Consider the following 142,812-nt stretch of genomic DNA (forward strand, 5'->3'; position numbering starts at 1 on the left):
GGAGAAAGATAAGGTTTTCTACTCCTGTAAAGAGTTACAGTCTCACAGCAGTTCATGTAAGATATGAAAATAATAATAATTTATCATTTATCAAGGGGTCACGGCGGGGGAGGGGGGAGTAAAAAGAGGAGCTGATACCAAGGGCGCCAATAGAATGTAAATTTGGGGTAAATTATGATGACAACATATGTACAAATGTGCTTGATACAATTGGTGTATGGATTTTTACAAGAGCTGTAAGAACCCCAATAAAATTACCTTTAAAAATTTTTTAAATTACAATTAAAAAGAGAGTGATGGTCTTAGAAACCCACAGGGGCAGTTCTGCCCTGTCCTGTAGGGTTACTGTGAGTCAGAATTGACTCTATGGCAGTGAGTTTGTTTTGTGGGGTTAGGGGGATTCTGGAGGTCTGAGAAAACTGTGCTGTCTCTGCACCCACTCTCTCTGGTCATGGGCTACTGCCTGTTCCGCATGGATGCCATCAGGAGAGATGCAGATGTTGCCCCTGGAGGTCTGATCCCTGAGTGTCCTGAGTCCAGCAGACAGGGGGTAGGGGGCGCTGCTGACCCGCCTGCAACACCCACTCTTCATAGTGTCTTGATTCTCTATTCACCTGCAGATTTTATGTCCCTGGAACTCAGGGTCTTCCCAAGATTCCTCTTAAGGCCCGTTTTCTCTGCTCAACTATAAGTCCAGTGCCCCTGCATTCAACAACCAACCACTTGAGGCTATCTCTCTACTGTTCTAGATCCTTCCATTGATAAGCAAACTCTTTGGGAGCTCTGGCCCCGTGCTCTAGAGCTGGGGCATCCCCAGCACAATAACATGTGTTCTCAAAGTCTCATCCTAACAACTCTTCATTCGACTATGAGGGCCACGCTAGAACATGCTCCTCTGGGGCCCTGACGCCCAGCCAGGGCATCCCCAAATGCGGGTCCCCAAAGTGTGTCCCATAGAAAATCAGTTTTCAGACCTGCTCTTCAGAAGAGGGGTTCTGAGATCAGATCACGGTAGAAAAGCTGTGGGGTATAGCTGCCTCTCAAGGAGCATAGGGTTTTTGTTGGGGGTGATCCAGGACCCTCAGTCTCCTACCCACCCTGGTCCTGGCCAGCCTGCCATCGAGTCAATGCTGACTCATAGAGACCTGAGAGAACAGGGTAGAGAAGCCTCCTGTGAGTTTCCTAGACTGTAGCTCTATGGGAATAGAAAGCCCCGTCTTTCTCCTGAGAAGCAGCTGGTGTTTCAAACCACTGTCCTTGCGGATCACAGCCCAACGTGTCACCCCTCTGCCTCACAGTCAGGTGCATTTGAACCCACTCTCTGTTGCAGTCCATCTCTCCGAGGGGCTTCCTCGTCTTCACCGAGCACCCATGAGCAAGATCAAGGTTCTGAGATCCCTACAGGAAAGAAATCCAATTAGCTTGGTCGAACCCATTGTTTCCCAATTAGAATGAGAGGCTCTCATTCAAACAGAACAAGAGGATTCTGGGTGGTTGGAAATTAGAGAACGTGTGCATCAGAATTGTGTCTTTTCACCATATTGATTCAATTTGTGTGTAAGTCATCCAAGACACTGGACTGTGCAAGGAGCATCAGGCACTAGGATTGGAGGAAGAGCCATTAACAATCTGAAGTGTGCAAATGTACAGCCTGGTGTGACAGGTAGGTTTATTGTGCCAACCTGGCCAATAGGAACATGTGGGATTAATAAGGTCACAGTTTGATTGAAGGGCAAAGCCCCACCTCTCTCTCTTGCTCTCTGTGATCTGACCAGGGTGCGGCTGCTAGTTCTCTGTCTCAACTTGTGTGCTAAACTACCTGAAGGACACCCAACCCGTGGATCGTGTCACTAGACCTTGAGGTTCAAGACCTGCTTCACCACACTGCTGGTGTGTATATTGCTTGAGCTTGGGACTGTCAGAGCCTGTCATCTGGCTGACTGTTGGTGACCCATCCTGCTTTTTGCTGCCTGTGGCTGGACTGCCTGCATTGCTCTACGGAAGACTCAGCTGTCTGCTTCCTTGACCTTGCACCCAGTAGCCCTCATGAATCGAGGGACTTCCAGTATATTAACTGTTCCACAGAAGTGAGTTTAACTGAGCCCTCTGTACTGCTGTGTGGATGAATTACCTGTTATATTCCTTCGTGCTGTACATATCTATCTAACACACCTTGCTTGCTGAAAGCAAGGGTGGTTTGAAGTGCTTAATGATGAAGATCAAAGACTATGACCTTCAGTATGCATTACAACTTCATGTGAATAAGTAGATAAAAGTCTCACAACTGGGGCCAATAAACAACGTCCTAAAAACGAAGAAGAGATCAACGTTGTCATGGAGTTCGTCTTACATGGATTCACAATCAACATGCACAGAAGCAGTAGTCAAAATATCAAACAACTTGTTGCATTGGGGCAGTTGACTTCAAAAAAGGCCCAAAGCCAAGGTGTTTTTAAGCTTTGTACGCATGAGAACGCTGGGAATGAAAGAGAAAGACTGAAGGAGAATCAATGCCTCGAATCACAGAGTTAGCAAAGAATACTGCCTCTATCACAGACCCCCTCCACCCCAGGTAAAAGGAAAAAATAAGCACAGCCAGCCAGGGGGATCCTAGAAGAGAGAATGGTGAGATGTTGTCTTACCTCCTCTGGACATGTCATCAGGAGAGCCCAGTCCCTGGAGAAGGACATCATGTTTGGTGAATACACCCACCCACTCACTACCCCAGAGATGATTCTGACTCGTAGCAAACATTACAGGGATTATACTAAGGTCGCGGAGCTTTGTGGGAGCAGGTTGGTGTGCCTGAAGTGCCCATGTTGAGGTTAGCAGTCTAGCACTGACCCAGGAGTGGTGTCAGGGCTCCTGGGGAAGGCAGAGGGTTTGCAACAAGGATGAAGATCTTCAACAAGATAGACAGACACAGTGGCTGCAACAATGGGCTCAGACCAACCAACAGTAGTGAGACTGGTGCAGGGGAGGCGTCACAAGGTCTCTCTGAGTCCCTGGTAAGTGGGCGCCACAAACCACGCACAGGGGTTTACCTTCCCCTCACCCCCTAATTTTACCAACTTGAAATATATTTTTCATTCATTTTATGATACAAGAATTACATGTTCCTTGTAGAAACACTGGGGAAATACCCAGGAGCAACCAAGTGGTTGGGGAGCACCGGAGGCCGGGTTCCTGGGAAGGGCAGTGTGGATGTGGTACAGGCAGGTTTTCCTGCTGCTCGGAAGGAACTCTAGCTGGAACGGGTGTTAATCTGAGCTTCCCAGACTGACGTTGGAATCCTCTGGTCCTGGACTCCAAGACTCGGGGCCACAGAACCAAACCACACATTTCTGTCGAGGAGAAGCCCTGAAGAATCATCCTGAATCATTTCCAAAACCCCAGGTGAAGGAAAGTTGTGTCTTGACCATCTGTTATAACTTGTATAGGCAATGACAGAAAACAAAAGAATTGATGAGGAGATTGTTTATTTAAAAAGTGGCAGGGGTTGGGGAACATATGGTGATTTCTCAACTGTGCAGAAATATTTATTCTTTTCAAGATGGGGGTGAAATACACCCAAGAATCATAAAAGTGGTCTCCAAAAGCTCAACTCAAAGGTGCCTTCCACATCCTCCTTTGCTGCACAAAATATACAGGTAAGTCCTTTGGAAAGCACCACACACACACACACACACACAAGGTCATGTCAGTGGGAACTGAAGCAGTGGGGTGGGTGGGGGGGACACAAGTATCTGGTAGAGCTCACCTGCGCTTGCTCAGAAGAGCATCACCTCCAGGTACCCTAGATGCACTGTGTCATGGACTGGGATTCTGAGGTGCTGGGACCAGGCAATACCCTAGATGCACTGAGTCATGGGCTGGGATTCTGAGGTGCTGGGACCAGGCAAGAGGTGTAAGGGACCCCACTGATGTGAGCTCCCACTCCAGCAGAAGGTGGAAGAAGGGCCAAAGAGTATTCTGCGACTGTGCTTGGTTTCTCTCTCTCTCTCTCTCTCTCTCTCTCTCTCTCTCTCTCTCTCTCTCTCTCTCTCTCTCTCTCTCTCTCTGCTTCAGGAAGCCTTTATAGACACCAAGGAGGTGCTCCTCAGACGTGGGTGAAATTGCCAGGTTGAGCTCCATCTCTACCTTCACCCAGCAGTGTCTAGAGAACCAAATCCCTAACCATCACATCAGCTTTCTCTGAATGCCACACCGACTTCACAGTGATGCCCACACAGGGCTTTCTTCTGCCTTGGGAGTGGGAACCGAGAGAGAAACAAGACTCCAATAAGGAGCTGCCTTTATTCTGCCCCATGCTCTCTCATCTCACCTCTTCACAGGGCATCTTCCACGGCCCCCACTCTCTCTATCATTGCTCCCAGCCATACTATCCCTCTCTCGCCTTCCAGACGGGCACGGGCATCCATCGTCTTGTTTACCTAGTCTCCTTATTGCCCAGAACACTGCCTGGCACAAAGCAGGTGCTCTATAAATATTGCTGGTTGAACGTCTGCCCAGAGGCACAGTGGAAGGCTGGGCTCAGAGCCAAACCACCAGGTCCCCCCTGCACCGTGTGAGCCGGCAGCTTGACTCACGTTGTAGCATTGGCTTCTGCCTGGGTCGTGGCAGTAGGTGGGCCAGGCTTTGAGTGAAGATCTCCTAGGGGCACCAGCTGTCAGACAGCAGAGGGTGAAGCTCAGGGGCCAAGGCACTGGTCCCCGGCTCCTCTCTGGGACCTCGGACAAGTCCCTTCCCAAAACTTCAGTGACTGAGTACAATAAAAATATGGGTCTTTTCCACTCTACCCTCCAGGTATCGCCACTCTCACCACTGGTCCTGAAGGGATCAAAGGGCCTGGACTCCCTGTGTTTCCAGTTCCTATCTGTACCAGTGAACATCCTCCAATCTAGCCAGATTGTTAAGGTAGAATTGGGATCATGATAATAGGGTGGTGGGGAGGAGCATTTAGGAACTAGAGGAAAGTTGTATGTTTCGTTGTTGCTACATCACACCCTGACTGGCTCATCTCCTCCCTGAGACCCTTTCGTAAGGGGGTGACCAGTTGCCTACAGATGGGCTTTGGGTCTCCACTCCGCACTCCCCCTCATTCACAATGATACGATTTTTTGTTCTTTGATGCCTGTTACCTGACCCCTTCAACACCTCGTGATCACACAGGCTGGTGTGCTTCTTCCATGTGGGCTTTGTCGCTTCTGAGCTAGATGACTGCTTGTTTACCTTCAAGCCTTTAAGATCCCAGATGCTATATCTTTTGATAGCAGGGCTTCATCAGCTTTCTTCACCACATTTGCTTATGCGCCCGCTTTGTCTTCAGTGATTGTGTCGGGAAGGTGAGCATCATGGAATGCCAGTTTAATAGGACAAAGTATTCTTGCATTGAGGGAGTACTTGAGTGAAGGCCCAATGTCCATCTGCTACCTTAATACTAAACCTATAAATATATGCACATAGATCTATTTCCCCATCCTCATATAAAATATATGTACATGCCTTTATTTAGACCTCTATGATCTACATATAACCTCCTCCCTGGGGGATGGACAAGAGAAAAGTGGGTGAAGGGAGACATTGGACAGTGTAAGATATGACTAATAATTTATAAATTATCAAGGGTTCATGAGGGAGAGGGGAGCGGGGAGGGAGGAGAAAAATGAGGAGCTGATACCAAGGGCTCAAGTAGAAAGAAAATGGTTTGAGAATGATGATGACAATGAATGTACAAATGTGCTTGACACAATTGATGCATGTATGGATTGTGATAAGAGTTGCATGAGCCCCAATAAAATTATTTAAAAAAATAAAATACGAAAATATATAAAACAAAACAACAACAAAAGTGGGTCTTACCCCCATAAACTTACCCCCCTGGAATTGTACAAAACGTAGATTTCCAGGTGGCAGGACCTGAGCTGGCAGCAGCTCTGCTATTTTCCTTGTGTGGCTTCCAAGGTCATCCGGGGCCTCGACCTTGAGCTGAGTCAATGGATCACCCCGGGAGCTATTCCTGCTAGAAGTCAGTCACCTGGCTTTGCATGTTTGCAAGGGAGTCTGGCAAATGTGGTCTAGCTGTGGGTTCAGAAAGCAACGGCAAGGTTCGGTGATGGGCAAGGACACACGTAGATTTCATCGATGTCTCCCTGGAGACGTGAGGCTGCTCTCTCAGCAGCGCTCCCCCTCATAGGTTCCCTCTTGCCTTGACTGGTCCCACTTTGCACAGGCACCATCTACACTCTTGCTTATGGACCAATACCTACGTCTTCATCTTCCTAGCGCTGCCAGAAAAGAGAGGTCCATTTTCCCGCTCTGGGGAGGCTTTCTCTCTCTTTGGGCTCTGGGGAAAGGGTCCTGTCTCGTTTCAACTTCTGCTCCTTGGCCCCGTGGTGGTCTTCCCTCGGCCTGGCATCTGGTTCCCCCATCTCTGCCCTCCTGCCTTGGTGCTTGTTTAATCTACCCTTTTATATCTCAGGAGACCAATCAAAAAAGACCTCCCCCGTGCACATACTGTCTCCCTGGCAGAACAAGAAGCCTCATTCCTGAATGAGATGGAACCACAGAGGATGCAGGTTAGACTTTACACCACTGACTTTGGGGGGTGTTGGGACACAGTCAGTCCTTGACAACCTGCATTGCTGCCTTTGTCCCAACATTTATTGGGACCATTATGGACAGTTGCACTTAAATAGAGCCCTGGTGACACTGCTGCTGGGGCAGAGCTCAGAGGTTCAGCTGTAAGAGCGCCCCATGAAATGATTTTGTTAATAGACTTTATATTAAAAAGCAGTTATATAGAGAGAAAATATCCCAGCTCAGTCCAACGCAAGTCCTAAGTCTGATACTAGTCCCTCTTCAGACTCACACAGCCACTGCAGTGATGCAGACTGCAGGAAGATCATGGCCTGGTGGGTGCAGTCTGTGGATCCAATGGCGGTGGATGCATCTCCAGGGCTCTGCCAGGTCTCAGTATGGCTCGCCAGCAGGAAGGTGAGGGCAGAGAGAGAGGGACGTCCCCAGGACCCTCCTTATGAGAAGGCCACACCCACAAGGAGGCACCATCAGGACCCGATTGACAGGCTAGACTCCACCCCTAAGCGTTTATATATCTGCAAGTTGACATGAACTTATGTAACCACCCCAGGAGACTGCCCAAAGTAAACTTTGGTTGCCTAGTAATTGACCATCACCCCAAGCCAGCATTTAGACCCAGAAAGCTCCTCCTTCTTCCCCTTCTACTCCTGTCAATTTCCATCATTTGGGAGTGGCTGTTAGCCCACAATCTACAATCACTACATCAACAAGAAGGAAAATTCTCACTTGTCTCCATGCCGTTCCAACAGCCGGACACTTGCGAGGGAAGAAGGCGGCCAGAAGTAAGATTTCATTTCAGCCTCAGCCTCTCACAGACCATGAATATTTCATTTACCCGCAAGACCAGCCAGGAGCTGCTGGAAGGCCAGAGACTTGCCTACGTGCCTGGGTTTCAAATGAGAAAGAAATAGGGGGAGAGCTGGACCGGTGCTTTGAGATCGACTGCTTCAGGACCGTCCACACAACAACCTGCCCTTCAGGAGCGGCCTCCCAATCAGCCCTTGGAACTAGAAGGATCCGCCACTGGACATTGGCCCTGGCAGATAAGAGGCCAAGTTTCTGATTGCTTTTGTCCTTTTCTGGGGCTCGGGTTCCTAGGAATGCCTCCTGTTTCCAAAGGTAAACAGCTACCAGAGGGATCGCCGGGATCACATGCCTGGTGGCTGGCAAACCTCCATAGAATCCGTGATGAAACCAGAAGGCTGAATGCTGAAGCGACGGGCATTTGGGCCCAGCTCTGGTGAACAGTCTGGGCCACGAAGATCATGGGTGACCGTGGCATTAAAAGCTCAAGCCCATGGAGGTGCAGATGACCCACAGTAAGTGATCTTCCTACCCTCCTCCCCTACACACATACCTTGGGCCTCACTTTCTTCATCAATAAAAGTTTGCCTACTGTCCCTTCCAGCATGGATGCCCCCATCGAATGAAGCTCCCGTCCAGTTCACTCTGAAAAATCAGCAGTGGCTGATTTTTTCCGGATGGAGCTCACCAGGCCTGTCTTCCCACGCACTTCGGGACGGGCCTCCAAGATTTCTTCCTAGTGTGAATGGGGTGGAGGCTTCCATTTCAGATCATTAGTTTTGTATTCAGCAACCTAAAACGACTTCTCCAATCCCCCAGTATCTTACCCTGTCCCCCTTTTCTCTTCTCTTCTCCCTCTTTGTGTTAGTCTGGGTACATTAGAGAAACAAATCCATATAAACTCATATGTGTAAGAGAGAGTTTTATATAAAGGGTAAGTGCACATCAAGAAAACATCCCAACCCAGTGCTGCCCAAGCCCACAAGTCCAACATTAACCCATATGTCCAACACCAATCCACAAAGTCCTCCTCCATCTCCCAAAACACATTCAATGATGCCGACTGCAGGAGGAAAGCCAAGTCAGTGAATGTGTAAGCATCTCAGCACTGGCAGGGGTCTCCACACGGCTGCTCCAGCTCCCAGGGCTGCATCGGGGTAGGTCCGTGTGGCTTCTCCTCAGGGGTGTCTTGCAGGAAGTGAGCCTTGCTCCTCTGGAGAAAGACCGGGCTCTTTCACTCCTGTACAGAGTTAGTCTCAGAAACCCACGGGGCTGTTCTACCCTGCCTTTGGGGGGGGGGGGGGGGGTCTGTGAGAGCACATCACTCGAGGGCAGGGAGTTTGGGTGTTTTGTTTTTCAATCCTGTATCCTGTCGCTTCCCCTTCTCTCCCTTTCCCAACCACCCCTGGTAGCCATCGGAGTCCGTTCGTTTGCTATGAAAACCGTTGTCTTGGCTGGCAGCCTCGTGCACTGTGTCCTTTAGCACGGGCCTCCTCCATGTCATCCATCAGCCCAGCCAGGCATTAGCCGTTTGCACCCCCAAGGAAAAGCCCTCGCTGGTAGTGACTGCCGGTAGTTCCGTGAGGTTCCAGCAGAGGGAGGCAGAAAGCAAACAGCACACGCGTAAGGAGGATCGGGCAAAGGAACCAGGCGTTGTGTCCCTAGAAGCCTGCTGATAGGACTCCTGGTGATGCGGTGGGTTAAACCTGGGGCCTCGAACTGCAAAATGAACAGTCTGGGGTCTCAGAGACCCTCAGGAGCAGTCTACCCTGCTGGCCTAGCGTCACGGTGACAAACTCAATGGCAGTGAGGAAGCCCTCGGACCGGGTGCTCTGGGCATTGGGGCTGCCCCTCTGGCACGCTGGTACCTGGTGGTGCTGCAACCTTGCTTCCTCTGAGACCCTCCCTCCCTGTTGGCTTGCCCTCGGATTGTAGACCTTTTGCTTACGATCTGCATCCCTGAAGATGGAGTCGCCCGACTGCCATCCTCCCTGCTCTGGTGCTATCCTGGGGCTTGTTCTCACACCCGCGCCCTCCTTCCCTGTCACCTCACACTCCCTGTTGCAGGCTGGCCTTCTCCATTCCTGTCCCCCTCCACCCCAGGGAGCAGAGAAGGACATGGATGGAGACACCAGGCCCCAAACCTTCTCAAGAGACTGGGGGAGGGGGGTGTCGAATTAAGAAGTGGGAGACCCTGAGCTGTGGGGGGTCTCAGAAAGGCCTCAGCTCGGGCACTGTCCCACATTGGGATCCAAGCCCCCATGCCGCTACTCCCCAGCCTTGGCCAGCCGTGGCCTTCAGCCGCACTAGGGCTTGGGTTTTTTGCAAGTCACTCTGCATTCTTCGGAGGCTGCTGGGGGCTGCACTCAGTACTGACCTGTGACACGCAGAGAAGGGCCCGCTGCCAGGGGCAGTGCTCAGCAGGGGCCGTGGCTGAGCAGGAGCACCACACAGAGGTGGGTGGGACAAGGTTCTTTCCTCTCTGGGAGTGGAGAACAAAAATAGCCCTGGAGAGAATTGAAGGGAAGCAGTGCCCTTGGAGCCTGCAATCACGGTTCATTTTAATCTGCATACATTAGCAAGTCGAAGAAAGCCTCCACAGCCACTGCTGTACACTGACTCAGCAGCCCTTAGAAGCACCTCCGTCCTTGTAAACCAAGCACTCCACAGTTCCAAATCTCCATGATGGGCACGGCCCTCTCCCAAAGGTGTTCTGGAGTTCTTACCTGTGTTTGTGTCTGCCGGGCAGCACTTGATTTCATGCATCGGCTATGGGAGGCCTTCCACTTCAGGGACCCTCGCTGTACTGGGATTGGGGATCTCAGCGTCGTCTCTGGGGTCTACTCTTTTTTTGGGGGTGCAGTGCTGGGTCCTGGGATGGCAGTATCACAGAGGGGCCTCTCTCCCACAGGTGACATCTAAGGAGGGCCCAGAGGGGACAAGGTAGGGCACGCACGTAGCTACTTGAGGGTACTTGTCCCACTGAGTCGCAGCTCTATTTATTTGTTTGACGTCGTTCCACTCCGGTCGAAGGAAGTGGAATTGTCTCTGAGCTGAGGTCAGTCGAAGAAGAAACACTTAGAGCCTTGCTTTTCTGTCTGCCTCATTCCCATTTCACCCAACAGCTGGCCCAGTGCTCAGTCCTAAACTACGTGTGGAGTCTGCCCAGCACATCTCCAAAGAGGGATTTGAATCTGAATCTGCCTAGCTCCAAGACCTGTCCTTTCACCCTTTGAATGTGACATCCTCACCAGCTCTTGATGCCCCCACCTCCTGACCTTGGACCTTGCCACCAGACAATAGTCTGCCACTTGCCCCTTGAGCCATGGCTGGCACTGTTCTGACCATGCTGACTGACCCTAGATTGTCCTCCCTTCCCTCGTGCCCTTGCTCTGGGGCCAGCCCAGGTGAGCCATCTCCTTCTGGGTTGGTGCCTGTGCTTGTCACAACCTTTTTGGCTGTGAGGGATGGAAATGCAATCAGATTCCTCAGGCTTCAAAAGGAGGAGGAGATTTGGGAGAATTCAAGGACATTGCAGGTGACCATGGGCAAGGCTGGTGAGGGGCCTCAACGACATTTATAGCTGAAGACTGCTAGGATTCTTTGTGTGTGTGCTTGTGTGTGTGCGTGCGTGTGTGTGTGTGTGTGTGTGTGTGTGTTTCTTGAGTCTCTCTGAAGGTCAGCTCTTCTGCTGGTCTCTCCTGCTGCAGGCTGTTCTTCTCCACGTGACAGGAAACCCAGCTGAGCCTCCTCTTCCTGGGGTGTCCCCTTCCTTGGAGGGATTACCCACTATCCTTGGAGTCCGCTAGAGAAATCCCAGGAAAGACTGCTGTGAACCTGGCTTGTGTCAGGGGGCGATCCTTGGTCTGTCCACTGTGACTGGGTGGATGGACCAAGGGACACACAAACACAGGCCATTCTATATCAAGTCTATTCCCAGAGACACTGTGAGCTGTGAAGCAGCCCTGCGTACAGTTGATGAACCTCTCCATCCATCAACACTAATTCAGACATTTATTTGTAATGATCTTATAGGATGGGGTAGAGCTGCCCCCCTGTGAGTTTCTGAGACTGTAAACCTTTATGGGAGTGGAAAGCTTCATATTTTTCCCCCAGAGGAGTTGCTGGTGGTTTCAAACTGTTGACCTCTGGGCTTAGCCCAACACATGGATAACCCAATACACCACTGGGGCTTGAAATAACTAACGTAGACTTTCCACTGGCATTTTACATCTCTCAGAGGTACCAGCTTCCTGAAGCCTGTATGTGCCCAAAAGCAGGCCCTGAGACTAGGACTTGGGTGCAAACGGGGGAAGACTTTCTGGGACAGCGTGGCCAGGGGGCAGGAAGGAAGTGGGTAAAGGGAAGAAAGCCAACAAAGCGTGTGCTGATGGGTAATGGGTACCTGGGACACCATCCTAGAAGGTAGCTTCTGGGGGACGATGCAAAACACACCTGTAAATAGAACTGCTAGAATGCTAGCAGAGGCTAGCAACACTTCCAGTTTTGACAGGTGTTGGAAGGCTTCTCGGCCAAGTGTCTGGAGCCGTTTATATTTTCACCAGCAATGGAACCACGGTTCGCTAAGGTTTTGTCAGTATTGGCACCGTCATGGTGCTTGGCTTGGTTTTGCGTTTTGTTTTTAAGCCATCTAAAGAGTGGTATCTCAATGTTGTTTAAATGTGTGTTTCTCTGATCAGTGGGAAAGTTAAAAGGCTTGTTGGCTCTTTTCCTTTGTTCTGTGAACTGCTTTGTTCTATCTCTTGTCTTATTCCCCATGGAGTTCTGGACTTTTTCTGACTGATCTGGGGAAGTACTATCGTGAAATTGGGGGCAATAAGGAAGCAGATGGACTTTGGGCCTCTACTTAAATCCTACCTCAGTACAAGAATGGTTTGTTCTAATAATATAGCAATGTTCTAATAATACGGCAATAATACTCACCTTCATGACACGATTGCTGAAGACAAAGTGGGTGCATAAGCAAATGTGGTGAAGAAAACTGATGGTGCCTGGCTATCAAAAGATATGGCATCTGGGGTCTTAAAGGCTTAAAGATAAACAAGTGACCCTCTAGCAGGGCAGCAACAAAGCCCACATGGAAACAGCACACCAACCTGTGTGATCACGAGGTGTCAATGGGAATAGATAGCAGAAGTTCAAAAACAAGCAATCATCTTGGTGTGAAGGAGCTACATAGGCAAAGTGGAGACCCGAAAGCCACCTGTAAGCTAATTGGATAGTCCCTCACAGAAGGGCCAAAGGAAGGGAGAATACATCCAGAGTGCAGTAGAGCAATGAGGAACCACGTAACTATTGTCTAGATCTTTAAAATTTCCTCCTCCCACTATTATGGCCTTAGCTTTACCTCACTAACCTTGCTAGACTGGCATATGTACATTGGTACAATTAAGATATTTCTATGCACAAAATCCAAGATAGATAAACCCCTCAGAAACAGTAATGGGAGTAATGATTCCCTGATGGTAGAGGATGAGTGGGGGCTAGGGGGCACTGATAGCAACAATGACTGTAAAACCCCATTCTAGGGGAACAAACATCAGAATTTTAGGTGAATGGATGCATTGAATGATGTAAGTTATGGCAAAAATAACAACAACAATAATAATGATATATAATATATTAAGGGTTTGGGGGGTCGTAGGGTAGTAAGGGCATAATGAGGAGCTGATATCTAGAAGTTCAAGAAGAAAGAAAATATATTGAAAATGATGATGGTAGCAATTGTACAGCTATGCTTGATCTAATGCAAGGGTCGCCCAAGACCATCAGAAAACATACATTTCCGGTGGTCTTAGGAACCTCTATCTGTCTCCAGGCTGGTCCGCCCACATGCAGATATGCCCACCTACGAGTAGCCAGCACGAAAACTGTTACAAATGCTACACCATGCTTCAAGACAAAATTTCATTGATTTGCCATTAGAAATAAATATTTCACAATATCGAATTACATATTGTTTCTGTGATGAGTCACTGTGCTCTGATGGTGTTCAATCTGTAACAATGAAAATACCCCCTGCCCATCAGCTATTTACCTGACGATTCATCACAGTAGCAAATTTATAGTGATGAAGAGCCAATGAAAATCATGTGATGGTTGGGGTCACCACAAGACGAGGAGCTGTATGAAAGGGTGGCGGCATGAGGCAAGTTGAGAACCACTGACCTCATAGAACAATGGATTGTAATAATATCTCCTAATAAAATGTTATAAACATATGTACGTGACCTACTTTTCCTATTTTATTTGTGGTATTCCCCATTATGCAAGGAATCCCAGGTGGCAAGGTGGTTCAGTGATTGGCTTCACCACTCCGTCATGTGGTGAGGTGTGCCAATGGGAAATGAGGCTGTCTGCTTCTGTACAGAGTATCGGCCTCAGGGCAGTGTCACTGTGCTGACACCAGGCATCGGGATCCGTTTGACAGCAGTGGGTCTGTTTATCCCGATGGGCTGGTTATCAAGCTGTCCTCTTTCAAGTTCAAGCCCTGCTCTGTGATACAGGGACTGGCCTTGCAGTTTACACTCCTCCTCCAGCAGAAAAGGCGACTTCAACGTGGTTGCGTGGACCTTCGAGTTGGTGTTGACTTGTGGTCACACAACAGGAAGAGTGAAACATCCCCACAGGATTTCGTAGGGGCTCCGATCACCAGGTCTTTTCTTCTACAGATCCATTGGTAGGTTTGAATTGCCTCTCGGTGAGCACAGTCGGGGGCTTAACAATTGTGCTGCCAGACCTCTTTATTTTTAAGTTAATATATAAAAATGCCATTGATTTTCTTTACGGTTTATATTGTTGTGACTTGTTTAAGAAATGTCCACTCTCACGGTGTCATGAAGATATTTTGCCATGTTTAAAAGCCTTATTGCCTTCATCATTCTCAAAATATTTGCTCTCCACTTAAGCCCCTGGCATCAGTTACTCATTCCTCCCACCCTCCCTACTCCCCCCTCCCTCATGAACCCTTCATAATTCAAAAATTATTATTTTTGTCATATCTTACACTGTCCGACGTTCCCTTCACCCACTTTTCTGTTGTCCGTCCCTCAGGGAGGAGGACATATGTAGATCATGGTAATCGGTGCTCCTTTCTAACCTACCCTCCCTCCACCTTCCCGGTATTGCCACTCTCACCACTGGTCCTGAAGGGATCATCCGTCCTGGATTCCCTGTGTTTCCAGTTCCTGTCTGTACCAATGAACATCCTCTGGTCTAGCCAGATTTGTAAGGTAGAATTGGGATCATGATAGTTGGGGGCGTGGGGAGGGAGCATTTGGAAAGTTGTATGTTTCATCGTTGCTACACTGCACCCTGACTGGCTCATCTCCTCCCCGAGACCCTTCTGTGAGGGGATGTCCAATTGTCTACAGATGGGCTTTGGATCTCCACTCCACACTGCCCCTCATTCACAATCTGTTTTTTGTTCTGATGATGTCTGATAACTGATCTGTTTGACACCTTGTGATCTCACAGGCTGATGTGCTTCTTCCACGTGGGCTTTGTGACTTCTGAGCTAGATGACTGCTTGTTTACCTTGAAGCCTCCAAAACCCCAGATGCTATGTCTTTTGATAGCCAGGCACCATCAGCTTTCTTCGCCTCATTTGCTTATGCACCCGCTTTGTCTTCAGCGATCGTGTCAGGAAGGTGTGCATCATGAAATGCCACTTTAATAAAACCAAGTATTCTTGTATTGAGGGCGTACTTGAGTGGAGGCCCAATTTCCATCTGCTACCTTAATACCAAACCAATACATACATGCACACAGACTATTTCCACAGAAAATGACATCTTTATGACATTAATGTTTCATATCCATGAGCATGGTGTACTTTTCATTTATGTATGCTTTTTACCCATGTCTTCCAATAATGTTTTGATTTTTTTAATAAACATTTTTTCATCTTTTGTTGGTTTTACTTTTAAATAGTTTTGTTGTTGCTCCTATTAGTCTTTAAAAATATTATATGTTGTATTTGATTGTTGCTGGATGTGTATAAACCCTGATGATTATCTTATGTTGGACTTTCCTACAGGAACCTTACGGACAAAAATGTCAGTCCTAATTGTCTAGGAACACCCTTAAATTTTCCAGAGAAAAACTTCTGTTTGAAGCCCTTCAGTGACTGCCAGAGTAAAGTCCATGGTGGCATGGTCTGTACGGATCTACCTGATCTTTTCCCATCACTTACCTGAGTTCTCCTCTCCCACCCTTCTCCTCATAGCTTCCATGACTATTCCTGATATATTAGGCACACCTGCTTCTGCATCTCTGCACTGGCACTTCCTCTACCTGAAATGCTCTTTCGCCAGACACCTGCTTGGACACTTCCCTTAATTCCTTCAAGTTCTCATTCAAATTCCTCCTTCTCAAAAAGGCCCCCATATTTAAAAATTCAATTTTACTTTACTGTGTGTTGGGCACTCTTGAGTCCCTTATCTGTTCTACTTCTTTTACCCTTGGTTTTTGTCATCTGCTAACTGGAGACTGGAGATTTAATAAGTTTATTTTGATCTTTCATAGTTTCTTTGTCTTGGGGTAAAGTTGGTTCCATTATGGTCATTTCAGTGACTGGATTATAGGTATAAATAGAAAAGGTTTCTTTTAGACCTGTTAGATTATGGTGAGTCACTATTTCCCCCTAGAATCTTCTTAGAAATCATTTATGACATAATGCATTTATTATGCTAATTGTCTCCCCCCCCCACAGCCACCACCACCACTCCATCAAATGCGGGGCCACACTGAGACCTGCAAGAACCTGGAGATGCTTCCACCACCACTCGATCCACACGATTTGCACCCACCGGCCTGTGATCATCCTGCATTCTGCATCATCACTTGTGCTGCGTGAGTCTGAAGAGGGGTTTGTGGGCTAGTATCGGACTTATGGACTTGATATGGACTCGTCTGGGATGTTTTCTTGATATGCAATTACTTTTTGATGTAAAGCTCTTTCTTACACACACATGAGTGTCTCTGGATTTGTTTCTCTAGTCAACCCGGACTAACACAAGTTGAACTGACTTGGCAGCACCTAATACCAACAGCAAGGTTTGGAGGAAAATAAGGACTTCATAGCAGTCTTGGTGATTCAGGTTTGCTCCATGAAGTCACATATTGAACCCACATACAAGTTTCTTAACCTGAAAATAGAATCCTAAATATAAAATGCCTCTTGATAGCATCATGACATGGACTGGTCTGGGTTAATCAGGATAAATGGATTTCATACCACTTTCAGAAGGTTAGGTTGCAAACATTTAATCCACAGAATCACCCTAGTCACAGAGAGACATGCTTCAGCCAGTGGTCTCTCTGTGCCTGGAAGAAAGAATAGAATCAGCCCCCCAAGGAAACAGATGGCCTTGGGCAGACTGGGGTAGAAATGTAGAATGAAATTCAAAATCGTACGAAACAGCAGACTTACTGGTCTGATAGAGGCTGATGAGACCCCTGAGCCTCTGGCCATTAGATAAGCTGGAGCCCACCCCTTTGCAGCCAAACAATGTTGTTATTGTTATTGTTGTTGTTGTTGGGTGCTGTAGAGTCCCTTCTGACTCATAGCCACCCAATGTGCGACAGAACGAAACACTGCCCGGTCCTGCACCATCCTCACCATTGTTCTATCTGAGCCCCTGGTTGCGGCCACTGTGTCCGTCCATCCCACCCTGGGCCTTCCTCTTTCTCACCACCCCTCCACTTCACCAAGCAAGATGACCTTCTCCAGGGGCTGGTCTCTCCCCCCAACATATCCAAAGTCCATGAGACAAAGTCTCGCCACCGTTGCCTCTAAAGAGCAATTGGTCTTCATCTCTTCCAAGACAGAGATGTTTGTTTTTCAGCAGCCCACGGCACTTTCAATGTTCTTCTCCAACACCCTAGTTCAAAAGAGAATTCCTACAATAGACAGGTCTATAAGGTAATCGGTAGCGGGAGTCAGGAAAGTGCATCTGAAAACAGTCAGCCATGCAGGACAAGGGGCAGGACAGGAGCGCAAATGCAAATGGAGAGCCCAGGGGAGAAGTGGGAAGGTGCTAGTCTATTGAGGGACTTGCAACTCACGGTCTGCAGCAAAATGTGTACGCATTTTTTAATGCAAAACCAATGTTCTCTGCCAACTTCCACATAATTTAATAAAAAAGCTCTGATGACTCAGAAGGCACGATGAGATCTCAAGGTCATAGAGATCGCCCAATGAGGTCTCTGTGATAATCATAGATTCACTGAGCTTCAGATGTCTCCTGGTTCATGTGACACCTAGGTCAATGGGATTCAGGAGATTCTGAAACTGCGATGCTCCTGTGAAGGTGTGTGTGCGAGAGAGGACTGAACCTTTGTACACCTTCCCATTTCCAACTCCTCACCTCAACAATCATCATTATTTAGGGGAATAATAATACTGAGGGGGGAAAGGAAACATTCTCTTCTGATCCCCTGATTCCCTACCAGCGCAGCTTATGGACCAAATCCATCTGAAAACCAGAGGACACGCTGCTCATACAGGTTAGCTTCTGGGGCACAGAGCAAGAGGGGGTTGGGAGACTGGATTTTATCATTGAACTCTAGACTCACCGTATAGACTTGTGTAGAAGCAGCGTTCTTCAGCACATTTTTAATGCAGGTTTTTCTTGGTAAAAATTAGGTTCCTCAGCTGATATTTGGGTCGGCTTATACTCGAGTATATACGGTACTTATTTCATCGTCTCTGCCCTGTGGTGAAGTTGGTCCTCAGTCAGGATTACGTATCTTCAATGAATGAATTGAAGATGTAAATAAACTCCAAACCAAAACCACTACCATCAAGTCAATCCCATTTCCCACCAACCCTATTTAGGGTTTCTGAGATAGTAAATCTTTACTGGCGCTGCCTCATTTTTCTTCCTCAGAGTACCCTGTGGGTTTGAGCAGCAAACCTTACAGTCCAAAGTCTAACTGAAAGTTTTTTGTTTAAAAAGGAGAGTGTGTACAAAGAAAGGGTAGATTACGATTAATCCCTATTATCTCTAGTATTCATTGTAGAAATTATCTATATCTTAATTTAGAAAACCAATTTATTTATGTGTTGTTTCGTTTTCTAATCCACCTTTTATTTTCAACAATCATGTATTCACATTCAGTTGCAAGAAACAACAGAGGAGACCCATGTGTCCTTTACCTAGTTTGCCTAAAGGTGGCATTGTAGAAAGACTATCTAGTACAATATCCAGACCAGAATACTGACCTTGATACCGTCAAGATTCAAAACTCCATTGTTTTTAAGTTTCTCTGTATATGAAATCCAGGATACGTAAATCTATAGATTTTCTTAATAGATTCTTGGGGGTAGGGCGGGGGAGGTTGGGGGGAAATGGGAAGCTCATAATAATGAGGACAAGAAAGAAGAAAAGGGTCTACACTTGATTATGGTGATGATTGTGCAACTCTTTTCAATGTGGTTTAATTACTGAGTTGTATGATATGTGAATTCTATGTCAATTAAATTGCTTTGTTTGTTTAAGCTACGAACCCTTGCCGCCACAAGGAGCCTTTGTGCTCATTTTTAGAGTCAGCCTGCTTGCTTCCTGCCGCCCCCTCGTCTTTAGCCCCTGTTGTCCACTTCAATGAATCTCTCCGACAAGAATGTTATCTACTTGCAGTCAGTCACACAGTGGGTAACCTTTATGAGTTGATTTCTTTTACACTGTGCGATCCCCTAAGTGTTCAGCCAAGTGGTCCTGTTGCAATAGTCTGCTCTTCTTGGTGGCTAAGAGTGTGTGCGTGTGCGTGTGTGTCATCACAGTCTATTGGCACTGTCACTTGCCAATTTGAGGAAAATATAGAAACTTTAGCTCCAGTTAGGTCCCTAACTCTACCATTTATAGTACAGTCGGCCTAAATATTTTCTCTACATAAATTTGAAACATATCAGATGATTTCTAATTTTTCTTTTAACCATCAAGCTCCATTTAGAAAACTTAGAAGGAAAGAAACTATTCAACCCTAATTTTGATCACCTTGTTCTTTCTTCCTGATGCTCCAGGGGATTGGGTTATCTTTTAAAAACTATTTTCTTTCTGTTTGTAAAGCTTTCTTTAACCAATCTATGAGGGTTGGCTGATGGCAAACATATTCTCTCAGTTTTCAGTCTTGATTTACCTTTCATTCCTAGAGGTATTTTCATTCGGTACAGGATTCTGATAGGCAGCTCTTTCCTGTCAACACTTGGAAAACATTCCATCACTTTTTTGCAACATCCATCACCTCCGATCAAAATAAAAGAAGCCTCCTGGGTTTTAATGACCATCAACCCCCCAAAAAAAACAAACAAAAAACAGACTTCTTTCTAACTCAGTGGTTCTCAACCTTCCTCATGCCGCGACCCTTTAATGCAGTTCCTCATGTTGTGGTGACTCCAACCATAAAATTATTTTTGTTGCTACTTAATAACTGTTATTTTGCTACTGTTAGGGATCAGGAGACCCCCATGAAAGGGTCATTCCATGCCCAAAAGGGGTCCCGAGAACCACTGCTCTGACTTCTTCCCAGACTTTTTCTGTGTCTTCCTTTTTCGGATGTTTAATTATGAAATATCTTGGTGTGGATTCATTTGGACTCATCGTGCTTGTGATTCACTCAGCTTCTTAAATTTACAGGTGTATAGCTCTCCCCCAATTCAGAAAGTTTTCAACTCTTATTTCTTCGAGTGCCTGTTCAGCACTCCACCTTTCTCCTCTCCTTCTGAAACTCAAATGACGTTGTCTATTGTATCGTTCGAGTCCCTGACGGCTCGTTCATTTGATTTCTTTTGGTTTTCTCACTGTTGTTTCTATTAGTCTATGTTCCAGTTGATCGATCTTTTTCTATTCTTAGCCAACCCAGCGAGCTTTCACTTCAGTTATTCTCTCGGGGGCTCTACATTTCCACTGGATTCTTCTTACATCTTCTCCTATTGGCTGACAGTTTCTACTGCTGTGCTCTGTTTCTTTGATAAGCCTTTCTATTTATTCCTTAATTTCCACCGTGCTTGTAGCTTCTTACTGAAGTATTCCATCATAGTTGCTTTAAAACGTTTGTTATATAATTCTAACATCGCTGTCATATTGATGCTGGTATCTATTAGTGGTCTTCCTTGCCCACCCACCCTCAACCCCCCAACTCTGCTTGAACTCTACTTGGTTATTAGAATGGTGAGTGACTTCCAAGCAAAACCAAGGCATTTCATATTATGCTTTGAGACTTTGAATCTTATTTAATCCTTCTCTTTCTATTAATTCTCTTTGTAACCGCTCTGGCAGAAAAATGTTGGGATGCTGCCTCATTCCTGTTAAATGGAGATTAATAAAACCTCCAAGTTACACAACTCAGCCTCCATCGACATCAAAGGGTAGAGAATCCTCCTTAGACTGATGGTCGTTAGCTTTCTGACTCCCCTAGGTCTTCACAGACACCACTGGGATGGGCTTTCATTGACACTGAGGAGTGGTGGAACTTCTGCTCTCCGCTAGACCCCTGGTACCCCAGGGAATCTTGGTCGGGTCTCTTGTTATTGCTGGATGGGATGGGAGTCCACTAGGCTGTGGGGAAAGAGGCAGCATGACCAGCTGATGGGGATGAAATCTTGGCTCCCCACTTGACCTTCTCCAACACCACCCCACCAAGTAGCTTCTTTTTGTGGTCTTTGCTGTCCCGTGGTATGTGGGGGCACAGGTGTTCTGCTGTCTTTCGCCAGAGTAGGGATGTTACTGTCTAGCGTTTTCTGTATTCCAAGGCAACCCTTTCCTGGTTTTCTAACGAAAGAAAGCCAGCTTTTATTGGGGATTTTCTTGTTTTTTGACTCACCGTGCTTCTGAGGTTGGCCCTCACCCAATCTAAGTGGTCTTCATAAGAACGGAAGACACAGAGAGAAAAGGGAGGGGGGACAAACAAACCAACAAAAACCTCTCTGCTATCATATCATGTGACCCCATAGACCGGTCAGGACTGCCCGAGTGGGTTTCCGAGGCGGGAGCTCTTTACAAGAGCAGCCTGCCCCCTCTTTCCCCTGAAAGGGAGAGCAAGCCACAGGAAACCGTCTGCACGCCCATGCCTGCAGCTTCCCGAAGCCGTGCGAGACAAGCCATTCTCTTTCCCTGGAGCACTGCTTCTCAACCTTCCTCATGCCGCGACCCTTTAATTTAGTTCCTTGCTGCTTCATCACTGTCATTTTGCTATTCTGATGAGTCGTCATGTAAATACTGCTGCTTTCAACCCAGCAGTTGCTTTTAACAGAGTAGCTGCTTGCTACACAGCAGCTGCTCTCTACACACGTGGGACTGGTCTGCATAAATATATTATGGTGCCAGCCCTGTCACATACACCTGTATTTGTATGGGGTGTATGTGATGGGATTGGCGCGATGATGTCATCACGCCAGGTACCCATATGTGGGTGTATCTGCATGTGGGCAGACCCGCCTGGAGATGGATAGAGGAGCAGTGTCTCGGTTCCTAAGACCATCGGAAACAGTTGTTTTTCCGATGGTCTTAGGCGACCCCTGTGGGAGGGTCATTGGACCCTTAAGGGGTCACGACCCATGGGTTGAGAACCACTGCCCTAGAGATGTCTGCGTGATCTAGCATGTGAATCTGGACTCTGAGACTCCAGGACCACCGTGGGACAGCACATTTCTGTCTAGCAAATCCTGCAGCATGTGGTGTTTTGTTACAGCAGCCCTGGGAATGGACACATTAAGAGTTAAATTCAAATGATGGCCTAGACCAAGCCCTGCCTCTCCCCCTCAGGGAAGGGGCAGGGAACACGTTGCTCCTAGGACTGTGGTGACTCTTGTGTCGAGTGACGCAGCTGCTCTTTATTTCTCTTGGGACAAAAATAATTTGCTTCCTCTCTCCTAGAGCCCTATAGCCCAGATTTCCTCTCACCATAGCAATTTTCAAACACACATAAAAATAGAATCATGCAATCAATATCATCTAGCCGTTGCTCGGTTTGGAGAGTTATCAATATTTTGTGAATCTTGCTTCATCTATCCGTTTTTCATAGGCTTTTGGGGGGCAAGAATGTTTTACTGGACATCTCAGAGGTCATGTCATTTTGACCCCAAATGAAGTATTTCTAACAGATGAAGACATTTAAAAATAATATGACCAGGATGTCACTATCATGCCTATCAAAGTTCATTAAAATCTTTTCATATAAAGACTTGGCTGGAGTTTGATTAATTTTTAGTCAATAATAAATCATAGTTGGTATTTTACACTTCTCATTGCATCATGATTACTGAACCTTCAGTCACCCAAGTTTGAGAAGTAATGTAAGTGGACTCAGATGGTGTTAATAACATTTTATAACACACTTTATAATGTTTCTCCTCAATAGTCACCTGGTGATTTCAGACTCCATCGGTGCTTGTGGGATCCAGCTCACATCGGATGGGTCTTCAGTGATGGTTTTGTAATTGGAGGGAAGAAATTAAGAGGCAGACAAAAGTTTTGGGGTGCTCACTGCCTCCATGGTATCAGGAACCAGGTTGGGGTGGGGGGAGAGAGAGAATGTATTCTTACACCAACTTACAAAGCCTGGGAGCATACAAGCCCCCTCCCCTAATTACAGGTAACGCATACTTAATAAAGTGTGCAGTGTCATAACCCTAGAGGTCGCTGAGGTCGTTGAGGACATAACCTAACACCAGTGCTGGGGGAAGGTAAGGGAGAGGGACTGTCCCCTGAGCAGGAAGAGCAATAGCACATGCCTGCTCCTATAGATAAAGCTGCCGGCCAGCTAGCAATCAGCTATGTGCTTGTAAGAGGTCACTTTAAGGTAGCACTGTTATGGTAGGACATTAGGGGGATGGTTTTTAATTATAAGAATGTGGCTGGGACTCTCTCCAACTCACAAATGTGCCGGCCTCCCCCCACCCAGAACCCTGGCCTCCTTCTTAACAATGAGAATAAAGATTATGTCCACAGGCACTCTCTTCCTGGCCCTCTGTTTCCCACACTTGTTATCTAAATCTATGACCCCCAAAGATGTAATAATTATGTCTTTTCATCTAAGGAACCCAGGTGGGCCAAAATGGTGAAGCATTTGGCTGCTCACCTAATGGTGAGTGGGCCCAACTCACCAGCTGGCTCAGGGGGATTTATGGCTTTGCTTCCTCCATAAAGGCTGCAACCAGGAAAACCCTGCTGAGTGATGCTACTCTGTCACATGGGAGCTCTCTGACTGGACACCAACCAGCTCAGTAGCCCCTAACGACAACAACAACAACCATTCCACTGGTATTTGTTTGCTGAAATTCTTAATAAAGAACCTCGATCAATGTGGGAAACAGAAAGATTTATCCCAAGTCGTCTCCCACAAATATATGTTAGACTTAGGGAACTGCTGGCAGCTAATGGTAAATGCTTGTCAAGTTACCTCCCTGAAGGCAGTCAATTGCCAGACTACTGTCTGGTCCCACCACAAGTAGGGCCAGCTCCCTGCTGTTAATGACAATGGGCTACTTCTCCCTAAAGGCTTGCAGTCATTCCGTTTGGTCCCTGTAGGGTGGATTTACACCCTGCTGATAATGGTTTCTATAGTGAGCCAGGGAACAGGCCAAACCTGCTCAGTGAAATGGAAAGGTAGGCTGCCATCCTGAATCTAGGATCCACCCTTCTTGTCACAGGTATATATCCCCAATCCCTCCTCTTCCTATTGTGTGTATATCCGTAGGTCACCCCCCTCTCACTGCTGTATTACCTATAGTGCAACCCCTTCCTGTGACGTATGTCTTTACCTGTAATTAGTGGGCTTGCACTCCCCCCCAAAGGTACATAGGCTTGGGTGACCAATAAAGATCCCTCTTAGCCTCCACACCCCCATCCTTTCCCTCTCAGCCCTCGCTCTCCTGTTCCCTTTCCCCTGGTCCTCCTTCCCCACCCCCTCTCTCCTACCCTCCAGTCTCCCATCTCCCCATGGACCACCAAGAGGGGCTGAGGTGAGCACGTTACTATGAAATATGTCTGACTCCATTATTCTAATCTCTCCTCTAGCTCATGCTCTCTAGGACTTTATTATAACAAATATATATAACAAATATATATCTCAACAGCCCATTACGCCTCTCAAACCCATGATTAGTCGTGGGGGGCTGGCCTTTCCCCCACAGAACGCTCTTTGTTTACCCTTAACGACAATTCAGACAAGAGAGACAGGACATTTGTTTTTGTCTTTTCACTTTTTTTTCAGAGACCCTATCAAAGTAGGCCAGAATTATCTAAGTATTTAATATTAAATACAGTATTTAAATGTTGTCACACATTTTTAATAAAGTAATTGCGATGTCAGTCCATTGAATTCATTTTGATGCTCAGATTTTTCCATTTTGGGTCAGCAGGAGACCTTCTGAATTAGGGCTTCAGTATCTTTGACATGAATGTGGAAGGTTTCCTACTGTACTGGCACCATCAGGGCCCCAAGACACCTCATAAGCCTCCTGTCTGTGGCATGGAATCAGTCACTTCTGAGGACAACCTGGTTTAGTTCAGTGAGAAGTGGGACTTAGGGACCACAATTTAGCCCACTTGGTGCTATAAGGCCTTTTCCACTCAGAGCTGGAAAGTATATAAATAACCAGTTAATGGCATTTCTTATTTAGACTTAAGATGGCAGGATTGCCCATCATTTCCTTTGCCGTATCCTCTGAGCCTTTGTTCCTTATCCCACGTTAGCTCTTGCTTCCAACTCGAATTTGGATCTACAGGCTCAAGACCTAAACCCACAGTGGGCTAGATCCATGCCTTCACCCCACCATCCCATTTTCCCATTTGAGCACTTTGCACCTGTAAAGTGTAATGAGGTGTCTGGTATTTCATGACAGCTACTGGAGAGAAAATAGCATGGACTTGGTGGGGTGGGGAGGGGGTGTGTGACATCTTGCCCAGTACAGGCCCAAGGTCATGTGATCCGTTGGATCCCATAACACCAACCGCTTCCCTGAAAACCCCCAAGGCCCTGCAGGGACACACGCCTGGCAGGAAAGCCTACCCTGGGAAATCACAAGCAAAAGCAACGAAAGGGGCAGAGTGGTTAAGAGCGCACGTCTCCCCAGAGACCATCTCCCAGGAAACCCGGGTCTAAGCTGAGCGTTTTCCATTCTCTCTCTCTCTCTTCCTTTTAAATCTGATCCAGGTTAAATTGTGTCCCATGGCAACTTGCATCCCTCGAGTTGTCATGGTTACAGGCGAACTGCAAAGTGAGCTGTAGCAGGCTGAGCTCCCAGCTCACCCCAAACGGCCGGTCTTAAAGAGACACCTGGTGCTGGTGAGAAAAGTAATACGAATGAGTAGCATGTCCTAGCAAATCTCGGCCTGTAAACAGATGTGTCCGGGGAGAGATAGAGCCCCAAGCCTGTGCCAGCCAATCTCTTCCGGCAATCGAAGCAGCATTCTGGGACATGTGATACAATTTCTTTATACCTTCATCTATCCGTGCCTGGGATACGGGGAACAATCTGTGTGTGCCAGCAACTCTCCCAACAGAGGAAGCCTGAGCAGGTCCCGGGAGTTCTCCTTAGTGAAAAGTGAGACATGATATCCCTTCTCTTCAATGGCATGACTGCCCAGCAACTATAGAATGTTGTTATTGGGAGGTGCCATTGAACTAGCGCCAACGCAGGGTGGCCTGTGTGGGTCAGAATGACATGCTGGCCCAGCCCGTGCCATCTTCAGGAGGATGGGCGTTTTACCCCATTGTTACTGTTACTGGAGAGCCCTCCCACCTGGGGCGGGTGGGGGGGGGCAGTATCTTCCAACACCAGGGCAATGCTGCGTTGTCATCAATAAGACGCGCATTTGTTCATCTTCAAAAGGAGGTGGGCAGGGCTCTCTTTGCAGTCTTTCTTAGTCCGGAAGCTCCACTGAAACCTACAACTCTATCCACCCTAGTGACCCCGCTGGGTTCTGAACTAGAGGTTCCAACATCACAGAGACACACAAACCACCACAGAAACACACAAACCACCCTGTAATCCCCTGTTTTCTAGTTGTCGGTGTTGCTGCCGTGCAGTGTCGCCACGCACGCCACATTAAATAGAAAGGTTAAACCGGGGCCTTGATTTCCGTAAAAATGTTACATGAGACCGTTTCAACATCTAATCAGTGCAGAAATTATTCGTGATACGTTTCCCTTTCCTCTTTCCTACTAAGTCATTGAATCCAGACACTTAATTTTTATCAGAAATACTTGATCTTTATTGAGATTTCAGAGAACTTGTGATTCACCTACTCGGGTGAATCCGAACGTATTTTTTTAAGTTTTCTAATAACAATGTGAGCATCCATTCTCAAAATTAAGCTTAGTTAACATTCAATAAAATTATTTTAAAAAATAACTCCTCTGTCAGACTACTCAGATTCCAGTCCATATGGGCCCCAAGAGCTGTGGGCCTATATTGGGTGGCATCTACCCAAGACCCTGCTGCCCACACTGTGTCCTGAGACCCGCAGCGTGACCATGAGGCTGGCATCTAAGCGTAGAGGTGCTTGTGCTCCCTCGCTGCCATCAAGTCATTGCAACTCCTAGCCACCGGATAGGACAGAGTAGAAGCTGCCCCTGTGGGTTTCTGAGCCTGAAAGCTTTGTCTTGCTCCCTTGGAATGGGCTGGTGGGCTTGAGCTGCTGCATGTAAGCATCTCAGTGCTTAACCTGCCACACCATCAGGGCTCTGCGCCCTGCCCTGGACCCTCTGAATCAGAATCGGCATTGAACAAGATCCCGGAAGCTACTCTTCACCCGCTTGAAGGGAGAACACCTTAAATGTTTCTCTTGACTTCTAAGACCCTTGGTGAGCTACTCATGCCTCCCTTTCCATTCTGATCTCTTCCCCCTTGTCGGGGGGCGGTTTGTTCTCCACCACATCAGGGTCTTCGTCCCACTGCCTGGAAAGCGCTTTCTTTTGTCCTCCTGAGAAACTCCCACTCACCCCTCAAGCCCACCCACATGTCCCCTTCTCGCTGGAAGCTTTCCTGGCCCTCGCACTCTGAGCCATGCTTGCCCTTTGCTGCTCTGCCTTCCGTAGACCTTTCTGCCTTTCCTATAGCGCTCTGGCCTTGAATCTATCTCCTCACAGGGTGGCCTTCAGCAAGTCCCTCTGTATCTCCGAGCTCCCCGTTCCTCATGGGGAAAAAGGCAACCATGAGGGACTTGTGGTCACCATCACTGCCACAACGTCTGCGTGCAGCCGCTAACACCCGAGTCATTAGGAGTCTGCAACCGGTTAAGGGCCCTTGAGCACTCCCACAAGAACTCCGCTCTCTTTTCTGCAAGTGAAGGGAGGGGCCAGAACTCTAAAACCTAAGCTTCTTAGGGCTTCACTGTTCCACGTGGGATTTCCTTAAAGACTCCCCACTAAAGCACAGCAAAGGCTTTGCTCCTTTAAGCATCAGTGAGCACAGTCCTTTTAGTGACCCAGGTTTGCTCTTCAGGGACTCCTGGTGGTGAGTGGAGGAAGAATGGTCATGGGCTGGCCTGCTAACCGTGAGATCAGCAGTCTGAAGCCACCAGCTGCCTCACGGCTGAAAAAGGAGGCTGTCTGCTCACTCGGTCACCATCTCGGAAACCCACAGGGGCAGTTCCACCTTGTCCCACGGGACCACTGTGAATCGGAATTGACTCAATGGTAGTGAGTGGGTTTTTCTTTCGAGTTTGTTCTGCATCCTTCTTTTGCCTCTCCTCTGGCCTGCCTGGTTTCTATGGATTGGATCTGGTTGAGATCTGATTGGTTAGAACAGTGGTTCTCAGCCTATGGGTCATGACTCCTTTGGGGGTGGAACAACCCTTTCACAAGGGTCGCCTGATTCATCACAGTCACAAAATGACAGTGATGAAGTAGCAATGAAAATAATGTTATGGTTGTGGGGAGGGGGTCACCATCACATGAGAAACTGTATTAAAGGGTCGCAGCATGAGGAAGGTTGAGAAGCACTGGGTTAGAACCTCAGACAGTAACTCTCATCCCCAGGAGTGTGCACAGGGGAAGCAATCTTGCTGAAAAGCCACGTGAAATGCTTTGAAAAAAAATCCTTTTCAGTCACTGCAATTCCTTATTTGGTGTCCTTGGGTGGTGCAACTCTTAGTACTTAACGACTTGTGTCAGCCCCGGTTGACTAGAGAAACAAATCCAGAGAGACTCATATATGTGTAATAAAGAGCTTTTCTATAAAGAGCAATTGTACATAAAGAAAACATCCCAGCCCAGTCCAGATCAAGTCCATAAGTCCAATATCAGCCCATATGCCCAATACCAATATATAAATTCCTCTTCAGACTCACGCAACAGATGCAATGATGCCGAATATAGGATGATCACAGGCCAGTGGGTGCTCCAGTGGCAGGGGAAGCTTCTCAGTGCTGGCAGGGATCTCCACGTGGCTCCTCCAGCTCCAGGGCTCTAGAGCAGCTCCTTGAGTCTTGTCAGCAGTAAGACAGAGCAGAGATTCTGTGTGTGTCTGACCTCCAGTGAGCTATTTCTCTCCAGGATGCCTCCGGGTGAGGTCATCTAGCTGCGACTGGATGGACAGGCTAGACTGCACCCCTCCGCAAGTTGACGCCGGCTTATGTAATTACCACACTCCTCGTCTAAAGGTTGAAGGTCAGGGTCTACCAAAAATCACCTAGGAACAAAGACCTAGTCACTTACTTCTGGAAAATCAGCCTGCCGAACACCCTAGAGGGCCCAGCTTGATTCCAACGACCGTGGCCTGCCCCCGGGTCAGAATCGGCTCTATGGCAACTGGTTGCTTAGGTCCCTGTTGGCAGGGCCAAGCCAATGGATACCGGAGAGGAAACATTCAAAACCCAAAATATACATCACCTACATGTGGGTGGAAGGGACACCAGACTCATCTAGCACAGTAGGAGAAAACACACTGGGTTAAAACATGGGACTGCTTATTATTATTTGGACGTTAATACGTATTATCATATCCCATAGTTCAATCACATATTGAGCCATTTCTACCACAATCAGTTTCCAGACATCCTTGTTGAGCATTTGAAAGTCAAATGCTCAAATTAAGCCAGTGGCAGTTGGCTGTGATCACCCAGAAGGGTCACCTTTGTGAGCTTCACGGGACGCATTAGCGGACCCCATCACCACGACTTTGTTCAAGGAATTTCCTACTTCCTGCCTCAACTATCATTCCCGTTATTACCTAGGAGCTGACTTCCCACTTCATGATCCTGACCCCTCAGAGTTGCTTGCTCCTAAGGATCCCTTCCTTGAGAAACTGAGAAATTGAGTCAGGTCCTCACCAGGGGCTTGGTATTTCTGACATACAGCTTGGAGCCCATGTTTCCTCCCATGGGATTGGAATTGTTCAGTGGTGGAGGGAAAAATGCAGAGGACACTGAGACCAGAGATGGGAGAATCTATGTGACTTCAATCCAGTTCTTTCTGGATTCGATGGATCACTAAACTCCATTTCTTCCCATCGCGATTCCCGTGGTATTTCTCTCGCTTATAGTCTGAAGACGTCAACCTTTTCCTGCACACATGGGCCTCGGAATGCTTGCCTGGGAGCCTCATACCAGAGCCACCGGGGTTGGTAGTGTTGACACCTAGGGGCATAAGGTGTTCTAGACCTAGACCATGACCTCGTGTCCCATCAGCATGTGCTATTTCAAACCATCACAATGCAAAGCTATTAAGCCTTCTAGTCATGAAACGAGGTCACCCTGACATCCTTCACCCCACAGCTACCCTCTAAAGAGATAATACACAGGCCAGAGAACACCCGTCTCCAGCCGTCAGCGCTTTCCCTCCTCTGTATGGCTTTAAAATGCTGACCCATGGTTTATAGATATCAGTTGAGTCAGCCTCTCGCCAATGGATCAGCCCTGGGGTGTGGACAAGACAGAGTCTATAGACTGCAGCTCTGTATGGTGCCCTTTACATGCTGTTAGTTCCCCAGCTCTGCACTGCCCCTGAGGCCTCTTCTTCCAACTTCCTCTCCTGGTGTCACCGCATGCCCAGCTTCAGTGGTCCTGCAAACTCCTGCCCTGTTGATTCTTTCTAAAAGCTTGCCTAGGTCGGTGGCTGCTGTCTTTGGGTGGTGCAAATGCTTCCTGGCTAACCTGAGGTGAGAGGTGCGCGTTCACTGGGGGGGGGGGGGGGGAGAGAGAGAGAGAGATGCAGTCTTGGGAACCCACGGGGGAGGTTCTACTCTGTCTTAGAAGGATGCTATGCATTGGCAGGGACTCAGTGACAGTGAGGTTTTGTTTGTTTTTGTTTTATTTAAAGCAGGACAAAGTCAGCACCCTCAAATCTTTCCACAGATGTCTGCTGGTGGTGGGGGTAGTTTGGTGCACCCTATTCCTGACCTTCCAGCAGTGTCCGTCTCTCCTTGGCAGGCAGTTCAAACCCACCAGCCACGCTGTGGGAGAAAGATATGGTAGTTGGCTTCTGTAAAGATTGACAGCCTTGGAAACCTTGTGGGTCAGTTCTGCTCTGTCTTAGAGGTTCACTTTGAACCAGAATTGATCTACTCAACACCAATAGGCTGTAGCATGTTGCTTATGCCTGTAACCTACTCAAAGCACCCAGAAGCATTTGGGAAACGTGTAAACCATTTCCAGATTCACACGATTTGTCTTTTGTTCACTTGGTGACCCAAGAGCAGTTTTATCACCCATCTGACCCTTAACTTTCTAACTCCCCCCTCCCACAAGGAGACTGGGTTAAATCATTGCCCACATCCCATTCACTTCTGCGAAACCAAATCATTTTTCCATGGCCTGAAAGGGTGGACAAGTTAGCACGCATTGCTGGTATAATTAGAACTCCATCAAAGGAATAAAATATTTTAGTCCTGAACAAAGTAAAAACCCAAACCATGGCAACAAAGAAAGTCATGGACACATTAAAAATAGAAACATAGCGTTTAACAATGGGTGTGCTTCTCTCCGGCACTGAAAGCAAAGGGGCGTGGGCCAAGGAACAGCTGTCCCTTCTCTGGTCCTCCTGTCTGTTGTGACTCCGTGGGAATGGCCAGCCCCTCCCAAAGACTCTTATTTCCAAGGCATTTGTGACATATTGGTACATTAAAAGAGGGCAGGTCACACAATAATGGACACGCGATGCCCTCACTTTGCACAGGCTCACTTCAAGTCCTTTCTGGACGGAGAAATCAAGGGTCCTTTTAATGGTATTATTTTAGTGGATGGCATCTGGTGTTTGTTTGTTTGTTTGTTTTAACTTTGCCCACATTCGACGTTTTTACTTCCTCCGTCGAGAATCACAGAAGTGCTTTCAAAAAGAGCTTTGACTTCCAAAGATGCACGTCTGGCCAACAGGAAGGGGAGGGGTGGGGCGGAGGAGTTTTAGTTCCCTTCATTTCGTCTGACCTTCGTTGTCTTTCAGTCGAGTATTCATTTCATCTGTAGACAATGTGCTCTCTGGCTGATATCTTTGGGTTTACGTCGGCCATTTTCTTATTTGGTTTGCAACTGTCATGTTGTTGAGAAAATGCAAAGCAATGACGAAATCATTGGTCTTGCAAAATTCTGGAGGCCATATGATTCAACTACGATTCCTTCTTTTACCCCAACGTTCGCATTCCAATCGCCAATAGTTATCGATGCATCTTGATCACATGTTTGATCAGTTTCAGACTGAAAAAGCTGGTAGAATTCTTCAATTCTTTGTCACTCGCTTTAGTGGTTGGTGCATAAATTTGAGTAATACTTGTATAGGTTGGATTTCCTTGTATGCAGATAGATACACTCCCATCACAGGCTGCATTATAATTGAAGAGAGAGCTTGAAATGTCCTTTTTGATGATGAATGTGATGCGATTCCCCAGTGAATTTGTCATTCCCCGAAGAGTAACCCATGCTTGTCTGATTCAAAATGGCCAATATCAGTCCGTTTCAGCTCATGAACGCCTAGGATATTGATTTTTATGTGTTCTGTTTCATTTTTTTTGACAGCTTCCAATTTTTTTGATTCATACTTTGTACATTCCAAGTTCCGATTATTCATAGATATTTGTAACTGTTTCTTCTCATTTGGAATCATGGCCCATCAGCAAATGAAGGTCCCATCCACATCAGAATGCTCAGCACCACTTTGAGAGGGGAGCGCTTCCTCAATTGTGTCTTCTGGCACTACATCCGGCAGTGTCCCTCTGCCACCCATAAGGTTTTCAGAGACAACGTCCTCAGAAGTGGACAGCCTCGTCCTTCTTCATCGTCTGTTCTTAGCCGGAAGCTCTGCTGGAACCTGCTCACCTTAGGTGGCTCTCCTAGTATCTGAAGGACCAGCGACAGCTCCCAGCATCACAGCATCACCCAAGTCACCAGAGTATGACAGACAGACAAGTGACAGAATAGTAATCAAGGAAGAAAATCAAGAGCAAGTAAAATGGCCAGGATATATATAAATATACATATATAATTTCCTTTCAGTTCTGGTAATTTTGCTTGCTCTTGACTGTCTTGGCTAAAGGTAGTATTCCCATTCCAACCATTAAATCTGTTACTATGTAAACAAAACTGTCCACCTTTGTATGCCTCCACCTCCACGGTACTTAGCATTTCTTGGTTAGAGGTCGCAGTGGGGTTTTTAAACGTTTGAGGCTATGTTGTCAAACTGCTTGCATAATTGAAACAACTTATTCCAAACTCGCACTCAGGGTCTTTACAGGGTTTGTAATGGGTCAGCATTGACTCGGCGGCAGTAACTTTTTGGTTTTTGTTTATTAAGTTTGATTCCCTCAGCACTGGGCATCCCCATTTAAAATAATTATGAATTAAAGGCAGGGCTTCCTCAATTATGTAGACAGAAATACGTTCTCAATATGCTACAGAAATAGCAGCAGTCATGGAAGATGCACACACGCATTCAATTCTCATTTACTCTAATCAGTGGAGGGCTAACATTCACAAATCAAGACATCGGAGCCTAGGTCTAGTTAGAACATTGGCAACAAATGCCCAAGCCACAGTCATGTGAGTTGGGCGTGGGTGGTCTTGAGCAGCTGAAGGGCGATGTTGGGATCAGGTGGGATTCATGCTGCTCAGCTGGAGGCCGGATGCGTTTGTATTTCAGGCTCCTGTTTGCTGTCAAAGGGGTCTTGGCGGCCTAGAGGTGACCAGTAAGCGGTTAGCCACAAGACCTGCAGTTTGAAACCAACCAGACCAGGCTTTGTCTTCCCGTAAAGAGTCAGTCTCGGAAACCCACAGGGGCAGTCTTAACCTACCCTCTGAAGAAGCGCTGGTCGTGTAGTGGTTATGCATTGGGCGGCGAGCCACATGGTCAGCGGTTCAAACCCACCAGCAGCTCCGCAGGAGATAGACTGGGCTTTCTACTCCCGTCAACAGTTACAGTCTCAGAGATCCACGGGGGGGGGGCGTTATGAGGCAGCATTGACTCGATGGCAGTGAGTTTGGTTTATTTATAGAGTTGCTGTGAGTCTGAATCCACTCTTCTGCGGTGGTCTTGTTTTGTTTGTTGGGTTTTGAATATATATACACACACGCACGCACACACAAATCTACTATTTTGATTTTACACATAATGTCTGGTTGTTGGTTCATTTGCATTTATTATCAGTACTACCATAAAGGTGTCATCCTAATACCAGGCAAGGAGCCCTGGTTCTTACTGAAAGGTGTGCAGTTTGAAGCCGCTCCATGGTCAAAGGTGCACCGGTCTTCTTCCGTGAAGATTACAGGCTTAGCAAGCTAGACCGGGGAAGTCCTAGAGGGTCGCTGTGAGTCAGTATTAGCTCGAGGACAGGGTGTTGAGTTTGTTTTTCATGTGGGAATCAGGTCTAACGCAAACCTCCCGGGGTGCAAACTACAACTCCCAGGATTCCGCGGGCCGAGGGAGGTTTTGCGCACGCGCACAGGCTCCCGCGCCGTATTTTCCCACCACCCTCAGCCACTGCCCCGCAGGCGCCCCGCCGGCACCCGTGAGCCCCGCTGCACGGCTGCGCCGAGACTGCGCGCTCAGCCCGGCCCCCCGCGCTCCGAGCGCTCCGGGGCGGCGCTGCAGAGGGGCCGCCCGCCTGGCCGCGCCGACCGGGGCAGCTTTGTCCGGCAGGCCCGGACTTCAGGTGAGCGGCGCGCGCTCGGGGCCGTGGGGGCTCCTGCACGCGGTGGGGGCTTGGCGGTGGGGGCGCGCCCCCGGGCCTGCCTCTGGATGGAACGGCGGTGGTTGCCGGGCGCCGGGGTGACCAGATCTCTGGGCGTTTGTGGGAGAGCCGGGGCGGGGGGGAGCTTGCAGAGCCGAGGAGTGACGTGTGCTGCGGACAGAGGCGGCGCGCGAGGTGCAGAGGGTCGGCTGGGGCCGCTCGCAGTCCGTAGTTAGCCGCGGGCACTGACCGCAGGTCCCCTACGCCCTCTGCTTGGGGTGTTGGGACGCGGGGAGCCGGGCAAGGTGCGCGGAGGGGCCTGGCCTGCTAGCCCACCTCCACCCTCGGAGGAAGGTGGCAGTGCCCGGGCCGGCCTGCAGCCCAGCCACCCACTGTGTGCCCGGTGCTAATAGCGAGAGCCTGCCACTCCCGGGGTGACGGAGCCCAGGTGGGCTCTGAAGGAAGGGGGGACCCAGTGGACGCCTGACCCCGTGCATATGGGTGTGTGTTTTATTTTAAACATTTTGCTGGGTTGGGGTGGAAGTTTATTCAGTAAATTGGGTCCCATCCGACAGTTTCTGCGCAAATTGTGCCTCTACAGTAGTTCCGTTTCTCACCGTGTGCCCACAGGTCTCCTTAATTGCTGCTGGCTGTTCCGTTTGCAACCACGTGTGTAGCGTCCAGTCTTTGGCCAAGGCTGGGGCCCCTCAGGCCACAGGTTCGCCCCTCGTGGTTGGTCATTGTCAGCTTGCTTTATGCCAACTGACTCGCAGAGCCTGCTCTTGGAAAAAGCAAGGCTTCTGATGGGCAGGGAGGAGCAAGTACCATGGCTTGGGGGGTGAGTTTCAGTGGGGTGTGCCGACAGTGAACAAGTTCATTCACCTGAAGGTTATTGCCATAGGGGATGAGTCAAAAAGTATTGGGGCGGCGGTGTCTCAGCTTCTGATGGGGATCTCTTGTCTGGGCCAGTTAAAGTCAAGGCAGAGAGGTTGTTAGCACAGGTGGTGATTGTCCGGGAGGGACCGCCCAAGGGATAATATTATAGATGCTCTCAGAGGACACAGGAGAATCACCTGGCTTATTGTGAAAAGGGTCTAAGACATTGAAAACTGCACTGGGGAGGGGAAAACCAGAAAAATTGGGCCCAGGAATTCCTCTGCCACCCATCCACCCCTCCTCCGCCCCCCATCATGACCTCTTGCAGAGTGGGAAGGAATGCCCTATGAAGAGTGTTGGGAAGCATTGATCCTGTCTACCCTACCTCCCTGATGTTGCTCTCCAGGGACATTGAAAAGAACCATGAGTTGAGACCCTCAGGGAAGCCGAAACTGCCTTTTGAATGTAGTGGAAATGGGAGCGCACAGAACTCTTCCCGAAGGATGGGCTGGAGCAGCGGTTCTCAACCTGTGGGTCTCAACCCCTTGGGGGGGGATGTCAAACAACCCTTTCATGGGGGTCATCTAATACATCGTGCATATTCGTTATTTACAGAATGATTCATCACAGTAGCAAAATGACAGTGATGAAGTAGCCACAAAAATAATTTTCTGGTCGGGGGTCACCACAACATGAGGAACTGTGTGAAAGGGTCGTGGCATGAGGAAGGTTGAGAACCACTGGGTGAGAGACGTGGAGCCGGTACTGCCTCCAGAAGTGCGTGTGGATCTAGATGTCCAGAAGCGTCAGCTTCTCATCTTGATGTTTGTGGTTGATAAGGGTTTCTATGATTTTGTAGCCCTCCTCTCTGACCCACCTTGGAGATGATGGGGATTTAGAAAGTTCATGGGATAATTTCTTCAGGTTGTCATTCAGTTCTCCCATGAATGCCTTGTAGCCCCTCCTCCCCCAGGTGTCTGGGCAGTCAAATGCTGGCCCTCAGTCTCCAGTGGTGTGCCTTGTCCACTCAGCCCCTTTGTGTCTTTCTTTGCAGAAGGGTAATAAAAGTACCTTCCTCACAGGGGAGTGGCTGGTAGTGGGGACCTGAGTGCCAGGGCTGGCCTTGAGCTAAGACTACCTACCCACAGAGGGTCACCCTGCCCCCAGTTACCTCCCCCGGCACCAAAGACCACATCATACATCCTGCGTTCTGCCAAATCCCCTGGCTCCCAGAGACACCCAGAGGTTTACAAGCGCCCAATACACAGCCTTGCATGGTAGTAATGGCAACTGTGGGTGCTCCTGATCGGAAGCGTTCGAGGTGAGATCAGAACCGAGGCCCGTCTCTGCACTGGCTGTCCCTCCTGCCACGCTCACATCTTGGAGAGCTTCCGGCTCGCTGTTTCACGTTCCAGACGAGGAATCTGGGTCCTGTCGGCAGCAGAGCTAGGGCAAGTACACAGGGCCCCTCCAGCCCAGGGCCAACATGTCTGTTCCTGAGCGGGCTCTCTGGGAGCGAGAGGAAACCTGGGAGCCAAGATCCTGAGTGGAGGGGTGAACTGCCAGTGGTTGCCGGCTGGGTTCTTGCCATGCAGCTGTCGGGTAAGCCCCATGTGACAGACCGTCCGAGCAATCTCGCTGGTTTCTGAGCCAGACTGCAGGTTAGAGAGCCCTTGCTCTGAGCCATGCTTTAGAAACTGTTTAGCAATAAGCAAAGGCTTCTAGTGAATTGTGAGCGAACCAGAAAATTAAATTAACCAAACACTCCATCCCCCCCCGCCCCCCCCGGGGGTCCTCGTCTGTCTCAATTTGACTGTCAGTGGAATGCTCTCCTCTCTAGGACCTACTGATCAGGACAGCGTCTGACTGCCAGGCATTTTTAAACTGGAAAAAATAGCGCTACGAATGGCGGAACTTACATATGTTGAGCGTCTGTTAGCTTGGGCCCGGGCGTGTGGAAGCTCTGCCCTCGCTTCATAGCAGTGCGATGGAGAGCGCTTGGTGGAATGGCACAGAGCACGGGCCCAACTGTGGGACGGGCCTGACCCCACCTACTTGTAGTTAGTGGAGAGGAGGAAGCCAGATAGCCCAGGGAGACAGCGAGTACTGTGTCTGCAATGGAGTGAAAGCCAGTGCGTGGTCGTTTAATTGTTGCCATTAGGATGAATAATAATGACCTTGGAACATCACCGTGGGGCACTGAGCTTTGCCTTAGAACTCACAGAACCACCTTGCGCTGGGAGACCAGCTGAGCCCGAGTCAAGGTTGGCCTGAGGTCACTCAGCTGCTAAGCATTAGGACGAGCCCAGATCCTAGCATCTCCATCAACTCAACAGTTACTGCTGGGGGTGGGCAGGCCGTCTGGACCCGCTTGGGGAAGAGGCAGCAGCCTCCATCTGGGAAGTTGTCTTGGGGTGGCTGGGGCGGGGCAGCTTTTACCTGGTAGGGAAGCTTGGGGGAGTCAGCTCCTGGTGAGCTTGGAGAGTGAGTGAGGTGTCAGGAGGAGACCCCTTGAAGCTCTCTCTCCTGCTGGACCACAGGGCTGGACGGAACTGTGGTGTGGGTGGCACCTGAAAAGACGGAATGAGTTTGGGAGCTACAGACAATAGGGATGGACTAGAGGTTGGCTCTCCGCTTTTGGGAAGAGGACAGCCCCACTTTTTTTGTTTTGTGTGTGTGTGTGTGTGTGTATAAGGACATCCTCCCCCGCCCTGCCCCCCACCAGCCAAAGCCTGGACACCTCTGCCATCATCCTGGCCTCATGGGAGCTGCCGGCCAGCTCACCCTGCTTCCCAAGGTCTCTTGTTTCATCCTTGATAAAATAAAAGTTGGAACCGATCATTTCTAGGGGCTCTTGCACACTCTGAAATGCCATGGTTTTACGATGTGAAGTTGGTAACTTAATCGAAATCCTCAACAAAACACCAGGGCAGGTGGTCTAATTATCCGCCCAGTCTCCTTGGGACCAGGTTGGCCTGGGCTCCCCAAGCCACCTGCCACCCGGTCTGGGCAGGAAATCACTGTAGCCTCGGGAGAAGCTTTGTCTGTGAAGTTACAGACGAGCACATGCCCACCCAGTTCCGGTGCCATCCGCACCAGCCCTGCCCCTGAGCGCCGGAAACACCACTGCTCTGCCGGCTGCTCCGTGCCTCTGTCAGTCAGATGGCGGCTGAGTGCAATGCTTAGGAAGACCAAGACCCAGGCTCGAATCTGGGATCCCCGCTGCAGGATCCCTGGTGGTGGAGAGAGTTCTGCCTTCCAGACACCCCCCCCCCCACCCACCCTGCCCGGCATAGTGGTCCTGCAGTCCTGGGGCTGGTCTGAGGGTGGGGTGGGCCCAGACCTCTGACCTTTCGACTGACAGCCCGACATGGGCCCCTTCTGCAAGGGTAGGATTCAGGGTTCCAATGCCTATCTTGGGGAACATGATTACGAGTTTCACACGCCGCTAGGGCGGACAGTTTTCACAGCGCTGCAGGACCAAGACATCCAAGGGACAAGGCCTGGGGCTGGTTAGCTGATGAGACCCTGGTGGAGCATGAGAGAACTGGTTGAGGTAGGTGCCGGCACACAATGGGGGCTCCCTGGAGGAGGCAGCAGTCACAGTAGCCCCTGCTGTCATAGGCTCCTCCTTCCTGAGCCAGCTTTCTCTCTGACCATGGCGTCCTCACACGGGGGCCAGCAGTGTAGCAGGAGCACACCCCCCGTCCACCGGCGGTCAGCCTGACCAGGGACACGGTCCCTTACTGAGAGTGTGTCTCTCTTCCACTCCTGTCTTGGGGACCGTGTTGCCACTCTGCCTGGTGTCTGCCCAGCATGCAGGGCTGGCTGCACTGTGCCGGCTGATGCTCTCGCTGCTGTCCTCAGTACAGGCCTGGTGGCGGCTTCCTCCGGCATGGGGGTTTGGGACAGAAACCAGGGCACGTCCCAGGGAGCATCGGGTCGTTGGTGCAGGGACCGCCGGCAGAAGCAGCAAGAGAAGCGGTCAGCCATGCCCCATGCAAAGGACTCGTTGCTCAGGGGACCTGCTCTCTGCTGGCCCTGCGGAGCGTCACTGTGCATCTCATAATTGCATTGTGTCAGTATTGATTCCCTGAGCTTGCTTATGTCTGAGAATGACCTTGCTGTTAGGGGTTACAGACTGACGTCTGAAGACCTAGAAGGGCAAGTGTCGGTCCAGTGGACTTTCTAATGGTCCCAAAGTGTGGTGGTGGTGGTGATGTGTGTAGGGAGACAAAGAATGATTGTGTGTGTGTGTGTGCGCGCACGCGCGCAGGGAAGAAAAGAATGAGAAAATGAACGTGTCAGATTCCAAACCTAAGGCACCCTTTCCCGTGAGTTGGTTCTGACTGGCGTCCTGACTGCAGGGCAGATGCGCACTGCCCTGAGGGCGTCTGGGTCCATCCGTCCGTGTTCACAGGGACAGACATCCTCCTCTTCCTCCTGAGGAGTGGCTGGTGGGTCCCCACGACTGACCAAGACACCACCGGGGCTCCGTCTGTGTCTGATGGTCGCTGTTAGGGGCGGGTTCCCACCCACAGCCCCACAGCCCCCCCCCCGCCCTGTGCATCTGGTACAACAGCCAAACACCAGCAGTCCTACGCCATCCGCACAATTGTGCGTATGTTCCAGCCCATCGCCGTAGCCGCTGTCGGCCGTTGCATTGAGAGTCACCCACTTTCTGTCGTACCAAGCATGACGTCCTTCTCCAGGGACCGGTCTCTCCTGACAGCATGTCCAAAGTCCAGGAGGCAACGTCAAATTAGCGATTGGTAAATCTGGGTGAGAAGATATGGGACGTGGGGGAAGAGGGAGGCTTTGAAAAAGCACCTGAAAAATGGAATTTAAAACGTAACAGAATTTCTCCACCGCCTTTTGCAGTCCACTCCGACACAAGCTCTCAGTGTGGGTGCAGGGTTTTCCTTCATCGGAAGTTATTTCTAAGTAAAAGGAAATGGATCACGAACCCCGGAACCAGCCTGTGTACGTGAGACCCTGATCGCTGCCTCATGCGTAAGCTTGTGCTGGGCTTTCACCTCTCTGAGCGCCGGCTTGGTCGTCTGCACAGGGAGGGGTGTCTTGTGCCCACACGCCCAGGGTGGAGAGCTGGGCCCCGGGTGAGTGGTCAACATCTGTCGCCTGTACTGCCATTGTCGTAATTAGGAATGGCAAGAATTGAGGGGGACCCTGTCGATTCCAGGAGATCAAGAGAAGGCCCAAGCCAAAGCTGCCCCTTCCCTCCATTCTTGGACAGCGGACTCCAGGCTCCTGGTGTCCAGTGTGAAGCAGGGGCTTTACAGCAAACTGACGCCCACCACAGGCGTGTGGTGCCCTCTGCGGACCTTGGGTCCCCTCGCTCCCATAAGGATGCTGCTACCCACCTTCTCTAAATAGCTTTCATTCTGAAGTCATTTTAGACCACGGCATCCTTACTCCATGTCCAGCTTTCCCACCTGTGTGAATGGAGGAAAGTGCTCAGAACCAAGGCCTTCCAGGAGCCTGACACTGTGAACACCAGACCCTCTGCTAAAGCCTCCTTCAGGGACTTGCTGCTCCGTCCAGGCGCTTGCCCCGTTGGGACAGAAGGACCTTACTGGATTGACTTGGAAAGTGGGACCTGCCACGGGGATCCCAGTTCTCCTCCCCTCCACCGACGTCTGAACGAGAGTCTGGTCCCTGCCCTTGAACTCGGTCGTCTACTGCTCCCAGTCCTAGGAGGTCTGCCTGCTGGGCGTGGGCCCCAGCAGCCATTGCCTTGCCAGGGACAACGTGCCCCACTGTCACATTCTGCACTTTGCCAGAACTTGTGTCCACCCAAGCACCATAGCTGACGCCAGGTTCCTAATAATAGGGGCTAGCGGGCTTTTCAGATGGAGGCAAGCCCCACCCTCCATTTCTACGTTCTGGTGCAGAAAAGCTATCTACTCAGGAGATCTCACAAGAGGAGGAAAAACTCAGCTCTGGGTTTCCCAGTCTGCTATCTGGCCTGGTCGGAAAAGTGGTTGATTGTCTGACTTCGGGACACCCTACAGGGCAGGGTAGAACTGGGCTTGGGGGTTTCACAGGCGCTCAGTCCTCGGGGGAGCAGACAGCCTCCTCTCTTTCTTGCAGAGGGGCCGGTAGGGGGTTTGGCAGCCTGACACCTGTCCCGCAGCACCCCGAGGGCTCCTGGAATCCGTCTGCAGACTGTAACCAGTGATGCCGTTTGTCTCACTGCTGGCTGTTTTCTGGTCCAGGATGCAGAGGAGCATCCTCCACTGCATGAACTGTCAGGCCTGAGCCTCCCGTGGCCTGGGACGTGGCCGTCCCCGTGGCTGGTTATCTTTCAAAGCAGCTCTCGTTCACAGGCTTTATTTGGATTCAGAACCAAGACTCCCCATTTAGACATCGATGTCGAGGCTATGTATTAGGGGCAAGAATACTTGAGAAGTGACCTCGTGCCCTTCTCACCACATCTTATCAAGGGGACGTCAGGCCGATGTACCTGTTCCCAGGGACGGTCACTGGAGTATGTGGGACAAGATACTTCCCTCCGTGCTGAGTCAGTGTCCTGTGGGGGAAGAAGATACTTTGATCCTGTGTTAGGCAGGGTTCTCTAGAGAAGCAAAATCAGGACAGTTGTGGATGGATGGATGGATAGATAGATAGATAGGTTTATACGGTGAGAAGGAATGTAAGAGCTAATTAGTCCACACAGCTGTACAGAGGGCTCAGTCCAACTCATTTTCCTGGAACATTTAATATACTGGAAGTCCTTCAACTCATGTGGGCTGCTAGGTCCAAGGTCAAGGAAACAGACAGCAGAGTCTTCCCTCGGGCAAGGCAGGCAGAGTCTGCCCCCAGACAGCAGGCAGCAGGGTGGGTCAGCAACAGTCAGTAAGTAGCACAGGAGCTTAGCGAAGCAGGACCCATGGAATCTGGGACTGAAGCACAGTGGCACAGGATCCACCAGCCTCAAAGTCAAGCGGTGTTCACACCAGCAGTGTGGCCAAGCAGGTCTTGAAGGAGCCTCAAGCTCTAGCAACAGGATCCATGGTTGGCTTGTCCCATAGGTAGTGTAGCTCACAGAGTGAGGCAGAGAACTAGCTAAAGCAGCAGTACACCAGTCCCATCACCAAGGAGCAAGAGGGAGATGGGATGCTGGCCTTCTTTATTTATTTCGGTCATCCTCCAATCAAGCCTCAACCTGAGAAAACTCCGCCCATATGTTCCTATTGGCCTCCGTGGCACAATAAACCTTACAGTCACAGAGCCTGTGAACATATCCTGTTCCTCACCCTACTTTCACCCACTCCTCTTAGCAACCTTCAGTGCCTCTGGCCCATGGCCAAATGGCAGTGCCCATCATCTAAGAAGCCCTGGTGGCATAGTGGGTTATGCGTTGGGCTACTAATCACAAGGTCAGCAGTTCAAACCAACCGTCCGCTTTTGGGGAAAAGATGAGGCTTTCTACTCCCATAAGGAGTTGCAGTCTCAGAGGCCCGCAGGACAGTTCTACCCTGCCCTGAAAAGTCGCTTTGGGTTAGAATTGACTCAGCAGGAGTGAGAGCGTGTTTTTCTGGATAACTGCTTCTACCTCTATTCGTTGGAAGGGCACTGGAAGGAAGACCTCTCCCTCCCTCCCTCCCTTTATACTGCTTCATTCACCCACTTATTGGCTCAGATCAGTACTGCTTCTTGCCCGTGTGCCTTGCCCTGTGGCTTATAATCGTAACTTTCTTCTTCTCTCGCTCAGAATGACCCAGATTGAGCTTCTGGGCGCGCATTCTCGTTGGCTTCGGCCTCGTTTCACCACGTCCCTCCTGTGTTCAGAGCGCTCTTGGCTCTCTGGCACAGCAGATGTTCCGGGTTCATCGTGTGCTTTCCCTGCCCCTCTGCATTGCCAAACCTGATGCCCTTCTCTGGGGACTGGTCTCTCCTGACAACGCGCCCAAAATCTGAGATGAAGCTCACCATCTTGCCTCTTAGGGAGCACTCTGGCCGACTTCTTGAGACGGATGTAGTTCCGGGTGCTTTCAGGTATTTTTCCCCAGCACCATGGGTCAGATGCATACATGGACATGGGCAAAGGAAAGCTCACCTGTGAGTGGCGGTGACATTTGGGAGGAGCCAGGTCACTGAGTCAGGCCTCTGGGGCACTGGAGACGGGGTGGGCTGACTGCTGGGCTTGGACTACGAGGTCTTCTGCAGCTTAGCCTGGCCACAGGCCTTGGGAGCTGAGCCTCAACCACCTGAGTCAGGGACCGAAGCCCTCCTCGGCTGGCATCTTGCTGGGCTGGGGAATGGGACAGGCCTGCTGCACAGCCACAGCCTGGCCCCGACCCTGGAGCGGAGCAGAAGCCATTAGCCAGCCATCCCACAGCTTCACCAGCACTGAGCTCGAGCAGTGCCGCTGGAGAGCCTGTGGTCACCACTGGGAGGCAGCACTGCACCGGACGTGCTCAGGCCACCTCCGCCTTTACTGCTGGCTGGGCCACAGACCTGCTGCTCCCCTGCACGCCAGCCTCCTGGCAAAGGGGAGGCGCTCAGCCTTTCTCCTTCTGTGGGTTGGGAAGCCCCACCCTGGCTGCTGTAGCCGCCACTGCTTTGGCTTTTCCGCATAGGGACCGCAGACACGCGTACCTTCCCGGCAATTCACCATGGGTGGTAGTGACAGTCTCCCCTCCTGCCTCTGAGATGGCTCTCTTTATACCCTGGAGAATGGGCAAAGCACACCCGTCCCAAATCCTCCGCTTCGTATTTGCAAGCTCCTACCCAGTTGTTCCGTGGGGGTGATGATGCTTGAGGATAAAAGAGCCGTGCCAAGCAGCTGCAGTGCACCACAGGACCCCTCCGTGTGCAACTGCTTACGAAGCCCTCTTTCCTTTTGGAGCCAGATGGAGGTCCGAGACTTTGACCCAGGTCCTTACTGCCCCTTCCCCACCATCACAGTGCTCAGTCAGGGTCAGCAAACCATTGGAAACTCAAAAGTTCCGCCCTAGCTTGCCATGTCCTCACTCCCAGATGCCAAGGTTAGTGTATCCGGTGACCTTGGCATGGTCTTTCCTTTTCAGGTAGGGAAAAAGCAGAACCTCTGTCCACAGCCCGGTGTAGCACCAGGATTCCGGGTATGGGTACGGATTGGGAGTGGAACTAGATCCTTAATGTCCCTCACTGTTCCGAGGGAGGCCCCCATCATCCCAGGCAGAGCCCCAGGCCAGGCTGTCAGCCTCAAGACGCACGTGGCCCGCCTGGCTAAGTAAGTGAAAGGTGTGCCAGGGCCAGCCTGCAGCCAGGTCACCGGAGCAGAGGTGGTGTGGGAAGACTGGCCCTTCTCTCTAGAGTGGGCTCTGGGGGTGACCTTGCCTGTCCCATCCCTCTGAAAGCCAGCTCTGGCAGCCCAGCTTGTCTGGCCTGCTGTGTATTGCTGACGTCGCTCCTGGTCTGAATGGTAAGGAAGTGAGCTGTCTCGCAGGGGAATTAGAAGCTACGGCCACCGTGATTTCCTCCTTAGCACACCTGTCTGTCTGTAAGTCACACAGGTTATATCAGAGAAGCACACCCGTCTGTCCGTAAGTCACACAGGCTCACGGCTGGTTCGAGGTTCTGCAGGTTTCTGGCCACCGCATTTGGCCATCACGCGGTGCAGGAGTGTCCAAAGTGCATCACCCTCCTGGGGCGTGTTGGTGTTGATGGTCTACGGTGAAGGGAATATGTAGCAGCCCGCACCAGCTGACAGTGGGAACTAGCTCCCACACAGGTTGCTGGCTGCTAGCTGCAGCCTGGAAGAGCCTGCAGCAGCTGAGAAACCAGCCATCTTCCCCACCCGAGCGTGTCTATCTGAAAGCATCTGATTCACGGGGATGTAATTATAGGGATAACACAGACCTATTCTGCCTCACTCACAGGAGACATCATACCACATCCCCGAGCCACTGAGCTAACTAGTGGCTATGTGGTTCACGGTTCTTCGTTGAAGAGCCACAGGGTGGCTGTATCCACCCTGACATGGGGACATAGTTTCAGAGCAGGGGCCAGTGAGACTTCTGGGCTTGGTCCCAGTGGACCCCAGAGAACATCCCCATTTGGAAACATAAGGGGGCCCCTCATCAAGATGGACACGGACACGGCCACAGCCACAGACTCCCCCTGGGATGATGATCAGCCGGAACGAAGATCAGCTTGTGACTCTGAAGGACAGGCAATTGTGAGCCTCTTGGGTTCCTTTTGTGTCCAGAAAGCGGCAGCCCGGTAATGTCCACTGGCACACACAGACCGAAGAGAAAGCTTGCCCTCTCTCTGAGGGGCTGTCCCACCAACCTCTGAAGCCCTCTGGACTGGCAAAGGGATCACTCTAGTCAAAGAGACACCGCATGACAATCAGCACCCTATTCCTGCAAAACCGCAGGGAACGGGCATTAACCTCCTCCCTCAGCGGCTGTGTGGGGCCTCTCCTGGAGGTAAGCAGATGCCCCATCCCTCCCAATGGGACAGTGTCAGAGGAGGCTAGGTGGGAAGCCTGGGCTGCCATTACTATCAGTGGGAGACAGCTTGTAGTGTCGGTGGACCCCACTCTCAGCAGTGAGTCAGGGGAGCCCCCACCCCAGGGGCTTCTAGGCCTGGACTTCTCTCCACCTTGCCCTACCAGGCCAGCTCTCAGCGCCTGTCCTCAGGCGTCCACGTTTGGTGTGCACAGCCTGGCACGGTGGCTGTGGCTAGCTGCCTAGAGGCTAGTTGGTACCGATCAAGGCTAGTTGGGACTGATCAAGGCAGCTCCGTGCACAGTGGCGTGAAATCCTGCTCATTCTTTTTTTTAAAATTTTTTTTCCTGCTCATTCTTGTACTATCCCGTGATTAGGTGGGAGTCAGAATACTGGGACTCGGGGTTTGCCTTGGTGGATTTTTGGAAGTAGTTTGCCGGGCCTTTCTTCCTAGTCTGCCGTCTTAGCCCAAGAGCTCCACCGACAGCCCAGTGGTGCCAGCACATGAAGGGCATTGGCCAGGATTACGCCCAGTTCTCCTGCAAGGAAGAGCATTCCCTCACAGACCCACCACCTCATCGGGCGCATAGTAGGAACTCGTGAAGCAGTGGTCTCAACCTTCCTAATGCCGCAACCCTTTCATACAGTTCCTCATGTGGTGGTGACCCCACCATAAAATTATTTTCCTTGCTACTTCATCACTGTCATTTTGCTACTGTGATGAATCATCATGAAGTATCTGATAGGCAGGATGTATTTTCATTGTTACCAATTGAACATCATGAAAGCATAGTGATTCATGACAAAAGCAATAGGTAATTCTATATTGTGAAATATTCAATGAACTGTATTGAAGCAGGGTGTAGCATGGGTAATGGTCTTCACGCCCGATACTCATCTGTGGGTGGTGCGGTCTGGAGACGATAGAGGAGGAGCGGTGTCTCGGTTCCCAAGACCATCGGAAACACGTGTTTTGGGGTCAAGACCCACAGGTTGAGAACGGCTGTTGTAAAGTCCAGACACGGTACCAACGCCTTTCCTTTTTCCCCCCTTATCTCCCCACAGGCCTCAGCTGGCCCCCAAGGTTCCCGTAGGGATGAGTGAAGCCCAGGGGGCTGCCTAGGGCCCGTCGTGGGCGCGAAGATGCACCTGTCGGCCGTGCTCAACGCCCTGCTGGTGTCGGTGCTGGCGGCCGTGCTCTGGAAGCACGTGCGCCTCCGCGAGCATGCGTCCGCGCTGCAGGAGGAGCTGGCTCTCGGCCGGCAGGCGCCCGAGCCGGGCCCCGCGCTGAGGATCGACTACCCCAGGGCCCTGCAGAGGCTGGCGGAGGGCGGCACGCACATGGTGTGCACGGGCCGCACGCACACCGACCGCGTGTGCCGCTTCAAGTGGCTCTGCTACTCCAGCGACGCCGAAGAGTTCATCTTCTTTCACGGCAACGCCTCGGCCATGCTGCCCAACCTGGGCGCGCGGCGCTTCCAGCCCGCCCTGCTCGACCTGTCCACCGTGGAGGACCACAACACCCAGTACTTCAACTTCCTGGAGCTGCCCGCCGCCGCGCTGCGCTACCTGCCCAAGCCGGTGTTCGTGCCCGACGTGGCCCTCATCGCCAACCGCTTTAACCCCGACAACCTCATGCACGTCTTCCACGACGACCTGCTGCCGCTCTTCTACACGCTGCGCCAGTTCCCGGGCCTGGCGCGCGAGGCCCGCCTCTTCTTCATGGAGGGCTGGGGCGAGGGCGCCCACTTCGACCTCTACAAGCTGCTCAGCCCCCGGCCGCCGCTACTGCGGGCGCAGCTCAAGACACTGGGCCGGCTGCTGTGCTTCTCGCAGGCCTTCGTGGGCCTCTCCAAGGTCACCACCTGGTACCAGTACGGCTTCGTCCAGCCCCAGGGCCCCAAGGCCAACATCCTCGTCTCGGGCACTGAGATCCGGCAGTTTGCCCGCTTCCTGACCGAGAAGCTGAATGTGAGCGGCACAGGACTCCCCCTGGGCGAGGACTACATCCTGGTCTTCAGCCGCACACACAACCGGCTCATCCTGAACGAGGCGGAGCTGCTGCTGGCGCTGGCCCAGGAGTTCCAGGTGAAGACGGTGACCGTGTCCCTGGAGGACCATGCCTTCGCAGATGTGGTGCGGCTGGTCAGCAATGCATCCATGCTGGTCAGCATGCATGGGGCGCAGCTGGTCACTGCCCTCTTCCTGCCGCGGGGGGCCACGGTGGTGGAGCTCTTCCCGTTCGCCGTCAACCCCGACCACTACACGCCCTACAAGACCCTGGCCCAGCTGCCTGGCATGGACCTGCAGTATGTCGCCTGGCAGAACACGCTGCCCGAGAACACGGTCACGCACCCGGAGCGGCCCTGGGACCAGGGGGGCATCGCGCACCTGGAGCGGGCCGAGCAGGCCCGCATCCTGCAGAGCTCAGAGGTCCCACGGCACCTGTGCTGCCGGAACCCAGAGTGGCTCTTCAGGATCTACCAGGACACCAGGGTGGACATCGCGTCACTCATACAGACCATCCGGCAGGTGGTGAAGGGCCGCCCGGGGCCCCCAAAGCACAAGTGGACCGCCAGCTTCTACCCGGGCAAGGTGCGGGAGGCGCGGTGCCAGACGTCGGTGCAAGGTGCCTCCGAGGCCCGCCTCACCGTCTCCTGGCAGATTCCCTGGAACCTCAAGTACCTGAAGGTGCGGGAGGTGAAGTACGAGGTGTGGCTGCAGGAGCAGGGCGAGAACACCTATGTGCCTTACATCCTGGCCCAGCAGAACCACACGTTCACCGATGGCATCAAGCCCTTCACCACCTACCTGGTGTGGGTCCGCTGCATCTTCAACAAGACCCTCCTGGGACCCTTCGCAGACGTGCTGGTGTGCAGCACGTAGCCAGTGGGCCCTGGTGGGGCCTTGGGAGGGGGACTCCTCCGCCCCAGCCCTCCCTGAGCTGCCCCCACCCCCGCCCCACTGCCGTGGTGTCCGGGGTTGATGGATTTATTTATTTATTGGGAAGGCCTGGCCCAGGGCAAGGCCACAGTGTCTTCTTCTCTTGCATCTGGTGTGTGATATGGGACTGCCCCCCTGTCCATCTCCCCACCCCAGCATCCATCCACCTGTGTCAGTTCTTCGTGGGATGGGGGCAGGAGAACGCCCCGGTCACCCCCTTGCTGAGTGACCCTGACCTTCCAGAAGGAGTCCTTTCTGGTTAGCGTCCGGATGCCTGGGAAAAGGGCAGTCGAGGCTGTGGAGTAGGTGACTCATCCATTTCCATCAGTATGAAATTCGCCTGTAGCCCAGTAGAGGGTGTATTTGGAACATTCATTAAATGGTGATAAAAATCTTGGCCAAGACTGTCTTTGGAGGATCAGAAAAGGGGCAGGGGGCTGGGGGGGAGTAGTCTTCAATAGTCGAACAAAAAAGCAAGCAAGCGTCCATTGAGTCCGTCCGAACACATGGAGACCCCGCGAGTCTCAGAGTAGAGCTGCACCCCAGGGGTTTTCCATAGCTGTGGCCCTTCTGAACGAGACCGCCAAGGTGCTCTTCTAAGGTACCCTGGGTGGGTTTGAACCACCAACCTCCATGTTGGAGCCCAACACTTGGCTATTGTATCTGCCAGGGATTCCTAGTCAGCCCCTGTATACCCTTTATTTCTAGTTGGCAACTGTGTTCGGCCAGGTTGACCAGAGAAACAAATCCAGGGGGACTCCTGTATGTGTAAGAGAAAGCTTGACATCAAGAAGTGATTGTATATCCAGCAAACATCCCAGCCCAATGCAGATCAAGTCCCTAAGTCCGATACTAGCCCATAATCCCGCATCAGACTCACGTGGCCACGTGCAATGATGAACGCAGGAAAATCACAGGCCAGTGGGTGCAGAGTCTTGTAGAGCCAATGGTGGTGGACGCATCTCCAGGGCTCTGGTTGCCATCAGCATGGTGTGGCTCAAAGGAGCTCATCAATAGGAAGGTAAAGCAGAGACGTGGGGAGTGGGGGCGCAGGGAGGTTCCCAGGACCCTTATGAGAAGGCCACACCCATTAAGGCAGTACCCTCAGGTTGTGACCCGATTGACAGGCTAGAATCCACCCCTTCACTCTTACCAAGTTGACACGGGATGATGTAACTTGCACAGCATCCACGGGCACAGGTCTACAGGCGAGCACCCTGGGATGGTGAGGTAAGCAGGCTGGTTGGCTGGCTGAACGCTACGCCCCTGCCTTAAGTGGGAGAGAAGCCTCAGAGTGGATGTGGCTGGGTGAGGGAGAGCATTAGCCGCTGGAACCCTCCTGAGGACAGTGAGCCTCGCAGGCCCCCCTGGCCACAGTTGGCCTCAGATTGAAGGGGCATAGGACAGGGTGTCCACTTACGGAGGCATCCTCACTCCAGTCAGGGCCTGTCCTATGCCCTCGGCCTGTAGGTTCCTGCTGGTCTGTGAGGCGGGACCCTCTCCGTGGACCCCACGTCCCATTGCAGAACCATCTTGTTACAGCCAGAGTCCCCAGGGGCCTCAAGGGACAGGCCCTGTTGGGAAAGTTGTCGTACTGAGGGAAGCCCATGGGTCCCGTGCCCTGCCACATCACCTGCCCATCGTCCTCCAGGCCAGACGTTTCCCAGGCTGCCTGCCCCCGGACACTCGGCCTGTGTCTGGCTTCTGTGGGCACTGGGTTAGAAGGTCCACTCAAGATCAGCCTCAGCCCTCAGAGAAAGAGAGCGTGTTGTTACCTTTTGTTCCCGGGGGGTGGGGGGGGCGACACAGATCCTGCTCCTCTGGGGGGAGGGTGGAGATGGGCAGAGCAGGGAGCGTGTTGGGCCGCGGAGCAGTTCTAAGGGACCTTCACCAGGTGGAGCAGGCACGCTTGAGCCGGTCGGTCGTCCACTAGAGGAGTGTCCCTGCCGCACCTGGTCATTAGCCGAGCCTCTGGCAAGGGTGGCTTCAGCGCCCAGCAGCTGGGCCCGTCCCAACATGCTCTGCAGAAAGGAGCGAGCATTGTGGCTGCCGGGTCTCCGTGGCCATCCTTGTGCCCACAGCCCCTTGCTCCCCAACCGCAACTTCCACCCTTCGCCACACAGGATGACTTGGCCCAGAAGCAGAGCTCAGACACGCCTGGTGCCAAGGCAGGACACAACCACTGAGAACGTGGCGGTCCCCACGAAGGCCAAGCACCCTGTATGTCAGCAGTTCCATGTCGAGATTCATGGCCAAGGGAGACGCGTGCTTAAAAGACATGTATTGGAATGTCTTTCTATACATATGAACCAATGAGGAGGAGGACATGTTTGCCCTCGGGTGACACAGGGAGAAAGAGAAGCCAACTCCTCCCACTCCAGTCCACAGCCGATGGCCACAGGCACGCCCCTGCCCTCTATCTCTTCTCCCTGTTCGGACACCAGCTTTTCCTACGGGGTTTGAGAATCTGTTGCATTGGCCCCACACACCACTAGATTAAGGGGGTGTGTTTGTCTGGGTTAACTAAAAAAACAAATTCAGGGACACCCATAGATGTTTAAGAAAGAGCTTTAGATACAAGAGCAATTGTATATTGAGAAAACATCCCAGCCCGGTCCAGATCAAGTCCGTAAGTCCGATATTGGCCCATATGTCCGATACTAGTGCATAAACTCCTTGAGACTCACGCAGCACATGCGATGACGCTGAATGCAGGTCAGTCACAGGCCAGTGGGAGGAAAGCCTTGTGGATCCAGTGGTGGTGGAAGCATCTCAGTGCTGCCGTGGGTCTCCTCTAGCTCTATCTCAGAAGCAGGAAAGGGAAGGCAGAGAGCGTGTGTGTCTCCCTCCAGGGAGGAAGTGGGAGTTCCTAGAACCTTCATTCTTAGGCCCCACCCACAAGGAGCCGTCTTTTGGCTCCGCCCCTCCATTCTTGGATCAAGTTGACATGAAATTGTGTAACCACCACAGGGGAACTGTTAGAAAGCTAACCAGTTACCAAGATCAGGATGCACTAAGGGTACATTCCTTGGTCCACAGCAGTGCCTCTCCTCAGCCAGCAGACAAGTCTCTGGGCCTTGAGCCTCTGCATTTGTGGGCCAGAAGCCCGTCCACTGCACTGCCTCCAGTCTCCTGCTGCCCCTCTGTTCTGTTTCACGGTCTCCTTGCCACGGCCTCTGAGCTTCGCCTGGCTCCTTTGCTCTGGCCCATGGTCTCTGTGTCGCAGCCGCTGGTGCCTCTGGTCCCTGCCTCTGCCCCTTCAGACAAAAGATCTGATCCTGGGCCTGTTTCTGAGACGCCTCATTGACAGAGCCAGGAGAGCAGCAGCTAACACTGGCCAATCCCCCCCATGCATTGCGTGTCACATACCCTGTAGGCAGGGGCCACCACATCACTTGGCGAGGGTGACAGAGACATTCTCCAGGTTCCAAGTTTCCTGCCACCCCAATTGAAACAAAATGTCACTGCCATGAGTCAATTCCCACGTCTGGTGGCAGAGTAAAACTGTTCCCAAGACTCTAAGTTTCCACCCCAGCAAGCAGACTCATCTTTGTCCCTAGAAGTTTAAACAAACAACGTGTGTTCGCAGCCTCACCGCAGTGCTGTCAGGATGCCTCACCAGACACTCAAGACACAGACACCCAAGAAAAGCCCTGCTCTCGGGTCGGTTATAACACAAAGGGTCTCTGAGACTGAATATTCAGGGGGAGCCGATAGGCTCGCCTCTATCCTGCAGAGTCTAGTGCAGCGCTTCTCAACCTGTGGGTCAAACGACCCTTTCACAGGGGCCACCCGATTCATCACAGTAGCAAAATGACAGTGATGAAGTACCAATGGAAATAATTGTGGTTGGGGGGTCACCACCACATGAGGAACTGTATGAAAGGGTCACGGCATGAGGGAGGTTGAGAACCGCTGTGCTAGAGGGCTTAAACTGCTAACCTTAGGGCTATCAGCCCAACACCCACCCAATAGCACCAGTAGGTCTCCTTAACAGAAACTCAGTACCCCTTAAATAAGACCTTCCCATTTCCCCTTCCCACCTGACCACTAACTCGAATCAACTCTAGTCTCTGGGTCCTTGCCTGGTCTGTACATTTCCAAGAAGAATCACATCAACTGGCCTGTGTCTGACATAACTTCGTCCCCAATCACCCCCAACTGTCAGCTCGCACATGTCCATCAACAGGTGCGTCCATCCAGTGGACTTGACAACAGCAGCAGAGAGAGAGGGGACACATGCGACACGGGCGTGAGTCTCTGGGATGGTGCTGGGTGAAAGCCAGACCCCAACATGCACCCTGTCTGCTTTCCATTCTGGACAGACCGAGACCAGGACAAAGAGCCCCGTTGATTCTCTAGGCTGCTCACCTCAAGGTTGGCTGTTTGAGACCACTGGCCCCTCCATGGGAGAAAGATGAGGCTTTCTACTCCTGTAAAGAGCTACTGGCTCAGAAGCTCACTGGGGCAGTTCTACCCTGTCCTATCAGGTTGCCGTGAGTCAGAATGAACGTCAGTGGCAGGAGTCCTGGTGGACATTGGGCTGCTAACCACGAGGCCAGCATGTGGAACTCACTAGCCGCTCCACAGGAGAAAGGTGAGGCTCTCTGGTCCTGTCAAGATGGACAGCCTCAGCAGCCCACAGGGCAGCGCAACTCTGGTGAGGTCACCTTGAGGCAGAATTGACTCCGTGGCAGCGCGTTGGGGGGTCTTTCTGGATCGCAAAGAAAATGCCCACTCATCTCTTCTGGAGAATCCAGCTACCCCCCTCGGGCTCTCCAGGTAACAGACCAGGCACACCCACATGCCCTCAGCTCTGTGGGTGCCCTGCCATTCTCCCAGGAGCTCATGGGCCACTCGGGCCGTCTGACAACCGCTGGAATATGTAGTGTCTCCAAACGTCAGGACCGTGGCTCCCCAATGCCTTCTAAGTCTGATTTGCTCTGTTCAGATGAAGCACATCTCAAGATCTGCTTCATATTTACCAGTCGATGGGATGTAGGGGGAGAGGCAGGAAGGGTGCCGTTGTGTTTGGGGGAAAGGTCTCCAGTTGAAATCTCAGCTCCACAAATTTTGTGGTTCAGCGTCTCTGCCTGCTCAGCTGCCCGTGGGGAACCGCCCGCCTCATGGAGATGTTGTGGAGACTTGATGTAAGGGGCCACCGGTCTTCAGCTTCAGACTCTGTGTACAAGGTCAGCAAGGGCCAGGGCATGCCACCGAGTTCCGGGCAGTCCTTCCTGACACAGCCTTCAGGACAATGCCTGGCTAAGCTGCACCCCTGGGGCTGCCCCGACCCCAGAGTTCCACTAACCCTCTCACTTGAAGAGCCTGGACCCTCTTCCACCCACAGAGGGCAGCATTGCCTAGCTGAGTGTGTCAGTCCAGGTGGACTAGAGAAACAAACTCATAGACACGCCTATGAGTATAAGAAAGAGTTTTATGTACAAGAACAGTTGAATATTGAGAAAACATCCCAGCCCAGTCCAGATCAAGTCCATAAGTCCAATATTAGCCCATATGTCTGATACTAATCTATAAATTCCTCTTCAGACTCATGCAGCACATGCAGTGATGCCAAATGCAGGAAGATCACAGGCCAGTGGGTGGAAAGTCTTGTGGATCCAGTGGTGGTGGAAGCATCTCAGCGCTGGCAGGGGCTCCATGTGGCTCTTCCAGCCCCAGGGGTCTAGCGTAGCTCCATGTGCCTTGTCAGCAGGAGTGTCTCCCAGGTAGTGAGTGAGTGAGTCTGTCCTGCCTCCAGTGAGCTATTTATCTCTGTAGTGCCTCCAAATGAGGTCATCAAACTGCGACTTGATTGACGAGCTAACTAGACTCCACCCCTTCTCTCTTCATAGTCTCAAGTTGACACCAGATTATGTAACTACCACACAGAGCTTTCTGCAGGGAGCTCGTGTGAGCTTCCTACCCAGCTTTCTTCCCTACGTGCAGGGTCGGATTGCCCAGCAGGCAAAGTAACCATGGACCTACTTGTACTTATTTACTGTTCTGCAAGGGACCATTTCACATCTTCCCAAAGATTCTTCCTAGGTCAGGCCGGCACCAACCCCACTACACCTTCCTGCAGAATCAAACGCCTCTTTTCAAATGGACAGTCTCTGGCAGGGTCAGGAGGATCCAGTAAGCACGGTAAGCAGGGGCTGACTTGTGCCTCCTTACCAATCAGTAATGAACAGTTTCACAGGGTGACCTCAGAACCACCGGGGATCTAATTTAAATGACAGTTCCGATTCCATCTATCAATGGACAAGCAATGTCTCAGCTGGGTGGAGGCAGGTGAACCCATTCAGAGCCCTCAGGGGCATTTTGACGCTGCCTCAGTTTTGCAAAGGCTCTGCCTCACAGCCTGGGAGATGGCCCCATCAAGAATCTGCAGACGAAGAATGTGACCTGGAGCCAAAACGCAGTCACCGGCTGGCTTGTGACTCATGGCACCTCTATTGAGCAGAACAGGACTGCAGCTGTGGGTTTCCAAGTGTCTGCACATCTTTACAGGGGAGGAAAACCTCATCTTCCTTCTGCAGAATAGCTAGTGGTTTTGAACTGCTGACCCCATGGTTAGCAGCCCAACCGACTATGCCAGGGCTTATGAGCTGAAGCCTCACTGGCTGCCATCGAGTCGCTGCCGGCTCATAGGCACCTTATGGGAAAGGGCAGAACTGCCCCGGTGGGTTTCCGAGACAACAACTCTTTGCGGGAGTAGGACGCCTCGTCTTTCTCCCTTGGAGTGGCTGGTAGTTTTGAACCTTGGACCTTGCTGCCAGCAGCCCAATGCATAACCACTATGCCACCAGGGCTCCTGCACCTGAAGCCAGAGGTTGGCAACAACAAAAAGCTAAGCTCACTGCCATCACGCCAATACCGACTCATAGCAGCCCTATAGGACAGGGCAGAACTGCCCCGGTGAGTTTCGGAGACTGTAACTCTTTATGGAAGTAGCCAGCCTTATTTTTCTCCCCAAGGACTGACTGTTGGTTCCTACTCCACAGGGAGGAAAATAATTAACCAAACCAACTACCATGGAAGTTGATTCCAACTTGTATGGAGATTCCAAGACTAAATCTTTACAGAAGCAGAATGCCTCGTCTGTCACCATGGAGTGACACCTTGGGGTTAGCCATCTGACGTTCAACCCACCACACCAGCAGGACTCCCCCTGCCATCGAGTCGATTCCTGTTCTTAGTGACCACAAAGCACAGGGTAGAATTTCCCCCTTTGGATTTCTGAGGCTGTTTATCTTTATAGGAAGCAAAAAGCTCATCTTTCTCCCAAGAAGTAAACAGACAGACAGACCTCCATGAAAGCATTGGCCATAACCGGATATCAACAAAGAGCCCTGGCCCCTTTTTGGCGCAGGGCAAAAGCATCCTCTGGGGCTCGGTAGGAGCCCTGGTGATAAGAGTGGTTGGGGTTGCTAGCCACAAAGTTGGCAGTTCAAAACCACCGAGCCATCCGAGAGAGACAGATGAGGCTTTCTGCTCTTGTACTGATTGACAGCCTTGGAAACTCAACAGGACAGTTGTGCCCTGCTCTGAGAGGTCGCTATGAGTCAGAATCCAGCATTTTGAGTGGAGGCTCTGCAGAGATAGGTGTGTTAGTCTGGGTACTTTAAAGAAACAAATCCACAGAAACTCATGTATATAAGAGAGAGTTTTATATAAAGGTTAAGTGTGCATCAAGAGAACATCCCAACCCAGTGCTGCCTAAACCCACATGTCCAACATTAACCCATATGTCCAACACCAATCCACAAAGTCCTCCTCCATTTCACAAAACACACTCAATGATGCCGACTACAGGAGGAAAGCTGAGCCAATGAACGTGTAAGCATCTCAGCACTGGCAGGGGTCTCCACACGGCTGCTCCAGCACCCAGGGCTGCATCGGGGCAGGTCCATGTGGCTTCTCCTCAGGGGTGTCTTGCAGGAAGTGGGCCTTGCCAGCTGAAGCAGGGAACTGGCTAAAGGAGCCACACCCCTGGTCTGACCATCTGAGAGCAAGAAACCTGAGAACTATAAAAGGTGAGGCTCACCGAGCCATTTATCCCTCTGCCCTTCAATTAACCACACGTGTTTATCGGCCAGGCTGGCGCAATAAACTACCTCAACGGGTTACACAACACCACTAGTGAAGGCTTTCCAGAAAGGTCAGGCCAGAAGCCTGGGTTCAGGGCCTGGCTAGGGGAAGGCCTTCTCTTGTCTGTTTCAGATTCTAGGAGCTGCCAATGGCCTTTGCATCTGGCTGTCTCCATTGTTTGACTGCTGGTGTCTAATCTGCTTGTTTTAGAGTTCAGAAGTGATTAGGCTGAGAGCACAGCCTACCCTGAATGTGCCTGATCAAGCTAACAAGAAAACCACCCCCTTTCCAAACAGGATCGAGTTTACAGGTAGAGGCACCAGGCCTTCGGTGCATATTCTGGGGAACACGTTCAGCCTGCAACCCAGGAGGAGCAGCCTGGCTCCAGAGGGCAATTCCAACAAGTAGGAAGTTGGCCACTGTGTCTATCCGGGTTGACTAGAGACACAAATTCATAGACATCATAGGTGTGTCTTTTACTCAAAGAGCAATTGTACATTCAGAAAACATCCCAGCCCAGTCCAGATCAAGTCCGTAAGTCCAATATTACCCCATATGTCAATACTGGTCCTAAAATTCCTCTTCAGACTCACGCAGCCATGCAATGACACCGAATGCAGGAAGATCACGAGCCAGTGGGTGGAGAGTCTTGTGGATCCAGTGAGTGGAAGCATCTGAGCACTGGCGTGGGTCTCCACATGGCTCTTCCACCTCTAGGACTCTGGCTCCATCTGCGTTGCTCCATGCGGCTTGCCTCACAGGGAGTCAAAGCAGAGAGAGTGTATCTGGTCTCCAGGGAGCTATTTATCTCCGTGGTGCCTCCAAATGAGGTCATCAAGCCGCGACCTGATTGACAGGCTAGACTCCACCCTTCACAAGTTGACAAGAGATGGTGTTACTGCCACAGCCACTGTGTCAGCAAGCCTCAGGCAAGGGAGGATGGAATGGGTTGGGCTTGCAAATTGGTAGCGTCCTTGAAAATTAAACCTAAAAACCCTTTTTTCTGGGCCCCTCACCTTCACCTTGATACATGCTGTGGGGTTTGTTGAATAGGAAAATTAACCACGGGCTTTGATTTTTAAGGTTTTTCGGATGCACAAAACCAAGTGATCACCTTCAATGAATCCCTGGTCAGAGCCTCTGCTTTTCTCTCACCTGCTGTTGCAAATCCTTTCTTTGCTGCCCAAAGCCTGGCTTGAGAAACTCGAACCTCAGAAGTTATGGCTGGGTGGAGGTGCAGAGACCTTGGTAAAGGGGCTGGGCCGGCTTCAGTCAATCATGCTGGAATTGGCCAATGGCGGATCTTCTATACCCGTCCCTCCCTGTCTCTGCAAGCCATTTGCTCTTTCTGGAATCAAAGTGGTCTCCCTCTATGCGTATAGAGTAACTGCCCTGAAAAAGCCTTCCTTGCACATTCCGGTGAGCTTTGATTATTTCCAACAGATGGCTCCTGGAAAATGAGCGCGTGTGGAGATAAAGGGCAGTCAGTCGGGACACACGGCAGCAAACACCTGAAAATGAAACATGGGGTCCAGAGACCCAGAGGTGGTGGATACCATTGCCCCAAATGCCAAGCCTATGGGATCGCATAGTCAGAGCTTTCTGTGGTGGGCATTCCTTGAACTATTGGGCCTCCTGCTCCCTTTGGGTGCCCTGTCACTGGGCAATCCTCCCTCCACTGAGATGGAAACCTTCTTTCTCAGCCTGCCTTGTACCTGAGCCACCACTGGGTGAGTTACGGAGGCCCCACCGATGGGCAACACTAGCAAGAGCCTTTTTATCCATCTGTTTTCGTTGTTGAGAATATACATAGCCAAACATGCACCAACCCGGTTCAGTGACACAAATGACTCTTGGAGTTGTGAGGGTCTTCTCGCCCTCCTAATCTACGTGGCCACTCCCTCGTTGACCTGGACCCGCTGCCCCCTAAGCTTCCTGTCTGCTCTTTCGAGTGGCTGCTGGCCAGTGGAGCCTAAGGTTCTTCAAAGAGCACCATGCCCAAGGCGATCATCCGGGGTATTTTTATTGTAAGGTTTAAAGATGATCGTGGGGCAGCCACTTCAGAGATGCATTCTGTCTGGGGCTCCAGAAAGGCTGAATTTGCGATTCATTTCTGCATTATCCCCACCCCACCCCCTACTGTTGATCAAGATTCATCGACGGGATTTTTTTATCAAAATGTTCACGAATGGCAGCTGGGCACTATCTAGTTCTTTTGGGGCTCTGGCACAAGGGGCTGTTGCTCCTGGAGACCATTAACCATGAGTTCCATAGCCTTCCATTCCTGAATCCCTTCCTCTGCTGGCCCAGGGGAGCAGAGACCAGGATGACTGCTTACAGGCTTTTAAGGGCTTTTAAGGGCTTTTAAGGGCTCCCCGGGCACGAAGCAGGGTCCTAGGAGGTCAAACTGCAGCCCTAAGCATGTCATTTGTTCCATGACCTGGGATGTCCTGTGGAACAAAGCCAGGAACCAGACCCCAGGAGGAGTCAGTCGGTTTTACATACACGGTTTCAGCGTGGACTCTGTTCTTGAAAACCGATCGCACAGTGAGACTTTGATTCATGGGGCATCAAATGGAGCCACGGGGCGAAAGCAGGTGCCCCAGAGAATCATTCTGGCTTCTAGCCAGGGTGCTCAGGACCTTCCCACCCCCCAGGCTGAGGCTCCCAAAGGCAGTGGGGGCTGAGTGGAGCAGTCTCAGGTCTACTGGTGCCATCTTCCTGGATTCCTGCTCTGGCGACGCCACCTGCCGGGATTGTGTGGGCACGGAGCCCTTCTGCCGTTCAGCGTGGTCTCTGGTCGCACAGAGTGTCACCCACAATGTTCCCGGGATCTTTGGAGCAGCATTGCTTGGACACAAGGACAGCAGGAACAGGGAGGGGAAGAAACCAACAAGAGGGCAGGCAGCCACAGTCCCATGTCCAGTGCCCGCTCTGGTCTCCAGGACAGCAGGGATCAGCTAAGCTTCATGCCATGGAGGTACGTGAACCAGTTCCTCATCCCTCTGGACCAGTGGAGGGGAAGAATGGCCAAGAGGATCCCTTTGTATCCTTCGCATCCCAAGACTCCATGCCACTCACTGGGGGAACTCCATCTGACCTCCAGCTCTCCTGGAAACCCCCGGCAGGGTTCATGCCAGAGGAGGATCATCAAATCACCCCACCAGGGCCCAGGGGAAAGGCCATTGTCCTGGGCATTCTCTGGATCTCGGCATCCTTTTGTACAGAATAGAATGGGTTTGGGCCGAGTCAAGAGGGCCCAGGTTCCCACCTTGAGGAACTTCTGTAGGTGTCACAACCACCACCAAATCCACCACCACACACACACACACACACACACACACACAAAACCACAAGGGTGGGGAGGGGCTCTCTCACAAACTAACTTCAGGAATGGCTACAGGGACTAGCCCTCTGGCTCCAGGGCCCCACCGAGCCCTCCCCTGTGGGTCTCCAAGGTGTCCCCACAGTCAGGGCCTCCCCAGGATCCCGGAGTTTCCACCCTGGGAAACTTCTGAAGGCCAAGACCTCGGGATCCCTGGAGTTCAAACCAGAACCCTAGCTGAGTCCCAGGGCGCACACATGAGCTGTGTGTGGCATCCAGGCACCGCCTGTTCCCAGCCTCCACCCCGGTCTCTGGAGTGAGTCCACAGTGACTCTCTTGGGGCTGTTGTCAGCAGGACCTCCTTGGCCACGCGGGATAAGAAGATCCGTTCAGGCCTCAGCTCCATACTCAGGCCCTCAAGGCCAGCTGTGAGTCAGAACTCTGCCTTCAGATTTGGAGAGGGGAGACGATGCATATCCCGTGTCCTCTGCCGGTCTGAGGCCACACCCAATGAGCAAACACATCGGCATTTCTGCAATGAAGCGCGTTTCCCCAGCATGGGACATGCGTGTGGGCACCCAACAGATGATGCCGCCAGGTCACTGGGTTTGCACCTGCATTCCCACTACCCGCCCCTCCACCTGGCAGCCGTATCATTTCCCTTGGCATTGCCCACTTTGGGCGAGGTGCAGGACAAGCAGGCCTGGGCATGGGAGCTGGGGACTGGCTGCCCTGGCAGAGCACCCCGTGGACGGCTTCTCTCTGAAGCTGAGCAGATGCCCAGCGAGGACAAGGATGCAGACCCCAGCTGTTTGCTTCCCTTGGCAGGTTATTCTCACTCCAGCAGGCAGGACTGGAGAGGGCGGAGGGCGAGCAGCCAGCAAAGAGGCTGCAAGGGGTTGGGTTGCTGCTTTTAATGGATAAAAAGTGGATCGAGTTACGAGTTTGCAATAAAGACGCAGTTAATAGCCTGAGCAGACTTAACCAGCAGCAAGGAGCCAGGGCAGGGAGCCAGGTGCGTCTAAAAAACGCTTAGCAGAGAGTCCCTTGGAGAGTCGAGATTTAGGGTCCCACATTTGGGGGAGCAGGGCTCTGCCTCTTCATCTGCCAGTCCAAGGACCAGGAGCAGCCAGGGCTGCGTGGGGAGAGTGTCTTTCCGTGGTGGTCCCAGAGTGGAGATTTGCTCGCACAATTCCCATGGAGGACTGAAGTGAAGCCCTTTCTCCCACGAGCTGGGGGACAGTGGGGGCATCACTGAACCCCTCTGCAGAATGGAGATGCCCACCAGACCTACACATCAGGCCAAGGAGCCCAGCCATGCGGAGCATTAATCACCGGGCTGCTAACCGCCAGGTCGACAGTTTGAATCCAGCCCCCACTCCACAGGAGAAAGTTGAGGCTGTCTGCTTCCGTGAGGATCCCGTGTCAGAAAGCCCCTGGGGTGATTCTGCTCTGTCCTACGGGGTCTGTGAGTCAGGAAGGACTCCATGCAGGGGGTGGGGTGGGACCCAGAAGGCAGAAACAGTGGTGGTTTGATGGTAGATGGCTCACCTCCTTGCTGGAGGCTGAGTTCAGTCACCAGACAATGCAGCCCGCGCATGGCACCTACCCTCCGTGGAGGCTAGCGTGTGGCTGTGACACTGGGCAGGTTTCAGCGCAGCTTCCACACTGAGGCGGACTAGGAAGAAAGGCCTGGGAACACAAGCCAGGGAAACTGCCCGCGGTAGATGATCACGGTTCCACGGCACCAGTGACCGCGCGTGGGTCCGCTGGGCTGTGAACAAGGCACATGCCTGTCATCTCTGCGAGCCTGTCCCACAGGCTAAGACAGAGTCAGTCCTCCATAGAGGTCGACCTTTATTATAGAAGGTGCTCCCTAAGAATCTTCCCGTGGCACCGGGGACCCAGCTCAGACCTGAACCCAGCGCCCCTGCATTCAGCTCAGTCATCTTTCTCGCTGAAGTTACTTGGCTAAAGCAGTTCTGAGGAGCAGTTTTTAAATGAAGATTAGAAATGAAATGCAGGCGCCTGACGACAGGAGTGGCTCCAGGGAGAAAGACAGTCCCCTTGTGAACGGGGTCCGACTGGGCTGCCTCCAACGTCACGCCGGTGGAAGGTTCTAGTGGAAGTACTTGCCGATGCAATAAGGCAAGAGGGAAATAGAAGGCTCCTAAATAGGTGAAGATAAAGCAAAGCCCTCTATTTTCAGGGTGCTATGAGCCCATCTATATTGAAATAGTGAAAGGGTCGTCTGACCCCTTCCCCCCAAGGGGTCACGACCCACAGGTTGAGAACCGCTGCCTAAAAGCATTTCAATATAGACAAGTCATATCACCACACTTAAGCAGAACGGTCCAGAGAACACTGGTTGGGGGTCAGCACCACATGAGGAGCTGTATTCAAGGGTCGCGGCATGAGGAGGGGTGAGAACCTCTGCGCTAGAGATAGGAAGAGCCCCATCCGGGGGGAGTGTTCAGAGGTGGTGTTTTTGCCGGGCCCGAGCAGGGCAGGCTGGGAGGGAAGCCTTAAGTGTCTGTCCAGGTCAACCTTTCCTGAACTACAGATCTGCTCCCCTCGGGGCCCAAAGTGGTTGAGTGCAAGCTTTGGGCCTTGCTCCCTGACAGGACCGAGTCTGGCTGGGTGTCTGCAGAGAGAAACCGCACACACACACACCCCAAAACACAGGCAGCCCACCCACACTCTAGGCAAAGTCCCCCTACCCCTGTCCCAGGAGACCATCCGGTTGATTTCAGGGAAGAAATCTCCGGGGGTGCCCAGCTTGCCTGCCCTTCCCCAAAGTGACCATCATCCTTCCAGTGCTCACAGCAGCATGGCGTGGAAATGAACGGCCAGCAGCGGGAGCCCCAGTAGAGGCTGTTCATGCTGAGCTTAAAGGGGAGCCCGTGCCCGTCCCCGTCACCAGGTGTGGCGAAGGAAGGCAAGAGGAGGGGCGAGGTCTGTAGAGGAGAGGGGGAAGGTGGGCATCCAGCAAGCCCTACTCAGAGATGGTGGGCCTCGGGAGGCCAGAGGTGGACTGACCAGAAGGACTGACACGTGCGCACGTGCACACACACGCGCACACACACCATCCAGCTCTGCACATGCACGTGGAACACACACTTGCACAGTATCAGCTTACAGTACATTCAAGAACACGTTTATTGGTTCCGGGGAGGCAGCCGGCAGAGCTGAGAGGCACTGAGGGCAGGGTTCCAGGGTAGATAGGAGCACCCACTCCCCCTGGCAGCACAGTCGCCCTCAGCCTTCTGCCCCCTCCCCTTCGTTTTCCTCCAAGATGGGCATCAGGACTGGGGGCCCAGCGGCTGGGCAGCGGCAGTGGGGTCCTGGTCCTGGTGCAGCGTCAGGTTGTGCTTGCGGATGTGGGCCAGCAGGACCTGTCCCCGCCGCTCCAGGGTCCGCAGAGCCCGCTTCAGGCCCTGGGCCCCACCTTGGCTCTCCCAGAACACAGGGTCCGCCCGCAGCGACTTGAGCAGCAGGCTTGGCAGACACCCCGAGGCCAGCACCTTCACAGCGGTCTCGGGAAACCTGGAGGAACGGCCCCGATGGCATCCCGGACAGACGGAGCAGAAGTCAGCTGAGAGTTCCAGAGACAGACAAAGCCCACTGCCCAGGACTGTCACAGCCGGCCAGCCCCTCAAAGTCCCCTGGGCCAGGCCTGTTGCTGGGCTCAAAGAGATAGACCTGTCGCCCACTTGGCGGAGGCGGTGAAAGCAGGGTTTGGGGCTCTCAGAAGGGCCCGCACCCCTGGGAGAAGCAGGGGGGTCAACTCTGGTGCCCACTGCTCCATGTGGCAGAGACAGGGCCAGGAGAGCCCAGGGCACGCCCACTGCCTGCAGGGAGTAAGTAGAGATGGGTCTCGGGCTAGCTCTCCCACCCAGGGCAAGGGAAGGACGGTCCTTTTCAGGCCCCAGGTTCTGTGGGGCGAGGGAGAGCCCACTGCATCGTGGCTGCTAGAGCACCCCTCCCAGGGTTTCGGGGCTAATGGCTGTTTCCCGAGGCTCCCCACCCCCTGCGGAAGCTCTGCTCTGACAGCGTTTGTGCAATGGACTCCCCTCTCCTGGCCTCTGAGCCTCACCCGTCTATGCCCTCCAGCAGCCGGAAGTTCAGCCTGTCCTCTGGGCGCTGCAGGTTCCCCGCATTGTCAATGTAGACCAGCTGAGATGATGCACTGCTCCGGACCTGGGGGAAGAAGACAGAGGTAGGTAAAGGTGGAGCAGAGCCGGCGCCTGCGGACTCAGGGGGTCCCTGGGCTGTCCCTCCCACCATCCACCCTGCTGGGGCCCAGAGGGTCTCCAGGAGCTGGGTGCTGGCCCTATGCCCCAGGTGTCTTCTCAGTGCAGCTGCTTTTGGAAGTGGACACTAGCATTCATCCTGACTTATCGACGGGAGGCGCCAGCTCACCTCACTAATCACAAGTGGCTGGCTTCCAAGCTGGGCCATCACTCTAGGCCCCAGCAGCATGCTGCTAAGTTGTGACACCGGGGGACTACTGAGACCATCGCCTCTCCATGTCCCACAGCTGGTGGCTGAAGGATGGGGCGCTCGGGCAGGACTCTGCAAATGCAGACACACACACATGCACACACAGAGGCACATGCATAATCATGCATGCTCACGTGCATGTTCATATGCACCCATGTGCACATGCATAGTCACACACATGCTCACACAGATGTACATGCATACTCACGCGCTCAGACACAGATTCACCTACATAGTCACATATGTGCACACACGGGTGCACATGAATAATCATGCATGCTCACACAGATGCACATGCAGTCACACATGTATACATGTGCTCACACAGATGCACGTGTGTAATCATACATGCTCATGCCGATACATAAGCATAGTCGCACACATGCTCACACACATGCTCGATATCTGAGCATCATTGTGCCTGCACACCTGGGTGTTCCCCCAGAATCGCAGGTAGCGTCAACGCCATTCCTGCTGGCCACTGCTGACTCTGCTCTGCTTCCACCGGGGATGAGCTGGGCTCTCGCTCACTGGACCTTTGCAAACCAAGCACGGGGAGCTCTGTGGTACCTTTAGCCCCGTGGGGCCGGGGCTCTGAGACACTCTGCCCCAGTCTCCAAACCCTCCACACGAATTTCCCAGAATCCCCTCTGGGGCCAAGAGCTTAAACGATGAGGTGGCTTGTCCCCAGCGTCCAGGTTCCCTGCTCTGCTTCTTCTACCTCCACAGCCCGCCCCCAATCCTTCCTCACAACTACCTTCTGTTTGTTCCCAAAGGCTGGCGGACTCTTCCTCTGAGAACAACTGTCCCAAAGGGTCAGCCCTGCGGGGCTGTGGGGTTTATGGAAACTCCTCCCCCAGGAAAAGAAGCGATGACCCTTGGGGGGGGCAAGGACTCCTGAAACCCTCCCACCCGCTGGCTCCAAGAGCAACTGGCTGAGGTGGGGCTGGGGAACAGCAGGGCTCAGGGGAGGGGGATGCTGGAGAGGCCTCCCCAAGGCGGCATTCTGCCTCTGGTGCAGGAGGGGTGACCAACTGGCAGCACCTTGCTAGCCCCTAGTGGCCTGTGGTCTGGCCTGGAGTCCTCACGGGAGCTGGTCTCCGGGCCTCTGGTCAGTGCTGGCCTGGGGACCACCAGGGCCTTAGGTTGGAGCACTGATGTTGCCACCAGCCAGCCACCTGGTTGTGAGGACTCCTCTCCTCCCAGCCCCAGGCCACAGTTCCCTCACCTGCCTGCACAGAGAAGTGCCACCGGGTCAGCATCTGTCAATCCTTAACTCCTGGAACCCTGAGGGCCCCTGGAGTCTCTTGGGGTGGGGGACACAGGGAAATTGTGAAAATGGGGTTCCTGGCTCCCATCCCTGGCCTCACCTCCAAGTCCTGCTCCTCTCAGGTTCACACAGTGGAAACATTTACTCAGGGGAACAGGATCAGGAGCCCCCGGCACCAGGTGATCCTCTGAAGCTCACTGAGCGCCCTTTCTGACCGACTGGGCTGAGGAGGGGCCGTACCAGGATGTGGACCAGGCGCAGCTCGGCCGGGTTCCGGCACTTCTCCCGCAGCCTCTCTTCCAGGCAGGGCTCCGAGGGCTCAGGATCAAAGCCGCAGCAGTAGCGATCCAGGCGGTCGTGGACCTGTGGAAACACCAGCCTCTGAGAGGGGTAGCAGGCTGCCTCCCTCCCCAGCCCCTCCACGTGACCTCAAGACCACACCTCCACCTACTCGGGGCCTTGGAGACTGGACAGTCTTCAGAGTGGCTGGCCTCTAGCTGGTCTGATGGTCCTGCACCTGGGAGTGGTCTGCACCTGGGAGTGGTCTTCCCCCGGGCAGGGGGCTTCACGTCACTATCTGTTGTTCAGAAATGCCACCATGCTCAGGGCTCTTTCTGCTCCACCCAGGGAATTTCTCCTCACCGAATCAAGCTGGGCGCAGGCCCCTCCCTCAGGGAAACCTGAGACAGGGTGCCCAGGTGAGCTGAGGTTAGAATCCCAGGTGAGCACCTGCACCTCAGTAGCCAGGAATGAGTGGCAGCTGAGTGGGGGCTCTGCTGGGAAGGGACAGGGCACAGCCAGCTGAGTCCTCATTTAAGTTGCTGATAAACATGGTTGCCTGAGCAGGGCTGAGGCCAGAGCCCTGCAGCCTGCCACTGGGGACCACCCAGCCACTCAGCTGGCTACGCGCTGCTAACTAAATGCTGGCCGTTCAAACCACCAGCCATTCTGGTGGGCAAAGACTCTGGCCTCAGCAGCCCCGTTCATCCTCAAGATTAAGGAGGAGTGGAACTGGGTCAGCACAGTGGGTTCCTAAAAGACGGCCCACTTTACAGACCATACAGGAAGCCCTGGTGGCAGAGTGGGTGAAGCGGTAACTGATAACCACAAAGGCCGTGGTTCAAACTTACCAGCAGCTCCTTGGTGAAAAGATGAGGCTGCCTGCATTCGTCAAGGTTTACAGCCTAGGAAACCCACCCAGGTGCAGCTCTACCCTGTCCTGTAGGGGCACTGTGAGTCAGAGTCAACGGGAAGGAAGTGCATTTAGACTTTGGCTCCCTTCGCTCACAGCGGTTGAGAACCGCTACTCAACCCCAGCGCTGTAAGCACGCACTGCATACACGGTGGACAATACGGAGACAAGTGAGCACGGCCGTGTTCCAGGCATCTGGACTTCATAAAACATAAGTCCCAATATTCTTCCCCCACCCCCTCGACCATGAAAAACAAGGTTCCCTGGCCCCAGGCCTGGCAGCCAGAAGATCCCTGGTGACCCAGTGGCTACCTGCTAGGCCATTAACTGCAAGGTTAGTGGTTAGAAGTCACCAGCCACTCTTTGGGAGAAAGACTGGGCTTTCTATTCCCGTAGAGAGCTGCTGTCTCCGAAACCCACCTGGGCAGTTCTACCTTATCCTTTAGGGTCACTGTGAGTTGGCATTTACTTGATGGCAGCGAGTTTGATTTGGGGGCAGGGGAGGGGGGGCGAGGCCGGAGGCCACATGGTCTCGGGATACATATGGCCCTACCCTGTCCCATCTGCGTGACTTGAGGGGCTTCTTTAACCTCGCTCGGGGACTGAGGACAGTAATGATCGGCATGGAGCAGAGGGAAGCACCCTCCAGGAGAGTCCTCACTTGTCGCCAGCCCAAAGAGAGCCACGGAGCGCCATACCTGTTTGCACCAGCCAGGGCCCCCGGGGCAGACCCAGCAGAGTGAGATGCCCTGAGTGCCCCGGGCTGTGTTTTCTGCCTAAGCACTGGCACACCCTCCACCCTGTCTCCAGGCCAGCCGAGCACTGGATTTGACCCTCTCCAGAGGGAGCTGACAGGAATGCTGGACCCCATCATCCGAGCAGCCGCCAGTGCAGGCTCCCAGCTGTGCCCTGGCAAGGCCTGTGCGAGCGCAGCTGCCAGCCCGACTGGGGTGCCACGCTGTCTGGCCATTATTTCCGCTCACTCGGCAGCACCCTTGCAGCCAAGCAGCACCGAGCTTACGTTTCCTTCCCCATCTCCTGCAGAACTGGGCTCTTTCCCCCTTTTTAGGAAAAATGAGAAGCTGCCGGGGAGAAGGGGTAGGGGAGTTAATTCTTTGCAGTTTTGTTTTTCAGATCTAACCGAGCAGTGCTGCACGATCCTGCCATGCTGCTGAACGGAAGTCTTTGCATCTGGTAGCTTGAGACGCTTGTAAAACCTCTACTTTGTGCCAGGCCCGGCCCCCAGTGTTTCCCCCCTTACAGCTCACTGAGCCCCCACCGCCCACCCCCCGCTGCCAGCCAGCAGCCGGGTGCTGTGGCCCGCCCCATTTCCAGGATGAGGACGCTGAGTCACAGGGGTCACAGGGGTGAACAACGCGCCCCAAGTCACACAGCTAGGAAAGGGTGCCTGGAGTCGAACCCGAGCAGACTGGCTCTCACCACTCAGTCAGACTGTTCCGCTGGCATGTGTGTGCGCTTTATGCGGGCTCCTGGGTGGTGCGGGGGGAGGCATGCTTCAATCTGACCCCCAGCACCCAGCACATGATTAAAAAACCTGGAGACTTAGTTGAAATATCTTGAGTGAGTGAGTGAGTGAGTGAGTGAATGAATGAATGAATGAAGCAACTGGCAAGAGAGGGTGGATGGAGGTCTTTGTGGAGCACAAGTGTGGGAGTAGAAGACGGGAAGAGAGTGCATAAGGATGACCCTTTTATTCTCGTATATTAAGGAGCCTGACAGGCTGGGTTTCTGGGGTGGAGGGAGGCCGTCACCCTTGTGAGTTGGAGGTGGGTCCCAATCACATTCTCATAATTAATGTTGTTCCCCACTATATCCTCCCATAGTAGTGCTACCTTAAAGTTACCTCACAAGCACATGGCTGATCGCTATGTAGCCGGCAGCTATCACTGTAGAGGCAGACGCGTGCTATTGCTCCCTAGGCTCTGAAGACAGCCCCCCCCTTACCTGCCCCTGGCACTGGTATTAGGTTAATCCTCCAATGTACTCAGGGACCTTTAGGGTTAGGGTACAGCCCACTTTGTTACGCATGTGCTTACCTGTAATTAGGGGGCTTGCATGCCCCAGAGTGTATATAAGCCTTGGTTGGAAATATATTCTCTCTGCAAGGACCTGGCTCCTGAAGTCATGGGGGCCCCAGGGGTGAGCACTTGCATGCTTTATCTTGTCTGATGTCTCTTTAATGTTATCCCTCAATGACAGAACTGCCCCTTGGACCCATTCGATTGTGGGGGCTGGCACTCCACACACTGTGACTTGAACACCTGCCTGCAGCACTTGTCTCCCTGCCTAGGATGCCAGGACCTGAAGGTTTCCTCTCTCCCTTTTTCACACACACACACACACACACACACACACACACACACACACACCCTAGGACATCTGGGGGGACAAGACACTGCAGTCTACCAAGGAGAGGACATCAGACTCTGCTATGGGGGAGGGGTGGCCCCTAGGCCTGGTGGGTCCCAGGAGGTTCATGTGCAGATCACCCCCAGTGCAGGGGCCTGCCTCCTACCCAGATCCCTCTCAGGCCCTGTGGGAAGGGCAAACTCCCAGCTGGGGACCAGGATGTAGAGCGGCTTTGGATAGAGGGGAGGCAGCCCCAGGCCCAGCCCAGCACCTCTCTCCATGGAGCACAGCAGGCGGGCTACACTGACTGGAAGTCAGTGCTCAGCCCTCCTCTGGGGACTTGCCCTGCGGTGCTCCCCCAGCCAAGGGTAGCCTCCCTGGGAGGCTCAGGTAAAACCATGTGGGCCTCTTCACCTGCCCCAGCCTGCGTTTGGAAGTCAGAACTGCAGCTCTGGTGTGTGAACTGACCAGCACGTGGGATGAGGGGAAGGGGCCCTGGTGGAGCCTGTGGCTGCTCATTCAGCCTGAGAGAGAGCACTGAAAACTCTTAGACCTGAGCAGGCACCAACCCAAAGCGGCCAGTGTGGGCAGTGTCGCTGTGTCACACAAGGCTAATGACCATCTGGAATGGACCAGACTGACAGCAGCAGCAAGGGTTTGTTTTTAGGACCCTGAGGGGCACGCTCTGTCTTGAGCAGCAGCTCACAAAACCAGGGCACTTCACAAGCAGGCTGGCCTCTGGCCGGGTCTGATGTTTGATACAACCAAGACGCAGAGGTTGTCACCCCAAACAGCCTCCAAGGATATCTCGGGGAGACGATGTAGTCCCCTCCAGACGTGCAGAAGGCATTCCAGAAAAGTCTACGTTTGGGGGTGGGGGAGGGAGGGAGAGGAGTTGATACCAGGGGCTCAAGTAGAAGAAAATGTTTGGGGAATGATGGCAACAAATGTAGAAATGTGCCTGACACAATGGATGGACGTAAGGATTGTGATGAGCTGTACCAGCCCTCCATAATATGATTAAAAAGAAAAAAAGTACACGTTTTGTACATGCCCCGCATGAAGAACTCTTGATAAACCGGGAGCAGTGACCTGCTCTGTGCCACACCCTCAGCTGAAGCCAGCGGGTCGCTGAAGGGTGCGGAGACCTCAGACACTGTCCGGCCCGTCCTCCTTCATGTGTGCCGAACCCTGTGCGGGAGCTCCAGCTGGTGCAAGAGACGAGACAGCAGAAATGTGTGCTATGAGTGGGTAACCACGTTGCTCCATGCAACGAAACCCAACCCGCACCAAGTCCACCGCCAGCGAGTGGATCCTGACTCATGGTGACAGGAGTCAGGGTTTCCCAGGCTGTCCATCTTTATGGGAGCAGCCGGCCTCGCTTTCTCCCACGGAGTGGCTGTTGGCTTTGAACCGCTGACCTGGAGGTGAGCAGGCCAATACTAACCCAACAGCTCCACTGGGGCTTCATATATATATATATATATATATATATATATATATATATATATATATATATATATATATATATATATATATATATATATATATATATATATATATATATATATATATATATATATATATATATATATATATATATATATATATATATATATATATATATATATATATATATATATATATATATCTCCAAAAGCTCACTGCCATCAAGTTGACTCAGACTCGCAATGACCCTGCAGGACAGGGTAGAACTGCCCTTGTGAAATTCTGAGACTGTATCGAGACAGAAAGATGTCATCCCATTGAAAACCCCATCTTTCTCCTAAGGAGCAGCTGGTGGTTTCAAACGGCTATCCTTGTGGTGAACATTCCAGCGTAACCCACCATGCCACCAGGGCTCCTGTGTGAGTCTGGGTAGACTAGACAAACACATTCATAGACACTCATATGTCTGTAAGAAAGAGCTTTATAGACAAGAGCAGGGGAATATTGAGAAAACATCCCAGTCCAGTCCAAACCAAGTCCATAAGTCTGCTATTAGCCCATATGTTCCATACCAATCTCCAGACTCACGCAACACATGCAATGATGTGGAATACAAGAAGATCACAGGCCAGTGGGTGCAAAGTCTTGTAGATCCAGTGGTGTGAAAATCTCAGTGCTGGCAGGGGTCTCCACGTGGCTTCTCCGGCTCCAGAAATCTGACTCCATCAGCCTCTCTCCATGTGTCTTCTCCACAGGGGTGTCTCACAGAGAGTATGTGTCCCACCTCCAGTGAGCTATTGATCTCCTTAGCACCTCCAAATGAGGTCATCAAGCTACGACCTGATTGACAGGCTAGACTCCACCCCTTCAGTCTGAATCCTGAAATTAATATCATATTATATAACTACCGCAGCTCCCTATTAAAAAAAATTTTTTAAGCCAGGCTTGGTGGTGGATAAAGTTATCCAACGTGCATTGGGCATGGAGCTTGTCCTCTGCCCCAGCCAGAAAGTTCCTTGGGGAAACCCACAAACTGCCGCCTGGCCTCCCTCTGGCTGGCTGGCCAGTGGTTTCTAGGAAGGGGGCGGCAGCCAGACGGGGGTGTTTGACTTGACTGAGGTTCAGCGAATGGGAGTGGCATAAGCCCAGAGAGCCAGCCGCATCTGGCCACACACCCAACCTATGTGTGCCTTGGCTGCACACACTCCGGTCCCCGGAGCGGGCCTGGCAGCTGCGGAGGACCCCAGACCGCGGCGGGGACAGAGGGGCTTTGTGTGGGACAGGAAGCTACCATGTGCACCTCGTCAGTGGGTGCTCCGAGGGGTGTTACAGCTGGGCTCAAGATCCCCTCTCCCCAGTCATCCCTGCAAGCGTCCCACCCTCCGGCTCTGGTTCATCACATCACACACACACACACACACACACACACACAGAGAGAGAGAGAGAGAGAGAGAGAGAGAGAGAGAGAGAGAGAGAGAGAGAGAGAGAGAGAGAGAGAGAGAGAGAGAGAGAGAGAGAGAGAGAGAGAAGGTACGTTCCCATGCCACGCTAATGCATCTCAGCTCCATCAGCTCTGACCGTGGCAGGTCACTGGTCTTCGGGGGCTGCAGTTTCCCAGCTTCAAACAGAGATGAGCGTCCGTGTATTAGGGCTGCCTGCTTATCAGAGAAGAGGAATCCCCATGGCGTAGTGGTTGTGCCCATTGGGCTGCTAACATCAAGGTCAGCAGTTTGAAACCACCAGCCTCTCCATGGGAAGGCAACGAGGCTTTCTACCGCCATAAAGCATGACTGTCTCAGAGACCCCTAGGGGGAAGTTCCACACTGTCCTAGAGGGCCAGTCACTGTGCGTGGAGATGGACGGGGAGTCTCCCTCAGTCCTCACAGGGACTGCCTGACTCAGGTTGGACTCCCCCAGGGAGAGCTCTGGAGACAAGGGACCCCGAGCCCTGTTTATTCATGAGCAGCTAACGCTGGGGTCAGGGAGTGAGTTTGTGAGTCTCAGAGACACCAGTAACCTGCTCAGTGCCACACAGCCGGCAGAGGCCCGGGGGTGGGCTCAAACCCAGGCCTGGTCAGAGCCAAAGCCCGGACCCTGGACCCGCCTGGGCCTCCATCCACTGAGCAGAGGCACTCAGGGGGCGCTGGGAGACAGGGAGTGGGGTAGTAGCCACTTTAGTCTTTTCCGTGGCAAAACTCCCACGCTTTAATCTTGCCAAAGAACTTTCTGGGACGCATTGCAAAACTGATCCTGTGTTGACCAGACAGCCTATTGGTCCCGTCCCCCCCGACCCCCGATGCCCCTTCTGACCCTGAATCTTGTCCAGCCAGCGACCCCTCCACCCGACTCCTAGGTGAGCCTGGTAGTTAAAAGGGTGCTCTCTTGACTCGACAGAGGTGCCTACAGACCAGGGGCCGGCCCCGTGTTCTCGCAGTGGACACACATGCACCTGGCTCTGAGCTGTGTATCCCTTCCTGTCTTGGTTCCTCCCTGGCCGTTTCTCCAGATGGCACGGGTGCCAGCTGACTGTCAACAGGTCAGTCAGTAAAGAGCTGGTGCCCGTAGCCCATCAATTACCCCTGCTGCCCTGACCCTCCCTCCCTTCCCTAGGATCCCCAGGCTGCTCCTCACCCAGCAAACTCAAGGTTAACTCTTACCCAGTAGGGACCATGTCCTCTGACCATGCTACAGCTCCCAGGGTGGACCAGTATCATCTCTGTCTCTCTCTCCACCAGGGGTTCTCAACCTGTGGGCTGAGACCCCTTTGGGGGTCAAACGACCCTTTCACAGGGGTCGCCTAAGACCGCAGGAAAACACACAGTTCCGATGGTCTTAGGAACCGAGACACCACTCCTCTGTCCGTCTCTAGGCATCCATTCACATGCAGATAGGCCCACAGATGAGTACCCAGCACGAAGACTGTTACCCATGCTGCACCATGCTTCTAGACAACATTTCATTGATTTGTCATTAGAAATAAATATTTTACAATATAGAATTACATATTCTTTTTGTGATGAATCACTATGCTTTTGCTATGTTCAACTTGTAACCATGAAAATACGTCCTGCCTATCAGATATTTACATGATGATTCATCACAGTAGCAAAATTACAGCGATATGAAGTAGCAACGAAAATACTTCTATGGTTGGGGGTCACCACCACATGAGGAACTGTATGAAAGGGTCGCAGCATGAGGAAGGTTGAGAACACACACACACACACACACACACACACACCATATTTTCAAATCAGACAGCCATTCTGAATCCTTGTTGAACAAACAATGCTTCACTGGTGACAGTTCAACAATCCGCTTTCTGGGAGCGGAAGGGACCCCTGACCCGTGGAGCTTGCTCACTCCTGCGCTGTGAATAGTCCCTGCTGGACCAACTGCAAACCACCAGGATGACCAGACAGAGCACAGTGGAGGCTGGGGGAGATGGTGCATGCAATAGGGCCCCCAGAACACAGTCTTCATTGCAGAGATGCGGTGATAAACAACCTCAAGATGCAGAGATGCAGTTGGGGTGGGGGGGGAGGGTGGACGCACTGCCATCGAGCCCGTTCTGACTCAGAGTGGCCCTAGACAGAGTGCCCAGGGCTGTAGATCTTTCTGGGAGCAGATAAGGCCGCCTGTCGCCCTCCGAGTGGCTGGTCTGGACGGCCTGTCTTGCTGTTAGGGGCCCAATGCTTAATCTGAGTGCACCATTGGAGCCGCTGATGTAAAGTGCCACCAGGAAGGGGTGAATTCTAAGCGTTCCCTGCATGCTTTTCTATCTCTATGGCACTGTGATTGGTGATGCCTGCTGCCAGGCGATTCCGACTCAGAGCAGCCTGACAGTTACATCTGTCTTCAGACCCTGGACACCATGGGGTCAATGTCGGTCACTGTGGGGTCAATGTTGGGCTGCAAGGTCAGCACCGCCAAGCCCCTCGGGAGCTCCGCTTGTGCCCTGGGTGAACGGTGAGGCCGTCTGCCCCCATCCAGCCTCAGAACCCTTGCATGGTGTTTTGGTGAGCTGGGGTGGGCTCGGTGGCAGTGAGGTTGGGGTGTGAGGGAGCCCCCCTGGTGGTGCGGCATTAAAGCACTGCGATGCGACCCAGAAAGTGAGCAGTTGACATCCACTGCCACCCCTCACCCCGCCATGAGAGACAGAGGAGGCCGTCTGCTTCTGTGCAGATGCACAGCCTTGGAAACCCAGTGGGCTGGTCCCCTCTGGTCTGGGGGGTCCCTGCGAGGGGAAGAGACTCAGCAGCAGTGGTTAGGGGTGTTTTGTTGTTGTTGTTGTTGTTTTGAAGGGTAGGTATCTACCCACTGGCTGAAGCCCTGGGAATGCTGACAAGCACTCTCTGAGCTCATAAACGGTGAGTCCAGCACACAGCTGGATGGATACTGTGTTGGTTAGGTGTATGGTGCCAACCTGGCCCATAGGAACATGAGGGATTAAGCAGGTCACAGTTTGATTGGAGGGCAAAGAGATAAATGGCTTGTCAAGCCCCACCCCCGCCCCCTCTCTCTTGCTCTCTGGTGATCAGACCAGTGTGTGGCGGCTTTAGCTAGTTCTCTGCCTCAACCTGTGAGCTATACTCCCTGTGGGACAGCCAATCCGTGGATCATGTCACTAGAGCTTGAGGTTACCTTGAGGCCTGCTTCACCACACTGCTGGTGTGTACATCACTTGAGCTTGAGGTTGGTGGATCCTATTGTCTTGCATGGTTTGAATTCAAGATCCCATCTGGGTCTGCTTTGATAAGCTCCCTAGCTGCTGACTGTTGGTGACCCATCCTGCTGTCTGCTGCCTGTGGGCAGACTCTGCCTGCATTGCCTGAAGGAAGACTCAGCTGTCTGCTTCCTTGACCTTGGACCCAGCAACCCTTGTGAGTTGAAGGACCTCCAGTATATTAACTATTCCACAACCATTGTGATTTGAACTGAACCCTCTGCACTGCTGTGTGGACTAATTTGCTGTTATATTCCTTCATGCTGTGCAAATCTGTCCTTTTACCTATATATATAAAATCATGTGTCCTGGTTCTGTTTCTCTAGAGAACTCTGCCAAACACAGATACACTCAGACCCCCAAACTCACTGCCATTGATCCAATGCTGACTCATAGCCAGAACTGCCCCCTGTGGGTTTCCCAGACTGTCACTCTTTATGGGGATAGGAAGCCTCATCTTTCTCCCACAGGGCAGCCTGCGGTTTCAAACTGCCAACCTCGCAGTTAACATCCCAATGCATAACCACTATGCCACCAGGGATGAATACACAACAAATGACTAATCAAAAAACAAAACATGCCGGTGGTCCAAAGGCAAGGAGGTGGGGGGGTCATTACCACCCATCCTGTCCCGGTTCCTCCTGCCCCACCAGTGCTCCCACCTGCGATCAGCCCCACCTACCTGCAGCAGGAAATCGAAGAGTGCCAGGCGTGCCCACTCGGTGTGGTGGATGCCCAGACATGGGGCCTGGCCTGGCCAGCTGCAGCCACGCACCAGTAGGGCCTGGTACTGCAGCCAGCCCAAGGCCAGGGAGTTCTGGTCATCGTCAGGGTCGGCCAGGTGCTGTACATCCGGTGCCCACCAGACCAGGGGCCTCACGTGGCCATCAGTGTAGCGGTAGGGCAGCAGGGGGCTGTGGAAGCGCCGGGCCACAGCAGGCAGGCTTCGCCGCAGCCCCAGGACACGGTCCACGTGGAAAGACAGGACCTCGAGCAGGTCTCCCGGCCTCTTGATGAGGCCGCACAGCCCCTGGGCGCAATGCTGGCTGAATGCAGGAGGAGACAGGGCTGGAAGGACACCTTGGGCAGAAAGGCCAACCTGTAGCACCTGCCCGTGGCCAGGCACCCGGGCCTTGCCCACCACCGCTCCCCTGGCCAGCAGTCCAAGCATCTGCACATCATGCTCTGTGAACCACGGGGGCATCGGCTCTCTTGTCAATGACTCAGGGCTCTCAGCATCACACCAGACGGACCCTTGCAACTCTCCAACAGAGCCAGGCCACCAAGGCGCCCCCTGGGCTGGGCCAGGATCCCCAGCATGTGGCCCACCACTCCGGGCTTTCTTCTCGGTGCCTGTCGACCCCCTACCATCAGCAAGGTGCAGCTGCAGGGCCGATGCTGCAGTAGCCCTCCAAGTCCAGAAAGGATTTGAGTCGCTCCCCATGAGCTGGCTGACCAGGGTGCCCCTCTTGTTCTTGATCCCCTGGGAGGGACTGGCCAGCCCCATGTGGCCATGGTCTCTGATGCCCGGGCTCCTGACCCCACCCTCCCTCAGCGGCCCAGGATGCTGAGTGCTGAGTCTTGAACCTTCAAGAGCCACAGAAGCAATGTCCCTCCTGACCCTCCCTGGGTGTCGGCCATCCCCCTCTGGGGCCTGCTTGCTCCTGTCCACTCTTGCTGGGTGGCTGGGCTCCTCAGTGCAGACCCCATGGGGATTCCTGGGTGAAGCCAAGCCCCTGCGGAGCCCCAGGCTTCTTGCCCGAGGCCTCCGGTTGGAGCTGAGAGTCTGCCGGACGTGGGGGGCAGGGCCACCAGTGACCGGCCGGAGGTCCGTGAAGGCAGGGTCTGGACTGGCAGCTGGATGCAGTGCGGGGAAGCGGGTGACGGCCACTGCAGACAGGGTCATCGTGAGGCAGAATGCCAATACTGCCCGCCTCTTGCCCCGCAGCCTTCTCCAGAGCCAAGGTGCCTGTGGGTGGGGCGGGAGAAAAAGACAGCTTGAGACAGCTGGGGGGAGATGTCAGGCCCAGCGCACAGGAGAACAGGACAGAGACAAGGGCCGTCTGGGTACGTGACTCCCCGAACCAAACCCACCGCCATGGAGCTGATACCGACTTAGCGTGGCCGAATAGGACAGTTGAACTCTGTCCCCGGTGAGTGTCCCAGACCGTAGCTCTTGACAGGAGTAGAAAAACCCTGCCTTTTCCCTGCCGGTGACTTTGGACTGCAGATCCCAAGCCCAACGCGTCACCCCTACCCCACCAGGGCTCCTGTCTGGATCCACGCGGAATGAGAAAACAGAGTCCGGGTGAAGAAGCATCCAGCTGCCTTCAAGAGAGGAAATGTGTCTCTGGGTCAAGTCCACTCAGGCTGCCAGGCTTAGCTCACTCTGCCCTCGGGGAAGCCTCCCTGTGGTCGTGCCCCAGGCCTCCTCTGCCCTGTCAACCCATTGGGGCAGGGTCCCCGGCACCATATGGGGTCTCTTCCTCCCCGCCAGGTCCTGCCAGCCCTTCTCTAGATGACCCCTGGGCCCATGCAGCAGACAGGAGTGGTCCCCACGAATGTGCTCCTCCCTGGCTCCAGACCTCGGACCCATCCAGTGAAAGGGGCCTTTCTCCGCCTCCTTTGCAGCTGGCCGTAGTCATGGTATGCAAGCCCGCACCTCGTTGACTCTGAAGGAAACTGGCCGTTGTCCCTTCCCTTTATCTGCACAAGAGAGATGCCCCCACCAACACCCCCCCACACACACACACACACATAGTAGGGGTCCCATAGCATTGGGAACCTGCTCCCTTCTCATCTGCAAATACGGCTGAGTGTCAGGCCCTCTGCGGATTCAACTAACCTCACCGTGTCTACAAAAACCTATTCCCTGAATAAGGGCACATTTACGGATCCCAGAGAGCAGGCTGTGGACGCCTTGCAAAGGGCCATTCTCCACCCGGCCACACGTGCTGATGACCGGTGGCCCAAAGGAGACCTCTATTCCACAACTCAAGCTGGCTGACACCACATGATGGCCTAAAGCTCTTTCCATGTGGCGAGCTGCCTGACATGGGGTAAGCCTCCTGCATGAGACCTGTTTAAAGTCTGGAGAAGCAAGCACGGTGCTTGGAGAACGGAGGTGCTCCTGACCCGAGCCACGGTACTGGCATATGCATGTGACGGTTGGATGTTGGGGTAAAAAGACTGGAGAAGAATCGATGCATCTGAATTATGCCTCTGACAAAGAATAGTGAAAGGACCGTGGACCAACAGAAGAACAAGTACATCGTTGTGGAAGCAGCACAGCCAGAATGCTCCTTAGTAGCAAGGATGGCAAGACGTCGTCTCACGTGCTTTGGACACGTTGTCAGGAGAGACCAGTTCCTGGAGAATGATGTTGTGGTAGTTACATAACCTGGTGTCAACTTGAGACTAGGGAGAGTGAATGGGGGTGGCATTGAGCCTGTCAATCAGGTCGCAGCTTGATGACCTCATTTGGAAGCCCTACGGAAATAAATAGCTCACTGGAGGCCAACCCCACACTCTCTGCTGGTCTCCCTGTGAGACATTCCTGCTGACAAGCCACCTGGAGCTAAGCTGATGGAGCCAGAGCCCTGGATCTGGGAGAGCCATGTGGAGACCCACACCAGCACTGAGATGCTTGTACAACCACTGGATCCACAAGACTTTGCACCCACTGGCCTGTGATCTTCATGCATTCTGCATCATTGCATGTTTTGTGTGAGTCTGAAGAGGAATTTATAGGCTGGTATTGGACATACAGGCTAATATCAGACATATGGACTTGATCTGGACTGGGCTGGGATGTTTTCTTAATATGCAATTGCTCTTTGATATAAAGTTCTCTCTTGCACACATGCAAGTGTCTCTGAATTTGTTTCTCTGGTCCACCCAGTCGGACACAGACACCATGCTTGATGAAGTAGCGGGGCAGCAGAAGTTGACACCGTGGCCACAGCAATGGACTCAAACATGACAACCGCTGTGAGATGCAGCAGGGCCGGTGGGGTTTCATTCTGTTGTCGGCTGAGTGGGTACCGACGTGACAGTGTCGAACTGCCGCAGCCACGTGACCTTTGAGCTGCTGCCTCCTACTCTCCATGGGAAGATGCCGCCACTTGCTGGCCCGTCTCTCTCCCAAGAGGGTTACATCATTCCATCCCTTACGAGAACAGTACGGCCCGAGGGAGCAGCCAGGCCATGAATCTCGCCGGGAGAGTCTCTGAGCAGCTCCAAAAGAGGTGAAGGGTTTGACCCCCACTCCCTCTGACTGGTGTCAATTGCCATGAGCTCGCCGTTAGCGTCTCCTTTAATTATCATGACACCCCAGCCAGGGGCCAGGGAGCGGGAGTGACATCATTCCCACTTTACAGATGAGAAAACGGAACAGGCTAACCTGCTGGTGTTTGCTCAACTGGAAAAAAATAAAAGAGAAGAAGAAATGTGGTCCAGGGACAAAGAAGGCCATTTGGGTCTGTTTCACACACCCCTTTTTTCAAAAAGAATGTTTTTCAAGTTGGCTACATAATCTATCTCCTCGATGTTTTGGATACCATCAGGGGGAAAATAAGGCCTCTCTGTAAGGGGTTTGCATGCTTCTTGCAGCCTCACGTGGCTGCAGACTGCCCGGGGCACATGTGCAGCTGGACAGAGAGCGAGGCTCCACGTGGTGTGAGCAGATGGCCCTGCAGGGCCACCCAAGGAAAACTTGTGGGGAAGAAAGCCAAGCAGCGCTGATAGAACAACCTATGAAGAGTACTCTCCAGCTGAGTCATAGGAACACATCCGAGAGAGGAGAAAGGGCAGCCGGCCTATAATACACTGGAACATGTACAGACGGGATCCAAGCGGACCCCACCTCTGCACACGGTCCAGCAGCCTGCCGGTCCTCATCCTCGCCATCAGAGAGAGAGAGCACTTTCTGCCCTGCAGTGGCCACAGAAGAGGGGAGTGAGGGAGGAGTGGCATGGCTGTCACAGTCAGGTTCTCCAGCTCTGTCCCCCTCCCTCCCTCCAACCCCCCAACCCACACTCCCTTTCCATGCCTCCTCTTCGCTCCACAGAGACAGTGCCCTCTGGTTCCGACAAGCACATCCACAGCGGCACAGCGGGGCAGGAAAAAGAGAAAGAGCGGGAGCGAGCAAATGGACAGGTGCAGGGGTTTCAGGCAAGGGTGTCAGAGAGGTCTCTGAGTCCTAACCCTGCTTCCTCCCCGTGTTCTGAGCCGTGTGTGTAACAAGGAGTGAGTGACACAACCTCTCTGCCCTATTTCCTCTGTTATAAAGCAGGGGTGGGGGGAGAGTAAAGGAAATCATCTCTCCAAGAATTGAGGCTGGGAGGAAGGGAGCGGCAAAGGGCCCACCCACATCTGGGTGCATTTCATGGGAGGGGGCATTGGGGCTTTTCTCCCCTGCTTTCTGAACCCCCTCCACATTTCTGGTCTTTGGAAAAGATGCCCCATACCCTTCCTGAGTACCAGGTACAACATTATGTCAGTAGGGGAAAGCAGAGGTTGCTTGGGGCAGGGGTGGGGGGGGAACTCAAGGCAGAGACCTTTCGAAGGAGAAGGCTCTTCCATCCTCAGCTCCCAACTGGCAGTGAGGAAGGTGCTCCATACAAAGACCTCCAGAGTGGGCTCGGAAGGAGCTGCTGGGTTTCAATGCATATGAGGAAGTGGAACGAGGAATGGACTCAGGGTGGGAGCAGGCAGAGACTGAAAGAAAAAGACTGAGACCCAGTGGACACTTGGCCTGGGGTCCTACCAAACTGGGAAGGGAAGTCACGAGTGTAGTGGACCGAAGGGCCAGAGCACTGACCAGGTGGGGCTGTGCTGCGTGGGGACAGGAGCCCAACTCCACCCGGGGACTCCACGCAGGGTAGATGACAGCTCTCACACACGAAGTAAGGTGAGCATCACGGGAGATGCTGTTCGTGACCCTCCCTTCCTCTGCATTGCCATGGTTTCAGCTGCCTGTGGCCTTGGCCGTGTGAGTGGACCTAGCTCGTGAGTCTATTCTGACTCATAGTAGCCCTGTCCCTGCAAAGCAGTCCCTGTGGGTTTCTGAGACTGTCATTCCTGCAAACCAAACTCACTGCCAGCCGGTCAAAGCTGACTCACAGAGACCTTTCTGTGGGTTTCCAAGATGGCAACTGTTTCATGAGAGTAGAAAGCCCAGTCTTTCTTTACAGGAGTGGAAAGCCTCATCTTCCTCCCTTGGAGCAGCTGGTGGTTTCAAACTGCTGGCCTTGCAGTTAGCAGTCCAACTCTTAAGCACGACACCACCAAGACTCCCCATGTCCTCCCAGAGGCATTCAATGTGCTGGTGTGGTTTGGTTTGCCTCCTTCCAAGCCTGTTTCCATCATGAGAAGAGTATGCCCCAAATGAGGCACTTGGAGCAGACTTGAATCAAATCCCCAACCTACAGCCAAGGCAACCTCACCGGCAAAGCTTAGCCCACCCTTAGCCCTGTGACAGAAACAGATGTCTGCTGCTGCACGTTGTTCATCACATGAGGTGGTTTGCTCTGCAGCAGCACCACCACAAAACCTAACACAGCCTGGGATCTTCCTGCATTCAGTGTCATTATATGTGCTTCGTGAGTCTGAAGAGGAACTTATGGACTAGTGTGTCAGTCTGGGCAGACTAGAGAAACAAATTCATAGACACTCGTGTGTGAGAGCGTTATAGAAAGAGCAGTTGTATATTAAGAAAACATCCCAGCCCAGTCCAAGTCCACATGTCTGATATTAGCCCTTATGTCTGATACCAGTTTATAAATTCCTCTTCAGACACACGTAACACATGCTATGATGCTGAATACAGGAAGATCACAGACCAGTGGGAGGAAAGACTTGTGGGTCCAGTGGTGATGGAAGCACCTTAGCGCTGGCGTGGGTCTCCATGTGGCTCCTCCATCTCCGGGGCTCTAGGGTAGCTCCTTGTGTCTTGTCATCAGGAATATTAAGCAGAGACTGTCTGACCTCCAGTGAGCTATTTATTTCTGCGGTGCCTCCAAAATGAGGTCATCAAGCTGCGACCTGATTGACAGGCTAGACTCCACCCCTTCACTCTTAATAGACTCAAGTCGAGGCCTGATTATGTAATTGCCACAACTCTTATCGGACATATGGGCTAAGATTGGACTGATGGACTGTGATGTTTTCTTGATATACAATTGATCTTTGGTAGAAGTATTTCTCTTGCACATCTATGTGTCTGAATGTGTTGCTCTAGTCAACCCGGCCTAACACAATCCTGGAACCAGTTTTCCTAATTAGCTGGAGTCCTTTGTCACATGGAGACCTGAGGGTCCTTTTGAGAAGAATTGGGGCAGGGGGAGGGGGACTGAGTGAAACATTCAGCTCAGGCTGGTGGTCTGTGCACAGTTTGGTAAGCAGGGTGATTAAAGGAAAGGACTTAATTACAGCCATGGAGGTGGGGGGTAGAGAGGGGGTAGTTCTCATTGCTAAAGAGCCCCAGGGAAAGGAATGCCCTTCCACTTCAAGAGAATCTGGTCAGGATTTGGGGCACCAGAGTGCTGCTCCTCAGACCGCCCCACGGATTGCCTTGTTCCAGCCTCAGCACTAACAACTGAGACTCCAGCCAGCCTGGCTGCACAGAAGCCACGGTGAGCCCATCCCTCTCCCAGATGTCGGAACAAGTTGGCACGCTGGCCTCCCACAAAACCTCCATGGAATACTGGGATCCGATTCTGGGTACGAAGGTGGAGAGAAGACAGAGCAAGAGCACGGATCCCTCCTCCTCTCCACTACCCACCAGCACCTGTAAAGACTTTCCTGGTGGGAGTTTTCTGGTGGGAGAGGCAAAGGGGGCTATGTGAGGAGGAACGCACATCTGTTTAGTGTGTGTGCTCCAATAAGAACTGTTTGGCTCTGACGCCGGAGTCATCGTGAAAGGGGTGACGGCCCCTTCTGTTCTGCTCGGCCGGCTGGCGGCTGTACCTTCTTGTAAGCGACAGCTCGTTGCTTCCTAACGGCCAATCCATCATTACTCAGAGAACAAGTGAGATTGGCAGAGCTTTGGGATCTGAGCGATTCCATTTCCATTTTTTCTAAAGGTTCCGTGAGGTCAGTTTCATAACAAAGCCATGACTTGGCCAAGAAGGATAGGTGAGCAGATTTAAAACCACATGTCACGGTTTTGTGCGTAACTCAGCGGGCTAGGCCTGGTTGGATCTTGCTCTGGGGGCCAGAGTCGGACCCCAGACAGGGCATGCTGGGCCAGCACAGCCCTCCAGTGCTACAAGTGACAGAACCTCCAGGCCACCACATCCCGCTTCCTGCCAGATCTTCTGGGTCCTGGGAGGCCGGGGCTGGTTTTTTTTTTTTCTCACTGTGGGCAGAATCCCAGGCTGCCTGTCTCCTCAGCCAGGCTCCCTTGCTCTGCTCCAGGGAATAGGGGCTGTGAGTTTCCTTCCACATCAGCAACTTCAAGAACAGAAAAGAGTCTCGCCCTGTAATTTCTGGTCCGGCCAATTTCCAATCAGGGGAAACACACACACCCCAAAGGAATGATAAATAACATTGATGCGCAATGCGCCTGCGACTATGTCCTTGTCCTGTCTTACGAAGAAACCCAGAAGAAAGCCCTTGGCTGTGGATTTGATTTTGACTCCGGGTGACTCATGAGCTACATGGTAGAGCTGCAGCAGGCAGGTTTCTAGGGGAGCAAAGCTCCCAACCTCACCTCCCTGGTAAGTTTAAATCTCCACCTTTCAGGCTGTCCCTTGAACATAATGTATTTGCAGCCCCCAGGCACCTGGCCATTCAGATGAGGTAGGTACTATAACTATTAGGACCCTATTTTACAGAGGAGGAAAATAAAGCCTAGAGTCTCAGAGGGACCCACGGCTCATAAAGCTAGCCGGGGCAGCACAGATGAGCCCAGACTGCCTGGCTACCCTGGCAGGGCCTGCCCTGGCCCTGAGTCCCAAAGACTGTACTGGGTCTGCAGGATGAGCCCCACCCTCGAAGGGCCCGGTCCACTGGTCTATAAATCGAGGCGTGCATGACATCAAGGGCTGGTGGCAGCTCTTCAGTACTGCAGCAAAGGAATTCTGAGAAAAGGAAACTGTTTCCAGGCTTACATTTGGTTTTCATTCAAGATGGAAATAAACTCTCTTGCGATCGTGACCTGCTTTGTGAAAGAGAAACCCATCGGTGAGGAAATGCCGAAATGGCTCTAAAGCAAAGACCAGGTGGGAAGGGGTGGCGGGGAAAGGAAATTCCCACAGTGATAACAATCAGGGTATAAGGAGTTAGGATCAGGACACCTTGGCCCAGGTCGCTAGGCGCCTGGTGTGGAGATGGCTCAATGGGGATCTCCTTTGCTGTGAAAACTTTTACTTTCAACACAGCAAACAGTATTCCATAGTTTATATATCTATATAAAGATGCAGTGCCTCCATTTAACCCACAGAAATCTCCAATCTGGGCATATCTGAGCTTTAGCCTCAGAAGGCAGCTTTTTCATCTGTTACCCCAAAATTAGGCCTGGGACTCAGTCTCTGCACCAAGCACTTTCCTTGCCTCCTGCTATTTCCAGAACCAGATGGTGCCCACACTCTGTCAGCCCTAGCATTCTCAATACAAGGAGTTGAGTACATCGGAAGTATGCTGCATACAGAAGACCCTCATTATACACCTGGCACCTACCACGCACTCTCAGAGCCCGATAGCCTGAGAACCACCATGAGAATTTCCCTGCCAAAGAAACTAAGACTCAGAGAAGTAAGTCCCTCACTTGACGCTAAACAGCTGGTAAGCAACAGGCAGGTATTAGTTTCACACGCACACACCAAGCACTTTTGACGTTGCCAAAGAATCATGAAGGGAAACTCAGTCATGGGAGCTAGAAGTGAATCTAGGGAGGGGTTATGAAAGGGAGAGAAAATGGAGCTGTTCCTGCTCTTTCAACAACTTCCTGTGACCTCAGACAGCCACTTCCTGTGACTTCAGACAGCCACTTCCTGTGACTTCAGACAGCCACTTCCTGTAACCTCAGACAGCCACTTCCCATAACCTCAGACGGCCACTTCCTGTGACTTCAGACAGCCACTTCCTGTAACCTCAGACAGACACTTCCTGTAACCTCAGACAGCCTTGACTTGAAGCTAGCCAGATGCAAAATCGGAGAAGCCACTGCAGCCTTGCAAATGGCAGCCCACATAGTGAGTTCTAAGGACAGAGAGAAGTCTCTCTTGAAAATGGCGCCATCCCATCTCTTCTGAACCCTTCCTTTTTTTGTTGTTCAGAGCTATGCAAGATAATTTATTTAGTTTTGTGAGGCCACAAGAAGACCTTACTGAATTTTCACAAATGCTAAAATTAAATATTTAAGTTGACGTATGAGACTTTCATAAAAGTTCAAGGAAGTGCACAGGTTTAGGATTTGCATACATGATCGCATCTAAAAGGAAACAAATCTAAGGACAAGATATTTTAACAGTCCTCAAAATATAATAAATTACAATTTACAACCCCACATGTGTTCCTATGCTGCCTTCATGTTGGTCTCTGAAGGTATTCTCCATTTTACACTCTCTGACATTTTTTCTGAATACGTTACAAATAACTTCTGTGTTTACCTCCTATCTCAATACCACAGAGTCGCCTGGCTCTGTTCCGACCTTTTAGAGGAGGATGTACTTATTCAGCCAGCTGTAGTCTAGTAAACTTGTGAACAAAAATGTCAAAAGAATCCAAAACAAGTACTAGAGTCATAATTCCACCAAATTTTATCCAGTTTCAGAAAAATTCCTTCCCCACAGCAGCAATTCTGCCTAGTAAATTCTTTCTTTTCTAAACTGAAGCCAGAAGAAAAGGGAAATTATAAGAAACCTCTGAAAAAGTTTAGTGGACATTGTGTGCTTTTAATAGTCCAACACCACCAATTCTTGCGAATCAAGAGTAAATTGACGGGCTCACATTTTAAAATGCACAATAAGTATAACTTGGTGAGCTTGTGGAGACGCTGACCCAGACACATAAGTCAGAATATATAACTGTCCATCTAAATTTTCTATCTTTTTGTTATTTACAGGACGCTTCATTAAAGTTGCTTAATGTACCATTTCTCGTTGATCGCTTTACTTCCCATCGAGTGCCATGACATTGCCGAAGAGTGTGGCAGCAATGCCTGTTGACCTCAGAGCTCCCCACCCCGTGGGTTTAGGGTTGTCAGTTCTATCAGGGAATCGTGTGAGCCGCAGCGGTAACTAGAGTCATCCTGCGGCCCTTCCTTAATCTGCCCAAGCCAGTGCCCAGGTTGGCACATTGAAAGAACAGTACTCTTGGAACAAAAGAAAGCACCAGGATATTAGACCTTGAGGGGTTTGGGGCAGCGGCCCTGGTGGCACTGTGTTTAAACACTTGTGGGTCAGGCTGGACCCCACCAGCCTCTCTGGAGGAGGAAGACGAGGCAGGCGCCTTCCGGCAGACACAGTCATGGGGAATCTACGGGGCAGGCACACGGTCCTGCAGGATGCTGACTCGACGCTGACCAAGATGTGGTCTGGCCGGCCCGTGTCACAGACGATGTGACCTTCCGCCCAGGCTTGCATTTGAACCTCCTGTGCCTCCGGCCAGTATGATGGGAGCGCTCAGCCGGCTGCAGTGCTCAGTGGTCCGCCCGGCTGTCAGCCAAGTTCTACTGCTCAGCTCCGCCCCAAGCTTCAGGGTCACAGTGACCTTGAGACGGGATGGAACAGTCTTGCTGAGCCAGTGGTCATCGCCAGGCCGGGAGAAGAAACAAAGACGGAAGAAGCCTTAGAGAGTGATGTCTCTCCACTGGGGTGTGGTAGCAGGAGTGGGCGTGGGAGGGGAGAACTAGGGAGAAGAGCCACCGGATCTGTGCGTTTGTAGAAAAGATACAAAGAGCAGTGCTCAATCGATACCCAGATGAATTCTCCACACCCTTGCAGGAATGGGAAAAGCAGCCCCAGAAATCATCTCAGAAGAGACTTCGGCCCAAATACAGATGATCTGATAAGAGCAGTAACGTAGCTAAAGGCTTATCTCAGTCTACTTTACTGTGTTTTATGGGAGGATGTGAAATGCGATCGTGTTTTCGGATTTGGGAGGCTGAGAACCTCTCAGAAAGCAGGCCTGATCAGGACTTTGCCTGCCTGGGGGACACCTGATGTATTCATCTGGGTCGACTAGAGAAACACATCCAGAGACACTCATATGCATATAAGAAAGAGCTTTATATAAAGTCATTGCCTATTGAGAAAACATCCCAGCCCAGTCCAGATCAAGTCCGATATTAGCCCATATGTCTGACACCGGTCTATAAATTCTTCTTTGGATCCACACAACACATGCAATGATACCAAATTAAGGAAGATCACAGGCCGGTGGGTGAAAAGTCTTGTGGATCATCTCAGTGCATGGCTCTCCATGTAGCTCCTCCAGCTCCAGGCTCCATCAGTGTAGCTCCAAGTGGCTTGTCAGCAGGAAGACAAAGCAGAGAGTGTGTGTCCCGCTTCCAGAGAGGAAGACAGGAGTTCTTAGAATCCTCTGGAGAAGGCCATGCCCACACAGAGGCATGATTGACTGTGAACTGATTAACAGGCTAGACTCCACCCCTATAACCTATTATCAAGTTGACATGAAATGATGTCACTACGACACCTGAGCATGAGCTCCCCCTTCACTAGCCTGGCTTCTGATTGGATGCTGACCTGTTACCTGCAACTGCCTGGAACCAAGTTTCTGACTGGAGGATGCTGGGAGAGGCATGTGGTGGCAAGCTGTAGCGGGATCTTTGGGTGAGGGGGCAAACGGCTTTGGATACTGCACTGCTGGGGCAGTGAGCGGAGTCCCCCAGACAGTCTGCTGCATCACCGTTGAAGCCTTTCATCCCAAGTACCCCTTGTCTGCTGGACACTGAGCCAGGAGAGGAGACCTTGACGAAGGTTTGAGCCATTCCCTCGATGTCTCCATCACATTAAAGAGCTGGGATTCTGCTGGGTTCCATGCAAATGCGCCTGCTCCAAGCTACTACTTGCTCAAGTGACCCAAAGACCAAAGGACTCCTGGCTCTGCCGCCCAGCCTGGCAGACTTCTGAGCACTGCAGGCACCTGAGAACGCTGGGAAGGGGTTACTGTCCTCCTGGGGAAATGCTGGCCAGCGGCAGGAGAGCTGGGCTTCAAGGCTGGCGCCAGAGATCCTGGAAACAAAGCACCACTTGGAACGTGAGATGCAAACTTCAACATTTAATGTTTCCTTAAGTGAGCGTATCAGGCAGGCAGTGTTCAGAGCAAATAGGAAATAGAAGAGCCTCGAAGTGAGGGAGGTGCTTGGGGTGACGGCCATGGGGCACAGAGCTGAAGGGGGCCGGGAGGGTGGGGGCAGCTAGGTCAAGGGATTCTCCCAGCCTCCTCTGGGAGACGCTACACAGCCTCCTACCCAAGCTCAGTGCCTGGTGACAAGGCAGGCACCACCATTCACATCCGGCTGAGGGAACCAGCACGGGGAGCCCCACAGCTATTCGTGAGAGTTGGATTCAGAGCCAAGTCCTGCTGGCGCCATCAGTTACCTGAGCCTGTGCCCTTGCCATTCCAGAAGCCTCTGAGAACTGGAGTTGTTTGCCTCTGAGTCTGCATTCCCCCAGAGCCAGCACACTCTTCCTGCCCCAGGAGAGAATCACAGACCTGTGCTTTCAACGGAGGCAAGCTGATCTGAACTGTCTGACTGATGGGTAACCCATGTGAGGGCAGGCTTGGCACCAGATGGATTTTCATTTGGAAAAACCATGCCGTTGACCAACTATAAATCATGGATCAAGCACACGCTACAGTCCTGGTGATGCTGTGGGTTAGGCTTTGAACAGCAAGGTCGATAGTTCAAAACCACCAGCTGCTCTGTGGGAGAAAGATGAGTCTGTCTGCTCCTGTAAAGATTAACCTCTTTGTGAAGGGCAAACATACCACACCGAAAACATGTTCACAGAGCATTTATCTACTGAACATCGGAAGCTTGCAACCTTCCCAAGTATCCAACGCAACACCTAACACTAGACCTGAGTCATATGGAGTTCAGTTCCCTCTCCAGCTGTGCACCTGTGTGTTGGTGGGAACAGCAATAGCAGGTCCTCTTTCTGCCATCATGGAGCCAGTCTGCGGCTGAAGCCACTCAGTCAAGGTTTCCCTGGCACCGCCTGCCTGGAGTTCATCATGCTTCCCAGATGCACATCCTGACAAAGCCTCACCCAAACTCTTGAGGAGTCTCACCTGTTCCAGTGTAACTGCCAGGTGTGCAATGCCAAGGAATACACAGCCTGAGAGTATGGGGAAGCTGATTTCTAATGAAGCTCACCTCTGAACATGGGGAGGAGCCGGAAGCCGGTGAACACATTTAAGTTGGTGTCGGGTTCCACTTAAACCTTTCCTTGCAGCAATCCAGGGAATGAAACAATCCATCACACCAAGCTGCTCAATGTGTGTCTGCTGATACTGTCCTCCCAAACACGGGAATCATAGACGCCTTCTGCCTTGGGCTGTGCTCTGAGGAAGCCACCCTGAGACAAACGTAAGGCACATCCTTGTGAAGTTTCAGAAGATGGGGCGGGCGGGGAGCCTACAAGACTTCAGAGAGAAAGGAGCCCAGAACAAAGCAGACTGCCTACCAAGTAACTGAGAAACACTACGATTCTTAATGGCACCCCTGGACGCTGGCATACAATTGAGTAAGGCCTTCACAAAGTCTATCAGACATTCTATACCCAGCCAAACTAGCCATCCCTGGGTATGTAAAATAAAGACATTTTCAGGCAAACATCATTTTAGCAGGTTTACTCCTCCTATGCCCTTTTTTAAAAGCTACTGGATAAAACATGCCAGGAAACCCTGTGGCTAAGAAAAAAGACTCAGGGCTTCAGGAAGTATAGACGCTGCACAAGAGAGGGTCATTGACTGCCCGGGCCCTGCTGGAGCGTGGGCCTCCGTCAGTAGCTGTGCAGCAAACCAAGAGAGAAACCAGCTCAGAAGGGGGCAGACCAAAGGCTCTGGGAGAGGGGCCTTCTGAGAAGGGGAGAATCAATATGTCCATGAGCCTTACTGAGCAGAAGGTGATGTGATAGGAAGTACCTGAAAAGTCAAGCAAGCAAACAAACAAAAGAGGCAGTTATTCATGACAGGGAAGAGAAGTCGCACTCACCAAAAAAAAAACCACATACACACAAACAACAAAAACAAAACTCGAAACTCACTTCCATCAGGTTGATTCCGACCGCCAGCAACCCTTGAAGAACAGACAGTGTAGAGCTGCCCCTGTGGGTTTCAGAGACTGCCACTCTCAGGGAGCAGAAAGCCTCCTCCTTCTCCCAAGGAGCGGCTAGTGGTTTCAAACTGCCAGCCTTGGGGTTAGCAGTCCAACGTGGAACCCACTAAGCTGCTGGGGTTGAACGTTGCACAGGAGAGGAAATCACATCACAAGGCACCTCACAGCTCAGCTGCGGTGCTGGGCAGGCCCCCACTGTCGGGGGTCCACAGGCACCCACAGCTGGCAGTTGCACGTGTGCCCTCTGTGTGGTGAGGGGATGTTGCAGGTGGGACTAGATCAAGGAGTTTGGATGGGAAGATCATCCTGGATAACCCAGGTGCTGCCAGGTAGATGTTAGGTCCTGATGATGCGGCACAGAAGGACACATTGTGCACCTGGTGCCATCCTCACGACGCTCCCTGGGGGTCCCTCACCATGGAGTCAGTGTGACTCAGGATGCCCCCTGGAGGTCTGAGAGTGGAAAGCCCAGTCTCTCTGCTGAGGAGCTGGTGGTGGTTTTGAACTGCCAGTCAGGTGCATCACAGCTCAGCCTGTAACCACTACAGCACCAGGGCTCCACGTGCTTTCAGGTCCCTGCCAACTCACAGCACCTGATGAGCAGCAGAACAGACCACTGCCCGGTGCTGTGCCAGCCTCAGCCGTGTTCCTGTGTCTGAGCCTATTGCTGCAGCCACTGTGTCTCATCGAGAGTCTTCCTCTCTCACTGCCCCTCTGCGTTAGTTACCAAGCATGGCACCCTTCTCCAGGAACAGGTCACTCCTGACAGCACACCCAACACACGCGAGGTGAAGTGTGCCCAGCCTGGCTTCAGAGGGCATTACATCTGAAGTCCTTCCAACAGAGATGTGATTCTTTCCTGGCCGCCATCTGTGTTCCACAGAGGAAAGCTCATCAGCTTGGCCACAACAAGGAGTATCAAGAAAGAATGATAGAAGCAGAATGCCAGGTTCATAGTTCATGCATTTTAACCATCAGATGGCTTGTGTTTATTTTCTTTGGCTTTTCTTGCCGTTTATGTAAGCATTGGTCTATGGTGGAGTTAAAGGTTGATTTTTTTCTTTTAATTTTCCTTCCCTCCAGCCAGTTTGAGAAGTACTGCCTCCTTCCCTGCTTGCCTTTTTATAAGCTAGAAGGGAAACTCAGGAACATGAGCTGGCTGGTGGAGTTAGCCAGAGAACTTTCTTCTGTGCACGTGGGCTCCAGTACGACTTTCCAGCTTCACCGGGTTTCTGATTTGGGCAGGAAGGAATTACTAGGAATTCTGATCGGTGAAACCCAGACGCCTTGGGGAACTGCAGGTTCCAAGAGTCTCAGGAGCCAAGTGGGGAGCAATTAGGCTCCTCTCAGTGCCTCAACATCCCCTTGGGCAACTGAACAGGCCTCCTGAAAGCACCCCATGCTGTTGTGACTGGGACACCCCGTCCCAAAAGTGAGCGTGCTGAGGACCAAGAGGCGACCTCGGCAAGTCTAAGAAAAGCTGTGTCTATTTCCCCCACAGGAGCCCTGGTGGTGTCGTGGTTACGCATTGGGCTGCGATGCACATGGTCAATGGCTCAAACCCCACCAGGAGCTCAGCGGGAGAAAGACGGGGCTTTCTACTCCCATCCACACTTCCAGTCTCGGAAACCCACAGGGGAGTCACAGTGAGTCTGACCTGACTCGATGGCAGTGATTTTGCTGTGGGTTCGTTTTTCATCACACCCACCCCCCAGGTACTTGGAGCCTGGTGGAACTTCTGCCAAGAGGCAGGTGGGGGCAACCAGCAGATTCTGAAGCCAGCATCTAAAGAGTAATGTCAAAGCCATGAGGCACACAACCTACCTCAGTAAACATGAGTGAATGAGTAAAGTGCATACGCTCAAGAGTAAGTGACGCTGGAGTAGCGTTCGATTCATCTTGGGTGGGAGGATCACCTTATTTAGAACACTGGCCTAGTGGCAGTAACATCGTCTCCTGTCAACTTGAGGGTAGGGATGGAATCTAGCCTGTCAATCAGGCCATAGCCAGTGAAGCCTCTGTGAGGGCATGGCCTTCTCCTGAGGATTCTGGGAACTCCTGTCTTCCTCCCTGGAGGCTGACACGTGCTCTTTCTGCTTGACATTCCTGCTGACAAGCCACATGGAACTACGCTGATGCAACCAGAGCCCTGGAGCTGGAGGAGCCACGTGGAAACCCACGCCAGTGCTAAGATGCTTCCACTGCCACGGGGTCCACAAGACGTTCCACTCACTGACCTGTGATCTTCCTGCATTCAGTGTCATTGCATGTGTTGCGTGAGTCTGAAGAGGAATTTATAGACTGGTATCGGACATCTGGGCTAATATCAGACTTGTGGACTTGATCTGGACTGGGCTGGGATGTTTTCTTCACATACAATGACTCTAATAGATAGCTCTTTCCTATACATATATGTCTCCCTGGATTTGTCTCTCTAGTTTACTCAGACTAACACATGTTTTGGGCTCTGTATACCCTCAAAGGAGCCCTGGTGGCATCATGTTCACAAGATGGGTTGCTACCCACAAGGTCAGCAGTTCAAAACCACCCATCGCTGTGTAGGACAAAGATGAGGCTTTGTGCTCCCATAAAGAGTCCCAGTCTCTGAGATCCACAGAGGCCGTTCTACCCTGTCACACAGGGTCACGATGAGTCAGAACTGACCTATCCTTATTGCTTACCAAAAAATCGAGCACATCCAACCCATATAGGTTTCTTTACTGGCAACATGTAAATATGCATCGTGACATGGGCATACATGTTCCGTATAGGAATTAACCCAGACAAGGATGAGGCACAGTGAAAGCCCACAGACACGCTCATGTTTTCACACTGCACCCCAGTGGGTCACGAGGCGAGTGAGCCTCACTTCAGAGACTTTTGAGCTGCCAGGACCCGCCTTCTGCACACACAGGACGCCCTGGTGCCGCCGCCCATGGCCCTGTGCTCACTGAAGCTGCGTCCACTCCCCGTGTACTTGCGCTTCTCGGAAGGACACACGGACCTGCCTGCCTATGTAAATAGAAAGAGTCTTGTCGCCCCAGAGATCCACTGGCCTGCTCTCTCTCCCCTCGTTCTCCAGTTCACACTGGGGGGCAGAAGCCAGTCCACACGGCTTCTCCCCGATCGGGTGGGACCCTTATTTCGAATCTGGTTTCCATCGGTTTTGTTGGATTTCCCAGTTGGTGACCCCCAGGGGGAGCAGGTACATAGTGATAGCAGATTCAGGGGCCAATGGCGATACAGGTGTGGAGGCAGGTGATGGGGCAGGGAGTGGGGAGAGAGCTCAACAACAGACTGTGGCTGCACAGCTCAATTTAAAGGCGGTTCAACCGTGGGGGGGGGGGTTCTAAAACTGACGTGGTGATGATCATACGCTTCTCCTTGATACGACTGAACGATTGGAGTGTATGCTATGTAAATGATGTGCCCATAAAGCCATTAAAAGGGTGGGGGGATTCCCCTCTTCCCCTGGTGGCCCTGGAGGAAGGAGCCAGTCCTGGTTCCTGTGCCACTGGCTCCTTTCACTGGGCCCTGGCCTCTTGCCCAGGGGGAGGGCAAAGGGGGAGGTTACCAAACTAACTCCGTTCCAGGCTGGATGTGACCACATGCTATTGGGATCAAGTTGTATGCAGCATTAGGGAAAAAGCGACCCCGGGACCCAGAAGAGACAAGACTGTCCTCTGTGGTGGCGTGGGCCTTCTGACATCATGTGACCAAGCTTTCTGGACTCAGTCTACCGGGTAGGGGTGCTGGTTAGACAGCGCTGTCTGCCAAAGGCCCGTGCCAGCTCTGGGGTTCAGACCTATGCCCTGCCCAAAGGTCTCCGCGTCGTTTTCTTTGAGGAAAAGTAATTTGCTCACCCAGGTGGCCATCCCAGTCCCTAGGTGACTGGGGATGAACTGGCTCTGCGTGGGGCCGAGGGTGCTCTTACGGGACAGCTGTGCTGGTCACTGTCAGTCAGCGGGAGCTGACCCGGAGCCCCATGGGGAACCCACACGCACAGAGCTGTGCTCCGAAGGACTTCCGAGGCTCCAACTTTCCGAAGCAGAACAGCAGGCCTTCCTTCTGAGCTGGCAGTCAAGCCCTTCATCACTTGTGCATCCCAGGGGATGCCTGAACATCTAACATTTATCCAACAACATGACCATGAATCTCGAGAACATGAGCCAATGACCCTCAACCCATGACCATCAGGAATTGGGGGACTAAAGCCTCCACCCCCATCCCTCATTCGGGACACACCGCTGAGACCAGCTCAATGCAGTCTCCCCGCAGGGCCGGGCCCCAGCGGTTCCCAGGGACATCTTCTCGGTATAGGAGCCTGCCCCAGCTGCCCTCCTCCCCGCTCCTCTGCTGCTTCCTGGTCTGGTCTTCCAAACAAAGCAGTGGCATGGGAATCCTTGTCTTGAGTCTGCTTCCAGGGACACCCACCGATGCTGGCTGTCCGACTCGGCACTGGTGAGAGTGACGTGAGTAAGATCACGGCTTTGGCCAACCCTGGGTGGAGACTCATCCACAGCAGGCAGAAGGAGGCAGGCGAGGACCCCATCCACTGTAACTAACCCCGTAGAGCACTGCGGGGTTGGGGGAAGGGGCAGTGCAGACTGAGTGTCAGCTGGAGGAGCCACATGGAGACCCACGCCAGTGCTGAGATGCTTCCACCACCACTGGATCCACAAGACGTCCCACCCCCTGGCCTGTGACCTTCCTGCATTTGGCATCATTGCATGTGTTGCATGAGTCTGAAGAGGACTGTATAGACCAGTACCAGACATATGGGCTAATACCGGACTTAGGGACTTGATCTGGACTGGGCTGGATGTTTCTTCATGTACAAATGCTCTTTGATATAAAGCTCTGTCCTGTACAAATATGAGCGTCCCTGGATTTGTTTCTCTAGTCCACCCAGGCTGACACAGTGTAAATGAGTCACAAGTGCCCTGTGCCCTTGCTGTGTGACCTTGGCCCTCAGTCTCCCCGCCTGCTCAATGGGGACAGTAAGAGAACTTCCATTGGGCTGGGGGGAGGTTCTTCACTCGCTGCCATGCCATGAATATTTCCTGAACCAGCCCTTTCCTCGGCAGACAGGAAACATCAGTTCCTCCCCTTCAGGTGGGAAAAGAACGTGACCTTGTCACCCATGAAAATAAAATCGCCTCCCTGAGGAGGGACCGTGGGGGGCTATAAACCAAAGAGCCATCGAGGCGCTTCTGACTCCGGTGGCGCCTGCGGGCTTTCCAGAGGATGAGTCTTCAGAAGTGGAGAGCCTCCTCTTTCTCCCAAGGAACGGTCTGAAAGTCATCATCACCCCGCCACCAGGCCCCATGAGGGTTGCTGAAGCCCTTACACATGACTCCAAGTTTGATGTTCATTCTGGTTAATCGCACCGTTACTATGGCCTTGAGGCCGAGTCTCAGGCCCGTCCCTGGGATCAGCTCCAGGGTGGGCCTCCTCCAGCAGGAGCCAGGAAGGCATGTCCCACAGGTGGGCACATGGGCCTTTGCCTCCCCCTCCCTGTGGGCTGTGCACTTGGCCCCAGCCTCGGCCTTGAGTCCACTTTGGGGCTCAGAGCCCCCTGTTGCCCAGACCTGAATGAGCGCTTTGTCCCTGCTCACAAAGGAGCCAGTGTGGGGACCCCGCAGAGCCTGTCACTTGAAGGAATTCTCCCTGGCTGCCTTTGTGTGGGCAGCCCCCCACTTTGCTGGGCAGGGGGCGGTGGGGGAGCGGGAAGCGGGTCAGCACTGCTGCAGGAAAGATGCAGCCAGGGTTCTCTCTCTGCCCCTCCATCCCAGCGGTGCTGACTCTGGTGGCTGGAGCCCCAGAGAAGAGGAGGAGGGGGCGGGCCTGTGTCTTCCAGATGCCATTCCCTCCTCCCTCCCTCCCCCCCATCAGACCCGTGATCCCGATCCGCAGGGGGCTGAGCCAATCGGAGGGAAGAACCACCTCCCTGGGGCCCAGAGCTGTCCTGGGTCCAGCAGGCCTAAGGGAGGAGGCCCAGAGAAGTCAGCAAGTGCAGCTTGATGAGGCCAGATGTGAATTGTGTGGCCCGAGGCGTAAGAGAATGAACTTGAGCCAACGTGCAAATACCGGGATATTTCGCCTCCAAGTCAGTTTTCCGACTTCTTGGAAAAAGTGCAAGTTCTCCCTGTCTCGGAGTCCCGTGTTGCCGCTCGGCTCCTGCTCCCTGCAGGTTACCACAGGCCACCAGCATGCCCTCTTATCCCCCAACACACAGAGAAGGGCGATGGCCCCAGCCCCAAGCTTGCTCAGCTGTCTTCTTGAAAGAGAACTCCTGTCTGATCACAGCTCCATAGACCTTGAGGAGACAAAGCCTAGATGGATGATGGGACGCTCAGTGCTCATTAACAGGTGCCCCAGCTGGGTGCCCACCAGCCCTCCCTCCCTTCCTCCCTCCCCGTGTTCCTCTCAGGACCTGGATTTGCACCCAACACAACAGCCCCATGGGGCCATTCAGATTTAAATTAGAATGTCCACACTTCTGGTGGCACGAACCAAATTTCAGGTGCTCACTAGCTGCCTGGGGCTAGAGGCTACTTCGCTGGATACCAGTTGTCCGGTCCGTTCCACCCCGTTACAACAAACAAAGCCCTGCCAGCCCCGCGCAGGTCATCTGAGCCCAGAGCTGCAGCCACTGTGTCCACCCTTCTTGGCCAGGGCCTCCCTCTTTTTCTCTGTTCCTAAACCAGATGTCCTCCTCCAGGGACTGGTCTCGCTCCTGAGAGCCTGTCCAAAGCAGGGGAGCCCAAGTCTAAGGAGCCTGACTGGACACACACAGTCGACGGTTTCCATGGTTGCAAAGATACACAAGATAACATCCTTACCGGAGGATCTCAGGATACATGAGATAAAATCTCTATCAGAGTATCTCAGGATGTACAAGATAAAATCTCTCTGGGGTCTCTTGGGATACACAGATATAATCTGAGAAGCTACCACCTCGGTCATCTGCTCCATTTCCGGAGGCTCCGCTCCCAGAGCAGGCAGCCCCCTCCGCCTGAGGGAAGGTCTTTGCTTCAGCTCTGTCACATGTCACGTGTGCCTGGGTTCCTTGGCGTGAGCCCTCGCCTGGGCCGCTGTCTTGCCCCATTTGTGCCCGCTGGTCTCTGGGCCTGATGGGCCCTTTTTGATATCTCACAAGATATTAGGTTTAAGACACACCCCACCACAAACTCCATCCACGAACCCGGCAGGGAGAGCCCTCCTTTCCAAGAGGATCCTTATCCACAGTGGGCGACCTGCTCACACAGCGGGCTGTCCACCGCAAGGCCAGCAGGTCAAAACTGCCAGCAAGCTGTGAGGGAGGAACACGGGGCTTTCTACTCCCATGAAGAGTTAGTTACCGGCTCGGACGCTCACAGGGGCTGTTCCACCCTGTCCCACAGGGTCACTGTGAGTCCGTTGACTCAGGGCAATAAGTGTGGCTTTGGCTACTCCACACGGGGTTCGTGGCTGTCACCTCCCTGGAAGTTCACCATGCCTTTCTTCGGCAGTGCTGCTGGTGGGTGAAAACTGCCAACCTCAGTCGGAAACCACTCCTGCTGCCATGCGAACTCACCGCCATCGAGTCGGTTGTGACTCACGGTGACCCTGTGGGGCAGAGGAGAATTGCCCCAGCAGTTTCCTGAGATGGTAATTCTTCACAGGAGTAGAAAGCCTTGTCTTTCCCCCTGGAAGCGGCTGGTAGTTTTTGAACTGCTGGCCTTGAAGTGAGCTGCCAAACTGTATCCCGGGTTCCTTCCACGGACCTAGGGGGCTAGGTTTCTGGCCAATAATATCCTGTGAGGACACAGTTTAACTCGTAGCAGCTGCTGCCCAGCGAAAGCATGTGCTCCCCCCACCTCCTGCCCCCTGCACCGTCTGCAGAGATGATGTCCCCTGGGGCCGCCTCATTCCAAGAGTCCATCCACTCCACTAGGAAGCAGCCTACAGCGACCGTGAAGCCTGGCCTGGACCACGGATTGTTAGTCCATCACATGCCCCGCCAGGCCGAGACTCAGGTACCCTGTGCCAGAAGTGTCCAGAAATGGGGGCTCTCTCGGGGCCTGAGAGAAGCTGCCCACTCTTATCCCGGAGGCTCCCCAAGTCTATGTCACCGAGTTTGGCCTGAGTGCCCCACATCCAGCTCTAGCACACCCCACTGCAGGCCTCCTACAAAATGCCTCCCCAGGGCCAGCTGCTCTGAGTCCACTGAGTGACACGGCCCGAGCCTCCCTCCCAGGGCCCAGCCTGGCCCTGCCCTCTCCTCTCTGAACCGGGTGCTCCTGGGCCCAGGACCCCAGGACCACAGACAGCACTGCACACAACGTCTGAGGACCACAGCTCCTAAGTGCAGCTTTCCAGAGATGCGCTGCGACAGCCAGGGGCCGAGTCTCAGTGCACATGGCTTCGCGCTGACAGAGTGGAAAGAGCCAGGCATGCAAGGCTTTGGTTGTGTGAACGGCATGGCCGGGCCACTCCTCTGCTCACAGAGCCTCTGTTTACACCCCTCCACATTGGGTGCAGATGCCCTGGTGGCATAGTGGATTAGGAGCTGGGCGCTAACCACAAGGTCAGCAGTTCAAAACCACCAGCTGCTCCTTCTGAGACTTTCTACTCCCGGGAGGAGTTACCATCTCGGAAACCCACGGGGATATTCTACCCTGTCCTGGAAGTCACTGGGAGTCGGGAGAGGCTCAGTCACAGGGAGAAAATGGGTCCAGGGACCTCAGTGGATCCAAGAGTTTGCTCTTGGCTTCTAAGCACAATGTGAGTCATTCAAGTCCACCCGGCCGCACCACGAAAGAGAGTCTCGGGGATCCGCCGACAGGGAGCTGGACGCACAGAAGGGCTGAGCTGACGGTCGTGTGCGGTGTGTGTTCTCCGCAGCCAGTGACACTTAGGTCTCCTTGACCCCCAGGCGCTGTGTAACTTTCAGAGGACTGAGGGGCCGAGGGAGCGGCAAAGGCAGAGGCCATGAATCTCCCAGCACCCACGAGCAGCTTGATGAAGTTTCTTTTTCATGACCCTGCACTGGGGCAGAAGAAGGTGTCTTCGAGCAGGGCGGACTTTTCATATTCCCACCAATCAGATCACACTGACCGACGTCCTCGGAGGGCAGGAGCTCTAAGGCTGTGAGCCCCAAAGTCCCCTCCAGCAGCGTGGGGAAGCCTGCGGGCAGGGGGCCCTTCCCAGAAGGTTCCCTCTACGTGAATAAAGTGAAAGTCCTATGGTGGGATCACGGTTATCAGAAGATTTTAAAAGTAAATCTGTGATTGAAAGATGCGTCATTAACACATTAAACACTATCTACCAACACACCGGTAACAAATTAATCTCACGGCGGTGGCGAGGAAAGACTCGATTTCAAAGCAGGTGATTCCACTGCCCTGTGACTTAAAAAAAAATCCCGGTCATGAATCTCACTAACACAACTGTGGTTAGAGCGGACCTGCATGACGGAAAACCAAAACCAGACTCACCGATTCCGACCCACAGGGAGTCCCGAGGGCCGGGTAGACCTGCCCGTGTGGGTTTCCAAGACAGCCACTCTTTCCGGGAGGAGAAAGCCCCGTCTTTCTCCCCAGGAGCTGCTGGTGGTTCCGAAACGCTGACCTTGTGGTGAGCAGTGCCCCGCGGGTTACATCATGGAGGCAGCACCAAATTCCAGTTGGGGTTGGTGACAATAAAGACAGAATTTTTCCAGCCGAGTTCACTCACCACCATCAAGTCCCTTCCAAAGAGCAGGCATGTCACAGACACAGGGTGGCCAAGCCTCTCCTCCGCGGGGATGCAGAGCAGGCTCCCAAGATCAGACCCTGGGCTCACACCGTGACCTTTGATTCGCAGCCGGACCTGGGCTGCTGTGTTAACCCCACTCTTCACCAGACTTAGAGTCCCTGAGCTCTGCGCCCGGACCCTCGGGCCGTGATCACTGGAACTAGGTACCCTTCTGAGGACACCTTTCTCTCGCTTGATGTCACAGGGATGCCCACAGAAGAGTCCCTGTATGGCACACAGCCCCCGCCCCGAGCCCCTCTGCATGGGAGCTAGGTTCCAAGGCCACCCCCCCCCCAACACACACACACACCTGTCCGCTCCCTGCAGCCCTGCTGGTGGTCAAAGCCCCGCGGCCGCCCGTTCTGACCCTCCGTAGGGTTTCTGAGGCTGGAAATCACCAGGGGAGGAGACAGCCTCAACGCTCTCCTGCAGAGTCACCGGCCGGCCGGTTTGAACAGCTGACCTTGCCCTTGGCAGCCCCAGCGTCTACCCCAGCAGTGCCGTGACCTTGCGGGGAAATGAGGCCCAGAAGTTGATGGTGGATTTTTCTAGGTGGGAGCCCCTCTGCCATCCTGCCAAGTGACAAGCACAGCGGCCCTGCAAAACAGGATAGCCTCTCTCCCCAGGGGTTCCGACACGGAGTCTTTACGGGTGCACAGAGCCTCGTCTTCATCCCGGGGAGGGACTGGAGGGTTTGAACGACCCCCCTTGGTCAGCAACCCGTGCTTAACCCACTGTGTACCGCAGAGGCTCCTGAAGTGGGTGAAGCCGCATCTAACTCCTTTCTGGGTCCACACCCCAATCTCTGAGCCCTCTAGGCACCAGGTAAGGAGCACTGTCACCCTGGTCACTGCCAGGGGGATGTCACCAAGGGGCCAGGAGCCCTGACCGACCCACCAGCCAAGGGATCATACAAGGTGGCCCTGCCCTGTCAGCCATCTGCACCATGCCCACCCCCCACCAAACTACAGCCAAACAGAAACAGGGGGCTGTGGGGGGAGGGATTGGCTTTAGCTAGCGTCTTGGCGGCGGGGGGGGGGGGGAGTCCTGAAATAGAGGACTACAATGGTGTCTTTGTCTTTGCAGCATGATCCCTGTGGGACATCTAGAAGTGGGGAGGTGGGAGGGGTGGGGTGTCAGGACGCGGTGACCCACCATGAAACCGGACCTGCCCTGGGGCCTGCAGAGACTGGGGACTGGGGGAGCGCCTGTTCTGTCCGGCCTCCCCTGCCGGCAGCCAGTCCCTGGGCCAGGTGCCCTGGAGACATACACTGAGCCTCTGTGTGGACAGATGACAGAGCACCTCTGTGCTGGAGAAGGAGGCCTGTGTGCCCTGCCCACCCACCTCCAGCACCGAGAAAGCTCCCACCCTGCCAGGGATGAACAACGGAATGGCCCATTCACAGGCCGTTCCAGCGTCAGTCCTTGCCCGGGCCCAAGCAGAGCCCTGCCCCACCTGGCCACAGCACAAGCCTGGACCGGCCCTGGACTCCCCCAGCCAATGGTCCAGGCTTCAGAGCAGTGCTGTGAGCTGCTCCCAGGTGTCCAAGTGCACGTGGGTGGGTGTGATGCGTGTGTGTTGTCTGCAAGGGCGTGAGCAACTGGGTGGCCCTGGCAGTGTAAGCAGCTGAGATGCTGGCAAAAAAGAGACCTGCGGGAGGTCCTGCCACAGAGTCTCCCCCTCACCCCCCTCCCACACACACACAGATAACACCCTCACAGGGGCTTTCCTCAGTCCTGCATGGTCAGGCCCCTATCTCCAACCCCACGGCTTCCACTTAGGTATTTCCAAGGGACTGCAGGGAGAGACAGGACTTCCTGCTCCCGTAAAAAGTTTCTGTCTTCATTCGGGTTTAGGAATTCCTCACTGCTACACTGGCCTTGATTAAGCCCCACTAGGCATCTGACGCACCGATTTTAGTTCACTTGTTGTTCCCTTGTCCCCGGGTTGGTCTCCCCTCCCTTTCCTTTCTTCCACCTCCCCTTCTCCTGTATTCCCCCAGAACCACTGGTCCCATTCTTTTCAGCTCCGAATTATTTATCCCGCCCACCTTATCTAGATAGACATGCAGATACATTAATAAGTGCAAAAACCAGGCAAACCCAAATAAAACAACAAAGGAAGTCAAGACCAACAAAACAATAACAACAGCAACAAAAAGTCACTGACAAAAATGGAAAAGCCTATAAATATTTCAAGGTCTGCTTGTTGCCCTTTACGAGTGCTATCCAGTTGTGTCTGATGGGGTGCCACACTCTGTCTCCAAAGTCTATTTTTGGTCGTCCCTGAGGATTTCATCACTTTGCTCCCCTTGCTGCTCTGTTGCACGCCCTTAGTGTTTTGCCCCAGTGGGATGGGGTCAGATTGTGCACAATTCCCAAACTGTGTCTCCAGTGTTGTCCCCTACAGTGCTATGGTTTAATGAGGGATGTTGCGTCTCATAGTGGGTCAAGCCCTATGGTCCTCTCTGTACAGTTGTCTGCTCCGAGCAGAAATATCGTCCTTGGGGCTTGGTAGGCATGATGGTGGGACAAGAGGAAAGTGAAAGGAAATAGAGGACAGAACCAGGAGGCAAAGGACATTTATAGAAGTATAGATACAGGCATGTACATATTTTACATATATATATAATGAAAGGGGAATAGAACTATGTACTCAGATCTATATGTTAACAATTAAGGTTGCAGATGGTCATTGGGCCTCAACTCAAGTACTCCCTCAACACAAGGACACGTTTTTCTAATAACCTGGCATTCCATGATGCTCACCTTCCCTGACACCATCGCTGAAGACAAAGTGGGTGCATAAGCAAATGTGGTGAAGAAAGTTGATGGTGCCCGGCTATCAAAAGATATAGCATCTGGGGTCTTAAAGGCTTGAAGGTAAACAAGCAGCCATCTAGCTGAGAAATAATGAAGGCCACATGGAAGAAGCACACCAGCCTGTGTGATCACGAGGTGTCAATGGGATCAGGTATCAGGCATCTAAGACCCAGAAAAAAATCATACCCAAGGTGAATGGGTGAAGGAGGGCATGGAGTAGAGATCCAAAGCCCATCTGTAGACAATTGGACATCCACTCACAGAGGGGCCACAAGGAAGAGATGAGCCAGTCAGGATGCAGTATAGCATGGGTGAAACACACAATGTTCCTCTAGTTCTTTGGTGCTTCCTTCCCCCCAATATCATGACCTCAATTCTACCTTACCAATCGGATTAGACCAAATATGCACACTGCTACAGATAAGAAAACGAAACACAGGGAATCCAGGACACATAACCCCCTCAGGGCCAACGATGAGAGTAGAGATTAGGATTAGTAGAGAGGAAGATTAGGAGAGGGTGGGGGGAAAAAGTGGGAATTGATCACAAGGATCGACATATAAACCCCTCCCAGAGGGACGAACAATGGAAAAGTGGATGAGGGGCAACGGAGGACAAAGTAAGATATGAAAATAATAATTTATAACTTATCAAGGATTTGTGAGGGAGGGTGGGAAGGGGTGGGAGGGGGAAGAAATGGGGAGCTGATATCAGGAGCTCAAGTGGGAAGAGAATGCTTTGAAAATGATGATGGCGGCATATGTGCAAATGTGCTTGACACATTGGAGGAATGTATGGATTGTGATAAGAGAAGTAAGAACCCCCAACAAAAATATATTAAGAGAGAGAGAGAGAGAGTTTCCTTCTGGTGAACTCACAGGGGCAGTTCTTCCCTGTCCTCTGAGGTCACCAAGTCAGCACTGGCTTGATGGCAGTGAATTTGTTTGTTAGGGGACTGGTGTGGACTATGGTGGCTCTTGGGGTTACCTGACCTCTTTCCAGCTGACTGGGAGAAAAGTCACCCATGAGATAACACCCCATCTCCTTTTCTCCTTCCTCCCTCCACCCTGCAAGCACAGGGCCTGTTTGAACTGGGGCTCACTGACCCCACCTTTCCCCATCTTGAGAGTTCCTGTGAGCGTGAGTTACCTCATTTTGAAGAGGCACCAATGCCTACCTGGCTCACACTAACATGCCCACACACACAGGACAGCATCCTTGGAACATGGAACAACATGTCTGCACACATCAGACACCATGCTTGGGAGGCAGGCCAACGTGTCAGGGCACCAGCATGCCTGGAACACAGAAAATATGCTTGAACACACCGTCACGTCTGGACACACCAATGGTCACATGAGGAGCCAGCCTGCAGTAGGCTCCTGGGATGGTTTATTGTGCCAACCTGGCCGATAAACACATGTGGGGTTAATTGAAGGGCAGAGAGAAAAATGACTTGGCCAGTCTTGCCTTTCTAGTTCTCGGGTCTCTTGCTCTCTGCTGGTCGGACCAGGGTGCAACTGCCTTAGCCAGTTCCCTGCTTCAGCTGGGAAGGCTCATTTCCTGCAAGACATCCCTGAGGAGAAGCACATGGACCTACTCCTATGCAGTCCTGGGTGCTGGAGCAGCGGTGTGAAGACCCCTGTCAGTGCTGAGATGATTACTCTTTCACTGATTCAGCTTTCCCCCTGCAGTTGGCGTCATTGGGTGTGTTTTGTGAGATGGAGGAGGACTTTGTGGACTGGTGTCAGACATATGGGCTAATGTTGGACTTGTGGGCTTGGGCAGCACTGGGTTGGGATGTTTTCTTGATGTGCATTCACCCTTTATATAAAACCCTCTCTTATACATGTGAGGTTCTGTGGATGTGTTTCTCTAGTCTACCCAGACTAACTCAGCTCCCACACCTGCTCTCTCCAACTCGGCCGCACCCCCAGTCTCTGCCTCAGACGCTCCCTCCTTTCCCCAAGTCCCTCCTCATCCATCTGCTGCCTCTGTCCAGTCTGAGCTGGTGTCCTTTCTGGGGGAAAAAAACCACCAAGCCTGGCTCCTAAACACGGAACCACAAATCCACCGCCTGAGCCAGGATGGACAGATTTGAAGTCCCTGGATGGTCCTGGCGAGTCTGTTTGACAACTGCAGACGGCCTGGAAAGCCAAACAAAAACTGCCCACAAGTCAACAGTGGGCGACCCGGCCCCTTTCCGTGGCCACTTAGCAGGAACCCAAGCCCACAGCCGGTGAGGGGCCTGGACTGGGAGCACAGTACCAGCAGGGGGTGCTCAGTGGATCTGGAGTGACCTGGCCAGACTGCAGGGCCCAGGGATTTCAGCAGGGGTGATACGGGTGACAGCTCAGCAAGCTCTCACGGCTGTGACTCTCCGCCCTGCTTCTGTGACTATAGGTCAGAGGTTCCGTCTTTAGAAGCAAGGTGTATTTGAGCTGAAGTTCTGAGCACCAGGTTGGCAGAAGATTTTGCAAGGCAGGTAGAGCCCCAAATCCATTTGCAGAATCCCCACATGGATGAAGGCTCCGTTGAGTTCCTTCTGACCAGAGGCTGGTGAGCAGCATTACCCTCAGGCAGAGTGCATTACAGAGTGAACGCCCTGCACCCCTAACCAGCCTCTGACTGTGAGTAACCCTACAGGACCCGGTAAGTTTGTTTCCAAGACTGTGGCTCTTTCAGTGCTTAGAAAGCCTTGTCTTTCTCCTGTGGAGCGGTCGGTGGTTTCCAACTGCCGACCTTGTGCTTAGCCCAGTGCATAACTACTATACCACCAGGGCGCCTCTGCTAACCAGCAAAAGGAGGGGCGACCGCCATCACAGAGACTGGAGAACCAGGGGGACAGGCACCATGCGTGCCCTGATGGCCTAGGCTGGCAGGCCCAGGGTCAATCTTGTAAACTCTCCTGTCGAACATAATAGACGTATGGCCCCTTCCTGTGTCCGGTTCCCACGTCAGTAGCCCCCCTGTAACTGTGACCCATCTGCCCAAATGATGCCTTGGTGACGATGTCCTTTGCTCTCCGGTGGCCTTGTGGAGTCCCTGACCCTCTGCAAACCCCTTTGTTGCATGTTTTGCCCAAATGGAATTCAAGATCAGTAAACCGATAGCGCAATAGCGAGATGAGTAGTTTCTCAGGGCCGTGGCTGGAGACGTTAGAGGCAAATGAGGGCCCAGTAACTATGAGTACAAGACAGAAGGTGGCGTCCGTCTGTGGTAGGGACCGCGACTGAGCTATTGGAATGATGTGTCCATACAACTCTTTCTAGAACAACAAGCGATTGTTTCTCGATGAGAAGCAATTCTTTCTCGATGTCTGGGCCCAGCTGGTTCTGCTCGTGCTGAAAGCCCTGCTTCATTGTTCTCGCCCTCCGTCACCACTGCCACCACCACCACCACCACCACCAGCACCACCACCACCAGCACCACCACCACCAGCACCATCACCACCAGCACCATCACCACCACCACCAGCACCACCATCACCACCACCATCATCACCACCACCACCATCACCACCACCACCACCACCACCACCATCACCACCACCACCACCACCACCACCACCACCACCACCATCACCACCACCACCATCACTACCACCACCAATCCGGGGCTCTTCGATTTACGCTGACATAAAAGCGGCAGTGTGGGCCTTCCCGGGGACTTAACCCGTGTTCTTTTGAAATGGCCTTTGACATCGGGGAACCCAAAGGAGTCAAGGTCCCCAGTGCAGTTCTCAGAGGTTGGCCTGCGACTCTCCTCGAAGGAGCAGGCGCGCTGCAGTGAGAGGAAAGACAAACAGCCGTGGGCACAACAGGCTTGGCGTCCTTCTCTCCCGGCAGTTTTCATTTCTCTCAAAACATCTCCATCAGAAGCCTCCGTGGCAGGCTTGTGACCTTCAAGAAAATCGACGAAGACGACCCCTTTGGGGTCCCCAAACACAGAACCACCTTCGGAGCAGACCTCTCTCACCAGAACATCGCAGGCCTAGAAGATCCCCTTGGAAGCCCCTGTGTTCAAGGAACCTCTTTTGGGAAGTGGCCCCCACAAGAGGAATGCAAGGGCAGGACGGTCGGCAGCCCTTCCCGGAGGGCAGAGACATGTTGGAGCCCATTCTGTCTGCAAGGGGACAACCTGGAGCCCTGGGGCAGTGCTTCCTGACGGGCCCTTGTACTACATCATCTGTTTCGGAGAATCAAGACGATCGCTATCGCTTCTCAGTCGATTACTTTGATCGCAGTAACAATGTCCGGGTGTGATGGGACAACTGCAAAACCAAACCCAACGCACTGCCGCCGAGTCAATCTTGACTCACGGCGAGCCTACAGGACAGGGTCGAGCTGCCCCCTGTGGGTTTCGACAACGATAAGTCTTCAGCAGCGTGGAAAGCCTCATCTTTCTCCCGAGGAGCGGCTGGTGGTTCCCAACGGCTGACCTCAGGGTCAGCAACCAACACGTCACCCCAATGCCAACAGGGTTCTCTAAGCACCATCAAAGTCCAATAAAAACAGAGAAGGAGGAAGGACCTGTGTACCCAGGTGGCTGCACAAGACAAGGGAATCACCACGGCTTGCCCTCCCGTTTCACATCTTAAATCTCCCGCCCATCAGGTCCCTCTGGCCAGTCACCCCCTACGTCACCCCTTCATCCACCTTCTATTGCTGCTGGAAAAACCACCGCACATTCAGAGGGACAACACAGCACAGACTGACTCTCTCGGAGTCTGGGGAGTCAGAAGCCTCCGTCAGCCTCAGTGGACGAAAACAAAGGTGTCCCAGGGACTGGTTCCTCTTGTGGGCTCTGGGGGAATAGTCCCTCCCCCTGCCACCCCAAGCTCCAGAGGCCGCCTGCATTCCTGGGCTCAGGACTCCTCCCTCACACCACTCCACCCTCTTCCTGCCCTGGTCCCCTCTCCTGCGGCCAGCTTAGCTATTCCTGTGTCAACGTGGGGCCTTGCTGGATAACCTGGATCTACCTTCCCGTCTCAAGACCCTGAACCTAACCACCTCAGCCAAGTCCCTTTAGCCGTGAAAGGTGACATACTCCCGTGGGATGGGGTGCTCTCTTTAAGGAGCATTATTTTGCCTACCATACCCCCTCTATTTTTTTTTATTTCAGTCTCCCCTCCTTCCTACCTAGGGTAGTGACATAATTTCATGTCCACTTGATAAATAGAGGGGTGGAGTCTAGCCCATCAATCAGGCCACAGCCTGGTGATGCCTCCTTGTGGGTGTGGCCTTCTCATAAGGATTCTGGGAACTTCCTCTCCTTCTCCTTGGAAGAGGGCCACACACACTCTCTCTGCTTCACCTTCCTATCGGCAAGCCAACAGAGACCTGCCAGATCCTTGGAGATGTGCCCACCGCCACTGGATCCACAAGACTTAGCACCCACCAGCCTGTGATCTTCCCGCATTTGGCATCATTGCATGTGCTGTGTGAGTCTGAAGAGGGATTTATGCACTAGTATCGGACCTATGGGCTAATATCAGATTTATGGACTTGATCTAGACTGGACTGGGGTGTTTTCTCATTATACAATTACTCTTTAATATAAAGCTCTCTCTTACACATATATGAGTGTCCCTGGGTTTGTTTCTCTAGGCAACCCGGTCTAACACACTACCCCCTAAAGCCTCTTGAACATACAGACAAAATTAGCCAAGCTCACAAGCCTTTCCAGGGCCATCAAGACAGTAATGCAAATCCTCAGCTGGCTCTCACAGCTGCCCATCTCTGCCCCAGCCCGCCTCTAGGAGGTTCCCTGGTGGTCTCCCAGCTCCACCTGAGGCAACATACATAGCTGGCACAGACTGGTGGCCTGAACCCACCGGCAGTGCCACGGAAGAGGGACGTGGCAGCGTGCCTGCCATTAAGATGCATGATAGCAAGAAGACCCCATGAAGCCATTCTACTCTGTAGCTCCCAGGGTAGCCAGGAGGCAGGTGAGCAACACTCACCATGAGAAAGCTAAAAACATCTGTCTATGCTGTGCCTTTTAACACATGTGTCCACTAGGGTAAGCCCCATCATAGTCAGGGCTCAGATTGGTTCCATCACCCCCCACCCCCAAAAAAGGTCCCCCTACTTCCCCCCATAGCCTCAGCCTGCCCTACCCCAAACTCCCACACTGCAGCTCTGTTCTCCATCCCTGCAGTCTAGCTTTTTCCAGGATGTCACATATTTAGAATCATACAACGCGTCCCCTCCTGAGACTGATGTGTTCATTGTACCTTTGAAATCCTCCGGTGTTTTCGTTTGTGTCTCGAATGTGCTTTTTAACACTTTGCTGATGACTATCTATTGTATGGAGATAGTTCCGTTCATCATCTGTTCTACAACTGAGGGATGTTTGGGTCGCTTCTAGTTTTGGGGAATGAGAGGGGAAAACCCCAAACCTAGCCCACTACCATTGAGCTGATTCCGATTCCGAGGTCCCATAGCAACCCTGGAACAAGGAAGAGGAGAGCTGCCCCCAGGGGGGGGTCTCCCAGGCTGCAAACCCTTCTGGAAGCAAAAAGCCTCGTCTTTTTAGAGAATGCATCTAGAGAAAACTGTATGAGTTTTTGTGTGGACAGACATTTTCAAAGGCATGGGATTTTGGGGTCACATGGCGTTTGTTTGCCGTTAGAGAAACTGCCAACCCGCTGTCAGCATGGCTGTCCTGCCTGCCTCTTCATCAGCAAGACGCCAGGGAAGTGTCCCAACCCAAGCTTTAAACACACACACACACACACACACACACCCTGGGTGGGACCCACAACCTCGTCCAGATAATCAAAATGTCTTGCAGTTTAACATCTACTTTTTAAAAAATCACCGTGAAGGATCCCAGGCTCTTGGCTTTATACTGATAACCCCAGGTGTCCCATCCTGTGATGTTTGAATCTAAAACACGGTGGTATTGATAAGGCAGAGCCATGGTTGTGTAGTGATGACGCTTTGGGCTGCGAGCCACAAGGTCTGCAGTTCTAAATCACCAGCCGCTCAGAGCGGGAGAAAGACAGGAGTCTCTACCCCCATAATCAGCCACAGTCTCCGACACTCGCAGGGCCAGTCCTTCCCCGTCCTAGAGGTCCCTGTGAGTCAGCATCAACTCCACGCCAGGGAGTTTGAGGGTTTGTTTGGGTTTTTTTAGTTAATAAAGACCGTTTTGGATAAATGGTACCCCATTCAAACAAACAGGAGGTCCACCTGAACTTGGCTAAACTTGGTGATTAGGGGTTCCTCGCAAGGCCCCTCTGGGAAGGGCAAGCAGTGAGAGTCACTTCCAGAGCAACTTCACCAGAACCTTCTGTCTCAGGACTTGCAGGAGGAGTGAATGTTCTGCAGTTGGGGGTGAGGGGAGGGGGCTTGGGCAGTGCTGCGTGGAGCCCAGCTGCTCACACTCCCCCCCCCCCACCCAAACCCCAGATGGCCACTATTGTTAGCTGGGAAGCATGAACTAAAATCCTTGGTCCCTGCTTTGGTGTGGGGCATAGCCAGCATGGGATTGAGAACCTTGTCTTCCTCCACCACCCCTCTTGGTTGGCCATGCTAAGGAGAGGTGGGCACCCGGGGCTGTGGGCCAACCTAAGTGCTCAGGTGTCCTCAACTTGGGGAGCTACACGGAGTCTCAAAGAGCCCCGGGTCTAACCCTTCCCCTTACAGAGCAGGAAACGGAGCCCTCTGCCGTCGTTCAATCTTACATCAACTGGATGGTACCTGTGTGGTGGTAATAAGGTCACCTCAAGGTCAGCAGGAGGGAGAAAGACAAGGCTTTCCACTCCCATCAACAGTTACAGCCTTTATCGGGAGTCTTAAAGGCTTGAAGGTAAACAAGCAGCCATCTAGCTGAGAAGCAACAAAACCCACATGGAAGAAGCACACCAGCCTGTGTGATCACGAGGTGTTGATGGGACCAGGTATCAGGCATCAAAGACCCAGAACAAAAAAAAAATCATATTGTGAATGAGAGGAAGTGCATAGTGGAGACCCAAGACCATCTGTAGGCAATTGGACACCCCCTTACAGAAGGGTCACAAGGAAGAGACAAGCCAGTCAGGGTGCAGTATAGCACAAATGAAACATACAACTTTCCTCTAGTTCTTTAATGCTTCCTCCCCCACTATCATGACCCCAATTCTACCGTACAAATCTAGCTAGACCAGAGGATGTACACTGGTACAGATAAGAGCTGGAAACACAGGGAATCCAGGACAGATAAACCCCTCAGGACCAATAATGAGAGTCATAGTACCAGGAGGGTAGGGGGCAGATGGAGGGAGAAAGGGGGAACCAACACATTGTGTAACAATGATAGACACATTAACATACACCCCACCCAGGGGGGACAAAAAACAGAAAAGCAGGTGAAGGGAGACAGCGGTCGGTATAAGACACGAAAATAATAATAATTTATAAATTATCAAGAGTTCATGAGGGAGGGAGGGGGAGAGAAGAGGAGGGGAAAATGAGTTGCTGATACCTAGAGGTCAAGTAGAAAGAAAATGTTTTGAAAAGGGTGATGGCAACAAGTGTACAAATGTGCTCGACACGATGGATAGATGGATTTTGATAAAAGCTGTTCAAGCCCCAATAAAATGATTTTTAATTAAAAAAAAACAGTTACAGACTTAGAACCCTGCAGGGGTAGTTCTACCCTATCCCATAGGGTCACCATGAGTCAATCAACAAACATGTAAATCAAGTGGTGCAGGGGTGTGGCCTAATGACCCCGCCTTTGGGGGCTTGGCCTTTTGTATAAGCATGAGAGATGCTGGGAAGTGCTCCTCTCTGGCCCTTCACCTTCACCCTTGCTGGGACTCTGTGTTTGCCCCCAGTGGCGGGTAGGGAGGGGAAAGGGGAGTCCACCCAACCATGAGAGCTGTCAGAGACCTGCTATGCTTCCAGGGACCTTGGATCCAGGAGCCTCCGCCCCCATCGACCTGTGAGCTCCTGCTCCCTGCTTCCCCTATGGGCACCATGAGCCTGCAGCTAGGTGCGTCCGAAGAGGGCTCCCTCTAGTGTCCGGCTTGAGCTGGACTGGACGGGGCTGCCCTGCCTTCGGGATATTTAATGACTTCTTGATATAAAGGTCCTTCTCGTGCACATGCGAGTGTCCCCCTGCACCTACCGGCTCTTCATTCAGGGGAGAAGTACGATGGGAGACCCTTGAGCTCCCCAAACCCATCTAGCCACCAGAGGCTGCCCATCGGCTGGCTGTTAGAAGCAGTGAAATCCTGACTGGGACCCAAGAACCCAGAGCTATGATGTGAAGCTGAGGCTGAGCTGACTCTGGAGACCGGGGAGAACCACGGGCAGGCGCTTCTTCAGGCTGCCCGAGTAGCAGGCGGGTTCATCCTCCCTCTGTGCATTCAACTTCTGCCTCTGGGCCCAGAGAGGCTTTGCCATGGACGCTTTGTGCCCACAGACCACTACTCACTACGCACAGCTAATGGCTAGGGCCAGCTCCCTCTGGCAGGCCACTTAGGCCTAAACAGAATTTTACAGTAAAAATTGTATCCTGTATTGTTTAACTCTCCCCTTTCAAGTGGAAGAGTCTATTCTTTCTTTCTCTTTAGCATATTGGGGGGGGGGGAGCCATGCGGATTAGGAGGGGTTGATGAAGGGAAGATGAGACAAACACAGACACACAGCCTCACAGGGGCACCCCCTGACACCCACCCCCCTGCTCCTGTGGGTCACCACTCCATCCCTGGTCCCACACCTGCTGTGACAACACCCTTGAACTCAAAAGCTCAACATCTTGCAGAGGAGTGTTTGGAGGGCTCTTCGAAATGCCCCAACCCAGAGCCCACCTCCTGGAGGTGGGGCCAACCTGCCCTCTGTGAGCTGGGGGGGCGCGGTGTTGGGTGGTACCAGGGCCCACAGCAAGGCCTCTAGGAGTTCCCTCAGCACTGAATCCCAGATGCTGGCACAGCGGGCTGCTTCCACCGGCATGCAAGCTGAAGGTGCCACATTCTCACATGCTTTCTCTTTATGGCTGGCAGTGGGCCCTCAGAGTCCCCTCTCTGTCCCTGACGACCAGGGCTGCCCACCTGCCCGGCAATCCCCGAGGGCTGCGGTCCTGTCCTGGAAGTGGCAGCTGGGGCAGGGGGGAAGAGGGGTGCAAGGTGAACCCTACCAGGTTCAATTCGACTCTGTGGTAATACATGTACCAGGCATGAAGACATAGCTAAGTCATAAATGATACGAAATCATAGGCATTTTGTGAGACGAGGTGGGTGGGGAAGTCACGACTGAGGTCTCTGAGGGAGTCCTCCGGAATCCAGGCTGGAAAGAGGGGCGGCGGGGGTGGAGGGGTGTAGGTAGTAAAAGTCCCCATATTGAGCCCCCTCCCCCGGCACCCACGCGACAAGTACAGTCCCAGACACTGGGAACAGCCCGGAAGGCCCGCCTGCATCCCTGAGCACCCTCGGGGAGACCTCCGGCCCCCACCCCATCCCCCGGGCGCCCGGACGCCCGAGCCACCTGTCGGGCCCTGGGCACCCACCCCCGCACGTCCCCTCCCAGGTCCCTACCATGTCCCGGCGGGGCGCTGGCGGGCTCGCGGCTCCCAGGCTCGGCCTGGCCGCTCAGGGCTCGGGGTCGCCGGTGGCGCGCGCTCCGGCTGCCCGGCTGGGGGTCTGGTGCCCCCGCCGCCAAGGGTGCCGCCGCGTGAGTCCCGCGGCGGGACGTGCGGGCGGGTCCCGGGTCCGGTCGGCGGGAGCGCCTGTGCGCGCAATCTGCAAAGCCGGGCCGCGCCGCGAGCGCACAGCGGGCTCCCTCCCTGCACAGGGCAAGTCCCGCTCCGCCCCGCTCGGGACGCCCCGCAGGGAGGGCGCGGGGTGGGGGGGGTGCTCAGGATGGGGTGGAGGTGGGGGGAGGGCGCGGAGTGGCGGTGAGGATTTCAGGGGGCGGGGTTGAGGGTGGGGAAGGGGCGGGGGGGGCTGGAGGGGGAGGGTGCCGGAGGGGGGGGCGGGGCCGGGGCAGGTGCCAGTTCCGGACACCTCCCTCCCCGTGCGCGCGCCCAGCGGGCCCGGTGCCCAGGCCCCAGGGGCAGGGGGCACGCTCCCTCCTCCATCTCCATAATCCAGCCCCCTGGGCCCCACTGGGGCCAGAAACTGTCACCTTCCCCGTAAGGCGGTCAAAGGATAAGTCCCCTTTTTGACTGGCATCTCGTGCGACGCCGGGGTCCAGAGCCCCCAGACTCCTCAGCTAACAGCAGGGTGACTGACTGCCCACCCGTTCTGGGACTTCTCTGAGCACCTGTGCTTCTCGGCGGTCCTGGCAATCTGATAGGGACATGTGAGGACGAGTCAGCAAAGAGGTGCCCTGGGAGAATGTGAGACCCGCTGAACATCACCTTCATGGTTGCCCGAACAGAAATCCTGCTGGGGGGTGGATTTAGGGTGTCCCTGGGGGACCCAGGAGGTAAATTGGCTATTGCGTCCTAATGCTAAGATACAACTTCCCAAAGCAAACCGAACTCACTGCCAGCTGGCTGCCGCTGACTCACGGAAGCTGAGGCTGTAACTTCATGGGAGTAGAAACCCCTGTCTTTCATCCCAGAGCACTGATGGCTCCCTAGTGCTCCCCTTGTGGTTAGGAGTCTGCTGGTACCCAGCGCTGGACACCCTACCAGGCAGTTCTACTCTGTCCTCGGGTCACTTGGAGCCGGAATGGACGGAAGGGTAGCAGGTTCCCTTTGGATTTTATGATTCCCTCCCTGGATGGTTTCTATAGGGCGTTTCATTCAGTCACCACAAGATGGGGAGATTATCCATCGTCCGTTAGTGGAGACTGCTGTCGGGTGTCATCCACCGGCTTCTGACTCCTGGGGACCCAAAGTCCAGAAAGAAGCACCACTCAGGTGGAGGCCATCCTCGCATTCCATCCCCCTCTGCTTCCGCCAGGATGGGCCTCTGCTCCTATCACGTCCCAAGTACGGGAGGTGAAGTCTGGGCATCTCCCTGCACAGAATGAACCTTGTAAGTCACCGAGCGCACACAAGCACATTTGAGAGACAGAGAAGAAGGCTTTGGGCAGGCAGAAACCGGAGACCAGCTGCAGTGTTAAACAAGGCAGCCTGTCTGTGCTTAGGAACTGACCGAGAACCTGAGGGGGGGGCGGGGGGCAGGACAAACGTTGGGGTGATTAGAAGGGTTAGGGTGTGTCCTCTGCGTCTCCTTTTCTGTGACCCATCTAAGATGCCCTTCTTGTGCGGTGACCTTTACAAGAGCACCTATACATATGCTTACAAATACTTTGTCAAACGCTGCAGAAACACCAGGAAGGAGGCAAGACGGAAAACAAGGCTCCTATTAATCCATCGGGGAAGGTGGGCAGGCAGGATGGCTCGAGGTGCAGTAGGAGATGAAGGGCGCACACACTGAGTCAACTAACTGAGATGGGCAACAAGGGGATTTGTCCCAGAGGCAGATCAGATTCCGATGGGATCCGCAGCCAATGAAAGACACACTTACACAGCTGGAAGGGGAAGCTGAAGGCACCACTGCATGGTTGGCAAGCCAGCGGAGTCTTCTAAAAGGGAGCCTGCTCCTGTCCCCCAAGAATCCACTCTCCATTAGAAAGCCACAGTTTGGAGCAGGGATTGGGGAAAGAGGAGCTGATACCAAGGGCTCAAGTAGAAAGGAACCACGTTGAATGTGACAGGTGTGCTTCATACAATGGATGTGTGGAATGAGATGAAATGATTTATAAAAGCAACTAAAAAGAAGGCCGCAATGTGGCTTCCAGCACATCCTGAGGAGGCCAGTGCTATTTTCTCTGTTCTCTCAGCGCTCTTGCCGGTGCCTCTGTGGTACGAAATGACTGCTGCGTGCGCACAAGCATGCTTTGTTGTGTGGTGTTGTGTGTTCCTTGGTTATGTTTGTCTTGTGCTACACGGCCAGCAGTACGTTTGGATCGACATGGCCGGCTCACTCCACTCTTCCCTTTAAAATAATTCCAGTAAGTTCTTTTGCTCTCCCTCTTTAATGACAACAAAATGACATGTAAGAATCCTCGCCTGTCTTTTCCAGTGGAAGAATTTTAATGTTTTTCATTTCCCATCATAAAACCCAGGACCAACATTATAACGTTTTCGTATGTAGCTATGACATGTAGGGCAAGCTGTCTTTAAGCAGGGGCAAATTGCTCTCAAAGAAATGAAGCTTAGTAACGATATCATGAGGGTAGGGGGATGGTAGGGGTGGGGAAGGCAGAAAGAGGAGAAAGGGGGACCCACCACAAAGTTGAATATATCACCCACCCCCAGGGGATGAATAACAAAAGTGTGGGTGAAGGGAGACAACAGTGTAAGTCACAAAAGAGCAACAATAGTATATAATTGATCAAGGATACGCGAGAGTGGCAGGAGTTGGGGATGAGGGGAAAGAGGAGCTAATATCAAGGGCTCAAATTGAAAGAAAATGTGGAAAAGCTGATGCTTCATACCACTGAATGGTAGATTGTCATGAGATTTGTAAGAGCCCCCCAATACAATGATTAATAACAGAATTTTAAAGAAAAAATTAGGCTTTCAAGTCAAGCATTTTGTTTTAATCTTAACACCTTGTTTGAAATTTTGAATGTGATATTCCACGTGATCCACACTGATCTTCCCTAGTCTCTTCCCCGCTGTCGGCCTGATGGTCTCCAATCACTGCATCTGCTCATCCCACTGATAAGCGCAGAGTGGAAAGCACTGGATTCGAGGGTTGAACAAGAGATTTTTTTTGAGAGTCATGTTTTCCAAAAGGATTTTTGGAGTTCGGCCGAATATCTCTGTTACTGGTAGCAGCAAGCTAAGTTCTGCTGGTCCTGCGAGGCAGCCCTGAGCACGCGGTCACACTGATGGTTTCTGTTCACCGCAGAACTTTCCAGAGCCTTTGAAGCTAAGATGCGCTGAGACCTGCTGATGGGAGAGAAGGTCGACTGTGTTTCCTGGCTTGCTGAGAGCAGAGCTCTTTGTGAGGGGAAACAGCTCTGGGGACTCATGTCATTCTGGCACAAGCCAGTCCAGGATCTGGCCCAGCCAAGCAACATATCATGCAAGGACAAATATTCAAAACTGCACTCTGCAGCCAGGCTCCCAAGCCGGGCACCATTTTGCTCACTGGATACCATGTTGGTGTAAGGCGGTGTCCAGGGTAGGAATTCTATTTGTAAATGAGCAGCTCCCTTCTCATTTATAACCTGGACTGAATGCGAGCAGTCGGCTCTCCAGGCACGGCCATGCCCGGGTGAGCAGATAAAATTGAATGCTAGGCCTACAGAGCCGAGCCCCTCCACAGGTCTGCAGCGATTGTACAAGGAGCCGCACTTCTGGTCTACACTAGAACCTTCCTCCATTACTGTTGGGAATGTGGTGGGTCCAGCCCCTGCGGAAAACAGTTTGGGGGTGCCTCTAAAAGTTGGACCAAAGAAAGAACTACCACATGATCCGGGAATTCTGCTCCTGGGTACATACCCAGAACTACAGACAGGGATGCCAACCAACCCATCCACCGATGTCCACTGCTGCCCAGCGCGTTGCACAATTGCCCAAAGGGAAAGATGACTGAAATTTAGCCGCGGTACACACACTGGAATGCCACTCAGCCGTTAAGGGAAAGATGTCCTGAGGCACACCACCACTGAGCAAAATGGATCAGCCACCAGCAAACAAACCCAGCACCCTCATTGCCATCGAATGTGTATCGACTCACAGTGAGCCTATAGATCAGAGTAGAACTGTCTCCTTTGAGTTTCTGAGACCGGAACTCTTTACAGAAGTAGAAAGCCTCGCCTTTCTCCGAAGGAGCTGCTGGTGGTTTTGAACTACAGACCTTGTGGATTACAGCCCAATGGGTAACCAAATGGGTAGTGTGTTTGATAGAATCTCTTGGAGAAGACTGTGGCCCAACACGAAAGTCCGTGTCGTGGAATCGTGGGTCTGGCAGGTGCACTGCTCACAAAGTGTTTGCTGTGTGGATTTTCACCACCATCATCCCTGGAAAAACAAGTCAGTGGAACTGCCCCCTCAGAAACGACTGGGGTTTGCCTGACAAAGCTAAACGTGCCCGTGCCCTGTGACCCAGCAAACATGGCCCTGGACCAGTCTGCACTGGAAATGCCCACTCGTGCCCCCCAAAAGATGCAAGCACTTTCACAACAGCATTACTCATCGTGGCCCCCAAACGAGAAGCAGCCCCAGTATCTGTCAACCGTAGGCAGCACTCAGGGGCTCTGCTCACACAATGGAACGCTTTACAGGATGGAGGTCGTGAACGACGACTGTGGGGCGAAAGAAGACCCCCATGGCGTGACGGACATGAGGAGTCAAAGGTGGTTTGTGCTGGGGGCAGTCGGGAGAGTGGTTACCCTGCAGCCATGCATGGGAAGGAGCCCTGAGATGGAGTTCTGTCAGCCGAGGTCTCTGGCTGATGATGTAACAGCCAGAGCCCCATGAGCTCGCAGGGTTCTCCTGCCCTGTCCTACAGAGTTGTCGTAAGTCAGCATTGACTCATGGTCAGTTTGGCAGTGAGTGTGTGTGTGTGTGTGTGTGTGTGTGTGTGTTGGGGGGGGGGTTATTGGCTAGAACACATCCACAGCCACATCCAACTTCAAAGAAAGTAAAGGTTAAGTGAATCTTAAGGATCAGTTAAATGATGTATCAGACCAGATTCTCTCGATCCCTTGCTGCCCACCTGGATAGTCCTCCTGTGAGATACTAAGCTCCAGGGCAGGCTAACACAGGTCAATGTTTCCATCCAGAGATGCACCCCAATTCAGGAATTTTGGGGTCAGCCTTCAGGGTTTGCCGTGTCTCTAATATTACCAACCAGGCCGGTACCTGGTGTATCCCTTTTCTCTTTGACCCCGAAGCCCTGTCATCTCGCTGTGTTGTGTGCCCTTGCCGTTTCATCCCTCCGTCTCCCAGGTCAAAGAGAAGACCTGCTTCTCCCTGCCTTTAGTTAGTGGGGCCTCTATTGTCACTGGGCTTTCCCAGTAAACACTGACACCCTCCTTGAATCCCATGATTGTCACTAAGCCTGTCTTACCTCGTGTCCCCAAGTTCGGGGACAGGGATAGCATGCCACTCGGGTCTCCTCTGCTTGATTACCTGTGACACCCAAACTGCTCTCCCAGGGAGAGCCGTGATGTCCTACAGAACACGGCGTTACTGCGGCTGAAGAAAGGCCTCGAGAGTTGGGGCACAGCAGAGACATGTGCAGATCTGTGCTCTGTTTGTGTTCCTTTGGATCTTTCCGGGTCAGGATCGGATCACGCGTGTGGAAAGTGAGATCGCTGATGGGCTGTACTCAGGCCAACATCTTAAGTTTCAGCGTGTTGACTAAGAGTTAAAATACAAGATTTAAACAAATGTTTAACCTGTCCTACTTGACTCCATCTAAAATGACAGCACGTTAAAGGAGCCTCACTTCCTAGCAATAGCCACAAGATAGGTGACAGCCGGTCCTATTGTGCTGCAACACCCAATAGATATCAAATGTTCCCCCAACACACTTTGTCTTTAATAGTAGTACAGGCTTTTCTGACATCTGTCTGATGCAGAAAACTTTATACTAAAGTCCACTTTGGTAATACGACCCTATCAGGGGATTGTTTCCAGCAATGCATCAATAGCCCCAACCGTCCATGTAAGAGCTTCTCCCTCTTCCAGGGAGCCTCAGTCCCAACTTGTGAGCCACCAAGGAGAAATCGATGTGCCTGGATGTTCTGATGTTAGGAGGAGTCGGCAGGTTTCACTGTGAATTCCATTATTAATCCTCATGTGGATCAGCGTCTGGCCCAAATGATACTCATTTGCCGGCCCCGTGGTGGGTTCTATTGGCACAAAGGGTCTCCCATTCAGATTCTGTCGTGTGGTAGCACGTGAGACTCCGATGCTCATCTAAGTCTGAGCTGCTACTTTCTGGAGGTGCATCCAACGTCCAACTTAGCTCCAGTGAACAGTCCACACCACCCTCTCTACAGATAGGTTCTTCACACCACACAGAAGTCTCTGGGCCCACCAAGCCTCCCCAGGCTCCCTTTCCCAGAGTCTCCCTTAAGGTACATGGGAACTCTATAGCCCTCTCATGCCCACTTCTACTCTACAGAAACACGGAGTGGAGTCTGAGTCATGGCAGGGAGAGGATAGCCTCCCCTGGGCTCTGGGCGCACCTCTGTGCCAGGTGCGGCTTATAGGGGGAACCTCAAAGAGAGAAGGGAAACCAGGGTCTCAGTTAAGAATCACTTCTGCCTCCTGCCTCTTAGGAGCCTCTTGGCTCCGACCTCCCTTTGCTCCTGAATCACCCAGGCCAGGGAAGAAGTCATGGGAATCCTTTCCCCTAAACCCTCTTTCCAAGCCTCTTCATACATTGACCTCTGTTTGGGGGAGGGAGATGAAGCTACTTTTCCTGAGTCACAAAGGCCCCCTACTGGTGTTGACTTCACAAAAGGCAGAGATGCCATCTTGGTCACCAGGAGGGAAGATCTTTGTGTTCTGTCTCTAGGGTTCGGTGTTAGTCTAGCCCTGTACCTTGACTTTGCTCAAAGGGCTTCCCCTGCTCCAGCCAGTTCTTTCTCATCACCACGTGCTTTCTCAGTACCAACCTCACAGCCCTGGCTCTTTCCTCCGTTAGGTTTCTGGGGCTGGTTTCACCATATTCTTGCTTCTCAACGTGGAAAGGATTCACGTGGCAGAAGCGCTTTGGTCATCCAAGTAACTGTTATGGGGGAAAGGGAGTTTCGGGTCACACCATCTCAGAGACTGCACGGCACCTCTGCAAAGCATGCAAGGCCCCTGGCCGGGGGTCTGTGGCAGAGTTCAGGGCCAAATATGGCCACTTCGGAGGAGCATGGAAAACACACGTGGACAATGGCCAGAAAGTGGAGTCCACAGAACCAAAGGAGGAGCACCGGGACAAAGAAGGAAGGAGAGAGAGTGAGAGAGCGAGAGCCTGCAGCTGCCCTCAGTCTCTACTAATCCCCTCCTGCCTGTGGGAAACTCACACTGTGGGAATAGACAAGGACTATATTCCCTAACTTATCACAGAGTGCATCTGGAAAGCTGGTATTCCATGGTAGGAAAGCCACCATTTTTCTAAGTTAGAGGTAAAGTCCAAGTACACGAGCCTGCTTTAAAAATCATTTCCACGATTCTGCCCTAAACAGCGATGCTAGCATAAAGTGAGCTCGTGCTTGAGTGTATCTCCCTATAAATACAGAAGCAGAAATCCTTTTCTCTCTTCCCACCATGTCACCCGACCCCCACTTGTACTTTCCCCCAGGGCAGGTGTTAGGTTTCCTCACCTGTGAGCTCAGGGACTTTCAATGTAGATACCACCTACCTTGTGCCGCATGTAACTACTGAATATGCATGTCTTAGGTCCTTACCTATAAATATCCCAAGTAAGTAAAGGCTCTCTTCTCCCATTTCCACCTGGACCATCAAGAGAGGCTAAGGGGCTCATGCTACCATAAAACGTGTCTGACTCCTTTATATTACTCTCCTATCTTTCCTATCCTGCATGACTTTACCATAATCTTTAGTTATTATCACCGTCCTGCTGTGCCTCTGACCCTTTGGTTGTTGGAGGCTGCTTTCCGCTGACACCTATACCCATTTTGAGGGGGCGGGGGACATGGTTGAAGGAACTGGCCATCCTTAGTGGCTGAGTTCAGGCGCATGTTTGACGTAATGCTTCTGGTGCCCAGTGTGACGTCATGTCTCTAGGCCCAGGTTGGCCTTCACCTGCGCCTAGGTGACCTTGGTCTGAGCCTAACCAGCTTTGGATTGGCCCCGTAGGTTCTAAAGTACACCTGATTTCTTGCAAATGCCTCTATTGTGGCATGGCCAGCTGATTTTCACTTACATAGGCATTTGGTGGGGACCACCCCCTTATCCCTAATTGCCCTATCACTTCCACGCTTGTGTTCACCTTCCTTTCTCCCCAGAGTGAATTGTCTGATGCTGGGTGGTGTGTGGGTTCCCAGTGCAGTTTTTCAAGCCCTGTCCATTGGCTGTGAGTTCAGCTGAAAAGCTTCGCCACAATCCTGGTGTTAGGTAGCAGGTAGAGGTTGTCCCTCCCCAGGCCTCAAGGCCCCCATAGAGGAGGTTGGAAGAGCATCAGGTGAGCCTTAGCCACCCATAAAGACTTTAACTGGACATGCTCCAATCCAAGCCAGGTGTGCGTTACACCTGGGTGGCTCGAACTAGGCCCAGGTGGGCTAGATTCAGCCAGCGGGGTCAACCAATACCTTCGACCATGCTCCTCCAGCCAGAGGTTTAAGTACCTTGGCAGCAGGATAGCCGGCCCCTTTGGCCCCTCTGCCTTCTCCCCTTGACCCTGCTCCTGCACCCACTCAGCCATGCTATGGTCTCTCCAGCCTCAGGTCACCACTTATGGGTGAGCAGTCCCACAGGTTGCCCATATTCAGTGAACCCCAGCGCGGTTTATGTGAGGTTTGGCATGCTTCCCTGAAAGAGCATGTACTCTTTTGGGACCGTAAAACTTGAAACTCCTCCCGCCCTGTATAAAAACCCACTTGGATCACAAACCAGCCTTCAGCGTGGATTCTTTCTCATAGGAAGCCAAGAGCCGAGGTATTTCCCACCCAAGGAACTTAACCTTTGCACACCTGTGGCTTCTCGCCAGTATGAATTCTCGAATGCTGAATGAAGGCATTTTTCTCAATGGAAGACCTTACCACACATTTCTCCCAGTGTGCACTCTCTGATGATGAAACCAGGGAGGCCTGAAGACAGAATTTCTTCCCAGAGTGGATTCCACAGCGTTCAGCGCAGGGGGTGCTGGACCGGGGAGCCCTGTCATGCTTGTTGCACAAGTAGGGTCACTCCTAGTGTGGGTCTTTCAGTGATGCAGCCAGGTAGTTTGCCACACTGCTTACACTGACAGGGCTTCTCTCCGCTGGGAATTCGCTTGTGAACTGTGCACTGAATTGCCCCTGAACACCTGCTCATGCTCCCTGCTCACACAGGGTTGCCTCTCACTGTAGACCTTTGATACTGAACAACAGTGAAATCGCAACTAAAACCTTTATTATACTCCTTATGTTGTTAAGGCTTGTCTCCAGCGTGACTTTTCTGATACTAGGGTGGGGGTGGGGGAAATCTAAATTTCACCTATAAAGCCTGACCCACACATACCATCTACAGGGAAAGAGAAAACCTGGGACTTGGAGGGATATGTTTCACAATGAGAACACTCTTTCAAAAAGATGTCTTTGTGAGTTTGTATTTTCTCTGGGAACTTTCTCATTATTAGCTCTCTCCTTCACAAACTTCTTCTCACTTTTATTTATTCCATTCCTTGTAAAATGTTCTCTAAGCCTTTCTAAAATATCTTCTGACACCCAGCTCTCTTAAAATTCAAGCCTTCTTAGACATGCATCTGATCTCAAGCAGAGGATATGTGCTCATTAAAAATAATTACTTGTTTTGCAGTCAAGTGCAAGTTTTTTCCTCAGCCCAAGTTTCCCCACCGAACAAGAGAATAAGGAGTAAATGAAACCATCAGCACCCATCAGCCATCAGTAAAGTATGAGCTAGAGGGGAACTGTCTTAGACCATATGACTTCGTTTGTAACCACAGAGCATGGCTGTTGTTTTGACAGGCAAAAACAAAACTGACCACTGAGCCCTGCTGACTGCTGGTGCCGCATGTGTGCCAGAGAAGGATTGTGTGTAAGATTTTGAAAGGCAACAAGCAGGGTTGTTTTTTTTTCTCAAGGATCCCCCGGGCGGGTTCAAACCAGGAGCTTTTCTGTTTGTATCCCAGGACTTCGCTTTACAACACCTAAAGACTCCTTTTAGGCTCCCGAAGCCGTGTTTTCTGTTGCAACTATTTAAAGCTGCCATTGTCGTGTGAAGCAGCCATAGACAGTACATAAAAGTGAAAATTTAATAGTATATAATTTTTAATACAGTAAAAAAATCTAACATTCTTCTTCTGGTGTTTGTCAGCCAGTCTTTGTTTGCAGAGCATACAAAAAAGGACCAGTGCTGGGCTAGATCTGGCCGGGGCTCCTATGGGCCGTGATTTGCCTGAATTATCCACCAAGTGACGCTGTTGTGCGGCTGCTGGTCGGCATGCTTGAATTGGTTCCAACTCCGAGTGGCCCCACCTATCACAGAGGAAACGACGCTCCATCCTGTGTCCCCTCACAATCATCGTCATGCTTGAACCCACTGAGGCAGCTGCTGTCAGTCCATCTCACTGAGTCTTCCTCTTCTTCACCGAGCCCCATTTCCTGTCCTCTCCCAAAGTCTGGTGCCTCCTAAGAATATCTCCAAAGTACCCGAGGCCACGTCTTGCCATCCCCACTTTTAAGGAGTCTTCTGGATGTACTTCCTCCAGGACAGGGTGTGTTTGTTCTGACAGTTCATGTTACTTTCAATATTCTTTTCCAGGATCTTAATTCAAATGCATCGATTCTTCTATCGTCTTCCTTATTCCTTCTTCTCACCTCTTGGAATTCAGGGCTTTTCCTGGCCTCTTCCTATTTCCCTACAGGTTGTAAGGGCATTTTATAAGCATATAAAAGCTGTACTACTAGGAAATACTAATCCCACTTTGACGTTGGAGGGCACTCAAAGTGAAATTAGTACATCCTATTAGTACAGCTTGTACATGCTTATAGCATGCCTTTACAAGCTGTAGAGAATTATGAGAGGCAAGGGGAAGATGTGAATCCCAAGAAGAAAGAGGAAGTTTTATTAGGAGTGGGTAAACCACCATTCGTCTGTCAGTTTGCTGCGTTGTGGGGAATTTTGTGTTGCTGTGAAGTCGGAAGCTGTGCTACCTGAACTTCAAGTGTCAGCAGGATCACCCATGGTGAGTAGATTTCAGTGCACACCTTCCAGGCCAAGAACAGATGAGGAAGGAGAAACAGGCTGCCCACTTTGGAGGCATGAGCCACTGAAACCCTTAGAAACACCGTGGAACATCGTCTGGTATCATGCCAGCTGAACCCAGGCAGTGTTTCATTCTGTTACACCTGTGGTCGCTTCCCATGGGTGTCAGAACCAACTCGGTGACACCAAACACTGCCGGGTTCTAAAGAGAGTTGGAGATGAAAAGGTGGCCCAGGGGGCAGGTGTGGCCACAGAAGGGTTGGAAATAGTGAAAAGCTTGACAACAAAGGTAGGAAAGCTGGGTGGCAGGGTTCCCCTACGGCAGGGAAGCAGTTGAGAAAGAGGTGAGAATAAATTCTTTAATTAAGAAATTAAAGAAGAGATAAGAATGTGACGGGTAGGTTTACTGTGCCAACCTGGCCAATGAACACATGTGGGATGAACTGAAGGGCAGAGAAGATAAATGGCTGGGTGAGCCTCGCCTTTCTTGTCTCTTGCTTTTTGATCATCGGACCAGTGTGCAGCTGCCTTGGCTGGTTCTCTGCCTTGATTTGCAAGCTACACTACCTGTGGGACACCTAACCTGTGGACTATCACTGGAATTTGAGGTTCCTTCAAGACCTGCTTCACTACATCACTGGAATTTACATCTCGAGGTGGGGACTGTCAGACCCTGTCATCTGGCTGACTGTTGGTGACCTGCCTTGCTGTTTGCTGCCTGTGGCCGGAGAGCCTGACTTGCTCTACAGAGGACTACCCGGCGGCCCGAAAGACTTGAAGAACTGCTAGTGTATTATCTGTCTCACAGAAGTGAGTTGCACTGAGCCATTTGTACTGCTTTGTAGAGGAACTGTTTGTTATATAAATATGTATAAAATCATTAGTGTCCTGGTTTTGTTCTCTAGAGAACCCTAACTAGCTAAGCAAGGATCTTGTTAATCATGTGAAAACAAAAATCAAGAAACTTGTATAAGAAACACTATGGGGAAAATATGAGAAGATTCCTGTATCAAGAGACTTGTAATTCACTGGAGAAGTAGAATAGGCATGCAATGGCATCCTAATGGGTTAAAGGAGCGTAGTTTAACCCACTACCCATGGTAACTTAACCGAGGGTAAATTATAAAGTAGCCCAGACTTTATAACTTCTGGTTGGGGTTTCTCAAAATGTGCTCTTGATATAATCTGCGTCAGAACCATCTGGCGTTCTCTGTGAAAGCCGTGAAGCCATGTCCTGGACAGGAACCTGTCTGCATATAGTGTATGCTTATGTGGAAGCTTCGCTGGGTTTGTTTCTCTCAAGGATGCAACCTAAGACATGTGCGTTATGTACCAGCCATGGATTTCAAAATATTTTTGTACCACGATAAACTTTGGCTAACTTGCTAGAACATATCTGAACAGAAGCTTGTTTCAAGTGCTGAGAAGGTTAAGACTTGTTTGAAGAGAGCCCCTATCAGAGCAGTGAAATTTGCTGAAACAGAAGAACAAACGTCAAATTTCTAGCGAGGCTTACTTCGGTGGAAGGTGAAATCATTGATTTACAAAAAGTTCATAGAACAGTGCATCCAAGACATCACGACACATGGATAATTCACTTGATGAGACCATATAAAAGATGCAGCCTACAATGGAAGACCATGAATAGTTTTGCAAAGAATTTTTAAAATCATTTTATTGGGATCTCTTACACCTCTTATAATAATCCACACATCAATTCTTTTTTAAAAAAATCATTTTATTGGGGGCTCTCACAGCTCTTATCACAATCCATACATATTCATTGTGTCAAGCACATTTGTACGCTTGTTGCCATCATCATGTTTTTAAATCTTTTTAAAAAATCATTAGGGGCACGTGCAACTCTTATCACAATCCATACAAACATCAATTGTGTAAAGCACATTTGTACATTCATTGCCTTCATCATTCTCAAAACATTTACTCTCCACTTAAACCCCTGGCATCAGCTCATTTTCCCCCTCCCTTCCCACTTCCCTGATAATTTATTATTTTGTCTATCTTACACTGTTCGACATCTCCCTTCACCTACTTTTCTGTTGCCTGTGCCCCAGAGAGGAGGCTATGTGTAGACCCTTGTAATCGGTTCTCCCTTTCCATCCTACCCTCCTTCCACCCTCCCGGTATTACCACTCACCACTGGTCCTAAAGGGATCATCCGCACTGGATTCCCTGCCACACATCAATTCTATCAAGCACATTTGTGCACAGGTTGCCATCATTTCCAAAACATTTTCTACTTGAGCTCTTGGTATCAGCTCTTTTATCCCATCCTCTCCCTTCCCACCCACGTGAACCCTTAATAATTTATCATTTATTTTCCTATTTACACCATCTCCTGTCTCCCTTCACCGACATTTCTGTTGTTCATCCCCTGGGGTGGGGGTGGGGGTTGTATGTTGATCATTGTAATCGGTTACCCCTTTCTCTCCCAACCTCCTGGTGTCATGATAGTGGGGTGGGGGGAAGCCTTAAAGAACTAGAGGAATGTGGTGGGGTTCATCGGTGCTGTACTGCACCCTGGCTGGCTCGTCCCTTCATTGTGACCCATCTTTGAGGGATGACCAATTATCTACAGATCGCTCTGGGTCTCCATTCCGACCTCCCTCTTCCAAAATGCTTGTTTTGGGTCTTCTGATGCCTAATACCTGATCCTGAGATCACACAGGTTGGTGTGCTTTTTCCACGTGGCTTTGTTGCTTCCCTGCTAGATGGCTGCTTGCTTAACTTCAAGCCTTTAAGACCCCAGGCACTGTAGCTTGTAATAGCCAGGCACCATCAGCTTTCTTCACATTAGCTTATGCACCCATTTTGTCTTCAGATATTGTGTCAGGAAAGTGAGCATCACAGAATACCAGGTTATTAGACCAAAGTGTTCTTGAGTTGAAGGCGGACTTGAGTAGAGACCCAATGTCCGTCTGCTACCTTAATACTTAACCTATAAATATATGTACATAGACATATCCCTATCATTATATATTAATATATTTGCATACGTACATACCTATGTTTATATCTCTATAAATGTCTTTTGCCTCCTAGTTCTTTCCTCTATTTCAAGGAAATTATCTCGTTTACGCCCTAATTGAAGATGACCAAGAGTAACACCATAGAAATCTCAACTGGTTCAGCTTACATATTTCTGATTGAAAACTAAAGTTGAGCAAATATTCTGCTTGATGCCAAAACAGTTGCACCCAAATCAGCTGCGGACTAGAGCCAAGTTAGGGGAAATTAACACAAGTAGAATCAAGATCCTGAAGCATTTCTTGGAAGAATTCTAATAAGAGATGTAACATGGTTTTACCAAGATGCTGCTGAAGAAAAAGCAAAGTCAGAGTAATAGCTACCAACAGGTGGAAGTGGTCCAGTCAAGGCAAAAGTGCAAAGGTCAAGATCAAAGGGCACGGCCATCACTTTACTTTGGGATGCTCAAGGCATTTTTCCTTGTTCACTCTCTGGAGGGTGAACGGAAAAGGAAAGCTGCTTTTTCATGAGTGTAATGAGCAAACCAGCAAAGTTCTCACAGAAACACACCAGGGAAGTCTCCCCAGAGAATCCTCCTCCTGCACCACAACATGCCTGACAGGCCCTCTCACCCAACGTGGGCAACTGTTTGTGTTTGCATAGGAGATCTATTGGCTTCCACCTGACAGTCCTGATTTGACTCCTTCTGGCTTCTCTGTTTCCTAATATTTAAAAAGAATTCCTTCATGTTAACCCATTTTTTCTTCAGTTATTAATGTAAAAAAGATGCTCTAAATATCATAGCTTACAAAAATACCTTGACTTTGGTGGAGCTTGTGTTGTGTTTTATATTTTTATCTTTTTAATTCTATTTTTCCATGAGCTTTCTAAAGACTCTTCATATAATTTAGTTATAAAAAGGAATGACGATACATTCTATAAAACAGATGAACCTTGCAAACATTGTGCTGTGAAAGCCAGTTGCAAAAGACAACACTGTAGATGACCCCATTTACATTAAACATTGGCACAGGCAAATGCAGGGGCAGTGAATTACTTAATGTGGCTCTTCTAGGCAAAGTCTCTAATTCCCACCAAACCACCCTTCCCTGCATGGGTCTGGTAAGAAAATGGGGGAAGATACTGATAGGATTCACCTTTAAGTAATTGACAAGAGGATTCCCTGGGGTGGCATCCTGCTGGGCATACAATGAGCCCTTTGAGAAGCAGGAGGATCTCATTACCAGGAAGTCAGGAGTGAAGCACACCCTCTGGACCAGAGATACCTGTGCCGGGAACCTCCTGGATCCAGATGACAGCTACACCATCAGAGAAACAGCAGCAGGACCAGGGATCAGAGTATCCAACAATGTTGGACTTGCCAATGCACGGACTAAGTTTAGATTAGTGTTTTGGGGCAGGAGGCTGACCTGCACAGTGGGGTGCCTCTGGGCTCAGGGTTGAGGCAGTTGGACTTGCTGACCTTCAGGCTGAGGATTATTGAAGCAGGGGCCTCTGGGCACTCAATATAGGGAGCTGGGCTTACTGACCAGGGAGCTTGAGCCAAGGCCTTCAGGTTAAGGTTTACAGCACACTGGTATGCTTCTTGGGGGACTCATGAGCAGATCTGAAACTTCGTAACAGGTCCTGGTAAACAACTTATGAAATTTCTTAATAAACCCTTCAATTGTGAATTTTGTCTGTGAGTTTCTGTGTAGCCATTGCAAAGGCTATTAGAAACTAGAATAGTAAAATAGTAGACATTAAGTAAGACAGTATGGCAAATCTATAGAAACAGACAACAGTTAAGTAATTCCCTAAAAGCAGAGTCCAGAGTCAGAGGGGGATGGATACAGAAGTTCTTTCGGGTGTCAAAAATGTTCTAAAAGTATTGTGATCCAAGAACTGCAAATGACAAAGTCCAAGATCAGAGGAGGGAACTATAGTTTGCAGAAGCCTATGACTGACAGTGAAAGCCCAAAATCCATTTGCAGGGATCCCACAGGGAATAAGCCTCCGTAGAATACACTTAGACCAATGACCATGGATGGCGAAAGCCTTGCCCACAGATAGAGCACATCTGAAAGTGAATTATGACAGGTATCATTAGGTTAAGCCTTAATATCTTATCATTTCCCCCCTTTTAACCCATTCTTAATTAATTTATTTATTCATTCTGCTTTCTTCTGGACTGAAGAAAAATGTACCAATGTTACTGAATAAGTTGCATAGAATAATTAAATAAAAACCTGATGTACTGTGTAAATATTTGCTGAAAACACAAAAATTTTTAAGAATTACACAGTATTGTATGTGCTTAAAGACTGTGACGCCATATTGTTTTTCCCATCATGTACGCTCACCCTATCACAATGAATCCACTAACTCAGCTTTTTTCCATAACAAGTGTGCTACTGATTGTCTTCAACTATAGGAGAATAAAAATGTTCTAAAAGTAGGTTGTGATGTTTGTGTAGGTCTGTAAATATACTAAATTGAATTATAGATGTAAATATGTAAATAACACGGTTTGTAAATTATCTTTCAGTGAAGTCATTAAAAAAAAGTCACATCAATCCACTCTGCACAACAAAATGAATATGTTTAATGGTGGAAGAACATTGAATCTATGAAAATGCCTGCGTTTACAGAAAGAGAAATTTGGAAGGTGGCTCTTACATCAATTCTTCATTTTGAAGCTTGTTCTTTAACTGTAAGAATTAAGCCTTGGTTCTGCCTTCCCCGCAGTGGTGATTTTGAGTAATTTTAAATTGTATTGCATACGATAATGTTATTTTGGCTAAATAAGTGAATCTTCTTATCTTTGCAATGTATCCTAAAGGGGAAGAAAATCACAATTATTTGTAAGCTACAATAAAGTATTTCAAGATTAAAAATGGTTTTGAAATTTGAATTGTATTTATTACTAGGTAGAACAATTTTTTAACTTTGTCTGTTGGGTAGTAAGTCTATCAATTTTGTAAAATGGGAAGAAATTGGAAAAAAATTGTTCACACATACAAAGTATTTTGAAAATTGCTTCCACAAATCGCCAGTGTGGGAAACACCAGGACAAGGTATTGTGCCTGTGCACTACGATTTAGAGAGACGGAATGCATGAGCAGCAACAGTCAGAAAGAGCGAGCGAGCATGGGTGCCAGTGGACAACACGACGCTGAGCACAAAGGACGCATGTCTTTCCCTTTGATGAAATTAAACAAAGGAAGCGGCTAAGCTGGAGAGGGCGTCCCTGGTTTAGCTCACCTGCGAGAACTGCTCTTCGGCACCTCCTTCTCAGTGTGCCCCGAGTCTGCCTGAACATCGGAGCTTTCCCTTTCTCCAGCTGAGAGATCAGGGCTGGTTTGAAAGCAGGTGGCCCTGCTTAAAGGGAAGAAAACAAACACAACGATGAACAGAGACAGAAATGTCTGTTTCCACCACACATACAAGTACAGGCAGAGGAAGTGGAGAGAGTAATTTCTGGGTGGACTGAGCATAAAGCATTCTAGAGAGGCCCGGGATTCATGGAAGGAGCTAGAGCCATCTCACTGCCATAGAGTGGAGTCCAGCTCATAGTGACCCTGGATAGGGTTTCAGACAGCCCAGACATTCTGTCGAGTCCATTCTGACTTGTGGCGGCCTTATAGGCCAGGGCAAAGCTTCCCCTGAGGGCTTCTGAGATGGTAACGCTTATGGGATGGATTGGCTGGTGGTTTCAAACTGCTGACCTTGTGGTCGCAGCCCAACCCATAACCCACTAGAGGCCACTGGAGCTCCTGCCTTAGGCACACTGTGGGAGAAAACTTTGTTTTAAAAAAGAAACCAGATCTCACGCCTTCTTTGTTAGAAGATTGAAAACCTCATTGTGGAAGAAAGACAGGGTTCCTAGAGGCAACTCTCAGAGGAAGACAACGGCTGGGTTCTCTCAGGAGGCTCCAAATTAGGTTCAAGGTCTGGGGTCAAGGTCTGGGGCAGAGGGCGGGCAGGGGAGCTTTCATGATGGAAAATGAAGATAAACCCTCTGTACGTTCAAGAAAGGACTCTCTGTAACTGGCAATCTCGGAGCGTGCCACGTGAGTTCACCCAGTTATGAGTGATCCCTTCAACCTCGGAGGGCCCGGGCTGGGGGTGGCAGCAGGGAAGCCTTACCTAGGAAGGTCACAGCCTCGTAGTTCTCCAGCATCACATCCCTGTACAAGGCCTTCTGGGCAGGGCTCAGGCTGATCCATTCCTTCTTGGTGAAGTACACAGCCACATCCTCGAAGGTCACGGGCTCCTGAAATGACAAGGTCCTATTCTCCCACGTCCCCGGATTTTAGTGATCTTCAAAGCTGTCAATGAAAGGCCTGCCAAGAGCATCTACTGTGATTATTTTTAGTGCCGGGTCCCTGATGTACCTGGGGGACTGTGTGTGTAATCTGGAAGACGTAGAGAAGGAAGATGAAGGATACGCAGAAGTCAAAGGCCGTCAGTCAGAATGCAGCACACCTCTCCAGTTAGAACAATGACGCCTCCCAATGAGCCCCCAAACCTCTGTGACTTCCAGAGACAGGAAACATTCTATATGAGACCGAGCTTGGACTGGAGCAGAAACGTGCGCAAAGGAAAGGGGAATAGACCCTGCATCTGGTTGTCACCTTAGCTCTGGCCTCCTCACTTCGCATGCATTTGGGTGAGTATCTGAGCTGCCATTTCCCAAGTCTGCTTTTGTGCCAACTCTTCATCCTTGTCTCCGCAGTGAGACAAGCTCTCAGATCTATCTATCAATGACACTCCTAGTTCTCCATCCCTTTGCAAAAGTGATGGTTGCAGAAGCACAGGGTAACACTAGCTACTCAGGGTAGGTTAGCTTCTAGAGCAGGGGTGGGCAAACTTTTAAAATGGAAAAGCCAATCCTGTCCCTCACAACAATTTAAAAATCAGTTGAGAGTCATGAACATATTTCTACAAACAAGTAAAATCACCATTATCTGAATAATATCCTTATTTTACTTCAGAGACCCACGCACATGGCAAAAGAGCGGCAGTGGCTTGAGAGGCACAGTTTGCCAACCCCTGGTCTAGACCAACTTAGTGTATAGATTTATATAGCTCAAGGTAGGCCTGAAAAAGGCTCCTGATCATTAGCCAGGTATTTCAGGAAGAAAGTTCTAGGGGCAGGCGTCTTAACTTGGTGTATGGGATTGAGGCAACCTATGAACCAAATGGCAAAATAAAATTATATAAAGAAGTTGATTATCTGCCATAATTTCAAATGATCCGAGGCAATCCCTTTACTGTGTTGTAAAGTTTATCTCACCGCTCCACCAAAAGTGAGTATTATGGAAAGCTTTTACAAAAACAGGCACTTTACATTTAAGAGGATCATCAAGTAGCCAATAAATGTGATTACCATTACAGTTCACTGGAGAAAATATTTTAAAAGCACAATGAGATACCTAGAAATAACAGCAAGTGTTGGCAGGGATGTGGAGTAACTGAACTCTCATACACAGGCGATACAAGTGAAAAACTGCAAGTATATGCCCCATGATCTAGCAATTGCACTCCTAGAAATACGCCCAAGAGGAAGGAGAGTGTGCGCCTCCCTGAGGGCAGCTACTGGAACATTAGATCCCTTCTGAATTAGCAGTGCAGAGCACCGAACTTCTCCTTAGGGACTTCAAGCTGTGACCTTTCAGAAACAAACCTTTAGGCCCATCTTTCAAGGTGCTTCTGGGTGGATTTGAGCCACCCACCATTCAGCTAGTAGGAGAGTCTCTATTTGTCCCACCCAAGAACCCCTTATTCATGTATATCGCATATACATTATTTTATAAAGACACACACATGCATGCATATGCTTGAATGTGTGTATAATCCTCCTGGCTAGTATAGACTACCGATTCTTTAGCCGTAAGTACTGGTTCACTGCAGTGTTTGCACTGGCTCTCCTGAAGGCAGACAACATCCAGCTCACCTGGGGGCTGCCTGCGGTGGACATAGCTGCCATCTGACCTTTCATGCCTTTCTTGGAGCTGAAGGTAAAGAAAGAAACATTAGTGACTATAACACCACCGACAATAACCCCTACATAATCTCTGGCCCAGCCTGTCTTGAAGGCCACACGAACTACTATTCTTCAGTCATTGCCTGAAGCGGTGGCATTTTGACGCACAGATATTAAATTAATTAAAGGCAAAAGAAAGCACTCCAGGAATGAGCCTGGTATGAGCTGCAAAGGGGAACCGAGAAACCTGTAAATTTCAGTAATCTAGAGAGGAGACAGAACATGGAGCTAAAATAAATCCAGAGCACCAAAAGGTTTAGGGAGATTTCTTAGAATCCATAAAAGACAAACACAAAAGTATTTAAGATATCCACCAAATACGGAAAGACTTTAGTATCTGGTTTTCTTCCTGCTACATTAGGTATTTGTGTAGGGCAGTTTTATGACTTGAATAAAATGAAACTTGAAAATATTAGGGCTATCTTGATGAAACTTGAAAATATTAGGACTATCTTGGTGTCTCATTACTTCTAACTAACTATGCAGATTGATTGTAAGGTATTCATTTTCTAAGCATTGGGGAGTGGTGAGAACAAAACCACCACTTTAAATGAACCCATGGATTTCAAGTCTTCTCTCTAACACTCAAGTTCCAAAGAAAGTATGGTAGAAAATAATTTTTTTTCTTACTTCTCAACCAGTTCCAACTACTAATGGGGTCAGTGAATTGGTTCACCATTAGAAAGTAGGTCTTCTGCCACTCGGTAACTTGAATCAGCAAGGTAAGCTTATTACAGGCGAGACCTGAAGTACAGCAGTTGCCATCTGTGAGGTCAGACACTTAACCAGCATTAAAGTGTATGCATTCATAGGCCATCAAGACTTTCCAGTGCTGCAGTTTGCCCCACCCAAGTCTCAAGGAACTACAAAAGCATCAGACACAGTGAGGCAGGGAGACAGTGGTGGTTAGTGTTAAGATATGAAAATAATCATCATTTGTAGTTTGTCAAGGGGTCACAAGGGTGGGAGGAGGGAAGGGCAAAAGGGGGAACAGACACCAAGGGCTCAAATAGAATGTAAATGTTTTGGAAATAATGATGGCAACATATATACAAACATGCTTGATACAACTGATATATGGATTGTTCTAAGAGCTGAAAGACAAATCCGGCTAGACAGAGAGTGCATTCTGGTTCAGATCAGAGCTGGAAACACAGGGAATCCAGCACAGATAACCCCTCAGGGCCAGTAAGAGGAGTGATACCAGGAGGGTGAGGGGAAGGTGGGGGAAAACAGGGGGAGCCAATCACAATGATCTACATATAATGATCTACATATCCATTTGGGGGATGGATAACAGAAAAGTGGGTGAAGGGAGACATCGAACAGTGTAAGACATGACAAAATAATAATAATGTATAAATTATCAAGGGTGAGGGAGGGAGGGAAGGGCAAACATGAGGAGCTGATACCAAGGCCTCAAGTAGAAAGCAAATGTTTTGAGAATGATGGCAACAAATGTACAAATGTATTTGACACAATGGATGTGTAGATGGATTGTGATGAGTTGTAGGAGCCCCCAATAAGATGATTTATTTAAATTTTTTAAAAAGAGCTGTAAGAACTCCCAGTAACATCTTTAAAAGAAAGAAAGAGGGAAAAAAGCCCACTTTTCTCTCTATTGACCCTTCGTGGTGAGCCCAGGAAGGCAGAGGAAGCTGAGGCTGTTGGGGAAAGTGCTATCAGGAGATACTAGAAACTTCATCTTGGTAGTTAGGGGGCTTCCAAAAAGGTGAAGCCCGTAGCTTTAAGTGCAAAACGACCAATTTTTAAAGGAAACAATGTCCTGCCCAAGGGTAACAGAAGCAGGACTTCATCCTGAGTGACCAGGTACCTCGTGGAGGAATGTACTTGATTTCTCTTAAATGGTGATGCCTCGTGGTAGCTTTGGGCTAAATGTCTCTCTCCCACCGTGGGCCTTTAAGATAGCCCTGTTCACCAAAAAGCCCAAGGAGCCCAGCAGGACGCCGCGCTTGTACTGATTTGAAAAGCAAACCACCAGGGAGGAGGAGGGCGGGGCGGGGGATCATCCCTTCCTCCTCCTCCTCCTCCTCCTCCTCCTCCTCCTCGCCCGCGGGCGGGCGCGGGAAGCCAGAGCTCACTGCGCAGGCGCGGTGGTGGGCGAACCGCTGCCCTGCTCAGTGGGTCAAAAGGCAGGCCCTCCACCCGATGGGTCCGATGGATCCGGCCAGCGGATCCGACGGGCTCCAACCCGACAACCACGGGGAGGGTGGCGCGAAGCCCGTAGCGCTTCCTCCTCCTCCTGTCGCCGAGCGCCGAGTCGGGCCTGAGTCCACGACCCCTAGGAGTCAGGACCGGGAGACCGAAACCTTCCTGCGCGCCGTGCCGATCCCACAGGTGGGCGTTCTTCAAGGGTGGGTTCAACAGGCTCCACGCTGGGGACGGAGGGCACCGCTCACCGCCTGGCTCCCGGGCCCCAACGCCAACGGAAGAGGCGGGAGGGGGCGCTCGAATCCAGGGGTGGGGGCGGGGTGGGGTGAGGTGGGGGTGGGGACTCGGTGGCTGTGCCCCCGGGCTGGTCCCGTAAAGCGAGCGGACCCTAGAAGACCGTGACACGTCTCAAGGAAATACGAAAGCACCAGAAAAAGAAATAAAAGAATTGGGGAGAAATCCTCAAATCTGTTGTCAGTTCCTGACGCTGAGTAGTAGGCCTCGACGGCCAGGAAAGGGCAGGGGCCTGCCCGCCGCCCGCCCGGCCAGCAGGCGTGTAGCTGAGGGCGCGGGGGTGGCCCTAGACATGCCCGCACCCCAAGGTGGGCCCTGCCCTCCCAGGACCAGGCCTGACCACTCACCGTCCCAGGCCCTGCTGCCTCAACGAAGAGGCAGTTGGCGCCACAACCGTTCCTCTCAGAATCAGCTCTAGGGGGCGTTAGAAGCTAAGATGGCGGCACCGGAAGTGCGTCATTCTACTGAGCAGCCAATCCACTCCTTCCCTGAGATCCTTTCTAGGACGCTAGGAGGACCCCACAGCTCAGTGGTTCTCTCCGCCTACCTGCAAGGCACGCCTGCAGGAAGGGGGTGTTGGCGGCCTCACACGGTCTTGCCTTGGCCCCTGGTGCCCACGCAAGGCCCTGCTCCAAGGGATCCGAAGCAGGAGCCACAGAGGAAAGGAGCCTGCATAAGCCTTCCCTCCCCTTGGGAGCTGTAGCTGGTTACACTGATCTCCCACCCAGAGCTGGATCCTTCCATTCTGGATTTGGAGGAAATCAAAAGTCCAGATGGAGATCCAGTGGAGCTGAAGGGCTTGCTTCACCATGAAGGTGCTGTCTTATCTACGTGGGTCTAGGATGACTCACTACTGCTTCCATACTCCAGCCAAAGTGCAAAGAGTAATGAGGGAAGCCAGTGGAAGGCAGGCACATTGGTGATGTGGAAATCCGGGGAAAGGTTTTTAGAGGATCCCTGTGTTCACAAGCGTCAACTATACACATGGACTTCTCCAGTAGAATGCATAGAAACCACATGGACTACTGCGAGAAGAGCTGGTGGAGAAGCTAATATCAACAGCTAAAACAAGACCAGGGGCTGATGGTAGGACTGACCATCCATTTGCTCATATGTACGTTCAGGTTGAAGTTGAAGAAAATCAAAACAATCCCACGAAAGCCAGAACATGACTGCGTCTATCCCACCTGAATTTCGAAAACATCTTAAGAACATGTATGTTGCATTGAACAGTAATGACAGAAAACATGAGCTGTGGGAGGATATCAAGAACACCATTCATGAAAAAAGCAAAAGGTCATTAAAACACAGAAAAGAAAGATCAAAGTGGATGTCAGAAGAGACTTAGAAACTTGCTCTTCATCAGAGAAATTCAAGCAAATGGAAGAAATGATGAAGTCAAAGTTCTAAACAGCAAACTTAAAAGGGCAGCTGGAGAAGACTAAGCCAAATATACTGAGATGCGCACAGCCCTTGAGTTAGAAAACCAAAAGGGAAGAACTCACTCAGCATATCTCAAATTGAAAGAACTAAAAACATTCAAGCCCCAAACTGAAATACTGATTTTTTAAAAATCATTTTATTGGAGGCTCATACAACTCATCACAATCCATACATCCATCCATTGTATAAATCACATTTGTATATTCTCAAAACATTTGCTCTCCACGTAAGCCCCTAGCATCAGTTCCTCATCCCCCTGCCCTCCCTCATGAACCCTTCATAATTCATAAAGTATTTTTGTCATATCTTACACTGTCTGACGTCTCCCTTCACCCACTTTTCTGTTGTCCATCCCCAAGGGAGGGAGTTATATGTGGATACCTGTAATCAGTTCCCCTTCTCTACCCCACCCTCCCTCCAGTCTCCTGGTATCACCACTCTCACCACTGGTCCTGAAGGGATCATCTATGCTGGATACCCTGTTTTTCCAAGTCCTATGTGTACCACTGTACATCCTCTGGTCTAGCCAGATTTGTAAGGTAGAATTGGGATCATGATAGTGCGGAGGGTGGGAGGAAGCATTTAGGAACTAGAGCAAAGTTGTATGTTTCATCGTTGCTACACTGCACCCTGACTGGCTTGTCTCCTCCCAAGACCCTTCCGTAAGAGGATGTCCAATTGCCTGCAGATGTGCTTTAGGTCTCCACTCCACCTCATTCACAATGATATGATTTTTTGTTCTTTGATGCCTGATTACTGATCCCTTCAACTCCTCGTGATGACACAGACTGTTGTGCTTCTCCCATGTCGGCTTTGTTGCTTCTGAGTTTAAACCATTCACTTTGGTGATGCTAAATTTAAAAGAAATAGAGCTGGAAGTGAAAGAATGACACAATATTGTGCTTACTTCCTAGCATGACATAAATGTCGCTGACAAACTCTCATTCAAGGAAAATATGGTGCTTCTCTTGATTTGACAACCTAGTTTTCATTACAGATCATGCCCCTCTCCAACCCAGCAGATTTGTAAGACAGAACTGGACTCGATGTTCTCTTAGAACGTTTGCTTCATAGGCAGATTTCATAAACAGTGAGCAAAGAAATCACTTATAATTAAGCAAACTCTAGGACTTGAACATATTGGTTTTCAGATGCATGTATTGATTTTGCTTTTAAGGCAGAATGAACAAAGAACAAAATTAACTCTAACTTAGTAAGCAAACTTTGTTATCTTAACTACAATTAATTTGATGTTTTGTTATTTGATAAGTATTGAAGTTTATTTTTGCCACATACAAAGTTGTGATACAAGTCTGATAGGATGATTTGAGAGAATTTTAAAGGGCTTTGATGTCAAATCCCTCTTGTGAACTTGGGCTTGACTCCCGGAGCTTGGTTTTAAATAGCATGCTACAGACACAGACTGCCACCTCTTTCTCCCATGGAGCAGGTGGTGGGTGTGAGCCGCCAATCTTAGGTCAGTAGCCAGGCACTTAACCACTGCACCACCAGGGCTCCTTGTTACACCAAGAATAGATATCAAATAAGTACCAATAAATATGTACTTAATCCATAACAAATCAGTCACATCAAGAGAAATTGAGAGGACATGCGGTCCTTTTTTTCCTTTATTTGTCAGCTGGGGATATTCCACCCTGTAGATCAATCTTGCTCTGGAGAAGCTTGCAAATGTAAGAGTTGAAAACCACCCTGGCTCAGGTGAGTGGGAAATACTAAGAACCACCACCACAAAATCCAGCAAATGGATTGTAAATCAAATTAAGGGTATCTTTAAGAAAATAGTTCAGAGATGAAGGAGGCATAATGAGAAAGACAGTATCAATGAGGCAAGCTTCAAAGCAAAGTAAGGTCAAAGAAAGGGGGCAAGAAGAGGAGAGGGCATCTAGGGCAGCAGGAAGAGCAAGGGCTCAGGGTAGGAAGTGAATCATCTGTGGTGTAGACAGTGAGCAGGGAGGACTGGCAGTTACGGAGTGAGTGCTCTGGGTGAGGGAAGTGCAGCGGGTGCAGCTGGGTCAGGACAACAAGGCCAAGAAAGGGTGGGCCTCCTAACTTACTCTGGGGGGACACACAAGCCAACCATGACATCTGAATGCTTCTCTCTAAGATCAGTTCTCTGAGAACGAATAACGTTTGCATTCTGAATGAAGATTTTCCCACAACCCCTTTCTCTAGGATGGCGCCACTGATGCCGTTTCAATCCTGATATCTTGTTGAAGACCTTCCCACAGTCTTTGCATTCTCGGGCTTTCCAACAAGGGCAGATCCATTGATGCTGATTTAACCTGGCTTTCTGCCTGAAGGCCTCCCACATTCCATGCACTGATGGGCTCTCTTTCCAGTGTGGATCTTTTGGCGCCTGAAGAGCTGTGAGTTCCAGGTGCGGCCTTTCCCACACTCTACATTGGTAGGGACTTTCCAGTGTGCAGCACCTGGTGGAAGGGGAGCTGAGTTCAGATGGAAAGCCCGGCCACAGTCTTACATGCATAGGCTTCTCCCCAGTGTGTGTCCAGTTTCTGAAGGGACGCCTTGCTTCAGTCCTTGCATTTGAAAGGTGTCTCCCCGGCGTGGACTAAGCGATGGGCAGTGAGGTAGGAGCCGCAGCTAAAGGTCTGACCACACTCTTTGCACAGGGAGGGTCGCTCTCCTGTGTGGATCCTTTTGTGTTGAACAAAAGCGGAGTTCAAGGCAAAGGCTTGGCCACAATGCGTACTCCGATGTGGATTCTGCAGGGTTGAGAAAAACCTGAATGGTGACTGAAATGTTTATGAGGCACATCCCACTGGTGGGAAATTTCTGCATCTGAAAGTTGTAGATGTGTGGCGAGGCAAGGACTGACATTGCTCTCTGACTTCTCATGTGGATGACGTCTATTTTCATTATGAATTTTCTCATTCTTTACTTCTGCCTTTACTGATTTGGTCTTATTTTCTCTCAATGTATCCCCCACAGGTTTCCCGAATCCCTTTCTATCTTGCTATCTGATCCAAAAGTGACTTGAAAATGGGGTCTCGGATATTCCTATGAACCCAAGTCACAGGATTTACTCTTCTCAAAAGTTCCGGATTTGAGGTCAAAAGCTCGTTTTCAGCTCTGAATTTACAACCTGAGGAGAAATCATAAATGCAATGATCACCTCTTAGCAATGTTAGAATGGGACCTGTATTAGCAAGGCTGTAACTGTGTCCTGTAAGTACACAGCTTTTATGTGCTTGTTGATCCATTTCACAGAGCACAGGGAATGGAGGAGGAGAGGAAATGTTCTGGGTCTCAAAAGGGAACAGAGCTACATTGGGTTCTACGATAAAGACGCAAAAGAGCCAAGATAATGATGGCTGGTTGGAAGGAGTAACACTGTTGGAACACCTGACCTTGAGAATGGTCTGAAGAGACCAAAAAGGAGCAGGGCGGTGAATCGGCCAAACCATCAGCAAGGAGAAAGTAAGCAGAAGATGTGGAGAGAAAGTGAACCGAGACTCCCATTGCTTAATGAAATAGCAAACAAAAATAATAATAAAGTAACTTGGATAGTCCATGTTCGAGATATATGATGAGCCCACAGTCAAGAAGCCTTTCAATGGCTCGCAAACATGAGCAATGTACAGGGTTGGAGAAAACCCGACAGGATGAGGGAACAGGATCAAACTGGCCACCCACCATGACCAGCCCGTGGTAAACTGCACGGGAACTAACTACATTCAGGCTGAGGCACTCCTTTCTGGGCTGCCCTCCTACCGCCCACCCCAAGCCCCCAGGATATGCTGATTACAATGCGAACCCTCCGGCCTGACCTGGAATAGGACATTGTGGAAGAGTACAGACTCACAATGTACGTTTTCAAGGTGAGTCTGAAACGTATGAAATGTTCAAAGTGTTACGCCAAGAGGAAGTTACTCTAAGATCAACTCCACCAAAAACAATACCCTCGGAGAAAGGGTGAGCCCAAATCCCACTGACAAAATTAATCTGTGTTTGGGGGGAATCTCTGCTCCTGAAGAAAACAGCTACCGAGGCAACGTCTCAGAAACATTTTAAAAGACAGTCGGTCCGCTGGCACGACTGGATGTGTTGGAGGGCAGCAGGGAAAGGGAACCAGTTTCTTAGCCCTCACCATCACAGAGGCCTCCCCACCCCGACCCCCTCCTCTCTGGATCCAGAATGAAACATCAACAGAAAATGGAATCCTCACAGGGATGAGGACAAGCCACTGAGACAGAGGAGAGAGAGTCATGGAGCCCCTGTGAGCTGGAAATGTTTTTAAAATGAAAAGAAAAAGGGAGCTATTAGTGACTGAGCACATACTAAAGCAGAAAAAAAACTTAATTCTGACTATTTGAAGCTATCAAA

The 142,812-nt window shown here is 51.6% G+C and overlaps 2 protein-coding genes and 2 long non-coding RNA genes across 6 annotated transcripts in view; 2 read left to right on the plus strand and 2 right to left on the minus strand.

Annotated features, from left to right (window-relative positions):
- Nucleotides 1-34,343: 34,343 nt before the first annotated feature.
- POMGNT2 (protein O-linked mannose N-acetylglucosaminyltransferase 2 (beta 1,4-)) lies at nucleotides 34,344-49,194 on the plus strand. The gene is made up of 2 exons (XM_075555990.1): nucleotides 34,344-34,507; nucleotides 46,927-49,194. The coding sequence occupies exon 2, from the start codon at nucleotides 47,005-47,007 to the stop codon at nucleotides 48,745-48,747; it is 1,743 nt and encodes a 580-aa protein (XP_075412105.1). The 5' UTR covers nucleotides 34,344-34,507; nucleotides 46,927-47,004; the 3' UTR covers nucleotides 48,748-49,194.
- Nucleotides 49,195-63,369: 14,175 nt separating this feature from the next.
- GASK1A (golgi associated kinase 1A) lies at nucleotides 63,370-114,417 on the minus strand. The gene is made up of 5 exons (XM_075555567.1): nucleotides 114,175-114,417; nucleotides 76,416-77,702; nucleotides 66,237-66,359; nucleotides 64,320-64,423; nucleotides 63,370-63,769 (listed from the first exon to the last, which is right to left on the minus strand). Exons 1-5 carry the CDS (start codon nucleotides 114,175-114,177, stop codon nucleotides 63,526-63,528), a joined length of 1,761 nt encoding a protein of 586 aa, XP_075411682.1. The 5' UTR covers nucleotides 114,178-114,417; the 3' UTR covers nucleotides 63,370-63,525.
- A 22,235-nt stretch (nucleotides 114,418-136,652) lies between these two features.
- LOC142454755 (uncharacterized) overlaps nucleotides 136,653-142,812 on the plus strand; it is an 11,579-nt gene continuing 5,419 nt past the window's right edge. The window contains exon 1 of the long non-coding RNA XR_012785706.1: nucleotides 136,653-136,896. This is a non-coding gene — a long non-coding RNA (uncharacterized LOC142454755). The remainder of the gene's footprint in view (nucleotides 136,897-142,812) is intronic.
- Nucleotides 138,658-142,812, minus strand: part of LOC142454756 (uncharacterized) — a 12,280-nt gene continuing 8,125 nt past the window's right edge. For all 3 annotated transcript variants that reach the window (XR_012785709.1, XR_012785708.1, XR_012785707.1), the window contains one exon: nucleotides 138,658-141,571. This is a non-coding gene — a long non-coding RNA (uncharacterized LOC142454756). The remainder of the gene's footprint in view (nucleotides 141,572-142,812) is intronic.

The sequence above is a fragment of the Tenrec ecaudatus genome, chromosome 8, assembly GCF_050624435.1.
Source record: "Tenrec ecaudatus isolate mTenEca1 chromosome 8, mTenEca1.hap1, whole genome shotgun sequence".
In the NCBI taxonomy this organism is placed as follows: Eukaryota; Metazoa; Chordata; class Mammalia; order Afrosoricida; family Tenrecidae; genus Tenrec; species Tenrec ecaudatus.

What these genes read in the sequence shown, in the direction of transcription:
- POMGNT2 (XM_075555990.1), top strand. Translation starts at nt 47,005, where the DNA reads ATGCACCTGTCGGCCGTGCTCAACGCCCTGCTGGTGTCGGTGCTGGCG.
- GASK1A (XM_075555567.1), bottom strand. An exon ending in TGCGCCTGGTCCACATCCTG is followed by an intron (nt 64,424 to 66,236) that starts GTACGGCCCCTC and finishes TTCTTCCCCCAG; the next exon opens with GTCCGGAGCAGTGCATCATC. An exon ending in CTGCTGGAGGGCATAGACGG is followed by an intron (nt 63,770 to 64,319) that starts GTGAGGCTCAGA and finishes CCGTTCCTCCAG; the next exon opens with GTTTCCCGAGACCGCTGTGA.